Below are 132,847 nucleotides of genomic sequence, written 5' to 3' on the forward strand. Positions count from 1 at the left end.
AAAGAATTATTTGAATTTGAAAATAAATTCAAATTCGAAAATGAATTTGAAATGGAAACATATTGCAATAAATACAGTAAGGTATAAAAGTGAAATAAGATGACTATTCCTACTTGGGCTGCTTTATAGAACATAATATAAAAAAATAGAACAAAACAAAAATAGAAAAAATGGAATAGAATAGAAAAAAATGGAATCGAAAATGAAAAGAATTAAATAGAAAATAAAGTAATAGAATAGAAAGAATATAGCCATCTTCAAAAATTCAAATTTCAAATAATATAAAATAGAATAGAATAAAATAGAATATAACAGTCTTCTGAAATGTGAATTTTGAATAATATAAAATAGAATAGAAAAAAATAGAAAGAATATACGTGTCTTCTGAAATGTGAATTTCAAATAGAATAGAACCAGTTATTCTTCACAGTGACGTTGAATGGATTTAATATTCTCTATTCAAATTCGATTCAAATTTGATCTAAAACAAATAAATGAAACAAAACTAAACAAAATAAATTTTGTTATTAATTCAACAAAAAAAAGGATTAGTAACTTAACAAATGTATACGAAATAAAACTAATATTTTTGTTCTGCACATGTCTACTGTCAAATTAGGACCAGTGGCTGTATCCATTCATTAAATGGGACTGTCTGTGCATCCTGTGCTGATGAAGACAACCTTTCGCATGGGTGTATGGATAGGTGGGCCTAAAGGAATTACGTAGTTAAAGTTTGGGGTTGTCATTGTCATTCTTGTTCCTAAGAATACTAGTTGCTGGCAATTTTTGACTTTGTTACTTTTAGTCACAGGTCTGGAATAAGCATGCATATTTGTTTCAAGTCAGTGACTCAGCAAATGGTGTGGACGTAGCACATGTGATTATTCCAGGAAGGAGATGTAAAATAGAAATGGCAGCAAGGAGCACACAGTCTACCAGTGTTGTACAGCTGTTGTGGATCACTACAAATAAACACTATAAAAACGGCAGTGCACTCTGTAAACCCTCAATCCTGGGACACAAGCTTTGTGCAATTACTGTTTTTTTTTTTTCTTTTTGGCATTTAGGCATGCTGAGGAAGGAGGGGATGCCTAGATGCCAACTTAAAAAGCAGCTTTTGAGCCCTTAACTTCAGATTAGATGGCTCTCAGAGTGCACAGAAACTTCATATATACAGTGCCTTGCGAAAGTATTCGGCCCCCTTGAACTTTGCAAACTTTTGCCACATTTCAGGCTTCAAACATAAAGATATAAAACTGTAATTTTTTGTGAAGAATCAACAACTAATGGGACACAATCATGAAGTGGAACGACATTTATTGGATATTTCAAACTTTGTTAACAAATAAAAAACTGAAAAATTGGGCGTGCAAAATTATTCAGCACCTTTACTTTCAGTGCAGCAAACTCTCTCCGGAATTTCAGTGAGGATCTCTGAATGATCCAATGTTGACCTAAATGACTAATGATGATAAATAGAATCCACCTGTGTGTAATCAAGTCTCTGTATAAATGCACCTGCACTGTGATAGTCTCAGAGGTCCGTTTAAAGCACAGAGAGCATCATGAAGAACAAGGAACACACCAGGCAGGGCCGAGATACTGTTGTGGAGAAGTTTAAAGCTGGATTTGGATACAAAAAGATTTCCCAAGCTTTAAACATCCAAAGGAGCACTGTGCAAGCGATAATATTGAAATGGAAGGAGTATCAGACCACTGCAAATCTACGAAGACCTGGCCGTCCCTCTAAACTTTCAGCTCATACAAGGAAAAGACTGAGATCTACAGCTGAGCTGGGAGACTCTGTCCATAGGACAACAATCAGTCGTATACTGCACAAATCTGGCCTTTATGGAGGTGCTCTGGTCAGATGAAACCAAAATCAAACTTTTTGGCAACAATGAAAAACGTTATTTTTGGCGTAAAAGCAACACAGCTCATCACCCTGAACACACCATCCCCACTGTCAAACATGTTGGTGGCAGCATCATGGTTTGGGCATGCTTTTCTTTAGCAGGGACAGGGAAAATGGTTAAAATTGATGGGAAGATGGATGAAGCCAAATACAGCACCATTCTGGAAGAAAACCTGATGGAGTCTGCAAAAGACCCGAGACTGGAACGGAGATTTGTCTTCCAACAAGACAATGATCCAAAACATAAAGCAAAATCTACAATGGAATGGTTCACAAATAAACATATCCAGGTGTTAGAATGGCCAATGACCTGAATCCAATCGAGAATCTGTGGAAAGAACTGAAAACTGCTGTTCACAAACGCTCTCCATCCAACCTCACTGAGCTCGAGCTGAGGGCAAACATTTCAGTCTCTCGATGTGCAAAACTGTTAGAGACATATCCCAAGCGACTTACAGCTGTAATGGCAGCAAAAGGTGGCGCTACAAAGTATTAACTTAAGGGAGCTGGATAATTTTGCATGCCCAGTTTTTCAGTTTTTTATTTGTTAAAAAAGTTTGAAATATCCAATAAATTTCGTTCCACTTCATGATTGTGTCCCACTTGTTGTTGATTCTTCACAAAAAAATTACAGTTTTATATCTTTATGTTTGAAGCCTGAAATGTGGCAAAAGGTCGAAAAGTTCAAGGGGGCCGAATACTTTCGCAAGGCACTATATATATATATATATATATATATTAAAAAAACAATTTGTATCAGCATATTACTCTTCGTGATAATGTTATTTTAGTAAGAGTTTAGTAGGGAGTGGTTTACTTTACATTAGACCCTGCAGATGTTGAGTAGTACTGTAGTGGAGCCATTTGGTAATTTGGTTTCGCTGTTCTGCACTTCACCTCCAAGAACAGCCTCAGCTGCTCTGACACACCTGGTTGAATGAAGTTACTGCAAGCACAGGAACACAAGTGTACATACCCGTAATTCGGTTGTGAATTATCACCAGGAAATATACACAACTTCCGTTTAGGGGTACATTACCTCAGTTTATTGGTATGGGTTACAATAAATGGTGTTTTGAGCATAACACACAGAAGGTAGGTTCAGATGTAGTCTGCTAGAAAGTATAATCACTAAGCCAAGGTAACTTGGAATAGAGCTCTCTTCTGCTAGACTAGGATTAACTCATAAATCAGTATAGTCAACAGAAACCAGTGCATATAAGCATTAACTGCACTGTGAATAATAATAATACTCGAACCAGTCTAGAGAATTGCTAGGATGTGGTGCAATGTCCCCTGAGAGATATCTCTTAGTATAAGCAATAGGTGAAAGTCTCTGTGTAGCAGCTGTAAAGGAACAGTCTTTAGTCCTAACTCCTCAGCCGGCTAGTGTTGGGATCCAGTTGTACCATTGGTGCACATAAGAATAGCCCCAGTTAAGCCTTCAGGCAGCAATAGGGCTACTAGAGGGTTGTATGGTTAGTTCCTAAAGGGCTTAGCCTCTCTAGTAGCAGATTATAAATGCCCACAGCAGTAGCTTACCAGGCCCAGTGTTATTGCAGTTCACCATCAGGTCACACATACCAATTAGTCCACTCTGCATCTAGAGTCTCAGCACTCCAAATCCTGCTCAGGCCCCCATTGTGCAGGAGTGATGGTGCAAACTGCACATCAATATGCACTCTCAGGGCTCCCCCAAGAGGAAGTTGTGTCTTCTACAGCCTGAGAAAATGCATTTCTTCCCCCTTCTCCTGGCAATCTCTCTCTGGGAAATACAGTTGAAATGTTCTTTATTACGGTAGTCTCTCTTCTCTGAACTACAGTTCCCACAGTGCAATGCTGCCTGACTCAAGTCTATTGAACTCTCTCTGCTCTGCAACTCCCTCCTCTTTCTGATACAGCTGTTAACCAGTTCAGCATGCAGGGCAGCAAAACAGAGAGCAGCTGCAACCAGTGTTTCTCTCACTCTCCATTCTTAGCCAAGCCCCTGGCTACAGTATAAAAAGTCTTAAACTAAATGTATAAGATTAGTGCAATCACATAACTACCTTGTTGCTATTATGTACCTGCTTGGGTCCTGGAGCATTCCTATGTTGCTTCCTGCAGAGAGCACGGAAAGTGCTAACTTCCACATAACCCCATGTTGTGTACAGGTGTATTTTGTAAATCATAGAAAATATAAAAGTGGAAACCCTCTTTTGATAGATGCAAGGTACCATCCCTGGATTGACATTTTTTGTAAAAGAAAAAAAAGTTTCCAATCTATCCATTGGAAGATTGAAAAATGAGGATTTTTTTTATGAGACAACCAAACCAGTATCCATGAAAAACAAAGTACAAATGTTATTTATATATTAAAATGCAACATATGAAACACCATACCTCTGACAAAGGGAACGAGACAGGGCTGCCCCCTCTCCCCCCTCCACTTTAATATAGCGATTGAGCCCCTCTCTAGACTCCTTAACTCCCCCTCTGGTGTGAGTGGCTTTACTATTGGTGACCAATCTCTTCGATCTGCCCTTTTTGCAGAGGATTTCCTCTTATTCTCCACCAACCCCTCTTCAGATGGCAATAGACTTAAAGAACACTTTACCACCTTCCGCCTCAGTTTGGGTTTCAGGATTAACTTTGATAAGAGTGAGGTTCTAGCTCTACATCCACGTCTGTCCACTACATGGCTCTCGCCCTCCCCATTTGCCATAGCTCCGCAACATATCACATAATTAGACATGCGCATAGGGCATGAACCTTCTTCTCTATACAACCTTAATTACCCACCTCTCATATCCAAAATTACTAAGGAGTTGGAAGCCTGGGTTGCCCTCCCGCTCTTTGGGAGATGTCATCTCTTCAGGATGGTGTCCTTTGCACGCCTACTGTACCCATTACAAACACTTCCACTTTTGATGAAACATGCTGATATACAAAAAATCCAGAGAGCGCTTACTACTTTCCTGTGGTCTTCTATAAAGCCATGCATTGCTATCCAAAAACTATGTCTCCCCAAGTTCGAGGGTGGAACAGGCCTTCTCAACATACATTTTTATAATATTGCATGTTTGCTTAGACAGAGCTTAGATTGGATCTCTGGGTCATCGCGCTACTCCAATCTCCTCCTGGAGGGTGCACAGGTTTCTCCGTACTCACTTCAGGCTGTCCTGCACTCTTTATTTAGGGCCCTACCACCCCACCTTAAATCCAACTTTCTGATCAGAGATAAAGTGATAGCCTGGAGGGAGGTGTGGAGATTGCTGGGGCTACCCTCAAATATATAAAACAATTTGTGTTGCGCTAATGTACATGGAAAATGGGTTATAAACCAAAAAATTACTGTAGATAAATGAACACCAAAAATTTGAAAAAACATATAATATCCAGTGACTGTGTGATAAACCTTCAAAACCATATATAAATGTTCATTGTGAATAACAAGGAATAAAGTCCTCTAATGTGAGTGAACAAAAGAAAAAAAAAAGAAAATGTGTTCAAATTAGAAGTGAAAAGAAGCACCACATAATCCCAGTGAGATCCGATGAAAAACGATCCCTGTGTATCACCCGTGGAGAAATGATATATAGAACTGCTTACCAGACCCTTAAGGTCTTCAGGCATATAGGCAACCACAGACAGGTGGATATCACAGGTATGAAGCTCATCAGGAACACACTTCTCCCACAAAGGCACCAGGGTCCAATATTAGGAGGGTGGGGGGTTGCTCATATAGATATAGCTAGATAAAAGAATTGTATCAGCGTGTAACAGCATACATTGTAGCGTGTAACAGCATGCACAGGGCTGCGGCGTCCCGCAGACACAATGAAAGCTCGGACTGAATGTTGGGGGCGTGGCTGCGTCACGTCTGGAAGCACCCGACTAGTTTAGTCATAGGTTGACTTCTTCCGGGGCGTGGCTCCAGACGCGACTATCACGCCCTTAAATCCCCCATAGAGAACAACACAGCTGACACCGGTTTCCCAGCAATCATACTTAAGGGCGGAAGTGCACCGCTGCAAGGTCAGCAAGCTAAGGGCGGACATAATACCATATCGTAGCTTAAAGACGGCATAAATTTAAACGAAAAACACATATTGAGCAAGATAAAAATAATGGCACTCTTAATGGACAAGGTCAATGGATAAATTTATCTCATAATAAACGATCAAGTATTAAACATAGGGTGTCCGACTTCCGGGATGTGAGGAGCGTTTCTAGAGAGCTCCGCTGCCACTGACTAATCCTTTCAGCAATCCTGCTCCATCCGCCGATATACTTACCTAGATCGGCCTCTCTTCTACTCCTGGAACCACCCGGACCTGTGCGGAGATGGTAAAATACGGCAGGGATGTGCCCCCGTCCCCGGCAGGCTGCAGCTCGGACCGTCCGGAGCAGGCCCAAGATGGCGGCCACCCGCGGTCGCCGGGCCTGGAGGCCTCTAATAGCCCACTCCTGCCGTGGTCGGATGAGGGGGGTGATTGGCCGGCACTGCCGCCTTCCCCTGGCCTTCCGGGGGGGGGGGGGCGAGTGGCAAGTCATCTGGACGGTCGGTAGAGCCAACGTTGCGCCAGATCATGGACGCTATTAAGGGGTGCCAGGCCTCCCTGACGTCTCAGATAGACACCCTCCGTGTGGACTTTTCGCTCCTTAAAGAAGACGTGAGTAAAATTAGGCAGAGGGTGACGACCGCGGAGCAGAGGATTAGCGCTGTGGAGGATGATGTCTTCCCCCTCCCCGCTGCCATCCGGGATCTACAGCATGAGCAGAGGGCGCAGGCTGCGAAGCTGGGCGATATGGAGGACCGCCTGCGCCGTAACAACCTCCGCTTTTTGGGATTTCCTGAGGGGGCTGAGGGGGGACAGGCAGTGGATTTCCTGATGGACTGGCTGCGTAGGTCCCTGGGTCCTGACACTTTCTCCCCGCTTTTTGCAATCGAAAGGGCACACCGGGTCCCCTCCAGGGCCCCTGTCCCCGGGGCTAGGCCCAGACCGTTGCTGGCACGTATCCTGCACTTCAGGGATAGAGACGAGGCCCTGCGCAGAGCCAGGGACCTTCCTGATCTGAGATTCAACAACAATATTATAACCATATTCCCTGACTTCTCTGCTTCTACGCAAAAACAACGTGCGGCCTTTATGGGGGTGAAGAAAAGGCTCCGGGACCGTCATCTCCCCTATAGTATGCTTTATCCTGCGAAGCTAAGAGTGGTGCACAGAGGCAAAGTGCATTTTTTCCTGGATCCTGCTGATGCTGACCAATGGTTGGATTCGCTGGGTAGAGCCTAATCCCTTGCTGATTGTCATGCGATACCTACTGTGCTGTGTTTCCTCCCTTGCTGGGAGGCTTTGCTGCTTCAGGAGATTCGTTGCCCAGGTTCCTTTTCCACAGTCTTGTTGTTTTTGGGACATTAATGAGCACTGAATTTTGTATTATTATTCTTTTTCGGCTGCTGGAACCAGTGGACTCCTGTGTTTGAGGCTTCTATACTCCTGCAAGCTGGATGATACATATCCGTGAACTTCACTGTGGCCCCGGAGGTCCACTTGATCTATGAGTATTCGTGTACTTTTCCTACGGTTCTACCTTTGGTTTGGTTTGGGGTGTAGGTTTGTGACAGTTGGGGTCATGAACAGGGTGGGGGGAGGGAGGGGTTTGTTCTTTTTTGGGGACTGTTATCCGACCTATGTACTTTTGTGCTGTACCAGTATGCTTTTTTTTTTTCTTCTCTATCTTGCTGACTTCCCGGAGGCCTTTATGGAGAACTCCTACTATGGTCCCCGTGGGGGTGCTGCCTTCCCTGGCGGGGGTTGTTGTTGTCTCATCTGCTCGGATGGCTGAGGAGACGCTGACACTCCTGTCCTGGAACGTCAGGGGACTGAATGACCGTGTTAAGAGGGCTTTGGTATTTAATTATATTCAGAAATACAAACCGCATATAATTTTTTTGCAAGAGACTCATTTGACTGGCTCCAAGACTATGGCTCTTAAACGGGCCTTTGTGGCGTATACCTTTCATGCCACGTTTTCTACTCATGCTAGGGGAGTGTCTATCTTGGTTGCTCGCTCCTTGGGTTGCTCGGTTAAACATGTGGTCACTGATGTTTATGGTTGATATGTAATTTTGCTGTTACTCATTAATGGGGTGGTGTATACCTTTGTATCTGTCTATGTCCCCCCTCCGTTTACCATGGGTTTCTGGGACGCCTTGATGTCCCAGCTCCTCCAGGTGGCGGAGGGGCCAGTAATAGTGGCTGGGGACCTCAACTCTGTACTGTCTTCTGGGTTAGACAGGTGTCCTGGAGAGGATGGTCCTCCTTCATCGTTAGCAGCTTCTCTAGCCAGGTATAACCTGGTGGACTGCTGGCGTTGGAAGAATCCACTTGGGAAAGAATATTCCTGTTACTCTGCCACCCATAAAACTCTGTCTAGGATTGATATGTGTTTGCTGTCTCCGGATTTGCTCCCCAGACTCGTGGCTGTCTCCTATCTGCCTAGGGCCATTTCGGACCATTCTCCTGTGTTGCTACGATTTGGTCTTTCTGTAACACGTGGCCTCCAAACATGGCGGCTCAGCCCCTTGTGGCTAACGGAGGAGGTCTTTTTTAATGCTACGGCTAAGGAGATTGCCCACTTCTGGCGGGTTAATCCGGAGACGGCTTCTGGGGACATTGTCTGGGATGCCTTCAAGGCTTCTATGAGGGGTACGGTTGCAGGGATTATCCGTCAGTTGAGAGAGGATAGGGCCTGGTGGGTGGAGTCTCTGCAGGAGGAAGTGACGGCTGCGGAACTAGAATATGTTCGGAACCCTTCCTCCTCTAATTACTCCCTCTGGCGAGACAGTGCGAGACAACTAGACCTGGTACTCCTTGAAAAAACTCAGAAAAAACTTCTCTATCAAAAACAACGTGTATTTGAATATGGGGATAAAAATAGTAAAATTCTGGCTTATCTTTCCCGCTCTGAACACCCTGTTACGGCCATATCTGCTGTGTATGATGCGGAGTCTCACTTGTGCACATCTAGGGAGGATATCAAGACGGCTTTTGTGGCCTTCTTCGAGTCCTTGTATACCTCTCAGGTTTCCTATACCACGGCGGAGCTGGACGAATACTTGCTGCAGGTACAACTGCCTGCATTGGAAGCGGAGGACAGGTTGGCACTAGATGCTCCGATTTCTGCTGAAGAAATTGGGGCCGCGGTTGCCTCTTTTGCTGCCAATAAAACTCCGGGCCTTGATGGATTTCCGGTTGAGTGGTACCGCGCTTATTCGGAACTCCTCACTCCGCGTCTGTTGAACATGTATAGGGAGGCTTTCGAGCTGGGTGAGCTCCCTCCCTCTCTCCGGGAGGCCCTTATTGTCTTGATTCCAAAGCCGGGCAAGGATCCCACACACTGTGAGTCATATCGTCCTATTTCCTTGATTAATGTGGATGTTAAAATCCTAGCCAAGGTGCTGTCCCGTAGAGTGAACTCGGTTATTTCTAAACTTATCCACCCGGATCAAACCGGCTTCATTCCCGGGCGCTCTACGGCGATAAATTTGCGCAGACTCTTCACGAATCTCCAGATGCCTTCGGAGGCCGTGGACACTAGGGTGGTGGTGTCCTTGGATACTCATAAGGCGTTTGATTCAGTGGAATGGCCTTACCTGTTTGCGGTCCTTGTTCGGATGGGCTTTGGCCCTACATTTATAGGATGGGTTAAGATATTATATAACTCACCAGTGGCGCGGATTCGGGTTAATAATGTTGTTTCTGACTCGTTTTCCGTGAGCCGTGGCACTAGGCAGGGGTGCCCTTTGTCTCCCCTGCTGTTTGCCATGGCCATTGAACCTTTGGCGGCCCTACTGAGGGGGGATGGGAGGATTAAGGGTTGTAGGATAGGGGATCTGGTTGAAAAAACTTCCCTTTATGCTGATGATATGCTGCTCTATCTGGCAGATTGTAATGATTCACTGACAGCTGCGTTACAGGTGATAAACGATTTTGGCCGATACTCCGGGTTCAGGGTCAACTGGACCAAATCGGTGATTTTTCCATTTGATCCTACCATTGTCCCTACGATCCACACTCCGCATCCGCTTACGGTAGTCTCCTCATTTAAATATCTGGGGGTGACGGTTCAACAGCCGGTCAGCTCCTACGTGGACCATAATATTACTCCGCTGATTCAAAGACTTAAGTTGACGCTGTCCACCTGGACCAAGTTGCCCCTGAATTTGATGGGGAGGGTCAATATTTTTAAAATGGTATACTTACCCCGCTTTCTGTATCTATTTTGGCAGGCTCCGGTGTACCTACCCAAGTCTCTTTTTAGGGTTATAGAGTCTCTATTACTAACGTTTATTTGGGGGGGGAAGCCGGCGAGGATATCACTCCGGACTCTGCAGCTCCCTGCTACTGCTGGTGGGCTGGCGGTCCCTGACCTTCAGGCGTACTATCTGGCGGCCCAATTGACCCATGTGCATGCTTGGTTCTTCCCGGACCTCCCCAATGCTGCGGTTACGACCGCGGCAGCGGTGATGGGTTCCTATGAGGCCCTTCTCAACTCGTTATACCGGAGGGGTCCCTATCCTTCGGGGGGTGCGGAGATTCTGAAGCTTTCATATAAAATCACAATGATCTGCAACAAGCGTATTGGGGGTTTCTCCTTTAATAATTCGCCTAATGCTCCGCTGTGGTATAACCCTGGTCTCCCTGAATTGTACAAGCTATCTGATCCCCGCAGGTGGGCGTCCTTTGATCTGAAGTATGCTCATCAACTGTTCGAAGGCCATGAGTTCAAGTCATTCCCAATCCTGAGGCTGGAGCTGGGGGTTCCCTCTTCTTGCTGGTTCCTGTACCAGCAACTTAGGCATGCAGTGGCGGCACAATTTGGTCTTAGAGGGGTGCACCTGGCCGTGGCCCGCCTGGAGAAGGAGCTCTTGGCTGACGATCACTGTAAGCTTATTTCCAGATATTATGCTCTGATCAGTCTGGATAGAGACGGTAGGATGGCCAAAATTAGGGAAAGGTGGGGCAGGGACCTGCCACAGTTGGAGGTGGAGGCGTGGGATGAACTACTGGAATCCCAGTTTGAAGGGATTATTGCGGCAGGTGATAGGGTGATTCAGCTTAATTATTTGCACAGGATTTATTACACTCCGCATAGACTACACTGTATGGGTAGGCTCCCTTCTGCTGCATGTTCCAGATGTCAGGCCCCTAAGGGGGACTTTTTTCATATGGTGTGGACCTGCCCTATGATTCAGGTCTTTTGGAAAGGGATCTGTTGTCTAATGGAGGAGAAATTGGCTCTTCCGAATATTTGTTCTCCGGATAGGTGCCTCCTGGGCAACTTGTCAGAGGAGAGCCTTGGCCAGTCTCAGAGGGTACTGACTAGAATTTTGTTCTTTTATGCCAAAAAATTGATTGCGCTACGATGGAAGAGTCCTGACCCTCCCTCTGTGGAGGCTTGGGTCTCTATTGTCAATGGCGCTCTACCTCTTTATAAACTTACCTATCTAGCTAGGGGTTGCCCCAAAAAATTTAACAAGCTTTGGTCAGTATGGGTGAACTCGGTCTCAGGCTCCTTGGAGGTGTAGTTGGGCGGTCCGCCATGGTGAGCCTGTGTTACGGGGGTTGGCCAGACATTGGCCTAGTCCTGTGCGATGTGCTATTATGCTGGTACTACTGTTAGATTCTGGTTCCATATGGTCGGATGGTTGGGTAGGGAAGGAGGGGGGGGGGGGCGGGTTTGGGTTGGTTATTTTTCTGTTGATTCCATTCCCTGCTGTTTTATTGTGATGGCTGTTTGGATGGTATGTACTCCTGGTTTTTGTACCTGCTATCGTTTATTATTTGATGTACCTGTTATTCGTTGTCATTGGTTTGGAATTACTGTTTGTGTTTTTTTTTTTTGTTTTTTTTTTGCAAATACCAATAAAATACCTTTAAAAAAAAAAAAGTATTAAACATAGGAATACATATTAGAGATATTCCATCTATTCAAAAACGGAACACTCCATCTAGTGGCCAATAAATATATACAAGGTTTAACAAATGCCCAATATATGTTTATCTACAGGGAAACCTCTCTAATATTAAATGGATGTTGATTATTACATATCCGATATATAGAAAGGATATATGTATATTTATATGCGTACTTGCAGAGGGGCATCTCCAATTACATCACATGTGCTAGTATGCTCCAACAACATATGAATAATGAAAGAAAATTTAAAATACATAAAAACAAAATACCTTAAAAATCATATTAGACCAAAAAAACTAAAAAGGAATGTCAAAAGCAAATTGTGCTTATCATTATCAATTGATTAACAATTATTGATAAAACAATTGATGTCCCACTCCACGTTTAACCCATAGGGAACGACAATACCTCCCCCCTATTGTCGTCATGGACAAGACCGATTATAATCTGGAAATGTGCAATATTTTAGGAGATAGTGACACTTATAAAATTTTAAAGGGCAATCCCACTAACACTTACAAAAAAGAACTCCAATTAATAGTGGAGAAAGCCTCCACGGAGGGGATTTTAAACAAAAAGGAGAAAGCATATCTTATTCCTTTAGCTCCACGTTTACCAATAATATACTTTCTTCCTAAAGTCCACAAAAATCCCATCAAACCTCCAGGACGCCCCCATCATCAGTGGGATATATTCCCTGTGTTCACGCATTGGAAAATATGCTGATGAGTTTTTGCAACCCCTTGTTCTTAAGATGCCATCATATCTTAAGGACACAACTCATGTTTTAAACATCTTACAGGGAATCACTTGGAAAGATGGGTATATTATGGCTACAGCTGACGTCAGGTTGCTGTATACCATCATTTCCCATGAGCAAGGACTGGAAGCAGTCAAGTATTATTTGGACTTAGAGAATTCATTGGAAATGGAACAAAGGTCTTTCATTTTGGATATTTTGAGGTTTGCCATGACACACAATTTTTTCTGGTATAATAACACCTATTACTTACAAAATCGCGGTGTAGCGATGGGAGCAAAATTTGCTCCAAGTCTGGCAAACCTCTTTATGGCCAGGTGGGAGGAGGATGTCGTCTTTAAAGACCGTCTGCCACAGCTCATTCTGTGGCGGAGGTATATAGATGACATCCTCCTCCTATGGGATGGTGATCAGTTTTCCCTCGATTCTTTTATGCAGGATCTTAATATAAATGATAGAGGGATCAAACTGGATTGTTCTAGTAGCACATCTCAGATTACATTTCTAGATTTGAATTTGATGGCATGTGGAGACAAGTTGATAACCACTACACACTTTAAAAAGACCGATCGGAACGGTTTTATCTCTATGGACAGCTGTCATCATGTGTCCTGGCTGAGGGCGGTCCCTAAGGGACAGTTCCTGCGACTACGCCGGATATAATCATGACAGTCTTGACAATGCCATCAAAGAGGTGGCCAATGTAGACAGATCATCTCTGTTGGTACCAAAAATGAGGGGAAACAAAAACCCAGATTCCTTTAAAAATTCATTCATCACCTCTTTCTCGACACAACATTATGCCATAAAGAACATCATTAAAAAGCACTGGCCGGTCGTTAAGAACGACCGTGTATTAGGTCCTGTATTACCAAGCCACCCTAAAGTCATCTTTAGAGGTGCAGCATCCCTCCAACACACAATAGCTAAGAACGTTATTGACAGACCCCCTCAGACCTATTTTCTTCCCTGAATTGAAGGGATTTTTTCCATGCCGCAGATGTAATATCTGTACGCTCAATTCATTCAAGGATAGGAGAAGAGAAAAATTTTGGTCAGAGAAAACGGGGAAGGAGTATACCATCAATTCATTAATTACGTGCTCTTCCAGAAACGTTGTGTATATGCTTCAGTGTAAGTGCGGCAAACAATACGTTGGCCGCACTATGAGGACTATGCAGATACGTTTGGGAGAGCACGTGGGGAACATTAAAAAAGGTTTCCCAGGCCATAGTGTGTCTAAACACTATGACCTGTGTCATCAAAAAAATCCACATGGTACTCTTTTTGTCGCTATTGATAAATTTGTACCCCATTGGAGGGGTTCAAATGCCAGGAGAGAGATCTCTCGTATCGAAACACGGTGGATCTACTTTTTGAAAACATACGTTCCCTATGGGTTAAACGTGGAGTGGGACATCAATTGTTTTATCAATAATTGTTAATCAATTGATAATGATAAGCACAATTTGCTTTTGACATTCCTTTTTATTTTTTTTGGTCTAATATGATTTTTAAGGTATTTTGTTTTTATGTATTTTAAATTTTCTTTCATTATTCATATGTTGTTGGAGCATACTAGCACATGTGATGTAATTGGAGATGCCCCTCTGCAAGTACGCATATAAAATATACATATATCCTTTCTATATATCGGATATGTAATAATCAACATCCATTTAATATAAGAGAGGTTTCCCTGTAGATCAGGGGTGGGGAACCTTTTTTCTGCCAAGGGCCATTTGGGTATTTATAAAATCATTCGGGGGCCGTACAAAATTATCAACTTAAAAATGTGCCTGTTATATTTGGTCAAAAATGTAATTAACTCACCCCTAATGTGATGGCTGCAACTACTTCTCTTTGGTGAGGTGTGTGATGTTAGCTGGTATTGATGATGTTGCTACTCGCAACTGGTTTTCCAGGTTTGCGTCGGTCAGTCTGGAGCGCAGTCGACTTTGTGGTGGTAAGCTTTGAAAAGAACTGCTGGCGGGTAATGCTGGTGGGTATAGCTGGCTGGTACTGCTGTGGGTATTGCTGATTCAGGCTGGTACTGTGCTGTAGGTACTGCCTTGTGTACTGCTGGCTGGTACTGTGCTGTGCGTACTGCTGGCTGGTACTGCTGGCTCAGGCTGGTACTGCTGTGGGTACTGCTGACTCTGGCTGGTACTGCTGTGGGTACTACTGACTCTGGCTGGTACTGCTGGTACTACTGTGGGTACTGCTGGCTCTGGTTTATACTGCTGGCTCTGGCTTATACTGCTGCGAGTACTGCTGGCTCTGGCTGGTACTGCTGTGAGTACTGCTGGCTCTGGCTGGTACTGCTGTGAGTACTGCTGGCTCTGGCTGGTACTGCTGGCTCTGGCTGGTACTGCTGTGTGTGCTGCTGGCGGTAAATTCTGGCTAGCAGCGGCGCCGCACTGGAGGAAGAGGCGATGTTTCCTGTATTGGTCACAGGTGGAGTGCATTTGATATCACTCCGCCTGTGACTCACTCAGACTGTCAGAAGGGAGCCGGAACTATACAGGAAGCATTGGCTCTGTTCTGACAGATCAGCTGATAGACACAGACTCAGCTGCATGGGGGGCCGGACCAAATGACTTTGAGGGCGGCATACGGCCCCCGGGACGTAGGTTCCCCACCCCTGCTGTAGATAAACATATATTGGGCATTTGTTAAACCTTGTATATATTTATTGGCCACTAGATGGAGTGTTCCGTTTTTGAATAGATGGAATATCTCTAATATGTATTCCTATGTTTAATACTTGATCGTTTATTATGAGATAAATTTATCCATTGACCTTGTCCATTAAGAGTGCCATTATGTTTATCTTGCTCAATATGTGTTTTTCGTTTAAATTTATGCCGTCTATAAGCTACGATATGGTATTATGTCCGCTCTTAGCCTGCTGACCTTGCAGCGGTGCACTTCCGCCCTTAAGTATGATTGCTGGGAAACCGATGTCAGCTGTGTTGTTCTCTTATGGGGGATTTAAGGGCGTGATAGTCGCGTCTGGGGCCACACCCCGGAAGAAGTCAACCTATGACGAAACTAGTCGGGTGGTTCCAAACGTGACGCAGCCACGCCCCCAACATTCGGTCCGAGCTTTCATTGTGTCTGCGGGACGCCGCAGCCCTGTGTATACTGTTACATGCTACGATGTATGCTGTTACACACTGATACAATTCTTTTATCTAGCTATATCTATATGAGCAACCCCCCACCCTCCTAATATTGGACCCTGGTGCCTTTGTGGGAGAAGTGTGTTCCTGATGAGCTTCATACATGTGATATCCACCTGTCTGTGGTTGCCTATATGCCTGAAGACCTTAAGGGTCTGGTAAGCAGTTCTATATATAATTTCTCCACGGGTGATACACAAGGATCTTATATGTATGGGTGGTTCCTGCGCTATCTGAGGTAGTATGTGTTTCCCTTCTTGCTGCTGCACCACAATACTGGTACCAGGAACCAGTTAATACAAAGTGTACAATTTGAGTGGGTAGTGCGCTTCAGAAGTGGAACTATAGCTAAAAATGGTGAATATATAAACTGAAGTAATAAAACGTGTTCTTGTGGTAAAAAAGTGTTGTCACTGAATTATAACATGGTGATCAAATTAATTCCATCATATAAATAAATAGCAATATAAATAAGACGTTTCAATGTATCTTCTATACAATAAAAGTGCTGGGTACTTAGATTTCTTAAAGATGTCAATAAATATGCCGTAGACAAAATATAAATATATAAATAAAACTTCAAAAAAGACTAAAAGTGCTATGTGCTTTTTTTCTTCAATCTAAAATAAATAAAGTGCAGTGTTCATAGTGTCCATATATAAAAATCCAGAATCGGGTGTCATTCCCTTCAATTCCGGTATCTTGTTCCAACCTCCGAGTATTTCCTGTCCTGTCCTGCTAGTATTTTGGGGTGTATAAATTTTGTCCCTGAGGAAGTCACGTGATGTGACGTAACGCGTAGGAGGAGCCGCCAAACTACCGGAAGTGACGTTGGAGATCGGAGCGATAACACTCCCCACGCTGCATTGATACTTTATTTGCGAACAAATGATCTACAAATTGTAAGTGCAACCATGTTTTTAATAATAAATCTGATTTGATATACTGCACCATGATTGCCCTCTGTTTTCACTGAGCCCGAGGTTACGTTAAGGAGTTAAGGACGCCACAAAATTTATACACCCCAAAATACTAGCAGGACAGGACAGGAAATACTCGGAGGTTGGAACAAGATACCGGAATAAGAAAAAGCCTACATGGTACCCGGAGGCTAAAGCTTTATATACAGGCGCAATATACACCTTATTGAGGTGAGAATATAGAACACCTAGATGTGACACCTGGTGGAGGCAGCAAGTCACAACACCCTTATTTTGCATGAGAGCACCTTTTTTTCTATTTGATGTTATTGAAGGGAATGACACCCGATTCTGGATTTTTATATATGGACACTATGAACACTGCACTTTATTTATTTTAGATTGAAGAAAAAAAGCACATAGCACTTTTAGTCTTTTTTGAAGTTTTATTTATATATTTATATTTTGTCTACGGCATATTTATTGACATCTTTAAGAAATCTAAGTACCCAGCACTTTTATTGTATAGAACAGTGGTTCTCAAATCCGGTCCTCGGAACCCACTAACAGGCCAGATTTTAAGTATTACCTTGGGGGATGCAGACTAGAATACTGCAATCACTGAGAAGCAAATGAGATCACCTGTGATGTAATTTAGTTATCTTGCAAACCTGGCCTGTTGGTGGGTCCCGAGGACCGGATTTGAGAACCACTGGTATAGAAGATACATTGAAACGTCTTATTTATATTGCTATTTATTTATATGATGGAATTAATTTGATCACCATGTTATAATTCAGTGACAACACTTTTTTACCACAAGAACACGTTTTATTACTTCAGTTTATATATTCACCATTTTTAGCTATAGTTCCACTTCTGAAGCGCACTACCCACTCAAATGATACACAAGGATCGTTTTTCATCGGATCTCACTGGGATTATGTGGTGCTTCTTTTCACTTCTGATTTGAACACATTTTCTTCATTTTTTCTTTTGTTCACTCACATCAGAGGACTTTATTCCTTGTTATTCACAATGAACATTTATATATGGTTTTGAAGGTTTATCACACAGTCACTGGTATATGTTTTTTCAAATTTTTGGTGTTCATTTATCTACAGTAATTTTTTGGTTTATAACCCATTTTCCATGTACATTAGCGCAACACAAATTGTTTTATATATATTGTTTGGACTTTTTTCTATGGGTCTGTGTTAGCTGCTTTTGATTCACTTTCCATTCACAAATTCTTAGTGCAGAAATATTTTTGAATTATACTCTACCCTCAAATATATCATGCCATCTCACTATCCATATAATGTCTTCAATTTTTGGCAAACTCGAGGTCTCACCAAAGTAACCTACTTATACCAAGAAAACTCTACAGCCTTAAAATCTTTCCAGTCCATTGTACGGGAATTTTCCATTCCACCATCACATTTCTTGCACTACCATCAACTTGTCACATACCTCCGAACCTGCTACGGGCCACAAACAGACCCTCTTCAATGATCCTTTATTGATACGGTGCTCCAACACAAAGACTACTCCATCTTTATCTTACACTCTCACTTAATCACACACCAGTCGGACAAATACCGCCTGACCCCAGTTAAACAGTGGCCATTAATCTTCAAGGACATTACTCTTCCTGAGAAAATTCTTAAAAGTTACGGTCATAATCCGGAAACACATTATCTCAGAGACTTGGCGAGAGAGGCAATTCAAAATAATCCATTGGGCCTACCTCCCCTTCCGCAACAATCCGTCGGACCCCTCCCAAGCGCACTGCCCTTGGTGCAAGGTAGCACGTCCAATTCTATTACATCAACTGTGGGAATGTCCGATGATCCTCTCCTACTGGGACACTATTATTGTCTACATATGGGCATTATCTGGAATCCAACTACCTAAGGACCCTTTTCTCTGCCTTTTCGGATGTGAATGTTCAAGCTCCCCATCCACCTCAAAACCAATGCAGTACCCTCCTCAGTGGATACAAATTTGCCTGATGATTGCTCCCAGGGTCATGTTGGCGAACTGGAAAAATCTCACACCCCCTGCCTACAAGCTGTACAGCGTTCACTTACATCCTTATTCCATATGGAAAGACTAGATACTATCTTGCTAAATTTCCAACCCACTCAATGTTTCTTCTCCAGGTGGCGAAAGTTCATGGAATATTCCTTATCTAAAGACGACATGGCCTCTGCAATCCATCCTTTCAGATTCAATGATTGGTACCTAAAGCGTGAACTTACTAACTCTCTTGGCAAACTCAAATCACATCACTTTGACGAACCAGGTTAACGCCTCTGTTCCTGACTTTCTACCCTAACCAACCACTCGCTACTATTTTCACCATTGACAGGTTCTGCTGTTATTTTCTTTCAGCATATGTTCCTTTCTCCATTGTTATCACCAGGTATATTGGTATTAATATTCGGCTTCCACTCCAACTGAGTATATGATTCTCTTATTCCATCTAGGTTATCCCATAAGCTACACACAGGTAAACCTCTCTTTCCCTTTCCCTCCTTTAATGTGGATACATATCCATTTTGCAATACTGTGATCAATAAATTAATTTAAATAAATAAATGGTGAATTCTAGGATAATATAACAGGCATATAGCCTCACTGTGTAAATATCCATATAACGCGATGCTGTGATCAATTGAAAAATATGAAATTAAAAAATAGTGATGTACCATGCATTAAGCCTCTCTGTGTAAAAATCTGTGTGTCGTGCTGATATCTCCAGTACAACTTAAAATGGAACACAAATAAAGTGAAACTAGTGGAATTAGGAATAAAACTGCATTACAACATCCCTATGTTAACTTCCATATACAATGATGTTGTGATACATTAGTAACAATAAATAACAAAGTTTCAAGTGTGTATCAGGAGTCCTTGATGTTGATTAATTCCAATCACCAGAGTTCTATTAACACTTTACTAGATGTTCCGCTGCTGCAATCCTGTGAAATGGTTTTACGTGGCATTCTACCTTTCTTCCTGAATGGGTGTAATCTCTTGGATTAAATCGCTTCCATGCCTGATTTCCACTGAGAAACACTGGATCGTTTCCTCCGAAGTGTAGGCTCCCAATCTATAGGTGACCCTCTCAGCCATCCACTGGGGTGTGATATCACGTTGGAGGTATGGTCAATGCCAGCCTGGATTCCCACCGTAACACTCTGGATGATTTCTTCCAAAGTGACAGCTCCCAATCACCAAGTGTCACACTCAGCCATCAACATGTGGGAAAAAGATGCAAGAATCCATGGTGCAAGTACTATTGATGTAAAGGATATTTGTTAAAATAAATTAAAATCACTCACATGGTTCTGGTGCGACAGTGCACCAGTCTATACAAACAGGTAAGAAGATCCGTGAACGAATATGCCTCTGCTATCACATTTATCAAGTTCCTCACTGTTTGATACAGAGTTCACTGACAGTAGCCTGGCCCCTCCCCTACGCGTGACAGCACCGGGACTGCGTGCCTACCTCAGGGGGATCAGAAGTATAATGTACAAAAATATTGTGTGCGAGGAAAGAGGACTTTCTTGGTACTCCCAAAAAAACTTTTTAAACACGATGTTAAAAAATATTACAAAGGAAAGAAAAATTATTACTAGATAATATAGTAAAAACATCAAAATTATGCAAGGGTCATGCCTACAAAAAACTCCAACATTTGCACGATGCTTGCTGCATTTAATTTCTGAACTTTTAGAAGCCTGCTCTGGTTCCGGCCACAAAGCTGGACTATCTGAGCTCGACTCTGGACTCGGCCTTAGCCAGAGTGCTCCTTCCTCTGGGCAAACTCCAAAAAATGCAGGCTGCAATTCGCCTCCTGCTGTCCAACAGATTGTCGTCCCTCTGGACTTGCATGCGGGTGCTGGGCCTGATGGTGTCTACCTTTGAGGCGGATCCGTTTGCACAGTTCCATACGAGGTCCCTGCAAAGGGAGATTCTGACCAAATGGGATAAGACACTCCAGTCACTGGAAAATCAGATCCGGTTTATTCGGGCTATGAGAGATTCCTTGATATTGTGGCTTTATTCTCCGGCGCTTCGGCTGCGAAAATCCTTCATCCCCTTGTATTTGACAGTGGTCACCACGGATGCCAGCCTGGCCGGATGGGGAGGAGTCCTCAGCAAGCATTCTGCTCAGTGGATCTGGACACTGGAAGAGTCCAGACTACCGATCAATGTCTTGGAACTCCGAGCAATCAGACTGTGTCTGGATCATTGGACGGATCCTCTTCAGGGTTGTCCCGAGCGCATTCAATCGAGCAATGCCATGGCGGTGGCTTATATCAATCATCAAGGGGGCACAAGAAGTTTCCTTGCAGCTCTGGAGGTAGCCGGCATTCTAAGGTTGGCAGAACTGTTCGTTCCAGCCCTCTCCGCCCTACACATTCCCAGGGTAGAAAATTGGCAGGCGGATTATCTCAGTCGGCAGGCGTTGGACCAAGGGGAGTGGTCTCTTCATCCGGTGGTGTTCATCATCTGGGTCTCTGGTGGGGCACCCCCGAGGTGTCTCGGCTCACCAGAAAAGTGCAGGAGGTTTGTAGCTAAGTCATGGGATGCTCTGGCGGATGCCACAGAGGCACTTGGTGTCCCCGTGGGGTCAGTATCGGCTGATTTAGGTCTTCCCTCCTCTCAAGCTTCTGCCCAGACTTCTACGCAGGATTGAGGCAGAAGGGATTCTGGGCATCTTAGTGGCTCCAGACTGGCCTCGCTGGGCTTGGTATGCCGATCTGGTGCGGCTGGTTGCCGACGTTCCTTGGAAGCTTCCTCTCAGGGAGGATCTTCTGTCCCAAGGGCCGATCTTCCATCCTGCTTTACAGTCCCTGGCTTTGATGGATTGGCTGTTGAAAGCCAGGTGCAAAAATATAGGGGTTTATTTGAGTCTGTGATTCCTACAATGTGGAAAGCTAGGAAATATACTTCTAGTAAGATCTACCATCATACATGGAAGACATGCATTGCGTGGTGTGAGTCTCTTGTGGTTCCTCCTCACTCCTTCTCGATGGCTCGGATCTTAACCTTCCTTCAATGGGGGGGGGGTTGAACAGAAATTTGCCTTGAGTACCATCAAGGGCCAGGTGTTGGCCTTGGCAGTCTTCTTCCAACGACCTTTGGCCACACACTCCCTGGTGCGTACCTTTATTCAGGGTGTCCGACATTTGGTACCTCGTTGCCGCCTTGGGATCTTAATTTGGTGCTTTTAGCTTTGCAGATGCCTCCTTTTAAAAATATTCGGGAGATTCCCCTGCTTACGTTGTCCCAGAAGGTGGCCTTTTTAGTGGCCATCACTTCCGTGCGCAGGGTGTCGGAACTGGCGGCTTTATCCTGTCATTCACCTTACTTGGTGATTCCCGGGGATGAGGTGGTTCTTTGCCCCTGTCCGTCGTTCCTTCCTATGGTTGTCTCTGATTTTCATTTGAATTAAGACATTGCGTTGCCTTTCCTGTGTCCAAGGCCTAAACATCCGAAGGAAATTGCCTTGCATTCCTTGGATGCCTGTGGATACTTAGTGCCTCGTGAGCTTCATCAGGCATCAGTGATGCAGTTTGAAGGCAGCCACCTGGTCGTCAGTGCACACTTTTACAAAGTTTTATAAAGTGGATGTGTTGGCATCTGCGGATGCTTCTTTTGGCCGCAAGTTTTTTCAGGCTGCTGTTTAAGAGGACCTGATCCTCTTTGAGGGTGTTTTGTTTTTTTCAGGTGGGCTCCGGTTGTTTGGTTGAGCCGCTGTTGCCTGGTTAGCTATTGTTTAGCCTTGATTATTTGTTGGTTGTTCCTACCCCTCATGTTTAAACACTGCTTTGGGACGTCCCAATGGTTACGAATACCAGGAGCTGTGTCCGTCAATGAACAAAAGAGAAAATGGGATTTTTAAATAAACTGTAAAATCCATTTCACTGATGTTCATTGACGGACACAGCCCCCACCCCTCTGTGAAGTTATTATTCTCCTGACACTGCTTGTTACAAAACGGAGTGGTTATAGCAGAGAGAGGGAGTACACCCCCTGGGACTGCGCATGGGTGTAGCCCAAAAATTTTTTCCGCCTAGTGTCTTACTCCTGTAGGGGCAGTATAACCCAATGGTTATGAATACCATGAGCTGTGTCCGTCAATGAACATCAGAGAAATGGATTTTATGGTAAGTCAAAAATCCAATTTCTGTGTGGCCACCATTATTTTCCAGCACTGCCTTAACTCTCTTGGGCATGAAGTTCACCAGAGCTTCACAGGTTGCCACTGGAATCCTCTTCCACTCCTCCATTACGACATCATGGAGCTGGTGGAAGTTAGAGACCTTGCGCTCCTCCACCTTCACTTTGAGGATGCCCCACAGATGCTCAATAGGGTTTAGGTCTGGAGAAATGCTTGTCCAGTCCATCACCTTTAGCTTCAGCTTCTTTAGTAAGCAGTGGTCATCTTGGAGGTGTGTTTGGGGTCGTTATGTTGGAATACTGCCTTGCAGCCTAGTCTCGAAAGGAGGATCATGCTCTGCTACAGATGGTCACAGTACATGTTGGCATTCATGGTTCCCTCAATGAACTGTAGCTCCCCAGTGTCGGCAGCACTCATGCAGCCCCAGACCATGACACTCCCACTACCATGCTTGACTATAGGCAAGACACACTTGTCTTTGTACTCCTCACCTGGTTGCCCCCCACACACGCTTGGCACCATCTGAACCAAATAAGTTTATATTGGTCTCATCACACCACAGGACATGGTTCCAGTAATCCATGTCCTTAGTCTGATTGTCTTCAGCAAACTACGGTCTTTCTTATGCATCATCCTTAGAAGAGGCTTCCTTCTGGGACAACAGCCATGCAGACCAATTTGATGCAGTGTGCGGCATATGGTCTGAGCACTGACAGGCTGACTCCCCATCCCTTCAACCTCTGCAGCAATCCTGGCAGCACTAATACCAATGAGTCAGCTCCAATGCTGATTCTGAAGGTTCAGGCTCCAATATAACCCACTTAGGAACTATCTGTATCACATTACCAGTCAATACTTGTGCTGACTGATTCCTCAACAGGAAATTGTCCAGACATGTCATAATGGAGATGCCCTGGCAATGTAATATGGCAAGCACTGGTACAAAAACCTTGGCGAGCACATCAGGTGCAGGAGAGAGGCTAAATGGGGCCAAAGTGTTGGGGTACCACAGCAAAGCCAAGGAATCAATGATATGCTGAAGTATGTTTCCTTAATGTTTATGGAGGTCAGAAAGTATTCCTAATGGAGGGAGAGTATGAAAGACCTGGCTGAACCCAAGCAGAATTCTGGGACTGAATGAATTCTGATCTCAAGGCTCTCTTAGAGCCTTGAGATCTAAGATGGGACGAATGCCCCCTTTTTGGTTTGGAAACTGTAACAAAGGGTTACATTTCCAGTTACATTTATTGACAGGTTCATATGTTTACCCTTCCAGATTTGTGGATGTAGTGCAATAATTAACACAAACACACAAGTAGCATAGTAATAAAAAAAATTGTACTTGGCTTTGGTTAAAGATGGAATACAGATGATAATCAAGATAAATACAGCCTAAATTCAGTCCAGGGAACTTTTCTATTTCTGCAAACATTCAAAATTCCTGTAGACGACAATCTTACAAGTTGTAGGAAAATTCACCAGTCTGTCCTAGACAAAGCTCTGAGGGTCTTCTTTGTTTTCTGGTGTATACATTAAAGGGGGATCCAACTAGTTTTAACCAGTTCTAATAAATGACTGGTTTTAACCAGTCTGGTCATAATGGTTTTGAGGTAACGAATGTGACCATATGTGGTAAGGTCAGAAAGATCACAGTATTCAGGGAATGACATAGTAACCACTATATAGATATTTATATACACAGAAGTGATTAACTTTATTCTACCATAAATAAAGCAGAGCTCCATCCAAAAGGGGAAACTCCCCTTGTTTGCTTCCTTCCCCCCTCCGCTGCCATATTTGGCACCTTTCGGGGGGGAGCGGGTTGCCATGTTTTTATTGAACACACCATGTAAACATTCACAGTGCAGGTGGAAAAAGTATGTGAACCCCTAGACTAATGACATCTTCAAGAGCTAATTAGAGTGAGATGTCAGCCAACTGGAGTCCAATCAATGAGATGAGATTGGAGGTGTTGGTTACAGCCCTGCCCTATAAAAAACACACACCAGTTCTGGGTTTGCTTTTCACAAGAAGCATTGCCTGATGCGAATGATGCCTCAAACAAAAGAGCTCTCAGAAGACTTATGATTAAGAATTGTTGACTTGCATAAAGCTGGAAAGGGTTATAAAAGTATCTCCAAAAGCCTTGCTGTTCATCAGTCAACGGTAAGACAAATGGTCTATAAATGGAGAAAGTTCAGCACTGCTGCTACTCTCCCTAGGAGTGGCCGTCCTGTAAAGATGACTGCAAGAGCACAGCGCAGACTGCTCAATGAGGTAAAGAAGAATCCTAGAGTGTCAACTAAAGACTTACAAAAGTCACTGGCAAGTGCCAACATACCCTGTTAGCGAATCTACAATACGTAAAACACTAAACAAGAATGGATTTCATGGGAGGATACCATAGAGGAAGCCACTGCTGTCCAAACAAAACTTTTCTGCACTAGATTGCAATATTAAAACAGCGCTACCAGGTAGATGAGAATAAATAAATATAAATATAAAGTGCACTAAAGTAGTCTAAAATGTTAATATAAAAGGTGCATCAGTGCTGAAAAAAATTATATGCTCATAAACTCACAAAGATATGTGCTAATAATGTGCAACATACATGGTTAAACGTCCAGATAAATATGCAATAAATATAAAGTGCCAAGATGTGCAAAAACATTTTTTTTTTAATATAAAATAAATAAGGTGCAGTCCAAAAAAAGGTGAATAGTCCACTTATAAATGAAGTGCTGAATATCGTGCTCCACACAAAAAAAGTGCCCAGTGCTTCCAACAAGCCCTCTTGGGGATCCACTCACCAGACTTAGGAGAGTCAAGAGCATTATGTATGACAAGCAAACACCTCCAGATCAGTCTCCAGCCTCAGAAATATGATGCTATAAAGCCTTGGTGTCCCCCAGGATAACAATGGGAATAAGCCTCCAAGGAACCTTCAAATGCCTCCAAGATACCTTTGCACACAGGGTCTCAGACAAAAGAAGGAGAAGGAGCCAAAAATAGTGAAGCCCATAGGGTAATTTTATTATAAAAAGGTATAAAATTTTACTCACAAACATACGAATTTTCTGAGCATTGTAATAATCGGTAGTCACAATCAGCCGATACACTTCCGGGTACGCTGTCGGCGTGCATGCCACGGTGGTTTGCGGAAGTGACGTGGTGTGACGAGTAGCTAACAGGAAATTACAACAACGCGTTTTGCCTGCCTATCATGGGCGTCATCAAGGATTTACACATATGTATTCAGCGCAGGTATTTTAATATTTTTTCACAAAACTTTTCTGCACATTTACAGTTTGCACAAGAGCACCTGGATGTTCAACAGCAGTACTGGCAAAATATTCTGTGGACAGATGAAACCAAAGTTAAGTTGTTTGGAAGAAACACACAACACTATGTGTGGCGAAAAAGAGGCACAGCACACCAGCATCGAAACCTCATCCCAACTGTGAAGTATGGTGGTGGGGGCATCATACTTTGGGGCTGCTTTGCTGCGTCGGGACCTGGACGGATTGCTATCATTGAAGGAAAAATGAATTCCCAAGTTTATCAAGACATTTTGCAGGAGAACATAAGGCCATCTGTCTACCAGCTGAAGTTCAAGAGAAGATGGGTGTTGCAACAAGACAATGACCCAAAGCATAGAAGTAAATCAACAACAGAATGGCTTAAACAGAAGAAAATATGCCTTCTGAAGTGGCCCAGTCAGAGTCCTGACCTCCACCCAATTAAGATGCTGTAACATGACCTCAAGAAAGCGATTCACACCAGACATCCCAAGAATATTGCTGAACTGAAACAGTTCTGTAAAGAGGAATGGTCAAGAATTACTCCTGACCGCTGTGCACGTCTGATCTGCAACTACAGGAAACGTTTGGTTGAAGTTATTGCTGCCAAAGGAGGTTCAACCAGTTATTAAATCCAAGGGTTCACATACTTTTTCCACCTGCACTGTGAATGTTTACATGGTGTGTTCAATAAAAACATGGCAACATTTCATTCTTTGTGTTTTATTAGTTTGAGCAAACTGATTGACTATTGTTGTGACTTAGATGATCAGATCACATTTTATGACCAATTTGTGCAGAAATCTATATCATTCCAAAGGGTTCACATACTTTTTCTTGCAGCTGTATAGTAGATTACCTTATTTCATTATTTTTACATATTCTTATATACGCATCCGTTCCAAAAAATGGACATGTAGGGAAGCGGATGAAAACAGATGGTAACCACTTGCCGACTGCCGCAAGTACATATACTGCGGCGGTCAGCCCCGTGCAGGCAAAGTGACGTATCCCTGCGTCACTAGCTCCCGCCGCTCTGGGGCACGCTCCCGCCGCCGAAGATGACCTGAGACCTGATTGGGTTCAGGACCGATCAGTGATCAGGTTCAGACCAATGATTTTTGGCCTGGACTTGTTGATCGATCCTGCCCAATCAGATTCTATTCTGAGCGTGTGTAATGTTAACACAGGCTCAGAAAAGACCCGCTCTCCCCTCCCATAATCCTTTTGGATTAATCGAGAGGAGAGAGCACATCTAACTGCAAGTACTGCACCAAGCGCACATACACACACTTAGATAGGCACACTTAATCCCCGATGGTCCCCCCAGTTAACCCCTACACCCCCTGTCACAACACACACTGTATACAGTATATAGCATTTTCCTATATACCCGTATAAGTGTGATTTGTGACCAGGTTTAGCTTTTGCGGCCCTTCCATTTACACTTATCTCAGTATTTGCGGATGATACTAAACTAAGCATGCCAATATCTTCTATGCAGGATGTGGAAACCTTACAAGCGGACCTGAACAAAATAATGGGGTGGGCAACTACATGGCAGATGAGGCCTAATGTTGAAAAATGTAAAGTAATGCACTTGGGTGCCAGAAACCAGAAAGCATGCTACTCACTGGGGAAGGGGGGGGGGAACCTCTGGGTGAGTCTAGGATGGAAAAGGACCTGGGGGTACTGGTAGACAACAGGCTTGGCAGTGGCATGCAATGCCAAGCCGCTGCAAGCAAAGCCAACAGAATACTGGGATGCATAAAAAAGGGGATTCACTCCAGAAATAGAGATTATTCTCCCACTCTACAAGACTCTGGTCCGGCCACATCTGGAGTATGCTGTCCAGTTGTGGGCACCGGTCCTCAGGAAGGATGTGCTGGAACTGGAGAGAGTCCAGAGAAGGGCAACAAAAATAATTAGGGGAATGGAGGACATCAGCTATGAGGAAAGACTACAAGCATTGAACTTATTCTCTCTTGAGAAGAGACGATTGAGGGGGGATATGATATCAATGTACAAATACTGTACTGGCGACCCTAGCAAAAGGAACAAACTATTCAGAGAAAGGGAATACAATAAGACACGTGGCCACTCACTAAAACTAGAGGAAAGGCGGTTTAACCTTAAAATACGTAGGGGGTTTTTCACTGTAAGAGCAGTAAGGATGTGGAATTCTCTTCCACAAGCAGTCGTATCAGCAGGGAGCATCGATAGTTTCATAAAACTATTAGATGGGCACCTTAAAGATCACAACATAGAGGGGTATACAATGTACGGTTAACAGAAAACACACACACACATCATAGGTTGAACTGGATGGACGGATGTCTTTTTTCAACCTCACTTTGTAACTTAAAATACCCGCCAACCCCCCCCCCCAATAAAGATTTAACCCCTTGATCCCCCCGATCACCCCCAGTTAACCCCTGTCACATTGCACACTAATACACACGTAATATAGTGTCTTACTGTATTTTGTATTAGTGCGATTGTGACTTGAGTTAGCGCTAGCGAGTTAGTTTCTGTCCCAAGGAGGTTTAGGGTCCCCGCGAGCCCCCCAATAAAGATTATATCCTATATACTCGTATAAGTGTGACTTGTGACCAGGTTTAGCGCTTGCGGTCGTTCCTTTTATCCTTAGGATACCCGCCACCCCCCCATAAAGATTTAACCCCCTGATCCCTCCTGATCCCCCCCGATTACCCCTTCCCCCCTATCACATTGCACACTAATAAACAAGTAATATAGTGTTTTACTGTATTTTCTATTAGTTTGATTGTGACTTAAGTTAGCGCTAGTTAGTTTCCCAAGGAGGTTTAGGGTCCCCGCCACCCCCCCAATAAAGATTTAACCCCCTGATCACCCCTACACCCTCTGTCACAACACACACTGTATACAGTATATAGCATTTTCTATATACCCGTTTAAGTGTGACTTGTGACCAGGTTTAGCATTTACGCCCTTCCTATTACACTTAGGATACCCGCCACCCCCTAATAAAGATTTAACCCCCTGATCCCCCCCTGATCACATCCAGTTAACCCCTTCCCCCCCTGTCACATTGCACACTAATACACACGTAATATAGTGTTTTACTGTATTTTGTATTAGTGTGATTGTGACTTGAGTTAGCGCTAGCAAATTCGTTTCTGTCCCAAGGAGGTTTAGGGTCCCCGCCACCCCCCCATAAAGATTTAACCTCCCGATCACCCCAATTAACCCCTTCATTGCCCTTTCACATTGTCACTTTTATAGTGTACAGTTTTTTTTCTGATCACTATTATTAGTGACACAGGTGACATTAGCTAGTGATAGCGTCAGTCTAAAATAGCGCAGATCACCGGCGCATAGTTAGAAATAATCCCTTGATTACCACACACACACACACACACACACACACACACACACACACACACACACACACTTCCATTACTAGTATAATGTTTGAACAGATCAATATCTGATCTGATCAGAACTATACTAGCGTCCCCATAGTTTAGGGTTCCCAAAACATGGTGTTTGCACGATCAGCACTGATTCCTGCCAGCACCTGCGTTTAACCCCTCCGCCCAGCCCACCCCACCCCACCCAGGCAAGTTTAGTAATCAATAGATTACTGTCACTTCCAAAAAAACACAACACACAAATCCGCTGTGTTAGCAGAGTCAGGCCTGATCCCTGATAGCATTAGCAGTTTTTTTTGGTAGCAGTTGAAATAGTCCTTGACAACCAGGTGCTTTTATTACCTGTGAGTCACACTACTGTAATGGTAAATTTAGATAACTAAAATGACCAAACGTTGGTACAGTAGTGCAGAGGCTTACAGTATACTGACCATGTCAGATGAGAGCGATGGGGAAGCCTCACTGGCAGAATCAGGGTCAGTATATGAACCTGATGACAGCAGCGGCTCCATGACAGATAGCTCAGACGACAGAAGGGTCCCCGTTAGACCCAGGTGTACCCGACCCCATTCTGGAGTTGTTGAGATGCAGGAATCGCAGGGTGCTCGTATGGAGCAGAGTGTCGGTACTAGTGCCACTCATCCTTCTGGTGGCCTGGCAAGTGCCAGCGGCCTAGTACACCCTGGACCTAGTACAACCAGCACTGCAGTAACACTTGGTGATGTGGCGAGTCCCATAAGTGCAGTTGAAGCTGGTGCGGTGGCTAGCACGAGTAGTGGCCCGCAGCCACCGCGTATTCGAAAACAGGCCCGTAGAGCCCATAGTGCCCTCCCTGATGTGCTGGCATATCCCAATTGGCAACCCACTGATACTTCAGCGCCAGTACTTCCCCCATTCACTGCCCAACCTGGAATCCACGTGGAGACAGCTGGTTTTACACCCCTGAATTTTTTTGAGCTGTTCTTCACGGAAGATCTTTTCGGATCTATTGTGGATCAATCAAATTTATATGCACAACAATTCATCGCCGCCAACCTGAATTCACCCCTTGCCAGACAATTTGGCTGGAAACCTATAACGGTTCCCGATTTTAAAATCTTTCTGGGCCTTTCCCTCAACATGGGCATAACCAAAAAGAGTGAATTGCGGCTATATTGGTCCACTAGCCCACTTCACCATATGAGTGTGTACTCTGCCTCCATGTCCAGGGCGAGATAGGAGCAAATTCTGCGATTTATGCATTTCAACAATGAAATCTGTCGCCCTCGGGAAGACCCTGAATATGATTGGCTCCACAAAATTTGGCCCTTCGTAGATCACTTCAATCAGCGGTTTGCAGCCTTGTTTACCCCCGAACAAGTTGTCTGCGTTGACGAGTCCCTGATTAAATTTACTGGCCGCCTTGCTATGAAACAGTACCTCCCCAGCAAGCGCGCCAGATGCGGGGTCAAACTGTTCAAGCTCTGTGACAGGGCCACAGGCTATACAGTTAGCTTCCGGGTCTATGAGGGAAAAGATAGCACTGTGGAGCCCCCCAACTGCCCAGACTACATAGGGAGCAGCGGCAAGATAGTTTGGGACTTGGTGTCACTCTTATCCAGAAAGGGGTACCATTTGTACGTGGACAACTTTTACACAAGCGTGCCACTATTAAGTCACCTTCTTGAATTACAAATTGGCGCATGTGGCACTGTGCGACCTAATCGCCGGGGGTTCCCCAATGGCTTGTAAATTCCCGTCTTATTCGGGGGGGAGAGAGCCTGCTTCAAAACGGACAAATTGCTTGCAGTGAAGTGGAGGGATACACGGGATGTTTTCGTTCTGTCCTCCCTTCACGCAGCCACGATGATCCAAATTTCTACGGCAACTGGCGTTATGGAGAAACCCCTCTCTGTCCACGAATACTACCTTAATATGGGAGGAATAAAAAGACACACACTGACCTAGGTCAGTGAATCAGCGCTCACTGGACCATTTTGGAGAGGACCACATGACCAGTGGTACCACAGATGAATCACCAATATAAATTAAAAAAAAAAAAAAAAAAAAAAAACCAAAAAAAAAAAAAATACACAAAAAAACATAATTTAAAAATATAAATGGATAAATAATTAAATTAAATTGGGTAACAATGAAAATATTGAGAATATTGCAGGGCAAACAAGATACAAGAACCTCAAGTGTGTAGAAGTCCTAATCAATCATGCGATGATCCCGGATGGATCCTTGCTGATGAAAGAGTACAAAAAGTCCAAATCAGGGTACTAGGGTGAAGATTGGACAGGCAGCTCCTCAAGAGGTAGGGATACCCTCCAAACATGTAACAGAGAAAAGAAACAAGGGCGCCAAGTCATAAAGGTAGATGAACAGCTGTGTAATTTAATGTAGTAACTTACATGTTAAAAACAGGTATTCCAATGAAACAGCATGCATGGTGTAAAAAGACAGTCCCCCTTCATTTGCATCTTCCATCGGATCTACTGTGGGGACTGTCTTTTTACACCATGCATGCGGTTTCATTGGAATACCTGTTTTTAACATGTAAGTTACTACATTAAATTACACAGCTGTTCATCTACCTTTATGACTTGGCGCCCTTGTTTCTTTTCTCTGTTATTATGGGAGGGGTGGACCTTAACGACCAGCTTTTGGTGCCGTATTTAGTTGCCTGCAAAGCCAGACGCTGGTACAAAAAAGTGTCTGTTTATTTATTCCAATTGGCTATGCTGAACGCCTTTGTCCTATACAGGGCGTCAGGACAAACCGGATCCTTCCGAAAATTCCAGGAAGAGATTATCAACGTCTACCTGTACCCAGGAGTTGTTCCTGTCCAACTTCCCCTTCCAGATGCAGTGAGCCGGCTGCATGAGAGACATTTTCCACATGTCCTCCCGAGTACCCCTACCCAAAGACGCCCCCAAAGAAGATGTTGTGTCTGTAGCATGCGCGGATTTAGGCGTGACAACCGCTATTATTGTCCCAGATGTCCTGACCAACCTGGTCTCTGTATCGGGGAATGTTTCGAGCGCTACCATACACTAGTAGAGTATTAGTGTAGGGTACAGCACGACATAGTGTAGGGCACACAAACACAGGGTCTCGAAAGATGTTCAATGGCTATCGACATTTTGAGAGACCCAAGCTGGAAAAACGCAGTTCAGAGAAAAAAAAAAATACAAAAGTACAAAAACAGTTGCCGTGTCAGTCATTTTTATGTTCTTCTACTCTTCCTACTGTACTTTGTTTGTTTTTCATTCTTTTGTTAACTTGTTTCTCTTGCAGGTACCCGTCGGTTGCCACACTGATTTTATATATTCTGACACAAACAGCGTTTGCGCTCAGCATATATGGATACCTCTGATGGCAGCAGCTGTGGTAGGCTGATTTCCCCACTGCAGTAAAAATACCTTTAGGTATACGTGGAATGTTTATCAGTGGGTTTGGTTGTTGGGCGGTTAATGGTGTGTAATACTACACAATATTCCTGTGGTGATTTCTGTTAGGTTCTCTTTTTTAGTTCAGCCCACAGGCTGCATGAAAAAAAAAAAAAACCCTACACTATATGCCAAACAAGGACCAGCAATTAACTGGTACGTTGCTCGACTTTGAGTGGTTATACCAGGATGATGCCTGCAGATTTAGGCATCACCTTGGTATCGTTTTTTACAGCCAGTGGTCGGCTTTCATGTAAAAGCAATCCTAGCGGATAATTGGCCGCTAGACTGCTTTTACATGCAGTGGGAGGGGACTCCCCTCCCCCCCCTCCCGCCGCCTTCCGTGGTTTTTCTCGGGCTCTCCTGTCCCACCAGTTAACCCGAGAGTGCAGCCGGTGGTTCAATTATCTAACCATAGAGCTGATTGGAGATGAGAATGGCTCAAATCATCTCTATGGCCTAAGATACTGGAAGCTAAGAGCATTTCATGACTTCTGTTTCACCAGAAATAAACAGCGCCATTGGGAAATTGGGAAAGCATCTTATCACACCAATTTTATATATTTTTTCATGTAAACAAAAAGTCACAGAAAAGGCTTGGTTTTCAAGTGGTTCAAGTGGGTGATGTGTGGCTAAGATTCAGCATAAAATGCGGGGACAGTTCAAACACCCCCCAAATGACCCCTTTTTGAAAAATAGACACCCAAAGCTATTTGCTTAGAGGCATATTGAGTCCATGGAGTATTTTATATTTTGCCCTAAGTTTCGGGAAGGTGACAATTTGTTGTTTTTTTTTTTTTTTTTTTTACAGAAAGTTGTCACTAAATGATATATTGCTCACGGGTATATGTGGAACGACACCCCAACATACATTCTGCTGCTTCTCCTGAGTACAGGGATACCCCATGTGTGAGACTTTTTGGCAGTCTAGCCGCGTACAGGACCCCGAAAACCAATCCCCACCTTCAGGCTTTCTAAGGGCGTAAATTGTTGATTTCACTCCTTACTACCTATCACACTTTTGAAGGCCATGAAATGCCAAGATGGCACAACCCCCCCCCCCCCAAATTACCCCATTTTGCAAAGTAGACACTCCAAGCTATTTGAGTATGAGTATTTTGCAGCTCTCATTTTTTTGGGAAAATGAAGAAAAAACAGGAAAATGCATTTTTTTTCCTCTTTTTTCAATTTCCAAAACTTTGTGACAAAAAGTGAGACCTGCAAAACACTCAACATGCCTCCCTGCAAATAGCTTAGGGTGTCTACTTTCCGAAAAGGTGTCATTTGGGGGGGGGGGTTGTGCTGTCTTGGCATTTCATGGCCTCCGAAACTGTGATAGGTAGTCAGGAGTAAAATCAACAATTTACGCCATTGGAAAGCCTGAAAGTGGTGATTGATTTTAAGGGTCCTGTACTCGGCTAGACTGCAAAAAAGTCTCACACATGTGGTATCCCTGTACTCAGGAGAAGCAGCAGCATTTATTTTGGGGTGTCATTTCACATACTGTATACCCATGGCATTTGTGAGCAATATATCATTTAGTGACAACTTTGTGTAAAAAAACAAAAAAATAAATAACAGAATTTTTTGTAAAATCTTACCGTAAAATTCCTTTCTCTGAGTCCTCCGACAGTCGCCGCCCACTCATACAGTCTTCACCAATGGGTATTGACTTCCTCTACGCAGGAGTAGCTAGGCATAAGACTTGTTAAAAACAAAAGCATTTAACATAGACACACCCATGGGGGCTGTCCCACTGGTCAATACCCCCCTGCAGTAGCCATCCCAACTCAGTTTGGTAGCATAGCAGTAAGTGTACAAGAAAACCCCAAAAGAGGGGCGGGGGCGGCGACTGTCGGAGGACTCAGAGAAAGGAATTTTACGGTAAGATTTTACAAAAATTACGTTTTCTCTTACGTCCTCCGACAGTCGCCGCCCACTCATACAGTCTTCACCAATGGGATGTCCCAAAGCAGTGTAGACATGAGGGGTGGGAGACACAACCGTATAAAAGGCAACGCAGTACCCACATCAGAGAAAGGAACCTTACACGCACAGTAAGAGAACCTTCTGGGCAACAGAAAAAGCTCAACAGGAGCAACAGCCCAGGAAAGCAAATAACCCTGGAGATAAACAACCCCAACAACCAAGGACCCACAAAAAAACAAGGGTCCCCTATGGCACTGCCGCACAGAGACCTTTGCGGCCAAAGGAGGCATCAGCTGATGCCAGAACATCAACCTTATAGAATTTGGAAAAGGTGTGCACCAACGACCAAGTCGCAGCCTTGCACACCTGGGCCACCGAAGCCTGATGCCGGTAGGCCCAGGACGTACTCATCGATCTGGTAGAGTGCGCCTTAACAGGGAAGGGTGGAACCCGTTCCTTCAAAGCATAGGCCTGGACAATCGTCTGTCTGATCCATTTGGCAATGGTCGCCGCAGACGCAGCTATGCCCTTCCGAGGTCCCTCAGGAAGGACAAAGAGGGAATCCGATTTCCGAAAGGATTCAGTGGACGACAGGTAAACCCTGATCGCCCTGACAACATCCAAGGAATGCAACGCAACCTCCTTGGGATGTTTAGGCTTCGCACAGAGCGAAGGCAACACAATGTCCTCATTTAGGTGAAAATCAGACACCACTTTTGGGAGAAAGGATGGGTTAGGTCGCAAGACCACCTTAACCTTATGAACCACGAGGTAAGGGGAGCGGCAAGACAACGCCACCAACTCCGACACCCTGCGAGCCGAGGTGATCGCCACTAGAAAGACTACCTTCTTAGACAGCAGAGGCAACGATATCTCCCGGATGTTTTCAAAGGGAGAACGCTGTAACACGGACAGAACCAAGTTCAAGTCCCATGGAGGTAAAGGCGCCCTCTGGGGAGGGGCCAAATGTCGCACACCTTGAATGAAGGTGTGAATTAAGGAATGAGATGCCACAAGGCGTTGAAAAAGAACAGCCAGGGCAGATACCTGCCCTTTATCGTGGCCAGCGCTAGGCGCTGGTCCACACCAGACTGGAGGAAAGCCAACACTCTCGTCACTGAGTATGAGCGAGGAGAAAACCCCCTGGACTCACACCAGGCAAAATAAGCTTTCCAGGTATGGTAATAAATTTTACCAGACGAGGCTTTTCTAACTTTCAACAGCCAGGCCGTTAAAGCCAGCGACTGTAAAGCAGGATCAGTCCCTGAGACAGTAGATCTTCTAGCATTGGCAGCCTCCAAGGAGGTGCGACTGCCAGGTGAGCGATGTCCGCGTACCAGGACCGGCGTGGCCAGTTCGGTGCCACCAGAATCACCAAGTTCGGTTCCGAGGCCAACCTGCGAAGGAACTTGGATAACAACTGAATAGGAGGAAAGGCATACATCAGACGATACTGATGCCAAGGGACCACCAGCGCATCCGAGGCGTCCGCCAGAGGATCGCGCGTTCTTGCCACGAACCTTTCCACCTTGTGGTTTAGCCGAGACGCGAACAGATCCACGTCTAGGGATCCCCACTTCGCACACAGCATTTGGAAGACCTCAGGGCGTAGGGACCATTCCCCCTGATCCAGGGTCTGGCGGCTCAGATAATCTGCCTGCCAATTCTTGACACCCGGATTTTGAACTGCCGAAATCGCGGGGACATGAGTCTCGTCCCAAGACAGAATGTCGGATACCTCCCGGGCCGCTCGAGCACTCCTGGTGCCCCCTTGGTGGTTGATGTAAGCCACCGCGGTAGCATTGTCCGTCTGTACCCGTACAGGACGGCCCCGAAGTCGACCCGACCACTGGAAGAGACACAGTTTGATCGCTATCAATTCCAAGATGTTGATTGGAAGGGAGGATTCCTCCTCCGACCAAGTGCCCTGGGCAGACAGGTTGCCCAGGACTCCACCCCCAGCCCGACAGGCTGGCATCCGTGGGAATCACTGTCCACAGTAAAGGACGGAAGGATTTTCCTTCCGACACAGCCGGGGACTGAAGCCACCACAGAAGATCCATTCTGGTCTGGCGACTCAACGAGACACTCAGATCCAAGGACTGAGGTAGCCTGTCCCACCTGGCCAGTATCTCCGCTTAGAGAGACCGCGTGTGAAACTGAGCAAATGGTATCGCCTCGAAGGCTGATACCATCAACCCCAGGCTCGCATATAGGTCCTGAGTGACGAGGATTCGTTGTCCCTGAGAGACCTGATCTCGTTCTGAAGGGTCCGGAGCTTTTCCTCCGGCAGAAATACCTGTGCATGAGCAGAGTCCAGAACCATTCCCAAATAGGGAAGACGAACCGAAGGAGACAAAGTCGACTTCTGAACGTTGATGGTCCAACCGAACTCCTTGAGCGTCTGTACCGTAGTCGACAGATCGCGCAACAGGCTCTGACTGGCACGCGATCTTAACAGGAGATCGTCCAGATATCCCAAGACCGCAATGCCCTGTGCCCTCAACAGGCCCAAAACAGGCGCCAGCACTTTGGTAAAGACCCTTGGAGCCGAAGCGAGACTGAAAGGCAACGCTACGAACTGATAGTGGTCCTCCGATATGGCGAACCGGAGGTACCGCTGATGACCCTCGAAAATTGGGATGTTCAGGTACGCATCCTTTAGGTCGATAGAGGCCAGGAATTCCCCTGGACTCAGGGAGGCCTGATACCAAGCGGAGGGATTCCATACTGAACTTTCAAACCCGCACAAAGCGGTTCAGAGCTTTCAAGTCCAGGGTCGGACGTACCTTGCCCTCCTTCCTGGGCACAGTGAACAGATTTGAGTAAAACCCCCGAAACCTGTCCCCATGACGCATTGGGACAATCACCCCCTGGGCAAGGAGATCCAGCAGCGCTCGATGCAGGTCCTGTAACCGCCCTGGGGTCAAATGAAGATTTGAGGGAAAGAATCTGTCCGCCGGCTGCGAAAGGAATTTGATCTTGTATCCTGATCGAATGATTTCCTGAACCCACCTGTCCGGAATTCGGAGCAGCCAAGGTTGGAGGAAACCGCGCAAACGTTCCCCCACCCCTGAAATGGATGAGGGCGTCCCTTTAGGCAGAGGCGGATTGAGCCGCCGCACCGGCGTGGCCGGTCTTTTGCTTGCCCGCCCAGGGCTTTTTCTGGCCACCTTGGCCCTTGAAGGATTTGCCCTTGTTTTGTGTCTTGAAGGCATGAAAGGACTCCTGATTGGGTCTAAAGGCGGGACCCCGCTTACCGCGAAAAGGCTTGTTCTTCGGATTCTGAGGCAGCAGAGTGCTTTTGCCCCCAGTGACTCCTTTCACCAAAGTATCTAAGACCTCGCCAAAAAGGCGAGACCCTGCATAAGGAAAATAAGCCACCGTTTTCCGTGACATCTGGTCAGCCGACCAGCTCTTCAACCAGATCAGTCGACGGTTAAGCACCGCGACACTAGACAGGCACGCAGCCAAAGGGGCCTCATTCAAGGCCGCATCACACAAATACATGACCCCTTGATGAATTTGGTCCACCATGTCCAGCGTGGCAGGTGGGGCAGAATAAGACGCGAGAGTGCGTCTAAGCACCTTAGTCCAATCCGCCACCGCCTGAGCCACCATTACAGAAGCGAAAATAGGTTTGAGCATGGAACCCGTCACCATGTAGGCATGGCGGGCCAGACTCCCCAACCTCCTGTCCATAGGATCCCGGAACACCGGGGTATCCTCAGTGGGAACCAAAGTAGCCTTATTTAGTACGGCCACAGTGTGATCCACCTGGGGAGCAACACACCAGCGCGAATCCGTAGAAGGCGCAAAGGGGTAGAGCAGTTGAAACCGTTTAGGCACCGTGAAGGGGGGTTTCAAACTGCGCCATTGTTCATTCACTGTGTGATGAAACTCAGCAGGGCAGGGAAACACCTGCGCCAACTTGCGGGATCTATGCGTACCAAAGGAGGACACAATGCCCAAAGGATTGGGCTCATCCTCCAAATGTAGTGTTTCTTTAACAGAAGAAATCAACGCATCCATAGCTGCGCGTTCTTCAGGCGACCCCGGGGGAGAATCATCTACCCCCTCCACCTCCGCCTCAGACCCCAGCGGGTCCTGAGAAGAGTGAGACCCTGAAAAGGGCACGCCACCCACAGCAGCCATATCCCCATCTGAATCAGAAGAGAAAGATATCCTAAGCCTTTTTCTAGCAGCTCGTTCAGCCATCAGCAACTCCATTTTGGACACTAAAGTCGCCACCACAGCGGCCAAATTAGGTAGAATGGGGGGTTCAGCAGATCTGGGTTCCCCTACCAAGGCTGGGGGGAATTTGCTGTCCTGAGATTCCATTACAGAAAACACAATGTAAAAGGTACCGGCCCTTTAAGAGCGCTGCGGACCCCGCAGCCCACCGCTATATATACTGTGTACACAGACCCCCTACAGGGACAAAACTGAGCCAGAAAGGATAAAACAGAGTAAATATGGAAAGGACAGTCTGCAGAGCCCCACAGAGTGTTACCACACCGATCGCTGCTCCAGAGGAAAAGGAAGTGAGGTCGCCAGGGGCTGAACTAAATGCTGCAGGCTAAGGGAAAATGGCTGCCCATAGGAAGTAATAGGAGGCTTCGGTAAGATGGCCGCCGACATGTGCTCGGAACAATCGTTCTGCCACACACAAGATGGCGCCGGATGGCGCCAAAACCACTACATAGCAAGCTGTTGCAAAAGCCCACAGTGAAGCCAGACATGCTGCCCACACCTAAAATGGCGGACCGCGCGGTTTTTACCCTCAGCGGCCGCCGCACACATAGTCTGCACCTCCAAACACCGAAGTGACACAGGAGAGGGGCCCCCAAACCCACACAGCACCAGCAGTGCAATAAAAAGGCCCCCGCAGGGATCGCATCAGGGAGCCCCACAAACGCACAGACATGAGGGGACACACTGCACACAGGACTGCCACCCCAGACAGAGGCCCCACACAGAAAGTACTTACCTGTACCGGATGGTGTGGGGTGCCTCTATTAACGGAATGCCTCTGTCCTCAGATGACAGGGAATGCCATCGGCCAAAGCGCAGGACACTGCAGCACTGAACCGCAGATGTGTCCAGTGAGGTAGCCACCTCACAGGCTGCATCCCTGCTGCGAACAGGGATGGGTCGTTCTCAGTGCCAGGGCAAACCATAGCTGAACACTCGATGGCGGGCTGGGGATCCATCTGACCTGGAGAGCCAGGGCGGCCAGTCCGATTCCCAGCTCCGCAAAATCCATCTTCGTCCGAAGATCCGACTAAACTAAAGCTGACAAAAGAAACAGCTAGTAAAGCAAAGAAAAAATGACATTCTTGCAAATAAAAATCATAAGAAAAGATTAGAAGGCTGAGACTGTAGCCCCAGCACAGGGAAGCCTATCTACTCCTAACGCTAGGCAGAAGACAAACTGAGTTGGGATGGCTACTGCAGGGGGGTATTGACCAGTGGGACAGCCCCCATGGGTGTGTCTATGTTAAATGCTTTTGTTTTTAACAAGTCTTATGCCTAGCTACTCCTGCGGAGAGGAAGTCAATACCCATTGGTGAAGACTGTATGAGTGTGTGGCGACTGTCAGAGGACGTAAGAGAAAATACATTTCCCGGAACTTGTGGCAAAATATAAAATATTCCATGGACTCGCCATGCCTCTCAACAAATAGCTTTGGGTGTCTACTTTCCAAAATGGGGTCATTTGGGGGGGGGGGTGTTTCTGCTATCTTGAAATTTTAGGGCCTCCGAAACTGTGACAGGTAGGGCGGAGGTGAAATGCACAATTTACGCCATTAGAAAACCTGAAAGTGGTGATTGCTTTTCAGGGTCCTGTACACAGCTAGGCTCTCAAAAAGTCTAACACATGTGGTATCCCTGTACTCAGGAGAAGCAGCAGAATGTATTTTGGGGTGTCATTCCACATATACCCATGGCATGTGTGAGCAATTTATCTTTTAGTGACAACTTTGTGTTAAAAAAAAAATAAATAAAAAAAAAAAAATGTAATTTTCCCGAAACTTGTGGCAAATTATAAAATATTCCATGGACTCACCATGCCTCTCAGCAAATAGCTTGGGGTGTCTACTTTCCAAAATGGGGTAATTTGGGGGGTTTTGTGCTATCTTGAAATTTCAGGACCTCCGAAACTGTGATGGGTAGTGAGGAGTAAAATCAAACATTCACGCCATTAGAAAACCTGAAGATGGTGATTAATTTTCGGGGTCCCGTACACAGCTAGGCTCCCAAAAAGTCTCACACATGTGGTATCCCCATACTCGGGAGAAGCAGCAGAATGTATTTTGGGGTGTCCTTCCACATATACCCCTGTCATGTGTGAGAAATGTATCTTTTAGTGACATTTTTGTGTTAAAAAAAAAAATATCTTCCCAAAACTTGTGGCAACATATGAAATATATATTATGGGGGGGCACTTTATATACTATTCACAATACCCCTGAAGCGCATCAGCCCCCCCCCCCCCCCCATAATTTATGTATCTGTGACTGTTTTATAGTATCAGTTTATGTGACGCAGCATTAGGGTGGTTGGTAGAGAATCCAGGATAGCACAGGAACCACACTCCCATAAAATATAAAATATTCCATGGGCTCACCATGCCTCTCAGCAAACAACTTGGGGTGACTACTTTCCAAAATGGGATCATTTGGGGGGGGGGGGGTTTGTGGTATCTTGACATTTCAGGGTCTTCTAAACCGTTATAGGTAGTGAGAAAATGCAATGAAAAATGTACGCCCTTTGAAATTCTGATGGTGGGGATTGGTTTTCGGATCCTGTCAGTGGCGGCCGGTGCATTGGGGCGCAGGGGCCGCCCCCCCTATCGATGCGTCCGGCCCCCTAATCTGCATGCGGGGCGCTGGATGCATGGAGTTCAAAGAGGCTTTTTTTTTTTTAGTCACCCGATTAGAGCCAGAGGCTCTAATAGGCTTCAGCAAAGGGTGGACCCGGGGCGCCGAGCAGTGCGCCCCGAGCCCACCCATTGTGTGACAATAGCGAATGAAAATTCGCTATTGTCACACGGATCCTCCTCCTGGCCAATCAGGAAGCGGGTCCGCTACACGCTTCCTGATTGGCCGAAAGGCAAACCCCATGCCATTGGCCGAGGAGGAGGCGGGAGGACTGAGGACTCGAGGAGATGCCGGGGGACTGAAGAGAAGCCGCGCGCGACAGGTAAGTGCACTGGTCTTGGGGGTAGCTTGGCCCGCTGTTCACTCTGCATTGAAAGGGGGCACGCTGGCATCTCTGCATTGAAAGGGGGCACGCTGGCATCTCTGCATTGAAAGGGGGCACGCTGGCCTCTGTGCATTGAAAGGGGGCACGCTGGCCTCTGTGCATTGAAAGGGGGCACGCTGGCCTCTGTGCATTGAAAGGGGGCACGCTGGCCTCTGTGCATTGAAAGGGGGCACGCTGGCCTCTGTGCATTGAAAGGGGGCACGCTGGCCTCTGTGCATTGAAAGGGGGCACGCTGGCCTCTGTGCATTGAAAGGGGGCACGCTGGCCTCTGTGCATTGAAAGGGGGCACGCTGGCCTCTGTGCATTGAAAGGGGGCACGCTGGCCTCTGTGCATTGAAAGGGGGCACGCTGGCCTCTGTGCATTGAAAGGGGGCACGCTGGCCTCTGTGCATTGAAAGGGGGCACGCTGGCCTCTGTGCATTGAAAGGGGGCACGCTGGCCTCTGTGCATTGAAAGGGGGCACGCTGGCCTCTGTGCATTGAAAGGGGGCACGCTGGTCTCTGTGCATTGAAAGGGGGCACGCTGGTCTCTGTGCATTGAAAGGGGGCACGCTGGTCTCTGTGCATTGAAAGGGGGCACGCTGGTCTCTGTGCATTGAAAGGGGGCACGTTGGTCTCTGTGCATTGAAAGGGGGCACGCTGGCATCTCTGCATTGAAAGGGGGCACGGTGATCTCTGTGCATTGAAAGGGGGCATAGTGATCTCTGTGCATTGAAAGGGGGCACAGTGATCTCTGTGCATTGAAAGGGGGCACAGTGATCTCTGTGCATTGAAAGGGGGCACGGTGATCTCTGTGCATTGAAAGGGGGCACGGTGATCTCTGTGCATTGAAAGGGGGCACGGTGATCTCTGTGCATTGAAAGGGGGCACGGTGATCTCTGTGCATTGAAAGGGGGCACGGTGATCTCTGTGCATTGAAAGGGGGCACGGTGATCTCTGTGCATTGAAAGGGGGCACGGTGATCTCTGTGCATTGAAAGGGGGCACGGTGATCTCTGTGCATTGAAAGGGGGCACGGTGATCTCTGTGCATTGAAAGGGGGCACGCTATGCCTTAATTACTGAAGGCCCCTTTCACACTTTTGTGACCTCAAAGTCACGCAATTTTTTACAGCGTTTTTTGCCGCAAAGCAATGCCTATTACGTTTTTCTGTTTGTGCCCCCCCCCCCCCCAAAAAAAAATTTTGAGCACCAGTCGCCACTGGGTCCAATACACAGCTAGGCTCCCAAAAAGTCTCACATATGTGGTATCCCTGTACTCAGAAGCAGCAGAATATATTTTGGGGTGTATTTACACATATACCCATGGTATGTGTGAGCAATATATCATTTCAATGACAACTTTGAGTAAAAAAAAAAAAAAAAAAATTTCTTTTTTTTAGTCATTTTTCAAACACCTGTGACAAAAATAAAATGAAATATTCAATGAGCTCAACATGCCTCTCAGAACATTCCTTAGGATGTCTACTTTCCAAAAAGTGGTAGTTTGGGGGGGGGGGGGGGGTTTGTACTGCCCTGCCATTTTAGCACTTCATGAAATGAGATAGGCAGTCAGAAATTAAAGCTGCGTAAATTCCAGTATTTACACCATAGTTTGTAGACGCTATAACTTTTGCGCAAACCAATAAATATACGCTCATTGAGATTTTTTTTGTCAAAGACATGTAGCTAAATACATTTTGGCCAAAATATATGACATAAATTGAGTATATTGGATATTTTTTAAAAGACAAAAGTTGAAAATGTCATTTTTTCCTCAAAATTTTCGCTTTTTTAATTAATATCGCAAAAAATAAAAAGCGCAGAGATGATCAAATACCACCAAAAGAAAGCTCTGTTTGTGGGGGAAAAAAGGACGTAAATTTAGTTTGGGTATAGCATTGCATGACCGTGCAATTGTCAAAGCCACGCAGTGCCAAGTTGAAAAAAGGGGTCTGGTCTTTGAGCAGCCAAATTCTCCGGGGCTTAAGTGGTTAATGGATGATCATCCGTTTTTACATAGAGATGCATTAATGTCCATTTTTCATTCGTCAACGGATGGATGAAACACGAACAAACGGACCGTATGTGTGAAAGGGGCCTAACTGGGGGACTTCACTGCTGTCAGAAGCTGCAAATCAAAAGGTTTTTTTTTGTTTTTGTTTTTAACATTTCCATTCCCTAGAAGTTGATCTAACGATTTAATTTCTGTCAAACAGGGTCGGCCACACATGGATCAAATTTGGGCTGGTCCCTGCTTTCAGAATTTTTTTTTTTTGTATTGTTCCCTAGAAACTAGACCTAAACGAGCAATTAACCTTTGCAGTGCAGGTGCAGCCCTACCACAAGAGATATTTTTTTTATTTTTTTAGTTGCCTGCAGTGCTGTATCTTGGCCTAGGCCAACAAGGCCCAGGCCTAGGGCAGCACTTTGCTGGGGGGCAGCAAAAAAGCTGACGGAGCTGCACTGATATGCTGTCCTGATGGGCACTAATGAGGCAGGACTGATAAGCTGCACTGATAGGGCTGCACTGATAAGGCAGCTCTGATGGGCACTGATATGATGCACTGGTGGCCACTGATGGGGCTGTACCGATGGCCACTGATGAGACTGCACTGATGGGTAGTAATGTGGCTGCATTGATGGGCACTGATGTAGCTGAACTTATGGGAACTGATGTGGCTTCACTGATGGGCACTGATAGACTGTGGTTGTGGTCTGTGGTTTACAGATGACAGGGCGGGTCATAAACAGGAAAGAGTGTGGCCTTTCCAGGATGGGGTGGGTCATATTTAAATTAGGGGTGCCCAAGTTTAGTCAGGCCTAGGGCAGCACAAAACCTAAATACTCCACTGGTTGCCTGGGTTGGATTTACACTGAACATGGCTTTGAAATCATGCAACTTCATCTGAAATCACACAATTTCAAAGACATCTGTGCGGCCTAATGTACAGATGTCTATTGAAGTCACACCCGAAAAAAGCAAAAGTAGTGCAGGAACTACTTTTGCAAATTGGTGCGGCATTGCAGCAATTGTAACGGTGCCATTGCCAGCAATAGGCTGCGACTAGTTATACAATTTGACCTGTCAAATCACTTCAGTGTAAACGAGGGCTAGGACGGGATTGTAACTTACAGCTGTAAATTATTGATCGTATCTTTATTTCCATCAAGACCTCTCGTAATCTGTATTCATGAACAAAGTAGCTCAGTGCTACTGATCAATGCAAAATAATTGATCATATTCCACCTTGACCGAGTCAGTATATATCTGACCAAAATGGAGTCTATATCGATGGAAAGGGAAACTTTGGCTATTAGATCATTTCAAAACAAGAAACACATTAAGTGGATTTAAAAAAAAAAAAATCCACCACACACAACCTATGTGGTTACGCCCCGTACACACGTGCAGATTATCTGAAGACTTTTGTCTTCAGATTTACCTTTTCTATGTAGTGCAAGGGCCTGCCGGATTGCATACAAATTGAAAGTGTTTAGGTTTGACCTCATATTATATGGTTTTGGTAAGTCTACAGACAAAAGTCTTCAGATAATCTGCACTACATAGTGAGGTTGAAAAAAGACGCCAGTCCATCCAGTTCAACCTATGATGTGTGTGTGTTTGCTGTTAACCGTACATTGTATACCCCTCTATGTTGTGGTCTTTAAGGTGCCCATCCAATAGTTTTTTGAAACTATCGGTGCTCCCTGCTGAAACCACTGCTTGTGGAAGAGAATTCCACATCCTTACTGCTCTGACAGTGAAGAACCCCTTACGCACTTTAAGGTTAAACCGCCTTTCCTCTAGTTTTAGTGAGTGGCCACGTGTCTTATTGTATCTCCTTTCTCTGAAAAGTTTGTTACTTATGCTAGGGTCGGCAGTACAGTATTTGTACATTGATATCATATCCCCCATCAATCGTCTCTTCTCCAGAGAGAATAAGTTCATTGCTTGTAGTCTTTCCTCATAGCTGATGTCCTTCATTCCCCTAATTATTTTTGTTGCCCTTCTCTGGACTTTCTCCAGTTCCAGCACATCCTTCCTGAGGACCGGTGCCCAGAACTGGACAGCATACTCCAGATGTGGCCGGACCAGAGTCTTGTAGAGTGGCAGAATAATCTCTTTATTTCTGGAGTGAATCCCCTTTTTTATACAACCCAGTATTCTGTTGGCTTTGCTTGCAGCGGCTTGGCATTGCATGCCACTGCCCAGGGCCAGATTAACATAGGGGCTATTGGAGCTGCAGCTCCAGGCCCCTACCTTAATATAGGCCCCGGGTTGGCCATATTCACTGTTACCGCTCTTCTGTCACTTGTAAACACAGAAGTCTGGCTTCTATGCTCGCTTCCCCAGGCAGCTCCCTCAGAACCTCCCCACACAGCACGAAGGCCGGACAAGGAGGGACAGTTGCCGATGCATGGATGTGTTTATGGGCTTCAGAGACAGCATCCCATGTTGAATTAGGCATGCATGGCTGCACCCTTCCTCCTCTGGGTGCATGCCAAGGCACGGCCCTTCAAAATCCTCAGCACCAAGCCCATGATGATCTTAATCCGGCCCTGCCACTGCCAAGCCTGTTGTCTACCAGTACCCCCAGGTCCTTTTCCATCCTAGACTCACCCAGAGGTTCCCCCCCTAGGGAGTAGCTTGCTTTCTGGTACCCAAGTGCATTACATTACATTTTTCAACATTAAACCTCATCTGCCATGTAGTTGTCCACCCCGTTATTTTGTTCAGGTCTGCTTGCAAGGTTTCCACATCCTGCATAGAAGATATTGGCATGCTTAGTTTAGTATCATCTGCAAATACTGAGATTGTACTAGATATCCCCTCCTCTAGATCATTTATGAATAAATTAAACAGGATTGGTCCCAGGCAGGGGCGTAACTACAGGGGTTGCGATTGCAACCGGGCCCAATGCTCCAGGGGGCCCAGAATTGGATAGGAGGGGAGTTGCGGGGGCAGCATGTAGAGTAATCACGGTCCTACTTTTTCCTCCTGTAGCTGCAGAAAGAAAATGGAGGAGATTGGATCCTCTGTGTGCTACCCCCGCCACTCCTCCTATCCAGTTCACTTGTGTTCTGCTGTCTCTGGGCCCCTGTGTGCTCCCCTGGTCCCCCCCCCCCCCCCCACTGTGATCCCTCTCCCCTTTCCTGCCGGCTGCTGCAGGGGATGTGTAACAATAGAGAACCAGGATGGGGTCGGTAAATATGTAATTTACCAGCTCCTTGCTTCTCTAAATGGGCAGAATCATAGTCAGTGACATTGTAAAAAAATAAAATGATAAAAAATAATACAATTAAAATACCAAAAAATAAAAACTACTGACACCAGTGGGTGAACTTTCAGGATCGCAAAGGTCACACTTGCAACCGGGCCCTGGCATTCCACCACCGTGGGGAGGCCCCAAGATGGCAGGAAGGGGGCCCACTGTAAAACTTGTGAAAGGGACCCGCTGTGGGACCGCAATAAAGGGCCCCGCAAGCAGAGTAAAGGGCCCCAGGATCAGTGGGAAGAGCCCGGGGCTTGAAGGGATGGGCCCCGGCCAGGGTTCCTGGGGGCCCTTCATGGTTTCTTGCACCGGGGCCCTGAAGGTTCTAGTTACGCCTCTGGTCCCAGGACAGAACCCTGGGGGACCCCACTTTCCACACTTATTTTATTTTGGTCCTATTAGGACTGGTACACACTTGTGTATTTTAGGAGTAGCACATAAATAACTCGTGCTTGCTGCAGCTTTGGTGTTATAGAGAATTGGATGGTCACACACCGCACTAATGTGAATTTTCTTCCTCTGTGAACTCTGTACGATCCCTCAGCAGCAATAACAAAGTCAGAAGACACGTGGCCCTGGGATGATACGCATGCTATGGAGTTGCAGAGAAGGCGGACTGAACCCATCCCACGTCTATACGTACACTGTGACTGGGCACTCCAGGCCCCGCCCCCTCCTCGCAACTTTCCATCCGTGTATGAGTGAGCCATCATGAAATAAATCGGTTGGCCGGTTATATTCGGGACCCGTACCGACACCTCCCCGCCTCACTAAACCGTACGGCTGCCCTCTTGTTTCACCGCCACTTCTGTCCTGACGTCACAATGCAGAACGAAGTCGAGCCCTTTTAACACGGCGACCAATCAGAGGCGAATACCGCGGCCGAGCCCCCGTGCCCGCCACCAATCGGCGTGCGGGTCTGGTGATCGAGCCTCCCCCAGTCATGTGAGTGCTGAATGCCAGCATGGTAGACATGAGCTGCGGCAGCGCCATGCGGGCCCGGGGGTAGCACGGGGGACGGCGCTGTCCGACAGGTGAGAACCCGGCTGTGGGGAGAGTTTGGTGTGACAACGTTCTGGGCTCGGCCTGGAACTCCGTACTTTTTGGGGGAGAAGGAAGTTGACGTGTTGACATTTTACACAGCGCGTGCTAGTATGTGGCCACACCCACTCGTCAGTCCGTGCATGTGTACGTACCGTACCGTACCGTGTATGTGCTGATATCAGTGTGACCTGAAGGTGACATCTGCTCATGGGACACTCATAAGTGGACTCGGTAGGCCGTAGGAATGTGACTGGGTTCACTTCACATCAGTCTGGAGTCTTCTCCTTCCCTGTCTCCGGGGGAACTCAGGTGGGCGTGCCCTCACAGCTGCTCTTACCACTAAAGAGGAACTCCAGCCAAAACCTTGAAACACTGCGGGCTTGATTTACTCAAACTGGAGAGTGGAAGCCAATCAGCATCTAACTTTAGCTTGTTAGATAAGAGCAGCCTTTTTTTTACCAGGATGCCCTGGCAAAATGCCTAAAAATTGATCAACAATTGTATACAAGTCATTGAAAACCACAGGTCTTCATTATGTACCATTATGGCTTTCTAGACACTGGCGTTCGTTATGGGCTTGGACAAGTTCCGATCTTGCCCGCCAGGAAGCTATCACTGCTCTCCACCAATCATAGGCAGTGACGCATTTCCCGGCTGGGAGCTGCATATTAGGGATCGACCGATTATCGGAGGGCCGATATTGACTTTTGCCAATATAGCTGTATCGCCCCCAGAACTGACCGATATTCCAAATATTGCTCATGTAAGGGTAAAATGTCACATAGCATAATTCCGTTTACAAATGTTATTAAATATGCCACTCACATATGTATAAAAGATATAAGTAATTCCACATTCGCAGATCTGCTGGCAGATCAGTATCTCTCACCCGCTTGCTGTAAGTGATACCCGGGTGATACCATTCCGTACGGCATCCACTCAATACGGCTCCATCTCCCACCCACCCGATACCGCTCAGTCTCTCACCCACTTGCTGTAAGTGATACCCAGGTGATACCATTCCGTACAGCATCCACTCAACCGATACTGCTCAGTCTCTCACCCACTTGCTGTGAGTGACATCCGGGTGATACTGCTCCATCTGGCATAGATCTCTGAGGTCACGGTGACCACGTGACCTCCGAGTTCGTGTGCCGGACGGAACGGTATCACCCAGGTGTCACTTACGGCAAGTGGGTGAGAGATGGAGCGGTGAGAGATGGAGCGGTATCGGGTGGGTGGGACACGGAGCAGGTGAGAGACGGAGCGGTATCACCTTGGTATCGCATACGGCAAGTGGGTGAGAGATATCAATCTGCCAGCAGATCTGCTAATGTGGAATTGCTTATATCTTTTGTACATATGGGAGTGGCATACTCAAAAACATTTGTAAATGGAATTATGTTATGTGATCTCATTTTACCCTTAAGCCTCGTACACACGCACCGATTGTTGGCCGTGAATTTTCGACCGCCGCCCGATCGGCCGATTGTCGGCTTGTTAGTATGATGCTTCCGACGACCGACTGCGACTTTTCGGCCAAACAAAATCTGGTAGTGCATGCTATAAAATTTTTGTTGGCCGTCAACAGAACGGCCGATTGTTCGTCAGTCAGTACAGATTTCGGCAGACAAAAATCAGATGAGCAAGACTGGGCATGCTCAGAGAAGAAAAAACACACGGAAAGTAAACCAGAACATGACATCACTTCTGCAGTTGGTTGTTGTTGGCCGACAAAATTCGTGTGCAGTGTAGAGCACATTTCAACCAACACAACAACACTGGACAAAAGACGGCCGATCGGTCGGCCAACAATCGGTGCGTGTGTACAAGGCTTTACATGAGTATCACGACCTAATGGTTGGAGGAGGAGAAGACTAGTATCGGACCCTGACATAGGATGTACAAAAAAAAAACATACTTTTTTAAGCTTTGACAAAAAAAAAAAACCTGGCAGCTGATTGGTTTCTATGCATGCAGTGCTGCACTAGATCTTGCCCTTCCCAGTTTTAGTAAATCAACCCCTGTGTGCAGTTGCATTCAGGCATCATTTACAGTTTCCGATTTGGGATTGCAGGCAGAATCACGGCAATCGCTGCACAAAGGCTTTCCAAATGAGTTGCGACTCTATCAAAATCACATGTTGTTTTCTCCCAAAAAGGAGCAGGAGCTTCTTTTCAAGTGACAAAACACACGTAGGGCAGCCAGTTTAGGTGAATGGACTGGCCCTATGTGACACGCGGAATCGTGTGAGAATCGCAATATGTAAACAGAGCTTTAGGGAGGAGTAAGGTGAAAGCTTTTTTTGGCCATACTTCTCATGTGGATCACAGGAGTGCACTTAGTTCTGCTCTCCTGTGACCCAGATTCAGCTGAAGTTCCATGTGGTCTGGTCCAGGCTCTGGAAGCATCCCAATCATATTGTCAGGATCCACCCTGATGCCTGATCAGTACCTGGCTCAGCCTTTCAGTGTGGTGCTGAGACCCTGAGCCAGCTGCTTCTGCCCCTGCCCCTGCAGAGCCCAGCAGTCCACTGAGCACTGGAGGGGCAGTAAAGACTGAGAACTGAGTTGTCGGCGATCATTCAGTTCTTAGTCTTTGAGACAGCTGCAGCATCGTATGATTGTTTTTAAAAATTCCCTAGCTTCTCTTTTCAGCATATGTACACAGCTAAATGCAGCGTGGTAGGCAGCAGTGGGGCCCTAAGCACAGCTGTGTCTGTAAATGAAAATTAGCAGTGTATTTAAGAGCATACACAAAAAAGGTAGTACACAGCTACGTTCAGGGGCCACACACCTCTGCAGATTTTACGCATGTATGTGTGTAAAGTCATTGGAAGAACTGTATACATCAAAGCATTAGCACTGTAGGCAAGTGTTTTATGCAGGATCTTCTGCTTGCTCTGCCTGCAAGAACCTGTGCAGAAAATACACCTGTAACCAGGTGAATGAGCCTTTGGTACTCATTTACACAGGCAGAAAAAACAGTTTAAATGTCCACAGCATATAGTTTTGTGCACATCTAACCACGGCGCTATAGTAATTAATGAGTCTGTACACAACGCTGCATTTACATGTATAAAATTTATACATGTCTAGTCATTCATTGGAATGAAAGCAGAATTGTACGTTTCTAAATGTGAATATCTTAGGCCCATATTTTGTTTGCAGGATCTTCTGCTAGTTCCGTAATCAAGAACTTTTATGTGCAGAAAATATGCATATGTCCGAGTGAAAAGTCCAGGAGCATTCTTGTACTGTAAAACCTTGGATTGCGAGCTTAATTCGTCCCGGAAACATGCTTGTAAACCAAAGCACTCGTATATCAAAGCAAATTTCCCCATAAGAAATAATGGAAACTCCAGATGATTTGTTCCACAACCATTTTGTCATAAGTACTTCAGTTTAAAGTCCATATAAAAAGATTATAGTAGTGTGACCATGAAATTTTTATCCACAAATGGCAACCTCCACAAGGGGATTAGAAGCAAAATCCAGCAGGAGCTACAGAGTATAAAAGAGAAGGGAGGCACCTCTGAGTGTAGCAATATGGTTACATTTAATGAAGGTTCAACATTTTAGCAAATCACATGGTTGATGATTTAAAAGGGGCACATCTAAGGCTGGCCATACACGATATAATTTTGTTACAAATTTCTGATCAATTTTCTAGAAATGTACCTTCAAATATGTAGTACAAAGGCCTGCCTAATTAGATACAAGTGTAAGTGTTGTTTAGCTTTGACCTCATATTATGTGGTTTGTGGTAAATCTTACAGAAAGTGTACAACAAAAGTTGAACATGTATGGCCAGCCTAAAGCCTCGTACACACGCAACGAATTTCTGCCGACCGGTCGTTCTTCTTTTGTCCAGAGTGGTGTCCGTTGGTTGGAATGTGCTCTAGACTGCACACGAATTTTCCTGCATGACAGAATTCTACTTCAGAAGTGATGTCCTGTGTTGGATTGCTTTCTATGTGTTCTTTCATCTCTGAGCATGCCCAGTCTTGCTCATAAGATTTTTCCCCATCGAAATCTGTACTGACTGCACGAAACTCGGACGTGTTTTGACGGAGGACAAAAATTTTATAGCCTGCACACCAGGATTTTTTCGGCCGAAAAGTCGGAGTTGGTTGTCGAGAGCACCATACTAACAAGCCGAAAATCGGCAGATCGGTCGTCGGACGAAAATTCCCGGCCGAATTTCAACTCGTGTGTACGGGCCTTAAGAATGCAGGCAGCCGGGGTAAAGCTGTCCACAACATAGACCATCTTCCGCACCGCTGGCTTTCACCGCTGTCAGTCTGCAGTCGTGACCAGGAAACCAGGAAGACTACCCTGCAGTAGAGGGGTCTGAAAGCGAGGCTTGAATCGTTCATGGAGCGCAGTGTGGAAGGGATGACGTTGATGGCGGTGCGGAGGGTGGTCTATGTGGACAGCTTTACCTGGGATGCCTGCATACTTAGATGTGCCTCTTTTAATCAACCATGTAAGTTGCTAAATGTTGAACCTTCATTAAATATAACCATATTGCTACACTTTGAGGCGCCTCTCTTTTCTTTTATACTCAATCGTGACCTGACGCTACTTGTATATTAAGACTTCGCTTGTTTATTAAGTCAAAATTTATTAAAACAATTTGCCTGTCTTGCAAAATGCTCTCAAACCAAGTTACTTTCAATCCAAAGTTTTACTGTACTTTTTTTGGGCGACAAGCATCCCGCAATTTTGTTTGCGTGATTTTACTGCGATTCGTCGGGCAACAATCGTGGCAAAATTGCACTGCGTTTGGGGTGCCATTGGAAGTGACCAGAACTGTGTCCCGCAATTTGCAATGATTCGGTATTGTGGGCAGAATCACAGCGATTCTGCTTGTGATCTGGGACATCATTATGTGAATGGAGCCTTACTGTCAAACCATGAAATGGCTAGTGTCCTCGCTGATCACATGTGGAGCACCATGGCAACTTCAGATCAAACAAAATGCTAAGGTGGCAGCTTCCTTGGCTGTAAAGGATAAGAGGGCTTCGTTCCACTTTAAGCATTAGGTATGATCTTTATTGCATAGTCACATTGGTTCAACTTGGCATAATGTAGGTATGCATATCTTATACCTGAGGAACTTGTACAGCACAGCGTCATAGACTTCTGTAGGGCTTGTTGATCTTAAGGCCCGTACACACGATAAGAAAATCTGTAGGGAAAATTTGTCTGACGACCGATCTGCCGATTTTCGGATTGTTAGTATGGTGCTTTCGACAGCCAACTCCGACTTTTCGGCTGACAAATCCTGATGTGCAGGCTATAAAATTGTTGTCGTCTATAATGCAACGTCTGATTTTCGTCTCATTAGTACAGATTTCGACGGAAAAAAATCTTAAGAGCAAGACTAGGCATGCTCAGAGACAAAAGAACACATACAAAGCAATCCAGCACATGACATCACTTCTGAAGTAGAATTCTGTCGTACGGGAAAATTTGTATGAAAATAACCTCTTCACTTTCCACATGAGACTAGTATGCCACAAAAAACGGACAACAGATCGTTCGATAATCTGATCGTGTGTACGGGGCTTTAGTCTCTTAACTGGGAGGTGACCTCCAGCTGTCTTCGGAGTTGTGGTGTGCGTAGGCACGGCCAGGGGAGGGAGGATTTATTGAAAGGATGTAAGCAAACGTCGAAGGCCACAACTCTCAAATCTTAGTAAAAATGCATCTGGGTGGAGGTGGATGGAATCAGTTAGGTCTGAAAGTGCATTTATTCTTTAGGCCCTGTTCAGACAGTGTGGTGAATGGCGTAATTTAATTTTTCTATAGTGGTACATCAGTATGAACGCATACATCAGTATGGCAGCATACTGTATTCTAATCTTGCTATACATGCGTTTTTAGTTAGTGTTTGTCTTGTGACCCATTTACACTTTGCTGCAATGCATCAGCGATTCTGCCCGCGATCCGGGATGACAGTATGTGAACGGAGCCTTATTCAGCATTCACACCATAATAACTGAAACGCATTTCGGAGCCCTGCAGGACCCCTTCATCTGGCATGTGAACACAAAGTATATACCAGGCATCACTAAATGGCGGCCCGCGGGCCAAGTCCGGACCCAATCAATGTTCCGTCCGGCCCCGCAGCGGTCGCGCCATTTAGGATCTGTTTTTCCCTCTGCCGCCGCTGCTGCAGCTGCAGCTCTGTCTTTACAGAGCTGACATCGGAGGAGCAGCGCAGTGATTCACGGAGGACGGGGGCTGGTACAGTTAACTGATTGGTTGCTAGAACTGCCCTGTATTCTAGCAACCAATCAGTTACCTGGGGCAGGTCCCGCCCTCTGTGCATCCCTTTGAGCACTTCCGATGTCAGCTGCTGTGCCTCCGATGTCAGCCACGCTGCCCTGTTTAAGGTAGGACAGGGAAGAGGCACTGCTAATGTAAAGGGGGAAAGAGGGGGGAAATCAAAGAGGCAGAAAAGTAAAGGAGTGATACGGTATGAAGGGGGGTGGGGTTCTACAAAGGGGGTGAGGATTAGAATGTGAAGGGGGGCTGGAGACTGCAGTGTGAAGGGGGGTTTGAAAAAAAAGGAGATGAGCACAGGAACGTCTGAGGGTGCTATAAAGGGGGTGAGGACAAGAATGTTAATGGGGGGCTGGGGACTGCAGTGTGAAGGAGGGGCACAATAAAATGGGAGTGAACAGTTATATGAAGGGGTGCTATTAAGGGGATGAGGACAGTTATATGAAGGGGGGTGCTATGAAGGGGGGAGGACAGTTATGTGAAGGGGGGTGCTATAAAGAGTATGAGGACAGGAATGTGAAGGGGGGGCTGGGGACTGCAATGTGAAGGAGGGGTACTATAAAGGGGGCGAGAACAGGAATGTGAAGGATGGATGATATGAAAGGGGCTTGGAATTGCAATTTAAAGTAGGGGGTGATATAAAGGGGGGCCGCTGACAAAAATGTTATGGGCTGAAGACTGTAATGTGAAGGGGGATGATGTACAGGGGGACTGAGAACACTGATGTAATAAAGAGGATTGTGATGTGAAGGATTGTAGACTAGGTTCACATTTTTGCGTAACGCGTGTAGGCGGCAGATTTATTTCAGTGGGCTGCCTTGTAAGCAGAAACGCAGAAAAATAAGTACCTGACCTTTTTTTTTTTTTCTTTTTAATTGCAGCATACCAAGCTGCATGGTACTGCGGCACCATGTGATGTGGCACTCGTAAAGACGCGCCATGTTTGCGCATTGTGCAGAGGACGGTGCCATTGAGAGCCAAACATATGATTCGGACCTCGGTTTGAAGAAAATTTTACCTACTGGACCTTCATGAATTTTAATTCATTACCCCTGGTATATACTGTATAAGTTTGTATGTGTACATACTTGGAGGCAGCCCTATTTGTTTATACAGAACCTGTGTCCTGTATAAACAAATACATGCCTGATGAAGGGGTCCTGAGAGGCTCGGAAACATTGCTTCAGTTATTATGGTGTGAAAGCTGAATAAATCTTTGGACCCATTCTGGATATTAGTGGTGTACTGTTGACATACTTTTGCTAGTAACCAGTAGGATATATTTATACACAGCATGACCATTACATGTGTACAGACAAGTTGTTACATTGGATCTTACTGCCAGCAAGATCCTATGTAAAATCATATGTCCACTTATTCAATGCAATGCTTTGTACTGCAAGTCCAAAGCTTAAAACAAAACTGCTAGGCCAAGCCACTGACTAAACTTATGTCAGTTCCTTACTACCAAGTGGTCCCTAATGGGTTTCTCAAAACAGACAGCACATGTACCTTAATAGTGTTCTGTTAGCCCTCAGCCTTTTCACCTAGCAGCAGGCTTTCACAGCAGAGAGAATAAGACAAGGCCTCAGTCAGCTCACATAAAAAAGGCCAGTGCACAGCTGAGAATAATTGAGGCCATGCTACCAGATAAGATGAGGACCTAGTAAAAAAAAAAAAAAGGCTTTATCCCTTCAAAAGCTGTACAAAATCTTAGGACCCAGACCAGAACAAATCCTGGAGCCACTCACCATTTGTAGGTGACACATTTACACTGCCCACAATCCTGCCAGCCAGTTCCTTACAATGTTTTTTACTGTGTATGTGTGCATACATGGAGGCAGTCTAATTTGTTTATACAGAACCTGTGTCATGATTTTTGCCTTGCTGATCCTTATATCAAGCTGCTAGACAGGGTTTCTGTTGAAAAAAATCATTCTTTCCTGGTTGGCGTAAATGAAACCAGGTTGATGCAGTGGTGTATTTAGGTTTTGTGCTGCCCTAGGCCTGACTAAACTTGTGCACCCCCTAATTTAAATATGACCCACCCCTTCCTGTAAAGGCCATAACCCCTTCCTGTTTATGACCCGCCCTGTCATCTGTAAACCACAGACCACAACCACAGACTATCCGTGCCCATCAGTGCAGCCTCATCACTTCCCATAAGTTCAGCCTCATCAGTGCCCATCAGTGCAGCCTTGTCAGTGCCCATCAGTGCAACCTCATTACTGCCTATCAGTGCAGCCTCATCAGTGCAGCATATCAGTGCGGCCTCATCAGTGGCTATCAGTTCAACCCCATCAGTGGCCACCAGTGTAGCCTATCAGTGCCCAATAGTGCAGCCTATCAGTGCATCATATCAGTGCCCATCAGTGCAGCTAATCAATTCCACCTCATCAGTGGCCATCAGTGCAGCCTATTAGTGCCCATCAGTGCAACATATCAGTGCTGCCTTATAAGTACAGCCCCATCAGTACAGCTTATTAGTGCCACCTCCTCAGTGGCCATCAGTGCAGCCTTACCAGTGGCCATTAGTACAGCCTTATGCCACTGGATTAGTAAGATAACTCCTTTCTTTTAAGATATTTGGACTTGTGTTTGCTGCCACTGATTGTAATTTTAGGATTATGTCACCAATTTGTATGACTAGGAAGTTCATAGTCATTATACAAATAAGTGAAATAATCAGTGGCAGCAAACAGTCAAAATATCTTATAAGATTGGAGTAATCTTACTAATCCAGTGACATATTGCGATAGCACATATGAGGTGAGCAGGTCCAAAATATTATTGCCATCATATACAATTAAAAGTCTTAATTGTATATGATGCAATTCAATATGCTCACTCAAGGACAAGGATGTTTAATGAAATTATATTATTGACATGATGCCTGCCATACCTGGGGGTGGAGGAGGGTAGGCGAAGCATAAGGCTGCAGTGCTACATTTATTAGCATTTGCGCCCATCGGGCCAGTTGTATTAAGTGTGGTCGGCAGCCTGCTTTCTGTCTGAATGTCCTCACCGGTCAGTATTATCATACCCACAGGTAGCAGTGTAACCGCTTTATGGGGCTGCCAGACTGATTTGCCTCCTGGACCCTGCCCTCCAGTCCAATTCGCACCATAAGACTGGCACTATACTAAAAGTGTAGCGCAAGCAGGTGGGGACCCTTTTAGTGCAGGAGTCGGGAGAATGCTTTTTTTTTTTCTTGCGGGGGTACAGCTTTTTTGCTGCCCCCCTGCAAAGTGCTGCCCTAGGCCTGGGCCTTGTTGGCCTAGGCCACGATACAGCACTGGGTTGATGCCTTCCTATTCATATGTCAGCAACCCATGTGTCCTACCTCCTTGAGGCCCCATTCACACTTTGTGCAGCTGGAAATCATGTTCCTGCTGACGTCTTTGTGTGGGTGATTTTCATGCAATTCCAAGTGACATGCATAGGGCAGCCTATTCACTTCAATGGGCTGCCCTATGCGCAAATGTTGCCCAAAAGAAGCTCCTCCCCATTTTTGGGTCGATTAAGCTTTATGCGATTTATAAAGGCGCATTTTGCCACGATTACGGTACAGTTCTGTTGCTTGACAATTCTGGCAAAATTGCACTGTGTTTGGGTATGCGATTTATAATGAATGGCACCCAAATGCACGGTACATGTTTTGCGGCGATTGCCACGTAATTTGGAATCCTGGGCAGAATCATGGTAATTCTGCCCGCATTGCCAAATCCCCAAGTGTGATTGGGGCCTTAATTTCAAAACTGTAGCCTCTACCAGTCTCTTCAGCATTCAACACTTCCAAGAATGCAGAATTCTCCTATCCTTAAGTCACCCTTAGCCAGAGTCCTGTGCTAATGTAGGGGTCAATAGGAAGGAACCACAGTGTGCTGCAGGGGACGTAGGTATCCAAAAATGGTCTTTGGAAGGGAGGGAAAGTAGGGCAATCTTTTCTACAGATTAAATATAATAATGGAGCACTACATAGCGTAATTTCATTTTAAAAGCTTGGAATCCCTCACCAGCTGCACTCTGGTCCCATTTATTCTTCCTTGGGAAGAGGAGATATGATTAACATGTATAGATACATAAGGGGTCCATATAGTCAACTTGGTGTTAAATTATTCACTTAAAGGTCACCACAGAGGACAAGGGGGCACTCTTTACGTCTAGAGGAAAAGAGATTTTGTCTCCAAATACGGAAAGGTTTCTTCACCGTAAGAGCTGTGAAAATGTGGAATCCCTTCAGCCAGCTCAGTAGATTGCTTTAAAAAGGCCTGGATTCTTTCCTGGGTGTACATAATATAAATGGGTACTAATATTTATAGGTAAAGTTGATCCAGGGAATATTCGATTGCCTCTCGCTGGATCGGGAAGGAATTTTTTCCCTGCTGAAGCAAATTGGTTCATGCTTTGCTGGGATTTTTCATCTTCCTCTGGATCAACTGCGGGTATAGGATTGTGTATATGGGATTGTATGGTTGGGTTTTCTTTTTTGTTTCTTATTGGTTGAGCTAGATGGACTTGAGTCTTTTTTCAACTTGACTGTGTAAAGACGACTGCGCTATGTAATCCTCCCACTGTTCGCACACCACTAACTCCACACTATCCCGCATGTTTCCACGGGGTGACGACTTCTTCCGAGGGTGAAGCAGGCTACCTGTCTGTTGCTATTTGTATGTTTGTATGGTATTTGTATGTGCCCATACAAAGACCGTTGCCTTAAAGAAAAACTACTCCTATCGCCTTAGTCCTTAATACATCTAGATGACAATTAATTCTTAAATAAATCTCTTCTACACAGTCTAAATAAAACACTGGGCATAAAAAAATTATGAAATGAAAAAAATTCAGGGATTACCCCCATATGACAGAAAGCAGACCTTGTTTGATTAGGCAGTAATGAACACTAAAGTGATATGTTACAGTAAATACTAGTCATTGAATTTACCGCCTAAATAAATCAAATGATCAATGGTGACATCAAATATAAAGTGTTAGCGAAACCCACTGATTAATATTAAACAATGAACACATATATATTCAGTATAAAAATTAATTAATCTATACCCCAAAAATTATATATACTAGACCAGGGATTCCCAAACTACGGCCCTGCAGCTGTTGCAGAACTACACATCCCATGAGGCATTGTAAAACTCTGACATTCACATACATGACTAAGCATGATGAGAATTGTAGTTCCTGAACAACTGGAGGGCCATAGTTTGTGAATCCCTGTACTAGACCACTAACCTCTAATGTATAAATAGTAGCCACTTCCATAAATATTACGCTAAGGGAAAACTTAGTGAGTGCAGTGCAGTGAGTCACAACTTAAAGGAGCTGCAGCTCATTCATATGCAAATCTTAAAGCTTATTCCTGGGACACAGTTGTGGTGGGACAACTTAACAAAATGTTGGACTCTCCCAGCAAATCCGGGACAGTTGGTAAGTATACATTGTATATCTACTGTATGCCATCTCCATATTGTTTTAGATTAACCTAAAGGATCATACCAATGGTGTGTGTTGGATACAGTAAGAATCAGCCATTATTTTCTACAGTATTTTATTCTGTTAATGTTTCTTGGGCAGCCAAGTTTATATTTAAATGTAACTAGGTGAAATGTTATGCTTGTTCCTTAGAGAATATAAACAGCACATAGTGACAGTCAACAATGGTGAAGTAAACATTTAGAGCTGGTTCACACTGGGGTGACTTCAAAGCCGCCCGACTGAAGCCGCTCCCTGCAGCGCAACTTCAGCATAGCTTGCAAAAGACTTCTTTAAGTCTAAATAGTGCAGGAACCTTTTTCTAAGTCGGAGCGACTTGAGACGCTCTGATTAGAACGGTTCCATTGCACTGAATGGAGCGCGACTGTCGCCTGACAAGTCGCAGTGTGAACCGGCTCTAAAGGGAGTAATGACATTTTGTTCATCCATGTATCTTCCCTATAAATGCTGCTTGAAATGTTTGACATAGTAAATTCATATTTGTATTTTGGGTGGGGTGACTGTTAGATGTTCAGCAATATCTTTTCCATCAAAGCAACAAGGGCTGTATAAATAACTCCACAAGGCTATTATTTGTAAGGAGATTAACAAGGCTGACCAGCACTTTCATTAAAGAGCACTAATGTCAATCAACATAAATGGTGTTATTTCCATAGGTGCCATTAGAATTGCAGAGAAATGAGGTAGAAGCTGTAAACAAAGTAGGTTGAAGTAAGTGAGGAGGTTATAATATACTGTAAATGATATTAATGCAATTTTAATAAAAGTACTTGTCCTTCACAACTCAAAGATCACACTATTGAGAACGCAATTGGGTGAATATGTTGATGACAAAGGGTAGGTGTTGTTAGAAAATTGTTTTTCTCTTACGTCCTCCGACAGTCACCGCCTCTTCATATTCGTCACATATGGGGTATTAGACTTTGCTCCGAAGGAGTAGCTAGGCAACAGAATATGTTAACAATAAAGCTTTTAACATATCCCACCCTCAAGGGGTGGTCCCCTCAGTCAATACCCTCCTACTTCCTGCAACCATATCTCAGTTTTAATGTCTAGCTTGTCAGGAGTGGCTGGCTCTCTCTGTGCTGGGACTTTCTGTCCCAGACTCTTTCTTCTTTTTACAATTTTGTTTGAGTTTTTCTCTCTACCTTTACTTAGCTGTTATTTTGTCAGCGTTAGTTAGTTCTTCGGATGAAGAGGATCATGCGGACTGGGTCTCGGGCTGATCCCCCTGGTCGCAGGTCGTGGGTCAGTGGCTTCCCAGTCTGCCATCGAGCGTTCAGCCAGGTAACGCTCCTGGCACAGTGAACGACCCATCCCTGTTCGGTGCAGGGATGATTGGTGAGGTGGCTACCTCACTGGACGCTGTGCGGTTTCTTAACCCCCATTGTGTGCGTCTTGAATGCGACTCTCCCTGCCTCATGTGCAGCGGCTTGTTCGCCTGTGCGGGTCCCCCACGCCATGTGAGGTAAGTGTATTTATGTGGGGACCTGTCTGTCTGGGGGGGTGTCAGTCTGGGACTGTGTAACCTGCCTCTATTCACACTGCTTGTCTCCCTATCTCTCGGCTGCATGCTGTGGGCTGCAAGGGGGGGGGGGAGCTGTATGACACTGTGTGTGTCAGACTGGTCAGTGTGAGAAGCTGTGTGCTGTGGGGCATGTTTTTTTGGCATGTTTGGGCATATACAGCGATCGCTGCGGCGATCTGACATGTATTCTGATTTTGGAATGTAATGTGTGTTTTAATGCACTGTGGAGCGGCGGTTTCGGCGCCAAACGACGCCATTTTGCCTACACTCGCTCCGGCCGCATGTTTTACATGCATGGCGGCCATTTTCTTGTAGCCTCCATAGGCTTACATAGAGCGCCCTGGCAGCATCACTTCCTCTCTCCAGGAACACCGATCGAGGCAGCAGCAGCGGCGAGGGTCTCCTCAGGTTTTATCCTTCTGTTCTTGCTATCCATTGCCTGTGTTCAGTTTGCATATTCCCTGTGGGGGTCTTATTGTGCTTGAGTGTGGTGCGGTGGGCTGCGCTTGCCGCGCTTGCTTAAGAGGGGCAGTTAACCCTTTGTTGTCTGGCATTACAGGGGCAATGGATTCTCAGGAGGGCAAATTTCCTACAGCATTGGTGGAAAGCCAGGGGACCGCTGTTTCCCCCCCAGGGGGGGATTTAGCCACTATTGTGGCTGGCCTTGCTGCTCAGGTGCAGATGCTGGTGGCTGCTCAATCTACTAAAAGGCCCAGAGTTACTCTTTCCTCTGATTCTGAGGGTGAAGGTGATGGGGCTGTTATGGCGGGGGCCTCCTTATCGGGGTCCCGCTCCTCTCTTGATCTAGTGGGGTCTGAGGTGGAGGCTGAAGTTGAGGGGGTTGATAATTCTCCCCCTGGCTCGCCTGAAGAGCTTGCAATCATGGATGAGTTGATTGCTTCCATTAAGCAAACGCTGCGTTTGCAGGACGAAGTGTGTCCCCCCGCTGCCTTGGCGGCTTATGGGACGCAGAGAAAACGCAGGACGCCGCAGGTTTTTCCCTGCAATGATGATTTTCAGCGCGCTGTTAAGGATCAATGGCGCAATCTGCGCAAACCTTTTGCGGTACCAAGTAGATTCAAGCTGCGTTATCCTTTTTCGCCTTCCACTGATGAAAGGTGGTGTGCGCCTCCCCCAGTGGATCACGCAATTGCGGTTTTGAACAAAGCCACTGCGATTCCTGCAGAGGATTCCCCTGTGTTCCGTGATGCCACGGATAGGAGACTGGAGTCTCTTGCCCGTCATACCTATTCTGTTACGGGTTCTATGCTTAAGGCTCTGTTTGCTTCTCTCATGGCGGCCCAGGCGATCGCAAGTTGGACGCAGATGCTTAGGCGCGTCCTAGTGGCCGACTCGGCCTCGCCGGCGACCCTGGATATGGTGGATCAAATCCACCAGGGTGTCATGTATCTGTGTGATGCGGACCTGGACCTGGTTCCGTTGGCTGCACGTGTGCACAGCGTGGCGGTGTTGTCTCGCCGCCTGGTTTGGTTAAAATGTTGGTCGGTGGACCAATCTTCACGTAATGCCTTAGCCAATCTACCTTATGATGGGTCTCGCCTTTTTGGGGAGTCCCTGGATGTGTTGATTAAGGGGATCACCGGGGGTAAGAGCACTCTCTTGCCCCATTTCCCCAAGGCTAAGGGGGCTTCTGGGAAGAAGCATGCTAATTTTCGGCCCCCTCAGGGGTCCTTTCGTGCCTTTCGGCCGCACTACAAGGGCAAACCGTTCAAAGGTCAAGGCTCTCAGAAGAAGCCCTGGTCTGGTAAACAGAAGTCCGGCCAATCCGGATCTACAGCCCATAACAGTTCGGCCTGAAGGGGCGCCCTCACCCGGTTTTGGGGTGGGGGGACGCTTGCTCGGTTTTCTTCAGCCCTGGTTGGCCCGTGTGCGGGACAGATGGGTTCAGGAAATCGTTCGATCTGATTACAAGATCGAGTTTCTCTCTCGGCCGGAGAGCAGATTTTTTCCCTCAAATCTTCAACTGTCTCCAGAGCGCTTGCGGGACCTGCACCTGGCGGTGCGGGACCTGAGGGCTCAGGGAGTGGTGGTTCCGGTGCCTCATCGGGACAGGTTTCGGGGGTTTTATTCCAATCTGTTCACCGTGCCCAGAAAGGAGGGCAAGGTTCGCCCAATTCTGGACTTGAAGGCTCTGAACCGCTCTGTGCGGGTTCGCAAGTTCCGCATGGAATCCCTGCGGTCGGTGGTGGCTGCCCTGGTTCCGGGGGAATTCATGGCCTCCATCGATTTGAAGGATGCGTATCTTCACATCCCCATTTTCGAGGGTCACCAGAGATACCTTCGATTTGCCATTGCGGAGGATCACTACCAGTTCGTGGCGTTGCCCTTTGGTCTCGCCTCGGCTCCGCGGGTCTTCACCAAGGTGCTTGCACCCGTTCTGGCATTATTGAGGGCCCAGGGCGTTTCTGTCCTGGGGTATCTGGACGACATTCTGGTTCGGTCTGCGACCAGCCAGGGTCTGGAGGAGGACCTGTCTGTCACGATGCAAACTCTGCAGGAGTTTGGTTGGACGACTGTGTCCGTCGGTTCGTCTTCCCTATCTGGGAATGATTCTGGACTCAGTGCAGGCGAAGGTCTTCCTGCCGGAAGACAAACTCGGGACTCTCCAGGAGGAAGTCAGGTCCCTCAGGGACGTTCCGCACTCGTCTCTGCGGACGTGTATGAGATGTCTGGGATTGATGGTCTCGGCCTTCGAGGCGATTCCATTCGCCCAGTTTCACACGCGGGGTCTCCAAGCAGAGATCCTGTCCAGGTGGGACGGGCGACCTCAATCTCTGGATCTTCAAATCTCGTTGAGTCATCGCACCAGAGGAAACCTTCTGTGGTGGCTCCAGTCCCCGTTGGTGTCCGGGGGCAAGTCGTTTCGTCCGATCTCGTGGACGGTAATCACCACGGATGCCAGCCTGTCGGGCTGGGTGGAGTTCTGGGCGTTCTGTCCGCCCAGGGGACTTGGTCGGAGGGGGAGTCTTCCCTTCCGATCAACATTCTGGAATTGCGTGCGATAAGTCTCTGTCTTCATCGCTGGACGGACCGGCTGCATGGCTGCCCGGTTCGGGTGCAGACGGACAATGCCACGGCGGTGGCCTACATCAACCACCAAGGGGGCACCAGGAGTGCCCGAGCGGCTCGAGAAGTGGCCGACATTCTGTCTTGGGCCGAGACTCATGTCCCAGTGATAACGGCGGTTCACATTCCGGGGGTGGAGAACTGTCAGGCGGACTATCTGAGTCGCCAGACCCTGGATCAGGGGGAATGGTCTCTCCACCCGGCTGTCTTCCAGATGTTGTGCGCGAAGTGGGGTCTTCCAGATGTGGACCTGTTCGCGTCTCGTCTCAACAACAAGGTGAAGAGGTTCGTGGCAAGGACGCGCGACCCTCGGGCAGACGCGTCGGACGCGTTAGTGGCCCCGTGGCATCAGTACAGGCTGATGTACGCGTTTCCACCGATTCAGTTGCTGTCCAGGTTCCTTCGCAGGTTACACTCGGAACGCAGCACGGTGATTCTTGTGGCACCGGACTGGCCTCGCCGGTCCTGGTACGCAGACCTCGTGAATCTGGCGGTCGACGCCCCGTGGCGTCTGCCTCTTCGAGACGATCTACTGTCTCAAGGACCGATATACCATCCTGCTTTACAGTCGCTGGCTTTGACGGCCTGGCTGTTGAGACCGAGGTCCTGAAGGAGAGGGGTCTCTCTCCAGAGGTCGTTCATACTTTAATCAACGCGAGGAAGTCTTCCTCAGGGAAGGTTTATTACCGTACTTGGAAGGCCTATTTTGCCTGGTGTGAGTCCAGGGGGTTTTCACCCCGCACGTACTCGGTTTCCCGTGTGCTGTCTTTCCTTCAAACGGGTGTTGATCAGCGTTTGGCGCTGGCTACGATAAAGGGTCAGGTGTCTGCACTGGCCGTTCTGTTTCAACGTCCCGTGGCTTCCAACTCCTTGGTTGGCACCTTTGTTCAGGGTGTGCGGCATCTGGTTCCCCCTAGGCGGGATCCTCTGCCCCCTTGGGACTTGAATCTCGTTCTATCTGTGTTACAACGTGCTCCTTTTGAACAGATCAGGGAGATCTCGTTGTCTATGTTGTCCAAAAAGGTCGCCTTTTTGGTGGCGATCACTTCGGCTCGCAGAGTGTCGGAGCTGGCGGCTTTGTCCTCCAAGTCTCCGTACCTGGTTATTCATTTGGATAAGGTGGTCTTGCGACCTAATCCTTCGTTTCTTCCGAAACGAGTTTCGGAATTCCATCTTAATGAGGATATTGTCTTGCCTTCGTTGTGCGCGAAGCCTAAACATCCAAAGGAGGTGAGATTGCATTCTCTGGATGTTGTTCGGGCGATAAGGGTTTACCTTAAATCGACTGAGTCTTTTCGAAAGACGGACTCCTTGTTTGTTCTTCCGGAGGGTCCTCGGAAGGGCATGGCGGCTTCGGCCTCTACCATCGCCAAATGGATCAGGCAGACCATTGAACAGGCCTATGCTTTGCAGGGGAAGGTTCCCCCTGTGCCTGTGAAGGCGCACTCTACTAGATCTCTGAGTACGTCTTGGGCCTGTCGTCATGGGGCTTCTGTAGCCCAGGTGTGTAAGGCGGCGACTTGGTCGACCGTGCACACTTTCACAAAATTCTACAAAGTAGATGTTCAGGCATCGGCGGATGCTTCCTTTGGCCGCAAGGTTCTTAGTGCGGCTGTTCCCTAGGGTCCCTTGTTGGGGACTCCTGGCTGTTGGGATAAGTTTTGTATCCCCTGGTTTTTTGTCTTTTCCTGGGTTATTGCTCCTGTTGAGCACTGGTTTTTGCTGTTGCCCAGCTGGTTTCCTTCCTTTGGTAAGGTTCCTTTCTTTGATGCGGAGACTGCGTTGCCTTTCGGCGCGGATGCGTTTCCCACCCCTCATGTTTGCACTGCTTTGGGACGTCCCCATATGTGACGAATATGAAGAGGCGGCGACTGTCGGAGGACGTAAGAGAAAACGGAATTTTTGTAAAATCTTACCTGTAAAATTCCTTTCTCTGAGTCCTCCGACAGTCGCCGCCCCCGCCCCTCTTTTGGGGTTTGGTTGTATACTCTACTGCTATTCCACTAAAACTGAGATATGGTTGCAGGAAGTAGGAGGGTATTGACTGAGGGGACCACCCCTTGAGGGTGGGATATGTTAAAAGCTTTATTGTTAACATATTCTGTTGCCTAGCTACTCCTTCGGAGCAAAGTCTAATACCCCATATGTGACGAATATGAAGAGGCGGCGACTGTCGGAGGACTCAGAGAAAGGAATTTTACAGGTAAGATTTTACAAAAATTCCGTTTTTTTTTTTTTTTTTTTTTTTTTATTTTGTTCTTTTTTGAGAGGGGAGGTAAGTTGATAGTTTTCATTATAATGGCAATTGGTGAAATAAACTTTTTAAAGCATTAGACAGGCTAATGATCCAGAGTTTACCACAAACTCCTCTATATTTAATGAGTTTATATTTCCTAATTTCTAAGCATCCCCCCCCCCCCCCAAAGGAGGTTTTTTGGTGACTTGTTGGCAAATGGGAAAATAAAAGTCTTAGCATAGAAGTATTACATTACTATTGCATGAGTATTACAGACTAGACCGATGTGTCTTTTTGTAGTTCAGATGATATAGTGTGCAATACAAGCATGAAGCAAGGCACATGCATGGGTTTATGCCATTTATTGTAACACTTGTTCCACATATGCCTGACAAAGGGCACACTTCCAAAGTAATGGCAATTAACAAAGCTTCAGTCAAAATTAATGAAGTAACTTTTTTCATCCCAGTTCAACACTCAGAACTAGATTTATACAGTAGTTTCTCAAATTTGAGGATAAACATTTCAAAGTCTGAAGTAATGAGCATAGCCATTGCAAATAGTTTACAGGAACAGCTTAGAGGAAATGTCTCTTTTAACCGAACTAACATCCCCACAAACCTTTGATGTGTTTTGTAACTCAGTTTTTGTCCTCTAGCTAGAACCATCAAAGTGGACCTTAAGCCCTGGGTCAAAGAAGCGTTTAGTTGGTTGGGCTGTAACATAATGATAAAAATGAATGTTTTTCTGCAATTATATCTCCTTCAAATTCTCCCAATAAAACTCCCCGGGGCACTTCAAAAAGACTTGTGTACCCACTTCCTAAAACATACGAGGGTTGTTCAAAAAGTTTCTGCACTTTTTCAAGTGCAGAAACTTTTTGAAGACCCCTCGACTATGGGCAGGAAAAAAAAACAGGCTTATAAAATCTGTCTTAACACTTCCAAAATCTATCAGCTGAATTGGATTGCCTGATCCTGTAAAAAACTTTGTCTGGTGTACTCAAAAAGATAAAAAGCTCTGAATGGACTGGAAAAATATTTCCTCCCTAGACCAGCATTGAGAGTTTGAATTTTGGCCGATGCAGCGGGAACCGACCAAGATTCAAAACATGTATGGGCAAGCAGGCAGGCTAAATGTATCAAGTTGATCGATTTATCAACTTTGGTACAAGCAGCCTGTTTGATTTACACGCGATTACCAGCCATCAGCATTCACTGTCTTCTCCCAGTGGGGGCAGCTTCACCCGCCAGGAGAATATAATGGCTCGGCAGGAAGAATTCCCCTGTAAACACTGCGTTGATGGGGGAATCTTTCCTACAACCCGTGGTAAGCGCTCCATGTATGGCCGACATTACCCCTGTGTCATGAATAGCATCACGTTTATGTCTGCTTACACTACCGACCTGGATTTCTTGAGACGTTTCCAACTTTACTCATCTCTTTACCAGATGCTATAAAAGTGTTCTGCACTAAAACCCCATTTTAAACTCTTTGCGTTGATAAAACCCCTGTCCATCATTCTCTGTCCTTACGTTACTCACGTTTAACCAATGAGAGGCCTCAACCTGACTCTGCCTTTTCTACACAAATGGGAGGAAAATGGACCTGAAAACTAAATACAGTCCCAAAAGTATTAAATTCTGCTCTTTGCACACAGTTTCCCTGGCCAACAAATACTAAGAAAGTGGGTAAAAGTGGGCCCACAGTAAATACGTCTATAGACATACACAGTGCTGGCAAGACCCACCCTAACTCCCTCCTCAAAGGAGTTTAACTGGCGTCAGCAAGAGCCTATGTGTCTCTTTTGAGGCCAAGAAAGATAGTGCTAGAGAGTGGTGACAGGAGCCAGGTAAGTGTTTAGGGATAGGGTGGGCTAGGAAAGATAGTTGGATGTTTTATTACCTAAAAGCAGAGAATGCATTAAGATACAAAAACAGTTACACTTTAGAACCACTTTAACAGCTGGAATCAGCCATATGTTTTATTTAATGTTCACGAGTATAATTTTCTTTTTCTTCAAACCTGATAGTAGATCTAAATCTATATTGGACTAATAGACTTCCATTATCGACATGGTTTTTATAGTTTTAGTCCCTCCCCAAAAGAAGTACACAGAAGATCAGAATTCCTGATCTGCTTGCTTACTCTGGTGTCAGTGACTCTTAAAGCCGGAGGGTTAGCATGACTGCCAATCAACAAGCATTTTAAGCAAGGTTAGTCCATTGATAGGTTTTTTTTTTTTTTTTTTTTTTGCCTCCTTTCTTTTTATTTTTGTAAATTTGTTAAGTTATGTTTTCCCTACGAGTCCTTCTTACTTTCCTAGCTGTCCCAATAATAGAACAGAATTGTATCATGCAGTATATCCAATACTGTAAGGAGAGAGCTATGTATGATAAACAGCTGTGCTGCTGACATGAATGGGTTTAAATCTGTGAGACAGGAAAACAACCTGTGCCAAAATTAGTAACTTGTAGAATGCATCCACCCTAATTTTCAGAGCCTACAGCATTTAATAACTAGAAACACGAGGCACAGAGATATTGCTACGCTTCCCATTGCCATTAAAGTAACATTGAACTGAGGACACAATGTCTTCATAGGATTGGCAAATGCACTCGTTGAATCGTTGGCGTTAAAACTTCTGCAATAATTTTACAATGATGGCTCATAAAGCCCAAATAAAAATGTTAATTCCACTAGTTGTCAGTCAGTTTTCATGACTGTCTATATTTATGTGACCAAAAAAGTGAATGGTGATTGATTGTGTTCAACTCAGGCATGTATTTAATGATTGAAATCAGAACAACCTTATATCTAGACCCCAATAGATTAGGGGGCACTTTTTGCATCCTGAGGAAAAGGGATTTAAATGTCACATGCAGAAAGGCTTCTATACAGTAAGGCCAGCCAAAGATGGAGTGATTTTCTTTACCTGTAGTTGCAGGAAAGAAAATCACTTAAATCCCCCGTCTTGTCCGTGTTGACGGGGGAATCCCTCCTGTGGAGCCATCGTGTTCCCCCAGTGCTAGCAATAATCACATGTAAAATCCGATTGGCTGGTTGCAACCAAGTTGATCGATCGATCAATCAACTTGGGTACATTCAGCCTAGCCATAAATGGTTTAAATCTCGTTCCTGCTGAACCAGCCAAGATTCAAACCCTCTTTTGCCAGCTTAAGATCTGTGAAAATATGGAATAGACTTTATCAAGAAAGAGTTCTGGCCAGCACAGAGGATTATATAAAAACAAAGCGCTGTATTCATTCCTAAATGCAAAAAATGTAACTGGATATTAACATTCATATGTAACAACACCAGAGATTGTTGATTAAGGGGATCAGGAATTTTTCGTTTACTGCTGAAGAAAATTTTACAAGTATGGGTTTAGGGTCTTGTATACACTGCTCAAAAAAATTAAACACTTTTTAGAGTATAGCATCAAGTCAATGAAACTCCTGGGATATTGATCTGGTCAGTTAACCCCTTCCCATCCGCGCTACAGCCTATATACGGCTGCAGCGCGGACTCGAATTTTCGGGAGGCCGTTTTTAAACGGCCTCCAGTGACACGCCCCCCCGCGCGCTCCTGCGAGCGCGCATCGGGGGGAATCTGTGTCGGCCGTGTCCCTTGGACACGGCCGATCACAGATCGTGGTGAATGGCCAATCACAGCGGCCATTCACCACGTGATCAAGCCGTCCAATGAGAGATGATCTCATATGTAAACATATGAGATCATCTCTCATCGCCGGCGCTCCTTCCTCACACAGACACTGCAGTGTGAGGAAGGAGGGGGAGCCGACAGCCGCTGGGGACACAGACAAATGTAATCAGGGCACTGATCACCAGTGCCCTGATTACTGAAGGTAAAAAAACACACACACTGCCCCCACCATCAGTGCCCACAGTGCCCGCCATCAGTGCCCCCATCAATGCCCACAATCAGTGCCCATAGTGCTGCCAGTCAGTGCCCATCAGTGCCTGCTCATCTAGGCACTGATGAGCACTGACTGGCAGCACTATGGGCACTGAGTGTGGGCACTGATGGTGCTGCCCATCAGTGCTCATCAGTGCCGCCCGTCAGTGCTCATCACTGTCACCCGTCAGTGTCCATCAGTGCCATCCGCCAGTGCCCATCAGTGCCGCCCGTCAGTGCCGCCTCTCAGTGCCCAGCAGTGCCACCTCTCAGTGCCCAGCAGTGCCACCTCTCAGTGCCCAGCAGTGCCATCTCTCAGTGCCCAGCAGTGCCACCTCTCAGTGCCCAGCAGTGCCACCTCTCAGTGCCCAGCAGTGCCGCCTATCAGTGCCGCCTATCAGTGCCGCCTATCAGTGCTCATCAGTGCGGCATATTAGTACCTCCTCATCAGTGCCCATAAGTACCACCTCATCAGTGCCCATAAGTGCCACCTCATCAGTGCCCATCAGTGCAGCCTATCAGTGCCCATCAGTGCCGCCTCATCAGCGCACATCAGTGAGGGAGAAAAATTTATTTTCAAAATTTACTCGCAGAAAATAAGAAAAACTTTTTTTTTTTTTTTCAAAATTTTCTGTCTTTTTTCTTTTTTTTTGTAAAAAATAAAAAACCCAGAGATGATTAAATACCACCAAAAGAAAGCTCTGTTTGTGTGAAAAAAATGATAAAAATTTCATATGGGTACAGTGTAGCATGACCGCGCAATTGTCATTCAAAGTGTGAGAGCGCTGAAAGCTGAAAATTGGCCTGGATGGGAAGGGTGTTTAAGTGCACAGTAGGCAAGTGGTTAAGTAGCAGAGGGTTTTTTTAATCAGTTTCAGCTGCTTTGGTGGTAATGAAATTGACAAGAGGGGCATTAGATGGGCAACAACGAGAAGGCCTCCAAAACAGAATGGTTTTACAGGTGGAGGCCACTGACATTTTTTCCCCTACCCCACTTCTGAATCACTAGTTTTGCATTTGGCTAGGGTCAGTGTCACTACTGGTAGCATGAGGCGATACCTGGACCCTATAGAGGTTGCACAGGCAGTCCCAACTCCTCCAGGATGGCACATCAATATATGCCATTGCCAGAAGGTTTTCTGTGTCTCCCACCACAGTTTCAAGAGCATGGAGGAGACAGACAGTTAGTCTAGGAGAGCTTTAAAGGGCTGTAGAAGGTCTTCAACAGATCAGCAGGACCGGTATCTGCTCCTTTGTGCAAGGAGGAACAGGATGAGCACTGCCAGAGCCCTACATAATGACCTCCAGCAGGCCACAGGTGTGAATGTCTGACCAAACAATCAGACACCGACTTCATGAGGGTGGCCTGAGGGCCCAGCGTCCTCCAGTGGGCCCTGTGCTCACTGTGGAGCTCAATTTGCATTTGCCATTAAACACCAGAATTGGCAGGTCTGCCACTGTGCTTTTCACAGATGAGAGCAGGTTCACCCTGAGCACATGTGACAGAAGTGAAAGGGTCTGGAGAAGCCGTGGAGAATGTTATGCTGCCTGTAACATTGTTCATCAGGAGTCAATGATGGTCTGGGGAGGCATATCCATGGAGGGACGTACAGACCTCTACAGGCTAGACAATGGCACCCTGACTGCCATTAAGTATTGGGATAAAAATCTTTGGACCCATTGTCAGACCCTACGCTGGTGCAGTCCAGTGGGTCCTGGGTTCCTCCTGGTGCATGACTGCCCAGCCTAATGTGGCAAGAGTATGCAGCCAGTTTCTGGAGGATGAGAGAATTGATACCATTGAATGGCCCCCGCACTCGCCTAAACTTAATCCAATAGAACACCTCTGGGACATTATGTTTTAATCCATCCGATGCCACTAGGTTGCACCTCAGTCTGTTCAGGAGTTCAGAGATTGCCCTGGTCCAGATCTGGGAGGAAATACCGCAGGACACCATCTTTCGTCTCAATAGGAGCATGCCCCGATGTTTTCAGGCATGCATACAAGCATGTGGGGGGCCATACAAACTACTGAGTACCATTTTGAGTTGCTGCAATGAAATTTCAGCAAAATGGACTAGCTTGCTGCATAATTTTTTCACTTTGATTTTCGCAGTGTCTTTGAATTCAGCCCTCTGTAGATTGATAATTTTAATTTCCATTTAATGATGTGACATCCTTTCATTCCTAACACAGTACCTAATCCATATCAGTATAGATATCCAGCATGAGATTTTTCCCCATTCAGTGATGTGTTTTCAAAGTGTTCCTTTAACTTTTAAGCAGTGTATGTAGTTTTTTTTTTTCTATTTAGGAACCACATAAACATTGGGTAAACAGCAGATAAATCACATGTACAATACTCCCAGGACATTTTCTTATTTATTTGGTATTGAAACTTAGCCAATTTTTATTTTACAGTGCAATAAGCATACAAATGGTAACAGCACAAAAAATCAAGCAAATGTAAATCCTTAAAATGACGTGCTTATGTAAGTGACCGTGTCTACTAGGCTTAAAAAAGAACTTAAGGTACATTTTTTAATTTTTTTTTTATTTTGGATGGAGCAATTGAGAGTTATGACCCCTGTCAGATTTGTTTTCACTGTGTGTCCCAACAGGAAGTGAGAGGAAATCCCTGCAAATTAAATTAATTCCTTTGGGACCCTCAGATCATCAAAACTATTGTCCCTATTGGAAGATTTCCTCTCTATTACTTTTCTGGGGACAACCCAAAATTTGGGATTTTCTTTTAAAGTGGAGTTCCACCCATTTTCGGAACTTTAGATCTATGTAATCCCCTTTAAAATGGCTTTTACCAATGGAAACTTTTTTTTTTTTTTTTTGCTAGTAAATACCTTAATTTCGGCTTTATTCCTCCTCTCCTCACTTCCTGGTGCGATCGGCGATGACGTCATTCGGCGATCCGCAGTGTCTGCTGGGATGTATTCTATTCCAGAAATCTCGCAGTAGCTGTATCTGTACTGAGCCGTGCCTTCCCCGCCTCCGCCCCGCCTCCTCTAATTGAGTTTCATTGTATGAATGTATTAAGGCTGTTCTCTGCCCCGCCTCCGCCCCGCCTCCTCTCATTGAATTGCATTGTATGAATGTATTAAGGCTGTTCTCTGCCCCGCCTCCTCTCATTGATTTGTAAGAGGAGGCGGGGCGGAGGCGGGGCAGAGAACGGCCTTAATACATTCATACAATGCAACTCAATGAGAGGAGGCGGGGCGGAGGCGGGGCGAAGGCGGGGAAGGCACGGCTCAGTACAGATACAGCTACTCCGAGATTTCTGGAATTGAATACATCCCAGCAGACACTGCGGATCGCCGAATGACGTCATCGCCGATCGGACCAGGAAGTGAGGAGAGGAGCAATAATGCCGAAATTAAGGTACTTACTAGCAAAAAAAAAAAAAAAAAGTTTCCATTGGTAAAAGCCGTTTTAAAGGGGATTACATACAGCTATGTATTCCAACCTATTTAAAATGGGTGGAACTCCGCTTTAATTTCACTTTCAGTGATAATGGTAAATAGGCCAAACCGAGAGGGTGAATCTCCTTAACAGCAGCACAGACGGCAATAAAAATTTACAGGTGTTCTAGTCCCTCTTCTCTCTCCAAAACTACAAAAAAAGTTTTTCCTTTAGTTATACAATTCAAAAAAGAGGGTAGAAGAAACTGGATTATTGCGGTGCAAAGGAATCCACAGCAAGATTTTCTTTAGTTAAAAATACAAAACATTTTATTAGTATCTGATTAAAATATATCCTATAAAAAGGCAACGGCACAAGGCAACAGTCGCCATGACAATTTATCAGCAAAAAATAGAAAATTTGTATTTTTTTGCTAATAAATTGTCATGGCGACTGTTGCCTTGTGCCGTTGCCTTTTTTATGATATATTTTAATCAGATACTAATAAAATGTTTTGTATTTTTAACTAAAGAAAATCTTGCTGTGGATTCCTTTGCACCGCAATAATCCCGTTTCTTCACCCCCCTTTTTTTAATTCTATTATTCAGGGATGAGCTGCATATTCTAATAAAGCTACTATCTGCCCGCATAACATCTTTTTGCTAAATATACTTTAATTCAATTGAACCATGACTTGCCCAGCTTGCGATTTTGAACAAAAGGAGCAGCACACTGATGAATCATTGCTAGAGATCGGAAGGCCTGGAAAAAAAATTAATTTTTTTTTTCCAAAGCCATTTTTTTGCTTATTTCTGGAAAAACTGGGAAAAAAAAAGAAGTGTGGAATATGTTCTTTTATGTGGATAGGTAATATACCTATGACATTCCATTCAAAATCTATAACACGAAGACCTTAATGAAAAATTTCCAAAACTAAGGGGTTGATTTACTAAAACTAGAAACCAATCAGCTTCCAGGTTTATAGTCAAAGTTTATTTTAACAAGCTGAAGTTAGAAGCTGATTGGCCACAATGCACAGCTGCACTAGATTTTGCACAGTTTAAGAAAATCAACCCCTTTATGTGAAGTATTATAAGTTATCTTAGCTAAGCGCAATTCAAGCAACACTGTACTTCTCAATGCAGTTTTCAAACTAGAGAAATATGCATTTCTGCAACTAAGCAGCATGGCAGGGGAAGAGCTCCAGTTTAGTTTGCTTGTGGGCTCCATGTTGTACCTCCTACAGTTGGGTGATTGTTGGGATACAGTATATGATAGTTTCTGTCCTCTCAGGCTTTAATTGACAGGAAAGAGGGTACATTTGTCTGAAAAATTAGTGTATCTTTTTAAACCTTTAAATGATTCCTATTAATTTTCTCCACCATCACAGCATAGTGTTTACCTATGATCAGTAAATTCTGTATTTTCTGGCGTATAAGACTACTTTTGAACCTCAAAAAAATCCCCCAAAAATGGGGGGTCGTCTTATACGCAGAGTATATCTCCAAGGTAACCTAAGTATAAGTATTACCAGTAGATGTAATCTCTCAAGACGCTGGCTGTGTGGGAATCTTGTACCGGTATACCATATGTACCGTAACTTCGGCTACATACAGTGTACCGCGCTGAGCCAATCAGGGAGAGCGATGTATTCTATTATTGAATGCAAAGCCTGCTCGGATTGGCGGAGTAACATCAGCCCGCCTCTCTAACTCTGCCAATCCGAGCAGGCTTTGCATTCAATATTAGAATACATCGCTCACTGTGATTGGCTCAGCGCGGTATACTGTATGTAGCTGAAGCTACTGTACATACGGTATACCAGTACAGGATTCCCGCACAGCCAGCGTCTTGAGATTACATCTACTGGTAATACTTAGGGTACCTTGGAGATATTATGAGAGATTACATGTATTACAGTACTAGCCTACTAGGGTACCTTGGAGATCTATGAGAAATCTGATGTTTTTCAATGGTGTTGTCTTGCTTCGGAAGGGGGTAGTCTTATACGGCGAGTATAGCCCAAAACCTATGTTTTAACTTGAAAATTAGGGGGGTCGTCTTATATGCCGGAAAATACTGTAGTTTTTTCCTTCCATTTGCTCATTAAAATGGTGACCAACATCTAAAGTTTGGAAACCTTTTCATAGTGCAATGTTTCGCTGAGAGCAAAGCTTCAATTTGCAAATATTGTGAGAAGAAATATTATTTTCTAAGTGCTACAAGGATGACAAAATGCATCCTTGCATGTCAGAGGTGCCCTAAAGACATTAAAAAAGACTTTATGGAATAAAATGATGAGGACTATAATGAAAGTGCAGAAGTTCTCATTCCAGAAATACTCTTTCTGCTGCTTCTGGATCATCACGAAGAAATTGATTTACTAAAGGCAGATATTCTGTGCACTTTAAATGCATTTGCTCTAGATCTGAGGGGAAGCTCTGCCGGTTTCTATCATCCAATCCTGTACAAACAAAAATACTGTTTTTTATTTGCCTTGCATGTGATTGGGTATTCTTTGCAAGTCAAGTTTTACATCATTTACTAAGCTCTGGAGCAGTGCACATTATATTTACCTTTAGTAAATCAACCCCACATTGTTCTAGCCCAGAATTATCTTCAAGTAAGGAAATTCACTGCCTCACAAAAATATAGAGTACCTTCATTTATAGAAAAAATTAAACCTGAAAGTCAAAATCAAGCTCTTGAAAGAGCAATATATGCTTCTGGATCAGCATTGTCAATACCTGGAAATGCATATTGGCAGGATGCGTTTAAATTATGAGAGAAAGGGGGGGGGGCGGTTACCTGTTCTCACATATAGTTGGAATGTTCTTAACGTATACAGTCCTTGTTCTTTTACTTGTAATAAAAATAACATTTTAAAAAGCAAGCTTAGTTTATTTACTGAATAAGCCCAAATTTTATTTCAAACATAATACTTTTATATACAGGGCCAGATTAACGTAGGGGCTATTGGAGCTGCAGCTCCAGGCCCCTACCTTTTATATAGGCCCCGGGTTGGCCATATTCACTGTTACCGCTCTTCTGTCACTTGTAAACACAGAAGTCTGGCTTCTATGCTCGCTTCCCCAGGCAGCTCCCTCAGAACCTCCCCACACAGCATGAAGGCCGGACAAGGAGGGACAGTTGCCGATGCATGGATGTGTTTATGGGCTTCAGAGACAGCATCCCATGTTGAATTAGGCATGCATGGCTGCACCCTTCCTCCTCTGGGTGCATGCCAAGGCACGGCCCTTAAGGCCCTTCAAAATCCTCAGCACCAAGCCCATGATGCTCTTAATCCGGCCCTGTTTATATACACTGCATTTCACATTCCCAGTGTAACAAAACTACTGTCAATTTATAGAACTATTCCACACTGATTTTTTTTAAATTTTTTTTTATGTTTTTAAACATTTGCATATTTTCCAGGAAGAAACAGCGAAAAAAGTTTTCCAGAAATTTTACATCTCTAGACTCATTCTTCCTATAAAGCACGTGCTTAGTACTTTAAAAAAAAAAAAAATAGCCCACTGATTGGTATAGAGTGCATGTCTCTATGGCTGGCCATTTTAATAGATGGATTAAAATTCATCTGGCTCAGCAAGGAGCAGCAGAATTTCGATCCATATATGGCTGTTCTCTTTTGTCAGTAGGTGATCATTCGATTGACTTCTGTCGAGCAAGAATGTTGGAAAACTTTTGTTCCTTTATCAACCTCACATGTATTGATGGATGAATCTATTTACATTTTTTTGGACCAGCCCACTGGCTGATCGAAAAAACAAGTCATCTATGGCCACCTTAACAGTAGTCTGAGTCCTACTGTACACATCACTGCTGGTGAGTTATATCAAGAAAATTGATGGTATTATCTATATTATAGAATTTGTTTTCAGATGGGATGATAAAGTATAAAAAAAAAAAAAAGGGAAGGTCCCCAACAAATTTTGAAATATATAACTTCCTTCAGTGCACACAAACTCAATATGATTTCCAAATGTAGCATTAAATAAAAGCCTTAAATATCTAGACTCAAAATCAAGCGCAACAGCAAAAAAACTTTGATACGCAGAATGATAAGTAACGCCTTCCTGCTGAATGTAAACATATATGCAGCCTCACAGAAGTGGGTCTTCATCTGTGGGACCACATAAATGCGCATTTCCTTTTGTGACGGGAGCACGCTGCATGCTGGGAGCACTCTCAACTCAGACTGGGCTCTCACCAAGAGCCCCAGGTCTCGTACTAATGATCAGATTGTGGATCAGTCACTGGGAGTCCGCTCTTGTGTTTACTTCCTCTTGTGAATAAAGAGAAAGATAGATAAATTGCAGTCTATTTGCTAAAACTTAAGTGTATTTATCTTTATGTGACATGCATGGAGATACCCAAATGTTTTGAAGAAGGTATTTATGCAAGTATGCATGTGTTTCCTAAATGTGTTTGCAGAAAAAATGTGTTAGACTTAGGTTAGCCATAAAGGGGTAGCTTTTTTTTAATCGTTCAGCCAGCGGACTGAATGAAAAAAAAAAAGAACCTGACCGATTCCTCCATCCACACATGCAAGAAACATTGTATTATACCAGTGGGACTGGCCGCTGTCCGAACACACTAATCAGCAGCTCCAGCCAATTGTTTGAATCCACTGATTGACAAAAGTTTTTCAGCATGTCTCTTTTGCAGAAGTCGATCAAATGATTTATTACTGTTGACAGGGACAGCCACACACTGATCCAAACTCAGCCGGTCCTGTCTGAATTGGCCAGGAGAACAGAAGAGGGACCAGAGAAGAGGAGGATTTGGGCTGCTCTGTGCAAATCCACTACAACAGAGCAGGTAAGTATAACATGTTTGTTATTTTTACAGGAAAAAAAAACGAGACTTTACAATCCCTCCCACTGTATTATTGTATTCTGGCAGCAGGGAGACTTACTGGTCATCAGAATACACTGATCAGTTCCACCCCCTAGTGGTGCTGGTTGGGGGAAATTTTTTTCAACAGGCTGGTTGTACACAACTTGATTGATAGATTAACTTGTGTACAACCAGCCTGCCCATGCACGTATTGAAATTCAGCTGTTCCCTGCTAAGCTGACCGAGTTTCGACCCATGTATGGCTGGCTTTGGATTTTGGAAAGAGGTTGTGTGGTGCTGAGGAGGTTGCACAGCCATAATCCTGATGGATCAGTACAGGTGAGTATAAGGCTTGGCCATACATGGATCTCTTTTTTTTTTTTTTTTTTTTTTCCTCTCAACCTGCTGGGTGAACGAGTACACTGATCTGTGCTGATTGAATAAATTTTTTTTTCAAAAAGCAAGTCCAAGAGAAGACGTTTTATTATATTGACTTCACTGGAATGGGAATGGCCATAGATGATTCAAAATTTGACTGGTCCCCGCTGAACTGGCTGAATTTTTATCCATCGGTGGCCAGTTTAGGACTTGGAGAGGGAAGGGGGCACGAACACCTAAGTGTAGCTTAACTAAATTATTCTTGAAGACAATAAGAAAAAAAATGTATGTGTATATATACAGTGGGGATTGAAAGTTTGGGCACCCCGGGTAAAAATTTGTATTAATGTGCATAAAGAAGCCAAGGAAAGATGGAAAAATCTCCAAAAGGCATCAATTACAGATTAGACATTCTTATAATATGTCAACAAAAGTTATATTTTATTTGCATCATTGACACTTTCAAAATTACAGAAAACAAAAAAATGGTGTCTGCAAAAGTTTGGGCAGTTTGGGCACCCTGCAGAATTTATAGCATGCACTGCTCCCTTTGCAAGGCTGAGACCTGCCAGTGTCATGGATTGTTCTTAATCATCGTCTGGGAAGACCAGGTGATGTCAATCTCAAAGGTTTTAAATGCCCAGACTCATCTGACCTTGCCCCAACAATCAGCACCATGGGATCTTCTAAGCAGTTGTCTAGAAAACTGAAAATAGTTGACGCTCACAAAGCTAGAGAAGGCTATGGCTATAAAAAGATAGCAAAGCGTTTTCAGATGTCAATATCCTCTGTTCAGAATGTAATTAAGAAATGGCAGTCATCAGGAATAGTGGAAGTTAGAGCAAGATCTGGAAGACCAAGAAAAATATCATACAGAACAGCTCGCAGGATTGTGAGGAAAAACAATTCAAAACCCACGTTTGACTGCACGATCCCTCCAGAAAAATCTGGCAGACACTGGAGTTGTGGTACACTATTCCACTATAAAGAGATACTTGTACAAAAATGGTTTACTTGTACAAAAATGGTTTTCATGAAAGAGTCATCAGAAGAAAACCTCTTCTACGTCCTCACCACAAAAATCAGCGTTTGAACTTTGCAAATTAACATATAGACAAGCCTGATGCATTTTGGAAACAAGTTCTGTGGACCGATGAGGTTAAAATTGAACTTTTTGGCCGGAATGAGCAAAGGTACGTTTGGAGAAGAAGGGGCACATAATTTAATGAAAAGAACCTCTGTCCAACTGTTAATGGGGGTGGATCAATCATGCTTTGGGGTTGTATTGCAGCTAGTGGCACAGGGAACATCTCACGAGTAGAAGGAAAAATGGATTCAATAAAATTTCAGCAAATTTTGGATGGTAACTTGATGCCATCTGTGAAAAAGCTGAAGTTAAAGAGAGGATGGCTTTTACAAATGGATAATGATCCTAAACACACCTCAAAATCCACGGGGGATTACATCAAGAGGCGAAAACTGAAGGTTTTGCCATGGCCTTCACAATCTCCTGACCTCAACATAATTGAAAATCTATGGATAGACCTTAAAAAAGCAGTGCGTGACAGACAGCCCAGAAATCTCAAAGAACTGGAAGACTTTTGTAAGGAAGAATGGGCAAAGATAACCTCAAACAAGAATTGAAAGACTCTTGGCTGGCTACAAAAAGCGTTTACAAGCTGTGATGCTTGGCAAAGGGGGCAGTACAAGATATTAACTCTTCAGGGTGCCCAAACTTTTGCAGACACCATTTTTTTTTTTTTCTGTTATTTTGAAAGTGTAAATGATGGAAATAAAATCTAACTTTTCTTGACATATTATAAGAATGTCTAATCTGTAATTTGATGCCTTTTGGAGATTTTTCCATCTTTCCTCAGCTTCATCACTAATCTGGTGAATGTTAGAGACTTGCACTCCTCCACCTTCCATTTGAGAATGCCCCACAGATGCTCAATAGGGTTTAGGTCTGGAGGCATGCTTGGCCAGTCCATTACCTTTACCCTCAGCTTCTTTAGCAAGGCAGTGGTCATCTTGGAGGTGTGTTTGGGGTCATTATCATATGGGAATACTACCCTGCGGCCCAGTCTTCGAAAGGAGGGGAATTATCCTCTGTTTCAGTATGTCATAGTACGTGTTGGCATTTATGTTTCCCTCAATGAACTGTAGCTCCCCAGTGACAGCAGCACTCATGCAGACCATGACACTCCCACCACCATTCTTGACTGTAGGCAAGACACACTTGTCTTTGTACTCCTCACCTGGTTGCCGCCACACACGCTTGACCCCATCTGAATCAAATAACTTTATCTTGGTCTCATCAGACCACAGGACATGGTTCCAGTAATCCATGTCCTTAGTCTTGTCTTCAGCAAACTGTTTGCAAGCTTTCTTGTGCATCATCTTTGAGAAGTGGAGTGAAACCTGTCCTGGTAAATCGCTGTATGATCTTGGCCACCGTGCTGCAGCTCAGTTTCAGGGTCTTTGCAATCTTCTTATAGCCTAGGCCATCTTTATGTAGAGCAACAATTTTTGTTTCAGATCCCCAGAGAGTTCTTTGCTATGAGTTGCCATGTTGAACTTCCAGTGACCAGTATGAGAGAGTGAGAGCGATAACACCAAATTTAACACACCTGCTGCCCATTCACCACTGAGACCTTGTAACGCTAATGAGTCACATGACACCGGGGAGGAAAAATGGCAAATTGGGCCCAATTTGGACATTTTCACTTAGGGGTGTACTCACTTTTTTTTCCAGTGGTTTAGACATTAACCACATCCCGCCTGCCCTATAGCAAATTGACGGCGGGATTGTGGTTGTATTTTCCTGACTGGACGTCATATGACGGCGGCAGGATAATACAGCTCTGCGCGCCCCCCGGTGGCACGCAGAGCGGCGATCGGTGATGCGAGGAGTCGGTCTGACTCCCTGCATCTCTGATCTCGGTAAAGAGTCTACTGATGTAGGCTCTTTACCATGTGACCAGCCGTGTCCAATCACGGCTGGTCACATAGTAAACAGGAAGAGCCGTTGATCGGCTTTCCTTGGTTCGTGCCTGACAGGCACGAGTAAAGGAGCGCCGATCGGCGGCTCCCCTGACAGGGGGGGGGGGGGTCGGCACTGGTAATCAGATCATTGATTACCAGTGCAGACCCACGGGGGGGGGGGGGGGGGGTGCCACTAGAACCACCAGGGATGGCCACCCATGACCCCAGGGATGCCCACCTATGACTCCAGGGATGCCCACTATGGCCACCAGGGATAGCAATCAGGGCTCAGGGAGCCCCCCATTGCCCTCTCTATCAGTGCTGCCCACCAGTGCCCATCATTGCCATCTATCAGTGTCGCCCACCAGTGCCCATTATTGCCCACCAGTGCCACCTATTAGTGCCCATCAGTGCCGCCTATCAGTGCCCACCAATGCCCATCAGTGCCACCTATTAGTGCCCATCAGTGCCGCCTATCAGTGCCCACCAATGCCCATCAGTGCCACCTTTCAGTGCCCATCAATGCCGCCTATCTGTGCCCAGCAGTGCCCCCTATCAGTGCCCACCAATGCTGCATATCAGTGCTACTTATCAGTGCCGCCTATCAGTGCCACCCCATCAGTGACTCCTCATCAGTGCCTGTCAGTGCAGTCTCATCAGTGCAGGAAAAAAACTTATTTATTTGCAAAATTGTATAACATAAACAAAAAAAACTTTTTTTCTTTTTTTCAAGCTTTTCGGTCTTTATTTGTTTAGCAAAAAGGAAAAAACCCAGAGGTGATCAAATACCACCAAAAGAAAGCTCTATTTGTGGGGGGAAAATGACATAAATTTGGTGTAGGTACAGTGTTGCATGACCGCGCAATTGTCATTCAAAATGCAACAGCGCTAAAAGGGGAAAATTGGCCTGGGCAGGAAGGGGGTGAAAGTGCCCGGTATTGAAGTGGTTAAACTGATTATCTCCTCTTTGAATGGGATTACATGGGCAATTAAACAACAGTGTGCATTAAAAAGAGAGTATTATTTATTTTTGCATTTAAAAGAATAAAGCTGTAGAGCTATAAATCGTTTCATGAAATTCATTGTGCATAGAGAGACCAATGACAGCATAACATTGAGCTCATAAATTATTGGAATTGTACAGATGGTGGTATTTCCCAGCTACTTGTAAATAGGTTCCATCATGGTTGGATAGCAAACAGAGATGGTTCCCAGTAGATGGGAAGTATCCAATGCGTTTCAAATAATAACAAATAACATCTTCTTCAGGGATTTCATAACCACTCTCTGCAACCTAGAGTAAACTAACTTTAGAAACGAAACAGATAAAAGATTTACATTCACTTAAAGTTGCTTTAACAATGTATGCTGACTTTAGTTATAGTGCTTCCAAGGCCTCAAAAAATTTCCAGGTTCTCATTGCATAATCATATTTACGCCATATAGGACGGCTGGATACTAGTCCAAAAAAGTGTTGACACCTCAACTGAAAAAAAAGGAAAATTGCCTACTTTTAGTTGAAAGTAGATTTTCTAATCAACCCTTACAAAAAGGTATCTCAAAAAAATGGAAGATAATAAACTTACGAGGTGCCTGTGCACCAGCCTATTTGTGAAGAGAAAAGAAATCCATTCTTCCATGTAATTCCCCACCATAGTGGTAAAAGGACTCTCAAAGAGCTATATCTGTCTTCTCCCAACCACAAGTGAAGAAAATGGTGTCAAGTGCTGTCCTCGGCTTACCACACCTGTAGCGCATGCGCGTCGTAACGGTGGTCTCTCTATACACAATAACTTTCATGAAATAATTTATAGCTGCTCTACAGCTTTATTCTTTTAAATGAAAAAAGAAATGATATTCTCTTTTTAATACACACTGTTGTTTAATTGCCCATAAAATCCCATTCAAAGAGGAGATAATCTGTCAAATATCAATTCGGGATGATGACAATTACACTTTTGAGGTTTCTTGAATTTTTGCGGTTTAGACATTAATGGCTGTGTGTTGAGTTATTTTGAGGGGACAGCAAATTTACACTGTTATACAAGCTGTACACTCACTACTTTACATTGTGGCAGTGTCATTTCTTCAGTGTTGTCACATGAAAAGATATAATAAAATATTTACAAAGATATGAGGGGTGTACTCACTTTTGTGAGATACTGTATATCATGTTGATATTATACGTAATGGCAAAGATATTACTGAAGTGATAGGGCCACAGCTGAAATGTAATTTACTATAAGAGCAGAAGTGGTTAGGCAAATATGTGTACAAGACAGACAGGTACCCTTTTAATGAAATCAGTGTTCTGTCCCATGAGTTAATAGTGTTTATTTAGTATTCAGTCACAGAGTCCACTCCTGAGGTTCCAGGATGTCTGGCAAGTAACTTGTCAAACAATACACTCAGGTTCACTGCAAACAAGTCAGCTGAATTTAGATATTAACATTGCACTTAAAGTTTTTATTTTGTATCTATGCCTAAAGCTAAAGACATATAAAATAAAGGATTAATATATACACACTGCTCAAAAAAATAAAGGAACACTTTTCAATCAGCGTATAGCATCAAGTCAAGTAAACTCCTGGGATGTTGATCTGGCCAGTTAAGTAGCAGAGGGGATTGTTAATCAGTTTAAGCTGCTTTGGTGTCAATAAAATTAAGAACAGGTGCCCCAGATGGACAACAATGAGACAAACTCCAAAACAGTGGAGTGGTTTTACAGGTGGAGGCAACTGACATTCTTTTCCCTACTCCTCATTTCTGACTGTTTTACACTAGTTTTGCATTTGGCTAGGGTCAGTGTCCCTACTGGTAGCATGAGGCAATACCTGGACCCTATAGAGCAGCCGTCACTAAATGGCGGCCCGCGGTCCAGGAGCGGCCCGCACGAGGCTTCCGCCCGGACCCGTCAGGCCGCCACCGTAAGTAATCATTGGTTTGCTGGGACCGCGGGTGTCCCAGCAACCAGTGACATTCAGTGTGTGCGCCCCGCCCCCTGCTTCTTTCTTCGGCTCCCTCCCAGCCAGCCGCGAGTTGGGGCGTGACGTCACGTGCGTGCCCCGCCCCCCTGCTCCTATCTGCGGCTCCTGACTCTCACACTCAGCCTAGCCGCGGGACATCACATGCACGCCCTGCCCCCCTGATGTTCGCTGCTCCTGGCTCCCACATTTTTCGCTCCCAAAGGTATGTGGGGCACAGTTTTATAAAATGCAGACTGATGGGCATATTTTGTTAAGGGGCACACATTTGTGTCCATTAGAGTGCCCCATAAAATAAAATATGCCTATTAGAGTGCCCCCTAAGATAAAATGTACCCATCAGCTTGCGCCTTATTTTATGTTAAGGGTCACGCTGATGGGCACATTTTATGTTAAGGGGCACTCTAATGGGCATATTTTATGTTAAAGGGCACTCTAATGGGCATATTTTATGTTAAGGGACACTCTAATGGGCATATTTAATGTTAAGAGCAACACTGATAGACACGTTTTGTTTTGCCCATCAGCGTGCCCCTTAACATAAAATGGTCCCATTAGAATGCCCCCTAACATAAAATGTGCCCATCAAAGTGCCCCCTAACATAAAATGTGCCCATCAAAGTGCCCCCTAACATAAAATGTGCCCATCAGAATGCCCCCTAACATAAAATGTGCCCATCAAAGTGCCCCTAACATAAAATGTGGCCATCAGAGTGCCCCCTAACATAAAATGTGACAATCAGCGTTCCCCTTATTTTATGTTAAGGGTCACGCTGATGGGCATATTTTATGTTAAGGGGCACGCTGATGGGCAAATTTTATGCTAAGGGTCACGCCGATGGGCACATTTTATGCTGGGGGCATGCTGATGGGCAAATTTTATGCTAAGGGTCACGCCGATGGGCACATTTTATGCTAGGGGGCACGCTGATGGGCAAATTTTATGCTAAGGGTCACGCCGATGGGCAAATTTTATGCTAGGGGGCACTCTGATGGGCACATTTTATGTTAAGGGCACTCTAATGGGCATATTTTATGTTAAGAGCAACACTAATGGACACGTTTTGTTTTGCCCATCAGTGTGCCCCCTTACAAAATGTGCCCATCAGCGTGCACCCTAACATAAAATGTGCCCATCAGCGTGCCCCCTAACATAAAATGTGCCCATCAGAGTGCCCCCTAACATAAAATGTGCCCATCAGCGTGCCCCTTATTTTATGTTAAGGGTCACGCTGATGGGCAAATTTTATGCTAAGGGTCACGCTGATGGACACATTTTATGTTAAGGGGCACTCAAATGGGCATATTTTATGTTAAGAGCAACGCTGATGGACACGTTTTGTTTTGCCCATCTTTCTGAGTCATAGCACAGACTTCAGATTCGGACCTCGGCCCAAAGAAAATTTTAGCGACCGGACCTCCTTGAATTCTAATTAATTACCCCTGCTATAGAGGTTGCACAGGCAGTCCAACTCCTCCAGGATGGCACATCAATGCGTCCTTGCCAGAAGGTTTGCTGTGTCTCCCAGTACAGTCTCAAGAGCATGGGGGAAATTCCTGGAGACAGGCTGTTAATTTAGGAGAGCTGGACAGGGCCATAGAAGGTCCTTAACCGTTCAGCAGGACCCGTATCTGCTCCTTTTTGCAAGAAGGAACAGGATGGGCACTGCCAGAGCCCTACAAAATTACCTCTAGCAGGCCACTGGTGTGCATGTCTCTGACCAAACATATAGAAACTGATTTCATGTGGGAGGTCTGAGGGCCTAACGTCCTCTAGTGGGCCCTTTGCTCACTGCCCAGCACTGTGGAGCTTGATTGACTTTTGCCATTGAACACCAGAATTGGCAGGTGCTGTGCTTTTAACAGATGAAAGCAGGTTTACCCTGAGCATATGTTACAGACGTGAACTGGTCTGGAGAAGCAGTGGAGAATGTTATGCTGCCTGTAACATCGTTCAGCATGACCGGTTTGGTGGTGTCAGTGATGATCTGGGGAGGCATATGCATGGAGGGGCGCACAGACCTCTACAGGCTGGACAATGGCACCCTGACTGCCATTAGGTATCAGGATGAAATCCTTGGACCCATTGTCAGACCCTACACTGGTGCAGTGGGTCCTGGGTTCCTCCTGGTGCATGACAATGCCCAGCCTCATGTGGTGAGAGTATGCAGCCAGTTTCTGGAGGATGAAGGAATTGTTACCATTGAATGGCCCCCACACTCGCCTGACCAACATCCAATAGAACACCTCTGAGGCATTATGTTTCAGTCCATCCTATGCTGCCTGGTTTCACTGCCTATTAGGAGCTCAGTGATGCCCTGGTCCAGTTCTGGGAAGAAATATCCCAGGACACCCTCCGTCGTCCATAGTACCATTTTGAGTACTATGAGTACAATTGGACTAACCGGCTTCATAATTTTTTCACTTTAATTTTAGGGGTGTCTTTGAATTCCATCCTTTTGTAGGTTTATAATTTTCATTTCCATCAAACAATGTGGCATCCTTTCGTTCCTAACACATTACCCAGTCCATATCAGTATGGATATCCAGTATTCTGTTTCCCCATTGATATCTGATGTGTTTTTAAAGTGTTCCTTTAATTTTTTTTGAGCAGTGTATACTAAGGCAAACAAATATGCATGTAAACATAAGGAAGAAGATAAAAAGTGTGAAGAGAATTTTTTAGTTAATACAAATTTGTTAAATGCGAGCAACGACTACACAAAAAGTAGAGAAAATATTTTCAAATTGCAGCAATGACCAGAATAGTAATAATATGAATAGCAGCAATAATTCAGGTTGATGCAGACTTTCACAGCATCAGGTTAAAAAGCTGTTCCTCGGCCTGATGATCCTAGCCTTAATATTGTGTAACCTCTGACATGAAAGGTGGGGGACAAATAGCCCACAATGGAAGAATTTAGTAATTGAGATAAAAACAGAACATCGGGATCTCACTGGCAGGGTTAACACTATATCAAGTGGTAAGGTGTACCGACCCACCTGGAATGAGAGGTGAGGCACCTCCCTGTTTCACATGAACATATCAATATAGTAATAAAATAGGAAGGACCTGTAAGTAGTTTAAAAATGGTGAAGAGGGAATAGGGCAGCCAGCGGTTTCTCCTTGAAAAATCAAATAATCAGCATATAGAAAAAGTGGGAAAATTATAATCACAGTTGATAGGCAATAGACAATATTTAAAAGTTGACAATGTTGTCATGCATAAAAACATGCCTGGGTTTACAACCGCATCCAAAACCAAGCACACTATAATAGCACATAAATCCAGGGTTCCAACAATGCCAGCTCAAGAGTGGGGGACAGAGTGTGTGGGGTTTGAAGTCCCAGGTAACCGCCGTCATGTCAGCCCTTAGACGGCCGTACAACTCACACAATGGAAGAATCCCTTATGCTGGCCATGATTGAAAATTGGCCGGTTCAGCAAGAACAGATTAATTTCAATCCATCAATTGCCATTCCTGCTCAAGAGTAATTGATCTAATCATCAGCTTCTCTCGAACTGGAATGTTGGAAAATTCTCATTTGATCGGTATATAATGACAGCAGAGGAGTCCCAACTCTCAGAATACAATAGTATCACGCTTGTGTGGATGGGGGAATCCATCTACTGGCTGATCAAAAATAAATGCCTTATAATATTGAGGGCCATCTTCCTACATCTGCTGTTGTAAGTATTATTGAGGATGGGCAGATTGCTGCCGATAATTTATCTGCTGTAGTGCGGCAGCGGAATGATTATAATGCACAGAGTAAAGCCCCATACACACAGGCCAAATGTCGGGCAACAAATTCAAGGTTCAACATCCTGATTTACAGTCCTACACAGACTGAGATTTACTGTTCTTCTCCAAATGCAAGTCTATAGGGTTAATTTACTAAAGGAAAACCGGCAAAGTTTTCACTTTGCATGGAATTTTCCATTAGCTGAATGAGGTGAAGCTCTGCTAAGTTCCATCATCCAATTATATGCAAGCAAAAATACATTAAGTTTCCTCCTACGTGATTGGGTATTCTTTGCCTTTAGATTTACCAAAGTACCAAGATAGTCAGGGTAATCTAAACGAGCACCCTCTTATAGCTAATCAACAAGTCAATATTTGTAACAGAATAACATGCCTTTATCATTTACAAGCCTGTAAAATGATAAAGGCATATAAAACCTAACTTTACACTTAAAGTAAACGTTCATCTTGTAAAACAACCCATTCATATAAAAATACATTATAAATACCTTTTTTATAATTGATCACATACCCTCTGTTCTCAGCTGCATAAGAGCTGGGGGGAGGTGAAGCAGCAGCAGCACACAGAGCATCCCAGCAAATGGCTGTGCAGCGGGGGAGTGTCAGGACAAGTCTGATCATTGGAAGAGAGCAGGCTGAGTTCCCAGCACAGCTAGAAAACTGACCATGGTGTGTTCTCCTGCTTATTGTGGTCAGTTTCTATTAGGAAACCAGAGAGACTGGTAGGAGCACCAGCGATTTCACATAAAGGAAGCAATACAAAGCGAACAGGAGACTTTCTCATACATGTACATGGTAGAGCAGGTGCATATAAGGATTTTTAAGTTTTGGAGTAACAAACGCTTTAAAACTGCATTACTGTATTCTTAAAATATGCTCACTGAAAATATAGTATACTTTTCCACTGCTGTACCCTTTGACTATCAATGCCATCACCAAGTGGTCTTGTATTTTAATTGTGCTTCTGTGTTATCACTTTGTCAGAGGGGTTCAGATGGAGCCTACAAGTAGCCATTTCAAAAGAACTTCTCTTATTTGTTTAGCTTTGATCTGTTAAAGCGATGGTAAACTCCGCATTTTGATTTTTGCCTACAGGCAATATAATAAAGCATACCTGTAGGTGAAATTAATATCTCCTGCACCGTTTAGGAGATATTCTAGTGAGGAGCAGCCGGCGATGTCCCTGCCACTTGCGCGCTGAAGGAATGGCATACCTGTGCTATTCCTTCAGAGCTGTGTGCTGTGGCCTAGACTCCCGCACGCATTGGGCGGGAGTGAAGTCATCACGACTCGGCCATTCAAGCAGCCACGGGCCATAAATTCAGAACACCAGGTTAAGATGGAAGCCTCTGCCGCGGTGACAGCACACCGCTGAAGGGATTTGTTTCAAAATAAGACTTTTTCATAATGAGCTAGTACATTATGATATTGGCTTGCAGGAAGAAACATTTTTTTTTTTTTTTGGAGTTTACTACTGCTTTAAATCTACCAATGAAGGCATTTTGTTTTCTCTGTACAAAAAAGCGCAAATAAAAACCTATTGAATAAGTCAGAAATTCAGAGCTGTCCTTTGCAAACTGTGTTCTCTCAGGAGCCCTCCCAATTCTTATCTTGCATTACAGAACAATTATTCCTTGTGGAAAATATGAGAATGGTGAGATTTAGTAGTTTAACAACAGATAACTAGGCAGGGCCGACAACAAATCTTGCCGTTTTGTCATCAAAAGGCATGTGGTGTAACAACTCCACAAGTGGAAGTTAGGAGCTGAATGTATTTCTGTCAGTTTTTTGTACTTGCAAGGTTTTGATAGGATTAAAATATGGGGAAACTTGCATCTATTGCAGAGATGTGTTTTTTTAATTGCCCAGTTATACACTTTAACGCTACAAATAAATTGCTTTTCTCTTACGTCCTCCGACAGTCGCCGCCTCTTCATATTCGTCACATATGGGGTATTAGACTTTGCTCCGAAGGAGTAGCTAGGCAACAGAATATGTTAACAATAAAGCTTTTAACATATCCCACCCTCAAGGGGTGGTCCCCTCAGTCAATACCCTCCTACTTCCTGCAACCATATCTCAGTTTTAATGTCTAGCTTGTCAGGAGTGGCTGGCTCTCTCTGTGCTGGGACTTTCTGTCCCAGACTCTTTCTTCTTTTTAAAATTTTGTTTGAGTTTTTCTCTCTACCTTTACTTAGCTGTTATTTTGTCAGCGTTAGTTAGTTCTTCGGATGAAGAGGATCATGCGGACTGGGTCTCGGGCTGATCCCCCTGGTCGCAGGTCGTGGGTCAGTGGCTTCCCAGTCTGCCATCGAGCGTTCAGCCAGGTAACGCTCCTGGCACAGTGAACGACCCATCCCTGTTCGGTGCAGGGATGATTGGTGAGGTGGCTACCTCACTGGACGCTGTGCGGTTTCTTAACCCCCCTTGTGTGCGTCTTGAATGCGACTCTCCCTGCCTCATGTGCAGCGGCTTGTTCGCCTGTGCGGGTCCCCCACGCCATGTGAGGTAAGTGTATCTATGTGGGGACCTGTCTGTCTGGGGGGGTGTCAGTCTGGGACTGTGTAACCTGCCTCTATTCACACTGCTTGTCTCCCTATCTCTCGGCTGCATGCTGTGGGCTGCAAGGGGGGGGGGGGAGCTGTATGACACTGTGTGTGTCAGTCTGGTCAGTGTGAGAAGCTGTGTGCTGTGGGGCATGTTTTTTTGGCATGTTTGGGCATATACAGCGATCGCTGCGGCGATCTGACATGTATTCTGACATTGGAATGTAATGTGTGTTTTAATGCACTGTGGAGCGGCGATTTCGGCGCCAAACGACGCCATTTTGCCTACACTCGCTCCGGCCGCATGGTTTACATGCATGGCGGCCATTTTCTTGTAGCCTCCATAGGCTTACATAGAGCGCCCTGGCAGCATCACTTCCTCTTTCCAGGAACACCGATCGAGGCAGCAGCAGTGGCGAGGGTCTCCTCAGGTTTTATCCTTCTGTTCTTGCTATCCATTGCCTGTGTTCAGTTTGCATATTCCCTGTGGGGGTCTCATTGTGCTTGAGTGTGGTGCGGTGGGCTGCGCTTGCCGCGCTTGCTTAAAAGGGGCAGTTAACCCTTGGTTGTCTGGCATTACAGGGGCAATGGATTCTCAGGAGGGCAAATTTCCTACAGTATTGGTGGAAAGCCAGGGGACCGCTGTTTCCCCCCCAGGGGGGGATTTAGCCACTATTGTGGCTGGCCTTGCTGCTCAGGTGCAAATGCTGGTGGCTGCTCAATCTACTAAAAGGCCCAGAGTTGCTCTTTCCTCTGATTCTGAGGGTGAAGGTGATGGGGCTGTTATGGCGGGGGCCTCCTTATCGGGGTCCCGCTCCTCTCTTGATCTAGTGGGGTCTGAGGTGGAGGCTGAAGTTGAGGGGGTTGATAATTCTCCCCCTGGCTCGCCTGAAGAGCTTGCAATCATGGATGAGTTGATTGCTTCCATTAAGCAAACGCTGCGTTTGCAGGACGAAGTGTGTCCCCCCGCTGCCTTGGCGGCTTATGGGACGCAGAGGAAACGCAGGACGCCGCAGGTTTTTCCCTGCAATGCTGATTTTCAGCGCGCTGTTAAGGATCAATGGCGCGATCTGCGCAAACCTTTTGCGGTACCAAGAAAATTCAAGCTGCGTTATCCTTTTTCGCCTGCCACTGATGAAAGGTGGTGTGTGCCTCCACCAGTGGATCATGCAATTGCGGTTTTGAACAAAGCCACTGCGATTCCTGCAGAGGGTTCCCCTGTTTTCCGTGATGCCACGGATAGGAGACTGGAGTCTCTTGCCCGTCATACTTATTCTGTTACGGGTTCTATGCTTAAGGCTCTGTTTGCTTCTCTCATGGCGGCCCAGGCGATTGCAAGTTGGACGCAGATGCTTAGGCGCGTCCTAGTGGCCGATTCGGCCTCGCCGGCGACCCTGGATATGGTGGATCAGATCCACCAGGGTGTCATGTATCTGTGTGATGCGGACCTGGACCTGATTCCGTTGGCTGCACGTGTGCACAGCGTGGCGGTGTTGTCTCGTCGCCTGGTTTGGTTAAAATGTTGGTCGGTGGACCAATCTTCACGTAAGACCTTAGCCAATCTGCCTTATGATGGGTCTCGCCTTTTTGGGGAGTCCCTAGATGTGTTGATTAAGGGGATCACCGGGGGTAAGAGCACTCTCTTGCCCCATTTCCCCAAGGCTAAGGGGGCTTCTGGGAAGAAGCATGCTAATTTTCGGCCCCCTCAGGGGTCCTTTCGTGCCTTTCGGCCGCACTACAAGGGCAAACCGTTCAAAGGTCAAGGCTCTCAGAAGAAGCCCTGGTCTGGTAAACAGAAGTCCGGCCAATCCGGACCTGCAGCCCATAACAGTTCGGCCTGAAGGGGCGCCCTCACCCAGTTTTGGGGTGGGGGGACGCTTGCTCGGTTTTCTTCAGCCCTGGTTGGCCCGTGTGCGGGACAGATGGGTTCTGGAAATCGTTCGATCTGGTTACAAGATCGAGTTTCTCTCTCGGCCGGAGAGCAGATTTTTTTCCCTCAAATCTTCAGCTGTCTCCAGAGCGCTTGCGGGACCTGCACCTGGCGGTGCGGGACCTGAGGGCTCAGGGAGTGGTGGTTCCGGTGCCCAGTCTGTTCACCGTGCCCAGAAAGGAGGGCAAGGTTCGCCCGATTCTGGACTTGAAGGCTCTGAACCGCTCTGTGCGGGTTCGCAAGTTCCGCATGGAATCCCTGCGGTCGGTGGTGGCTGCCCTGGTTCCGGGGGAATTCATGGCCTCCATCGATTTGAAGGATGCGTACCTTCACATCCCCATATTCGAGGGTCATCAGAGGTACCTTCGATTTGCCATTGCGGGGGATCACTACCAGTTCGTGGCGTTGCCTTTTGGTCTCGCCTCGGCTCCGCGGGTCTTCACCAAGGTGCTTGCACCGGTTCTGGCATTATTGAGGGCCCAGGGCGTTTCTGTCCTGGGGTATCTGGACGACATTCTGGTTCGGTCTGCGACCAGCCAGGGTCTGGAGGAGGACCTGTCTGTCACGATGCAAACTCTGCAGGAGTTTGGTTGGACGATAAATTTTCCAAAGTCGACACTGAGTCCGTCGGTTCGTCTCCCCTATCTGGGAATGATACTGGACTCGGTGCAGGCGAAGGTCTTCCTGCCGGAAGACAAACTCAGGACTCTCCGGGAGGAAGTCAGGTCCCTCAGGGACGTTCCGAACTCGTCTCTGCGGACGTGTATGAGATGTCTGGGATTGATGGTCTCGGCCTTCGAGGCGATTCCTTTCGCCCAGTTTCACACGCGGGGTCTCCAAGCGGAGATCCTGTCCAGGTGGGACGGGCGACCTCAATCTCTGGATCTTCAAATCTCGTTGAGTCTTCGCACCAGGGAAAACCTTCTGTGGTGGCTCCAGTCCCCGTTGGTGTCCGGGGGCAAGTCGTTTCGTCCGATCTCGTGGACGGTGATCACCACGGATGCCAGCCTGTCGGGCTGGGGTGGTGTTCTGGGCGTTCTGTCCGCTCAGGGGACTTGGTCGGAGGGGGAGTCTTCCCTTCCGATCAACATTCTGGAATTGCGTGCGATAAGTCTCTGTCTTCATCGCTGGACGGACCGGCTGCAGGGTTGCCCGGTTCGGGTGCAGACGGACAATGCCACGGCGGTGGCCTACATCAACCACCAAGGGGGCACCAGGAGTGCCCGAGCGGCTCGAGAAGTGGCCGACATTCTGTCTTGGGCCGAGACTCATGTCCCGGCGATAACGGCGGTTCACATTCCGGGTGTGGAGAACTGGCAGGCGGACTATCTGAGTCGCCAGACCCTGGATCAGGGGGAATGGTCTCTCCATCCGGCTGTCTTCCAGATGTTGTGCGCGAAGTGGGGTCTTCCAGATGTGGACCTGTTCGCGTCTCGTCTCAACAACAAGGTGATGAGGTTCGTGGCAAGGACGCGCGACCCTCGGGCAGACGCGTCGGACGCGTTAGTGGCCCCGTGGCATCAGTACAGGCTGATGTACGCGTTTCCACCGATTCAGTTGCTGTCCAGGTTCCTTCGCAGGTTACATTCGGAACGCAACACGGTGATTCTTGTGGCACCGGACTGGCCTCGCCGGTCCTGGTACGCAGACCTCGTGAATCTGGCGGTCCGTGGCGTCTGCCTCTTCGAGACGATCTACTGTCTCAAGGACCGATATACCATCCTGCTTTACAGTCGCTGGCTTTGACGGCCTGGCTGTTGAGACCGAGGTCCTGAAGGAGAGGGGTCTCTCTCCGGAGGTCGTTCATACTTTAATCAACGCGAGGAAGTCTTCCTCGGGGAAGGTTTATTACCGTACTTGGAAGGCCTATTTTGCCTGGTGTGAGTCCAGGGGGTTTTCACCCCGCACGTACTCGGTGTCCCGTGTGCTGTCTTTCCTTCAAACGGGTGTTGATCAGCGTTTGGCGCTGGCTACGATAAAGGGTCAGGTGTCTGCTCTGGCCGTTCTGTTTCAACGTCCCGTGGCTTCCAACCCATTGGTTGGCACCTTTGTTCAGGGTGTGCGGCATCTGGTTCCCCCGAGGCGGGATCCTCTGCCCCCTTGGGACTTGAATCTCGTTCTATCTGTGTTACAACGTGCTCCTTTTGAACAGATCAGGGAGATCTCGTTGTCTATGTTGTCCAAAAAGGTCGCCTTTTTGGTGGCGATCACTTCGGCTCGCAGAGTGTCGGAGCTGGCGGCTTTGTCCTGCAAGTCTCCGTACCTGGTTATTCATTTGGATAAGGTGGTCTTGCGACCTAATCCTTCTTTTCTTCCGAAACGAGTTTCGGAATTCCATCTTAATGAGGATATTGTCTTGCCTTCGTTGTGCACGAAGCCTAAACATCCAAAGGAGGTGAGATTGCACTCTCTGGATGTTGTTCGGGCGATTAGGGTTTACCTTAAATCGACTGAGTCTTTTCGAAAGACGGACTCCTTGTTTGTTCTTCCAGAGGGTCCTCGGAAGGGCATGGCGGCTTCGGCCTCTACCATCGCCAAATGGATCAGGCAGACCATTGAACAGGCCTATGCTTTGCAGGGGAAGGTTCCCCCTGTGCCTGTGAAGGCGCACTCTACTAGATCTCTGAGTACGTCTTGGGCCTGTCGTCATGGGGCTTCTGTAGCCCAGGTGTGTAAGGCGGCGACTTGGTCGACCGTGCACACTTTCACAAAATTCTACAAAGTAGATGTTCAGGCATCGGCGGATGCTTCCTTTGGCCGCAAGGTTCTTAGTGCGGCTGTTCCCTAGGGTCCCTTGTTGGGGACTCCTGGCTGTTGGGATAAGTTTTGTATCCCCTGGTTTTTTGTCTTTTCCTGGGTTGTTGCTCCTGTTGAGCACTTGTTTTTTGCTGTTGCCCAGCTGGTTTCCTACCTTTGGTAAGGTTCCTTCTTTGATGCGGAGACTGCGTTGCCTTTCGGCGCGGATGCGTTTCCCACCCCTCATGTTTGCACTGCTTTGGGACGTCCCCATATGTGACGAATATGAAGAGGCGGCGACTGTCGGAGGACGTAAGAGAAAACGGAATTTTTGTAAAATCTTACCTGTAAAATTCCTTTCTCTGAGTCCTCCGACAGTCGCCGCCCCCGCCCCTCTTTTGGGGTTTGGTTGTATACTCTACTACTATTCCACTAAAACTGAGATATGGTTGCAGGAAGTAGGAGGGTATTGACTGAGGGGACCACCCCTTGAGGGTGGGATATGTTAAAAGCTTTATTGTTAACATATTCTGTTGCCTAGCTACTCCTTCGGAGCAAAGTCTAATACCCCATATGTGACGAATATGAAGAGGCGGCGACTGTCGGAGGACTCAGAGAAAGGAATTTTACAGGTAAGATTTTACAAAAATTCCGTTATTTTTGCAGGCATATTTGGTTACAACTTTGTAATGACCTTGCCTTCTCCAATCCAGTGAGGGATTATTTGTGAAGTTTTATCTTTAGTAATTGTTTGATGTTTTCTTTATTGCTACTTTTTAGGTATTCTAAATAGTTCTTGTTTTTTTTTACAGATCATTGAAGTGATATTTGAGGCTAAATTCATTTTAATTTAACAGCGCCTCTATCTGATCATATCTAAGGGTACAGAGATCCTCGAAAGGAAAAAAAATGGTTTCCTTAAATTGCAGTGAAACTCTTTCTGCCTCTGATCTTCTTTCAAGTTCTGCTTCCCCTAGTGAACACAACATGGCAGTACCTCATTCTGGAGAGGTATCGTTGCTCACCCATCTTGAAAACCAAGCCAGCCCCTCTCCATCCTTGGGAGAACAGTTTAATAATACAGCTGTTTCCATAGAAGAGAATGGTGAAGATAGAGGTGGCCTTAAGGAAGTTGAAGAAATTCTTTTGTCCCAGTTGGTGAAAGCGGTAGAGGATTCGAAGGAAACCACTTCACTGGCACAATTAAAACTCCCAGACTTTTGTGCTCAGATTTCTGGGGACTTCTCTCCTACACTTGAGGAAATTGAAGAGTTTTTAAAAGAAAACATGGGTCTAATTAGAGAAGAACTGGCTGAGAAGCAGCCCATTCCTGGCACGTGGCTGCAGAGCTGCATGACAAATGAGCATGTGACTCAAACTACTGGCCCAGCTCAGCCAACTGAGGATGTTCCAACCCCAGAGATACCAGATACTTCAGCCAGTTCACCACCTGCAGCAGGCAGTATTCCTGTTATACTTCAGATCCAGCCTATGTCCATGCCTGGTGCTACTTCGTTGACACAGAGCCCTACAGGTGATGTACACCTTACACAGCTTGTAATTAGCGTACAAGGCCAAAGCCTCTCATTGGCCCAGATCCCAGGGCCTACTTCACCTGGGGACCAAAAGTATGTTAGAATTGCCCCCTTGCCAGTGGCAGTCCGACCCTTGACTATAGGAGGAGTATTTTTGAGTGAAGGACAGCAGAAGATACAAAAGGGAACACCAGCTGTGATCAGAGTTCATAAATGTAGTCACCCTGGCTGTAACAAAATGTACACCAAAAGTTCACACCTTAAGGCACACTTTCGGCGGCACACAGGAGAGAAGCCTTATGTCTGCACCTGGCCTGAGTGTGGTTGGAGGTAAGGGTGTCATTCTTGCTTATTTTAGACTTTGGTATAAAATTGTATATGCTTTTTTTTTATGCAAAACCAATGATATTCACTGCAATGCCATATATGCATTGCTGTTAAGTGATAACGATTATATACTGGAAGTCTGGCTTAATAAAAGTCATGTTGAAGCCCGGCAAAGCACCTTGTCCCCATTGAGATGAGGACATGAGCCTCTTTTTCACATCCCCGTCCAGTGGTTGTGGGGGTGTGGGAGATGACTTATCGGGATTTGGAATCCCCTTTAACAAGGTGACCCCCAGATCCTGGCCCTTCCATGTGAATTCACTAAAAAAAAAAAAAAAACTAATGTTAATAAAAGCAGCACACCATTTTTGACAGGTCCTTTATTAAGAAAACATTTGTAAAAATGTCTCCAAATCAGTGTATAATATTTAGTCTGTGTGAAAGTTATAGAGCCTACAAACTATGGTATATAAATTTGAAAATCTCATTTCTTAAGGCCCTAAAATGCTAGGATAGTACAAATACTCCCCAAATCACCCTTTTTTGAAAAGTAGACAGTCCAAGATATTTAGTACAAGGCATAGTGAAGTTGTAATTTTTGTCACAATCTTTTGTGAAAATTAAGAAATGAAATAATTTTGTAAGGTTGAACTGGATGGACTATTGTCTTTATTCAACCTCACCTACTATGTAACTATGTAATTTTAATGACTTATTTCTCACACACAGCATAGGCATACTTATAATTACCCCAAAAAACACTTTCTGTTATGCCTCCAGAGTATGAGGATGCTAGACATGTGAGACTTTTTCACACCAGGACAGTTTAAACACCCTCAAAATTAACACGTTTTGGAAAGCAAACACCCCAATGTATTTTCTAAGATGTATGGTGTGTCTTTTGAAAACTTCATTTATTTTGCCAAACATTTTTAGAAAATACAGACTGAAAATTAATTTCTCTTACATCCTCTGACAGTCGCCGCCCACTAATTCAGTCTTCACCAATGGGTATTGACCTCTTATCCATAGGAGCAAGCTAGGCATAAGACTTGTTAAAAAACAAAGTGATTTACATAGACACACCTATGGGGGCTGTCCCACTGGTCCAATACCCCCCTGCTATCCGCCATCCCAACTCAGTTTGTCTTCTGCCTAGTTAGGAGTGAGATAGGCTCTCCCTGTGCTGGGGTTACGGTCTCAGCCTTCTTCTATTGTGTATAATTTTATTTCTGCAAATGTGTTTTTTTCTTTGCATTACTAGCTGTTTATTTATCAGCCTTTAGTTAGTCACTTCTTCAAGATGATGACGGTGCCGCGGAGCTGGGAGTCGCACTGGTCGTCCTGGTATCCCAGGACAGAGGGCCTTATGGAATCCCAGCCCGCCATTGAGCGTTTAGCAGGCTATGAGTACGCCCTGACCTCACAAACGACCCATCTCTGTCCTCAGGGATGAAAGCCCGCGAGGTGGCCATCTCGCCTGGACGTCTCTCCCACGGTTCCCGTGCGTTGCTATCGTCCTGCGTTTCTGGCTGACGGCACCCCCGCCATCTGGGGTGGGAGGTTTTCCGTCAATGTGAGGCACCCACCCCACGCCATCGGGTACGGTGAGTACATTCTGTGTGGGGCCTCTGTCTGGGGCTGGCAGTCCTGTGTGTCTGTGGTATCCCCTAATGTCTGTGCGTTTTTGGGGCTCCCTTTCTCCCGGTCCCTGCGGGGACTTTCAGTCAGCTAGTTCGCTATGTGGGTTGTGGGGGTCCCTCTCCTATGTGACACTTATGGTGTGTGTGGAGGTGCAGACACGTGCGGCGACCGCTGCGGGGTTAAAGACCACCGGTCCGCCATTTTAGGTGTGGGCAGCATGTCTGGCTTCACTGTGGGCGCTTCTGCAGCGATGTATGTAGTGTATTTTGGCGCCTTATGGCGCCATCTTGTGTGTGGCAATGTGTTCTCCTGAACACATGTCGGCGGCCATGTTCCCGGAGCCTCCCCTTACTTTCTATGGGCAACCATGTTTCCTTAGTCTGAAGTCCTAGTTCAACCTCCTGCGGTGACATCACTTCCTCTTTCTGTACAGAGGAGATCGGCAGGCGTGTGGTAATACTTGTGGGGTCTGTCTTTGCTGTTTTTTTGTGGGAATACCTCTGGTTATCAGCTTATTCCTGTTTGGGGGTCTGCTTGCAGAATCCTTCATAGCGGTGTACTGCGGAGGATCGTGGTGCGCTTAAAGGGCCAGGACCTTGGATAAAAAAAAAAAAGAAAGTTTTTTATTATGGAGTACCAGGACAGCAAATTTCCCCCAGCTTTGGTGGAGGATTCAGGTTCCTCTGAATCTTCTGCTTTGACTGCCGCACTTGCAAATTTAGCGTCCAAGGTGGATCTTTTGATGACAGAACGGGATGCTAGAAAAAGGCCTAGGCTCTTTCTTTCTTCTGATTCTGAATCTCACATGGTTGCCGTAGATAGCGTGCCCCTTGAAGGGTCTCGCTCTTCTCAGACTGAGGCGGGAGGATACCGGGGTGGATGATTCCCCCCCTGGGACAGGCGAGGACTGCGCAGCTATGGATGCGCTGATCATTGCCGTTAAGGAAACACTACATTTAGAGGATGAACCCAGTCCTCCGGGAAAACGGTCCTCTTTTGGTACCCACAGATCCCGTAAGGTGGCGCAGGTATTTTCTTGCCCCGCTGAGTTCCATGAAACTGAATGAACAATGGCGCAACTTGAAGCGCACTTTTGTGGTGCCTAAGAAGTTTCAACTCCTCTACCCCTTTGCGTCTCCTACGGATTTGCGCTGGTCTATGGCTCCCAAAGTGGATCACACTGTGGCCCGATTGAACAGGGCCACTCTGGTACCCACAGAGGATTCTCCGGTGTTTAAAGATCCTACGGATAGGAGGCTGGAATCTCTTGCCCGACATTCCTACATGGTAGCGGGTTCCATGCTGAAACCTATTTTCGCCTCTGTCATGGTGGCTCAAGCCGTGGCGGATTGGACCAAGGTGCTCAGACGCACCCTCGTGGCTGATTCTGTCCCCCCCTACTAGCTTGGGGATGGTGGACCAGATTTATCAAGGGGTCATGTATATGTGCGATGCGGCCTTAAATGAGGCTCCACTAGCTGCGCGCTTATCCAGTGTCGCAGTACTTAATCGCCGCTTGATATGGTTAAAAAGCTGGTCGGCTGACCAGACATCCAGGCAGACGGTGTCTGACATCCCTTATGCTGGGTCTCGTCTTTTTGGAGAATCCCTGGATGAATTGGTTAAAGGTGTCACTGGGGGCAAGAGCACTCTGTTGCCCCAGAATCCTAGGGGTAAGTCTTTCCGCGGTAAGCGGGGCCCCTCCTTTAAACCAAATCAGGGGTCCTTTTGTGCCTTCAAGGCGCAGGACAAGGGGAAACCTTTCAAGGGCCAGGGTGGCCAGAGGAAGTCCTGGGCGGGCAAGCCAAAAGCCGCCCAGGCTGGTGCGGCGGCACAGTCCACCACTGCCTGAAGGGGGCGCCCTACCCCGTTTCAGGGGTGGGGGGACGTCTGCGCGGTTTCCTCCAACCTTGGTTGCTCCGGATTCCGGACAAGTGGGTTCAGGAAATCATTTGATCAGGTTACAAGATCGAATTCCTTTCGCGACCCCAGATCGGCCGCAAGACCTTCATCGGGCGGTTCAGGATCTACTCGCCCAGGGGGTAATCATCCCGGTGCCACATCGGGACAAATTTCGGGGGTTTTATTCGAATCTGTTCACTGTGCCCAAAAAGGAGGGCAAGGTGCGTCAAATTCTGGACTTAAAAGCTCTCAACCGCTTTGTGCGCGTTCAAAAATTCTGCATGGAATCGCTCCGCTCGGTGGTGGCTTCCCTGAGTCCGGGAGATTTCCTGGCTTCTATCGACCTAAAGGATGCGTATTTACACATCCCCATATTCGAGGGTCATCAGAGGTACCTCCGATTCGCTATCGCGGAGGAACACTATCAGTTTGTGGCGTTACCTTTCGGTCTCGGTTCGGCTCCACGGGTGTTTACCAAAGTGCTGGCTCCTGTTCTGGGCCTATTACGGGCACAGGGCATTGCGGTCTTGGGTTATCTGGACGATCTCCTGTTAAGATCGAGTGCCAGTCAGAGCCTGCTTAGCGATCTGTCCATTACGGTTCAGACGCTCCAGGAGTTCGGATGGACCATCAACGTTCAGAAGTCGACTTTGTCTCCTTCGGTTCGTCTCCCATATTTGGGAATGGTCTTGGACTCCGCCCAAGCGAAGGTGTTTCTGCCGGAGGACAAGCTCCTTCGAGGCGATACCGTTTGCACAGTTTCACACGCGGTCTCTCCAAGCTGAGATACTGGCCAGGTGGGACAGGCTCCCTCAGTCCTTGGACCTGAGGGTGTCTCTGAGTCACCAAACCAGAGTGGATCTTCTGTGGTGGCTTCGGTCCTTCCGGCCGTTGCTGTGGACGGTGATTACCATGGATGCCAGCCTGTCGGGCTGGGGTGGCGTCCTGGGCAACCTGTCTGCCCAGGGTACTTGGTCGGTGGAGGAATCATCCCTACCGATAAACATCTTGGAATTGAGAGCGATCAGGCTGTGCCTGCTCCATTGGTCGGATCGTCTTCAGGGCCGCCCTGTACTGGTGCAGACGGACAATGCCACTACGGTGGCTTACATCAATCACCAAGGGGGCACCAGGAGTGCCCGGGCGGCTCAGGAAGGGACCAGCATTCTGTCTTGGGCCAAGACTCACGTCCCAGAGATTTCGGCAGTTCACATTCCGGGTGTGGAGAACTGGCAGGCCGATTATCTGAGCCGCCAGACCCTGGACCAGGGGGAATGGTCCCTGCACCCGGAGGTTTTTCAGATGCTGTGTGCGAAATGGGGATCCCCGGATGTGGATCTGTTCGCGTCCCGGCTAAACAACAAGGTGGGAAGGTTCGTGGCAAGAACGCGTGATCCTCTGGCAGACGCCTCGGATGCGCTGGTGGTGCCTTGGCACCGGTATCGTCTGATATATGCCTTTCCTCCAGTTCAGTTGTTGTCCAGGTTCCTGCGCAGGTTGGTCTCGGAACCGAAGTTGGTAATTCTGGTGGCCCCGGACTGGCGGACATCATTCAACTGGCCGTCGAGCCTCCGTGGCGGCTACCGTTACGAGACGATCTACTGTCTCAGGGACCGATCTTCCATCCTGCTTTACAGTCGCTGGCTTTAACGGCATGGCTGTTGAAAGCCAGGTCCTGAGAGACAGGGGTCTCTCTTCTGAGGTCATTCCTACCTTGCTCAAGGCTAGGAAAGCCTTGTCCGGTAAGATCTATTACCGTACCTGGAAGGCTTATTTTGCCTGGTGTGAGTCCAGAGGCTTCCCTCCTCGTTCCTACTCGGTGGCGAGGGTGTTAGCCTTCCTACAAACTGGTGTGGGACAAGCGCCTGGCGTTGTCCACGATTAAGGGCCAGTTGTCAGCACTGGCCGTCCTTTTCCAGCGCCCATTGGCGTCCAAATCTTTGATTCGCACCTTTATTCAAGCTGTGCGTCACTTGGCCCCTCCTCGGAGGGTGCCCCTACCTCCTTGGGACTTGAACTTGGTTCTGTCCGTCTTGCAACGTTCTCCCTTTGAAAACATCCGGGATTACTCTTAGCCTCTGCTGTTGGTTGCTTTTCTGGACGCAGAGTGTCGGAGTTGGCGGGCCTTGTCTTGCCGCTCCCCTTACCTGGTGGTTCATAGGGATAAGGTGGTCTTGCGACCCAACCAGTCCTTCCTTCCAAAGGTGGTTTCTGATTTTCACCTTAATGAGGACATTGTTTTGCCTTCGCTTTGTGCGAATCCTAAACATCCTAAGGAGTTTGCCTTACATTCCTTGGATGTTGTCCGGGCGATCAGGGTTTACCTGTCGTCCACTGAATCCTTTCGCAAGTCGGATTCTTTTTGTCCTTCCTGAGGGACCTCGGAAGGGTATGGCTGCGTCTGCAGCGACCATTTCAAAATGTATCAGACAGACGATTGTGCAGGCCTATTCGATTAAGGAACGGGTACCGCCCTTCCCTGTCAAGGCGCACTCTTCCAGAGCGGTGAGTGAATCATGGGCCTTCCGACATCAGGCTTCGGTGGTCCAGGTGTGCAAGGCTGCTACTTGGTCGCCTGTGCACACCTTTTCAAAGTTCTACAAACTTGATGTTCTGGCATCGGCAGACGCCTCCTTTGGCCGCAAAGTTCTGTGTGCGGCAGTGCCTTAAGGGGACCCTAGTTTTGCAGGGCCCTGGCTGTTGGGGTTGTTTTCCCCCTTGTTTATTTGCTTTCCTGGGTTGTTGCTCCAGTTGAGCTTTTCTGTTGCCCAGAGGATACCTTTCTGCTTGCGTAAGGTTCCTTTCTCTGCGGTGGGTGCTGCGTTGCCTTTCTGACGGTTGCGTTTCCCACCCCTCATGTCTACACTGCTTTGGGACATCCCATTGGTGAAGACTGAATGAGTGGGCGGCGACTGTCAGAGGACGTAAGAGAAAACTGAATTTTTGTAAAATCCTACCGTAAAATTCCTGTCTGAGTCCTCTGACAGTCGCCGCCCCTGCCCCTCTATTTGGGGTTCTTTGGACTTTAACTGCTTGCTACCAAACTGAGTTGGGATGGCTGATAGCAGGGGGGTATTGGACCAGTGGGACAGCCCCCATTGGTGTGTCTATGTAAATCACTTTGTTTTTTAACAAGTCTTATGCCTAGCTTGCTCCTATGGATAAGAGGTCAATACCCATTGGTGAAGACTGAATGAGTGGGCGGCGACTGTCAGAGGACTCAGAGAAAGGAATTTCACGGTAAGATTTTACAAAAATTGTTTTTTTTTTACACAAAGTTATCGATTTTTAACAAGGTTTTTCGCACACACGGGATGGAAATACTTAGAATTACAAGTTATTATACATTCTGCTACTCCTGAGTATGGTGATAGCACTTTTTGGAGTGACTTGTGTCATCTTGTGTATCGCACAAATCAACCAACTGTTTTGAAAAAGTCTACTATTATGGTGACCTTTTTACAAGTGGTCAGGGAATATAGCTTGGTGTAGCATTACCTATAGCTGTGCCAGTTCCTATATGCCAAGCAAGCCTAGCCTACTGCTATGTGGCTACCCCCATGAATGCCATGTTCACTAGCCAGGAAGTACAATAGGCTAAAAAAAAGAGAGAACAAAATAGTTCCAGTAGTGCAATTGTCCACAGGGGATGGCTGGGACTGTCTCATAGGAACGTAGTCAGTCGGGACATGCAGACAGGTCAGTTCAGGTGCAGGCAGAGAATTGGTCAGACAACAGACAAAGGGTTAGTCCAGGCAGCAGGCAGAAACATGGTCAATAAACAGGCCAGGATTAGTACAGGCAGCAGACAGAGGCAACACTGCACTGGTGATCCTGAACACTGTTACTGTCTGCGGTTACTGTTACTGGTCTGTTGACAGTGGGACTTGTGTAATGGAGATTAGGAACACTGTCAAATTTTTTTTTTGTCATCTGTGTCCCATTACGGAGATTTCCCTTAACTTCGTGTCCCATAGCCAGTTAGGAAGTGAGAGGAAATTCCTACTAATTGGAATTCCTTTGGGACCCCCAGGTCACCATAACTAGTGTCTCCATCTGAAGATTTTCCCTCTATTACTTTTCTGGGGACAATCCAGAATTTGGGATTTCCTTTTACTTTCTCTTTCAATGATAATAGTAAACGGGACGAATAGAGAGGGTGAATCGCCTTACCAGGGGCACAGACAGAAATAAAATAGAAAAGCATTATAATTCCTGTTCACTCTTTCCAAAACTAAAAAAAGTTTTGCCTTTTAGTTATACTTACATTTTTTTCGTCATTTTTTTTACATAGTCTCACCAGAGTAGTGCAGTTTCACCATAGTGACACTGTAGTGCTCTGGGGGATTTTTTACACTATGATTTCCTATTAGTGATGATCACTGTATAAGCAATCATTTATACTGTGTATTCCATTCATGATGCTATTGTCACTATTGTGATTGCTGGGATTAGCCACAACTATCACATGGTACAGGGCCTCTGTGATTGGCCCTGTACCATGTAAACACTGTGGCTAATCAGAGATCACAGTAGTAAATAATGGCATCCTGAATTAAAGCCATTGTTTACTACTAGACAAGTATTCGCTGTCATTGGTCACATCGATCACATGGTACCAGGGCAAATCACAGTGGCCCAGTACCCTGACCTATGATCCGCTGAGTCCGATGAACACAGTGTTCTAGGAGGACGTAGGGGTTCAAATTTCTTTCCTCCAACCAAATTCGCACAATTTATGGCCTGCTTTAGATATGGATCAGATCACATTTTTTTTAGCAAATTACTGTAAAAAAAAAACAGTTAACTCACAGGTGTTAAAACTATTTTTCTTGCCATTGTATGCAGCTTCAAAGGAGTGTAATCATTTATCTGAGGAAACATTCTGAGCTACATCACCTGATCTAGTACTGATAACATGCATATATTGTTGAATTAGAGGTAGTTTGCAAATTCCAGCTAGGATCTTGCTTAATAATTTTTTTCCTGAGATTTTGAGTATGTTAAATGTTTTCCAGTAAATAAAGCCAAGTGCCCGAATATTAACCAGCATTTCTCTCTATTCTGTTTTTTGTTTTTCCCATTTGATAAAAATAAAATTGACATTTATTAGGCTTACACTGGAATGCAGTGTGGGAAAGGTGCGTTCTGTGTTAATGGGACCCCAAACGCATCGTTCACTCCAAACGATGTGCATTCTTTGGTAATGGAACCCCAAACACTGTGTTTCTGGCCACCAAACAGCATGGTACCCCATTACAATGCGATTAGGTGTAGCATGATTTGAAAAAGGAATGCTTGCACTACTTTTTGCCATGCGTTTCGCAATTTAACTGAATTGCTGCCAAATCAGAATGCACAGGAATGCCCGCTTTCCTTTGTGAACTGGTCTTCAAAGTGTATGTCTAACCAAAACTTTTTTCTAACTCTGGGTAGAGTGGCGAAGGGTTAGAACCTGTTATGTCTGTACTGCTGTTCAGGGCTTGGTTTATGTTTAGGGCAAACAAGTAGGCAAAGAGCATCCCTACCTCATCCCTCTATGAGTTTGAAGATAGAATTATTAACCCAGAGACGTTTTACTGTTTTTGTGTTCAAGACCATCTACTGTATTAGAGCGAGATGAAGAGATGAAGTCATTCAGCATTATCAAAATACCCATTTGTATTAAGGGACTCACTTTACATTTGGTAAAAGGTCATCTTTTAACACCTGCAGCTTTCCAGTATTGGCTGTAACAGTGCTTCTCTAAGTGGAAGACATTTTGAATAAATGAAACGGTAGCATTGTTAAACGATGTTTGACAGTAAAATGTAAGAACCAGAAAGGCATACAGGTGCATTAATTGGAACAACAATGCTGGAGATGGTATTCGTGAATGTTAATGGCCATACTGCAGATGCGCTGTGTCAAATAATTCAGATACTGTTTCAGGCAAGATCAGGCACCACACTTCACAATCACTTCTTTGGTGCTTGCTCCGCCAATCTCTCGGCAGCCAAGTGTTCTAATGCCCAATGAAGAAAAGTGTTCCCTTTTACCAGTGTCTTACATATAGCTAGTGGACCTTACTCCAATTGGCGTGTGCCAAATAGGTCTAAGTTGATGAACATGCAGGATGTGTCTCAAATTATTTGGACAACTGGAAGCACACCTAATATGCTTAAAAGAGGAGTGTTGTAAAGTGTCCACCATTGAGACAATTATTTCTTTTGGAGGATGTTGGTTTTCCATTTGATCACTCCTGTTGCACTTTCCACAGGTTCTCTCGCTCTGATGAACTTTCAAGACACAAGAGGTCCCACTCTGGTGTAAAGCCATATCAATGTACAGTGTGTGAGAAGAAGTTTGCCCGAAGTGACCATCTATCTAAACACATGAAGATACACCGCGGCCAGCGAGTTGGTGGTTGCCGGACACCACGAACCAGCACTTAATATAGTTTTATTCTTTAGTATTCTTCCACTAACTGGCCAGCCCAAAATACTTGGTGCTTCATCTATAACATACCCTCAGTCCTTGGATATAACCTGCAAAACACTTACTGTATATAGCCTCTATAATCAAATCAAGACTACTTGGGCCTGCGTAATGTTATAGAACACTGTATTACAGGCTTTGCTGACAATAATCATACAAGCCAGGATACTGTATTTCAACTTGGTTACATTTTTAAGTACCAAGTCTCTGGTCTATCTGTGTGGAGCAGAATCCCTGTGAATGTTGCCCTACCTCTGGTTTATGGACAGTTTCTAATCCTGTGGGCTATGATTTGGTCATCTCTTTGGCGTATCATACTATGTACTTCTGTTTATTTGTAAATGTGTGTAAAGCCTTGTTTTAGTTATGTTTTAATGAGTTAATATACATGTGTACCCCCCTCTCTACTGTTTTCATTTTAATATGTCCACATTTTTGTGGGTATTGTTACAGACCCTGTAAAGTCTCTAAAGAAATAAAAACAGCAGCTTTTTGTAAGAGATGAGTTTGTATATTCTACTACTTCTCTAGTATCTTGTGTATCACACCTCTCCTCCAAAGCTTCTGCCACCATCAGTGTTTGTTGGCATTTGATACTTCTGCAAGTGCGCCATGGTTCTTCCTTTGGCATCTACGCACCTACAGTGATGCTGAGGTCAGTGGACACAGGCCTCCAATACTCCTTGAAATGTCTATTGCTGAAGACACTGATTGAGGTTGCAGCGTGCGAATGGAGGGAGGAATACCTGGCCTACTGGAGAGGTGAGTATAGTACCTCTTATTTCTTACAGGGAGCTGCTGATTTTGTCTTGTCAGGATCTCTTTAAATGCATATGAAATAGAGAAAAATGTATATACATAGGCAGGTGTACTTAGGCAAATTCGCATGAAGACCATGAACGCTTACTTTCCCTGTTTGCAAGTGTGTGTGTTTATATATAAAATAATATACCTTATCAAACTATTTCCTGAAAGGGAAGCTGCCTTTGCAGGAGGAATGTAGAAGCCATGGCGTAGTCCATGATGGCAAAGTGCCATTCCACATTACAAAAATGAATTCACAGTATAATTGTGGGATGCAACAACCAACCTATAACACTGTTCATGTTGACAGGTGTTTTAGTCCTCATTCTATTTGAACGAGGAGCATATGCAGCTGCATGAAAGGAAAACGCAAGGTTTGACAAGAAAGGGCTACATTTGATCTGCTTTGCCTGCAGTTAAAATTACCTTAATTTAACATTTTGCATTCAAGAAACACCAGCAGTACAAAGCAGGTCAAATACAGCCCCTGAACTGTAATTTGCGCTAAGGAATATCAGCATTGAACAGTTAATGACGTAGTCTGGTCTGATGTGCCACTACGGTGGTAGACTCAGGGTAGACATCTACTAGTCAACCTTTTGGCTGTGTAGTTCTGAGAGCTTTGGAACCCATTTGGACTCAACTGGCCAGCTGTTGTAAGAGCCAAAGGAGGTGAACATGAATGTGTATACTTCTGGCTGTTAAGTGCATCTTTATGTATAACTCACACACACTGATACACTGGCTGCTGCGTGCATATTTTATGTAGAATACACTTACACACATACATATATGTAAATATTTCTGTAAAACAATTACTGAAAGCTGTTACAGTTAAAATATTTCTAAGCTGTGATGAGGAAGCACTTAAAGAATGCAAAATGTGTTAATCAAAAGCAACAAATCCATTTAAATTTTTTTTTATCCTGTTGCCAATTTCTTTGGAACTATAATTACTGACAAGCGTGGGGAGGGGTGGGGGGCAAGGCCATTTATTCAATTTCCAGCAGCCATCACCTCATTTGGAGAATGCCATACCACTTAGCACAGCTGCAGTATAACACTAGCAGCTTGCTGTTCGATTTTGCTTATTGTCTGCAGTATATGCATAGGACCTTTTTAACAGAACGGTGGCTCGTTCTCCACTACCAACTATTCAGCAATGTTATGTTTGGCAGTAAACTAAAGGTTAATGTAGTTTTCACAAGAACAATAAAAAGACTGGCAGATCAGTACAGAGATGTACTTTTGGGATACTTATGAAAAAACAATATTGTATGTACTGTATTCCATGTTTTTTTGTAACTTTTTTGTTCTGTTCCATTAGGTGTCCATAAAAAACTGTTTTTATAGCAGTGCAATTAACTTTAGACATTTGGCCTAAAAGTATAGCATGTACAATTATGATGCATTTTACATTTTGCTGGTAGTGATCAATTTTGTGACCTTTCAGACTGGACAAGTTGCTGAGAATTTAAATTTAGACCGATCCCATTGTCTTGTGCATGTATGTTCCAATGTGACACATCTGAATGCTCAGTTTAAGTTTTAATGGTTAGATCAACTGTCTTTTAATTGGAGTTTAACAAAAACAGATATGATGGCAATTTAAAGGGCATGGATGTAGAAAGATATGCAGTATCACAAAGTTGTTACCTGTTTGGGTCATAGCACTTACCTAGTATACTTGGGTTGGGGTGGAGTTCTGTTACATAGCCCAAAAAGTATTTTCATAACGTTCGGCTTTTACTTTTCCCAAGCTTAGTCAGGGGTTAACATTCTGGTATGTAAGAATTAAACATTATCCTACTTTTTTTGGGGGGTGTTAAAGTAAATTTGGTTATTTTGAGTTTATGATACAAATCTATTACTGTCTTCCTTCTGAACTGATTTACAGATAACTTTCATAAATCAGAAGTGACCAATTTGCTGAGTCTGCTTAATTGTGATAAATATAGACCAGCTAATGTCACTGGGAATTCGCCATTCTACAGCCTATATGTTTACTGCTAAAAAGGGATAATGTATGGACAGATTGTGTGGCACTTAGGTCATATTGAATATTAATCATATTTATTGTTCATAGGGATAATATTTGATCTTTAAAGGGAATTTGTTTGATAATAACCTATAATCCTATTGTAGAATTAAATCGACTCAATTTACCCCTTGTAATTGCTTTGTTTTTGACAGCTTTGACTATGTCAAATGTGACTCTTTTTTTAAACCATTGTGATCACAATGCAATGATAGTTTGTATGCATTTTTGCAGTTAGTGTGCACTCATAAATCCCTTTGAAAGGTTATTTACAATAGTGACACACAAGATTTTTTTAAAAATGAAAATAATAAATTTTCCCTAAATATCTCTAAATTATCCCTATTAAGAATGCCCCAAATATATTTTTGATGCTGTGCTTAGATTTTTACATTAACGTTTATTTTGAATAGAAATGTGTTTCAATGTTGGGTTTGTGTTTTTTTTTCTATAGAAGTTTTACATACTTTTTTTTTTTTTTTTTCTTTATTGGTGTTGCTTAAAATCAAAGAAAACAGTGCTGTGTGACATACAGAAAATACATTTATTTAATAAGACAGCAAGCAACACTTTCCCTGGGCAAAGCTTCTGAAAAAGTGTTATTTTCTACTTTGGGTAATCACATATAAAAAATCTTTATGCAATGTTGTTACATAAAGGCTTGTGGTTAACCACTGAAGTTAGAAATATGGAAGCTGCTATTGCTGATTAATATCCGATGAACAGGTCAGATCCGCTCAACCCAATCCTGTCTCTACTATCCTCTGAGACAATGATTTGGAACAAGCATGCTAAAAGTGTGTCCTTCCAATTTACCTGTTTGTACTGGGTTAGAGATTCCCTAGGTCAGTATTTCTCAATCGGGGTTCCGCAAGAAGTCCCCAGGGGTTCAGCTGCAATTCAACATTGTTTCCAGTGTTCCCAATGTGCGCTGGCAGTCAGTACTGTCAGCGCCATTGATACCCGATGCCCTCTCTGTAATTCTTACTCAGAGAGTGGAGTCGGGAGGAATGCATAGAGCGGCAGTTCTGAATTCGGAGCATGGAGGCGGGAAGACAAGGGAGTCCAGAATGGGGACCGTGAAGGCAGGGAGCTGTGGGAGCGGAGGAAGCCAAGAATAGAGGCATGGAGCTGAGGTAGCCCAGAATGGAGACCATGGAGGCAGGGACCTGAGAATGAAAACTGGAGGTGGGAAGCACCAGATCAGAAGATGAGATCCTGTCTGAATGTTATCAGTTAACACTGAGGAGGGGGGCAGAGAAAAGGAATACATGGCTGGATTGAAAGGAGAGTTCCTGTGTGCAGAAGGGGTGAATACAGACGGGGGGGGGAGGGGGGGGCAAAGAACAGGAGGTGACATCCTGTGTTTAACAGCACTGAATGCAGACTGCAGAGGGGGAGCAGAGAGTGGGGGCAAACAGCTGGATCAGGCTGAATGTAGCAGGAGGTGAGATTATAATAGCTTTATGTTATGCCATAGTTGTACATAATGCTATTATTATCTCACTTCCAGCCACAGGCCTCTGCACTTTTCTCCTCCCCTATGCAGTCTTCCTTTAATTGCATACACAGGATCTCGCCCCTTACAGCATTCAGCCATGTGCTCCCACTGTCAGCACTCCTGGCACCACCCTCACAGGTTCAGAGGAGCTGAAACTATAGAGGAGGCACCTAGGAACAATGCACATTGACAATATTAGCTGTTAGTGCACATTGAAAACAACATTGGTATCATGTGCGTATTTCTTCTGCACAGAAATAGGTATGCATTTTTCTGCAGAGAAAAATCCTCAAATTACACCAACATTGTGGTGTGAACAGGACCCATAGAAATCAGTTATTTTCTTTATGTCCTTTCAGAGATCTATGTTAGGAAAATGCAGGTCAAATCTGCACCATTTTCCATCAATTCGTATGCATGTATGTAGTGATCAAGGCCCAACTATTCCCATAGTCTGCTGTCCTATTTATGAATCACAATATTTGGGAGTTTTGTTCAAGTTCAGTAAGGCCTCATTCGCAGCATATGTGCAATACAACTAATGGAAAATATGTGCAAATTTGACTTGCTTTGAATATTTTGGGCTTGTTCTAATGTAGGTCTCTGCAAGGACATAAAGAAAACTGTTGATTTCTATGTGCCCTGCTCACACTATAATGTTGGTGTCAGGTGAGTTGTAATATTTATTCTATTATTTAAAGCTATTTCTACAATATTTGTGGATACATCTACAGCTTGTTGATCAGATCCAATGTTTCCTGAGCTGTAGATCTGAAATTTTTTTTTAGGGGTTCCCCGAGATCTCAGACTTTTTGCCAAGGGTTCCTCCATGGTAAAAAGGTTGAGAAACACTGCCCTAGGTAGTAAAGCCAGGATCAGTATACTAGCCCAGATTTATATTTTTACAAGTTTCTTTTAAAGAACTCCTCTAATCATAATCTACACCTAAACTGCTAACAAATCTTAACAAATGTAATTTTAAACGAATAACTTTTTGTAGAAAAAAAACACACAGTAGTCCACATGTGTATATTTGTAGCTATGGAAAATTGCAAAAAAAAAAAAAAAAAAGCGCACTATGATCATTTCTGCTTATCATAGTATAGCGGTCATTATTACAAAGGGTAATGATGATAGGCACAAAATAATTCTGGGACTGTGGTTTAGGATTTCAAGTAATTTGCATAGCTCTACTAGTTTCAGAAATGGCAATAACATTTTTAAACAAGATATAACTGGCTCCGCCCTTAGAAATCATAGAACATATTCCTTTCTCACCTGTTGAGGGACACAAGAATCATATCTTGCCAGGTTACGCTGCTGCTTACAGGAATATTGGACAGTGGCAAACAGAAGATCTGTAGGCCAGCCCAGGATAATGCCACCATTACTCAGCATGCCCTTTTTGCTAGTGTCCTAGGAGGAGGAACAGCTTTTATTTAGTTTTACTGAGAAAACTCTAGACTTTTTTCTTTGCTATTTTTTTTTTTTCTTTTATCAAACGATAGGAGCAGCTTTTCCCCAGCCTAGCCTTGGAGTTCTGTACCTGGACCATGCTGGACTGGACATTGCAGGACTAGCCAGGAAGTGACCTTTTCAGTACTGGGCTCCGATTGTGGTACATTCCAGACTCGGTGCTGGTAAAAGTCAGCCATTGAGTGCTTGAAACTCCCACTACCTACTGGTTTCACATGGAGTGCTGATGTCATATGCTTGGTGAAGTGTTAAACACGCTTTATTTTCCACCATTCGTGTAGAAGACGCATTGTCTCACTGCTGTTCCTGTTTGCAAAAGCACCATGAGGAACTCCAATTTAGGGACGTCTCCTAGCTTGTAGGTCAGGGATAGGCAGGATTTTTTTTTCAAGATTACCTCTTAGGGCTCACCTCAGTGGCAGCTCTTACGCGCCAGTGAGGGGTGTCTATCTTCATCCTCCAATTTATCTGGGTTGGTCAAACTTTTGGGGTGTTTGCCATGCTCTCCTACCTCTCCAGTCATGCTTATGTCAGAATTCAAGCCTTGTTTATTGAGGTCCTTGTCTAGTTCAGCATTCTCTCTAAACAGAGAGTTCTTGTTCCTTGATATTTATGGGGTCAGACATGTAGAGGCTTAGAGCCTTCCTAATAGATTGACTGGTCTTCTTATTTTTTATTTTTTTTTACCAGGACCTGTTGTTTTTCCAAGGTTTCTTCTGTTTAGCTGTTCCCTCTTGGTGCCTGACCCAATATCTAGTTGAACATGTCAGGTTGTAGTTTTTTTTCTTGCCCACTTTTTTAGTAGGTTCCGATTGATCAAGGTTTCGGCACTTCCTCCTGTGCAGAGTAAGACCTTATGACTGGTGGTCAGGCGTGCCGTGGTCATGAGCATCAGGTTTTTTCTCCATATCCTCCCTCTGGCCACGTTTCCCATGAGGCAGGAGGTTTTGCTTCATCTGGTGTCAGTTTGGGTTTTTGTCTTTTAGGGGCTCTTAAACAGCAGACCGTCCCCTCTTACATTTTCATGGAAAATGTTAATGCTCTTTCATACTCCTTAAACAATTTTTTGTTTGCCAGTGTCTGTTCTTCCTGTAGGCGGCAGTATAACACAACAGAATATCATTCCTCCTTTACTCTTTCCAACAAAAGGTTTTATGGTGAGTACAAAAATTAAATTTTAGTTCAGACTGAAATTTCACACTTAATATGTGTATTATTAAGCCTGAGATAATGTACATTAAATGGTTATCTATATCTTTAGACTTGAAGAGTGACCACTGCATTTGGCAATCCTCAGAACACATACTGTATGTATTTGGTTTCAAAGTGCTTATTAAGGGCTCTGCAAGAATGTTTTGCTAGTTGGCTGAAATGGTGATCCAGACTGAGGCCTTTTATAAAAAAATAAAGTACCAATGTTTTATTGTCTTTGTTGTATTCCTTATACTGAACAAAATCTGACTGCTTTACAATTATAGCTTGATCTAAATTCATACTGGTCACTGTAGCTTCTGGCAGCAAAATTTGTTTCTAAATCATTTAAAGGATTTCCGGTTATGTTTACATTATAAATATTGTATAGTTATTTTTATATTTCTTATCTTTTAAAGACAGTCTGTTTTAGCGGTTAATAAACACCACATTTTTCAGGTGCATTTATTTGGCATAATAAATGACTGTATCTTGTTAACTTGAAATTGTTGTCAGTGTATTTGTTTTTTAGATAATTAAAGCGGTAGAAAACTCCTTTTTTTTAAACTTGTACCTATAAAAAGGTGTTTAGGAGTTTGTGAAGTTTAGGAGATATTCACACTGGATGCAGCCAGTGACGTCACCGGCGCATGTGCTATGAAGGGACGGCATACCGTGCCGGGCCTGCAGAGCTCAATGTCGTAGGTGAGGGCTCCAGCACGCATGCGCGGGAGTGATGTCATCGCGGTCCTAGGCGCTCATACAGCTGGAGCCCATGACACAGGAAGACAGATGAAAATGCTGTCAGAGGTGACAGCGCACCGCTGGAGAGCTTCGTTCTAAGGTAAGTATTTCATAATTATGCCATTGCCTTGCAGGGTATTTTTTTTTTTTTGTTAACATGCCACGCTTTACGGGCAGCCATTATGGATTGCATGCATCCTCTTTGGATCTTTTAGTCACACATGGTACAGTATCTATTGTATACTGGGTGCCCTCCCTCAGCTTCCTATTGACAGTGGACTGTCAACATACAGATATTTAGATATTTATCCTGGTTTTCAGAGGAAAAAAACATTTAATTTGATTGCCACACCCTTCTAGAAAGGCATCTATGTAAAAGGGGAGATTGTGCTTTACCTAGTGTGAAAAATAAATCTTATTTGCTGTACAAAAAGGCAGTAAGTGTGGCCCAGACATGAGTACAAATTTTTACAGTACTTTGTGTTGTTGAAGGGCATGGGGGCTTTTTTTAGCTGGTGGGTGGAAAAACTTTTTTTTTCTCTCCTCACCTTCCAGGACGGCCCAACAGTGAGAGATGATAGGCTGCTCCCTACCCGAAACACAATCAATTACAATTAGTTAAAAGGCCCCACCCTTCCCTCTGCCCCTCAGTTTAGATTGTGTTTCTTCCTACAGCGGAACGTTTGTTATGATCACTGACCTGCAGACTCTGAGAGTCGAACGGTACCCCTGTGAGCCAGGTTCAGCAAAGGGCCACTGCGAGCTGAGCTCTACCTGCTGCCTCTCCAGGCTTCTCACAGGACGCCCCCAGGTACACAGGCCGTCGGTCACCTGCGGTGTCCCTCTAGGTCCTGTTTTCCGGCGCCAGCAGCTCTCCTCCACAGAAGGATTTTGAATTTTCCGCCAGACGGGCGGTTCAAGCCTCGTCTTCAGACCGGAACTTTCGGCGCAACGTCAGGACGCGCGCAACATGAAGGCCGGAACAAGAACGTGGCCGGAGCCGCTGCTTAGCGGCAAAGCAGATTCCAAGGCTATCGCAGCTCAGACAACTGCTGGGGAAATGAAGCCCTCCACGACTCATCCTCCGGGGAAGGAGGAGGAGAGGCCGGTCCAGGTGTCGGTAGCAAAACCCAGGTCGGAACCGGGTAAGTGCTGAGAACTTATCCTGTTTGGGGGTATTCCTCTTAAAGTCTACTGGTTATCAACTTAAAAATGCCTGGAAATTATCCCATTTTCCCTGACCTTAGTCGGACTCATCAATGTCCTTTCTTTGGTCCTCATGTTAACATTTTTAGGAGGAGTGATACTTATACCGCTTTGTATCCTGTCTTCCAGAGTCCCTGAGCGGTTCACAAGAAACCTCTACTACTACCCCAGCATTATCACGCCCTGTGGCTTCTAGGAAGTGTGGTAATTGCGGGGATAGGCTATCCAGTTCCCACACTAAGCCATTCTGCTATAAATGTATTTACAAGTTAGCAGGAAAAGAAGCTTCAGGGTTAATGAAAGACTTCATTAAAACAGTACAGGATGAAATGTTAACCACTATTAAGTCAGTACGATCTTCTATAGGAACCCCAAATATTGTAGAACCCAGAGATCTTTCTTCAATGGAAGGTACCTCTTCACAAGAAAGTTCCTTACCTAGAGCAGGACCTTCAAGTCTTATACCATCTTCCCAAAATCTCCCTTCAGCACAGATTAGGGAAGAAAGTAGGTTATCACCAGAGGAGAGCCGCTCAGATTCCCAAACCTGCTCAGAAGGTGAAGGGGACAGGGACTCAGATGCTCCTGATGGGGTAGAATCATCTAAAACCCTATTTGGTTTGGAGAACATGCAGGGACTCCTTCAGGCCATTTATCTCAGAGGAGATACCTGATTTGCCTAAAGAAACCACGGCACAAGATAAGCTCTATAAAGGACTAGGGAAGAGCCCTTCTAGAGTTTTACCTATCCACCATTCCCTGAAGAGTTTAATTCTTCAACAATGGCAACTACCTGAAAACAGGTTAAATAAAGGGAGTTCTTGGAAAAGGAGGTTTCCCTTTAAGGAAGATGACATAGGGAAGTTCCTTAAAAAAACAAAACTAGATGCCCCCTTGGCACAAGTAACAAAAAGGTCAGACCTATCCTTTTGTGGATGCGGGTAACATGAACCGTAAAGCAGAGGCTTTACTGAGAAAAGCCTGGGAACCCAATGCGGCTACTATGGCTCCTGCTTTGGCTGCTTCTTGTGTGGCAAGAAATGCTTTTTTCTGGGTCTATAGACTGAGTAAAAATTTTTCTCAGACCAAAACTCAAGACATCCAAGATTCCTTTTCAGTGATAGGTAAGGCTGTGGCCTATCTAGCAGATGCTGTGGTGGAGTCAGTCGTAGCCTCTGCAAAAAGGGGCTCTCCTAAATTCTGCTAGGAGAGCCATCTGGCTAAAAGGATGGGAAGGTGATGTCACCTCTAAATCTAAGCTCTGTGGTCTTCCCTTTTGAAGGGTCTCTTCTGTTTGGCTCTGGTTTGGATGAGGTCCTTACCAGATCCTCAGAAAAAGGAAAGAAATTCCCTGCAAAACCCAAAAAAGAGGCTAGCAGAATTTTTTTTCGTGGCCCCAGGGACCATAGACAGCAAAGGAACAAAAGGGAACCTGTAAAGAATTGGAAGTTTTGGAAGGGAAGGCAAACAAATAGCTTACTTTTCCCTTCCGCCTGTAACGTTCATGCGTTTTTGTTAGTGGATGGATTTACAGCTGCAGAATTATTACACTCAGTAGCCTTGTAGAGATTCTGTTGAACAAACATATCCAACTCTCAGGACTTCATCACAGTGCACAGCCTGTTATGCAATATACATATACTCAATCAGATGTTTAATGGAGGGATAGAATATATGAGAATGTATAGATGAGAGACAGGCTATTGTATGGTGAGCACTAAGAGTAGTATTAGGAGAGTTGCAGGTGATGGTAAAGCAGATAGGTTCTGATGTCAAGTATAGTGCAGATGGTAAGAGGACACAGATGGAGTATACTTAGACAGAGTAACCTAGTGCAAGGATAGTTGAAGGTAGTCCCAAGAGCTAACTGTCTATGCAGATGATAGGGAATAGATAGATACAGATAGTCCTGGTAATTGCAGTAGGAGATTGGTTAGTAAGGAATCCCCTGTGGGGTACTTATCACTTAGATAGGTTAGTAGTAACAGTGTCCTTTCGAGAGAGGTGATCCCGTAGCGAGATACGGATCAGCAGCGAGGTTCCGGCTTCAGTTCAGCAAAGGGAAATGTCAGCAGCTCCGACTTCACAGGAGAAGGTGCGGTGAACATGTGGTTTGAACGAGCAATGAGTGAGAGAAAGCCGGCGATTGAAATAGCCGCTCATAGCGGCGCTCAGTAATGATGTCATCCGGTCTTAAAGGTGTATGCGTCTCTTGGATAACAAGATGGGACGCAATTTAGTAAGAGAGAAATATGGAACAAGGGTACCAGAGGTACCAGAACATTACACCGCCTCTGCTACAAGAGACAACAAATGACTCAAATGTCAGAGTAGGGGGCAGACTGAGCCAATTTCTATCCAGCACGGAAGAAATAGCAGTCTCCCCATATATTCTTACCATCATAAGAGAAGGCTACAATTTGCATCGATACCACCTCCAACAGTAACCCTTACTCAGATTCGCAAGGAAATTCAGAAAAAGGAAGTCCGGCTACTAGGGATTCAGGAACTGGCAGAACAGCTGGTAATTATTCCAGTCCCAGAAGATCAAATCTTCCAGGGGTTCTACTCCCATGTGTTTGTAGTTCCAAAACCCTCTGGAAAACATCGCCTGATAATAAACTTGAAAAACCTCAACAAGTTTCTACTTTACAAAAAGTTTGCAATGGAAACTATCTATTCAGTGAGAAAAAATTTACTGAAAGATGTTTTCATGACAACGTTAGACCATTCACAAGGAACATCAGCCCTTCATAAGGTTTGCCATAGTAACAAAAGAAGAAATAACTCACTGGCAGTTCAGAGCTCTACCCTTTGGACTATCAGCCAGTCCAAGAATCTTTACCAAGAAACTAGCGGAGGCAGTAGCTCAGCTACACATTCAGGGGATAGCCTTGATCCCTTATTTAGACCTACTGATATTTGGCAAATCAGAAGCCCAAGTGAAAGTGGACACCCAGCAGGTGATAAGCTTCCTACAGAAGTTAGGGTGGCTTATAAACCCGAAAAAAATCATCCCTGGTACCGACAGATACAGTCCTTCCTGGGGTTCCAGGTGGACTCTGTGTCACAGAAACTCTTTCTTCCCACGGAAAAGAGGGAAAAAATTGTTTCTGCAGTCCTAGCCCTAAAAAATGCTCAATCCTGTTCCAGGAGAGAAGTTTTAAAGGTTCTAGGTCTTATGTCAGCCAGCATCCCAGCAGTCGTGTCGGCACAGCTTTACGCCAGAGATCTGCTCTTCTTGCATTTATCCTCTTGGGACAGAAAAACAGAATCTCTAGACGAATTGATCAGTCTCACCCCAGAGGTACAAACATCTTTGGAGTGGTGGACCAATCCAAACAATCTGGGGGAAGGCAGACCTTGGGGTCAATGGAATCCCATAAGAATTACCACAGATGCCAGCACCCAGGGCTGGGGAGTTCACCTGGAAGGGGCTCAAGCTCAGGGAATTTGGAGCAAGAGAACAGCTCAGGCCTCTTCCATCTTCAGAGAATTGAAGGCAGTAGGGTGTGGCAAATACAGCCACTGTATATTGTCCTTCGTGTAGGCATTATGTTTATTGCATGTGTATACCTTTAAGATCCAAGTGTTTGTAATGTAATGCTACAGCCCTTCTTCCCCCATCCCCCCCCTCCTGTTTCTGTGTTTAATTGTGTGGATTCATGACACATAGACAATGGTCTGGACTGGAGACATCTCTCTGCAGGGGGTGTGTATTGAGAGACTGCCTGTTTCAAGGTACAAATATTCAGTCCCCCATGTGGTCCGCTGCTGTACAGCCCCTGGGGAAGCCCCTTGTATGGGGAATCCCATAAATACTGAAAGCCTGTGAATAAAAGTGTTGTTGACTCCCAGCCTATGTGTCGTCTAGTCCTTGGGATGGAAGGATGGTATAACGCTACCTGGATTGTTGCATGCTGTACCTGCCTATTTGGAATATTACCTGTTTTCCTGTCTACCAGCGGAGACCCTGTAGATTGAACTACCCCTCCGCTACAACTGGTGGCAAGCGACGGGATTGCAAACCGCACAGCAGATCCACGATCGGCAGTAACTACCAAACAAAGAGGAGAGACAGCAGCACAACGGAACGATCCATTCGGATAAAACCAGCATTCGGGAAATATGTCAAAGTATACGAACGCTTGGTGAATGGAGGGGAACTATGCAGCATTGAAAAGAACTACATTGAAGGAATTATTGCGAGCTAGAGGGGGTGTTCCGTGAGAATTACCTACCCGTGAGAAAAACCTACCCCTCGTCACTTCCGGTTCACGGCACTGTATGGAATGCAGCGGTTACATTAAAACAGCGGGGCTGCAATACGACTCATCTCTGCTCCTGTGCCTGTCACTTCCCTGCTCTTGGCAAGTAAATATAAAACCGGCGGCGGGTGTATGTAAACATAAATCACAGAGACGCCAGCCGCTTTTATATTTACTTGCCGTGAGCAGGGAAGTGACAGGCACAGGAGCGGAGATGATTCGTATTGCAGCCCCGCTGTTTTATTTAACCGGCGCGTGGGTAGGTTTTTTCCACGGTACAACGTGCTATTTCCATACTAGTACGCATGCGCACTACTCTGCTCCTCTGTTGTCCCCTTAGGTATCCGGCCCTGTGAGCATGCGCACTGCTGCGCTGCTCAGCTGTTCCTGGCCGGAAGTGACGAGGGGTAGGTAATTCTCACGGGGTAGGTAATTCTCACGGAACAGGGGAAATGCCAGCCGCAAAACAAAAGCGACCCTTGTAGCAGAGCTCATGGAGGGAGACAGAGCAACCCCTGCAGCGGGCCCACAGGAGGCAGAACGCAGCGAATTTGACAAGGAGCTACAGAGCAGACTGGCCTACTACCCAGAGCCCCACTCAAGAGAAATACTGGACCGGCTGATGGCGGACGTACAAGAATACCTGGTGGCCAAACACCAAGCAAGTCAGCGAGCCGGGGAGAGAGCTCCAACACCTGTCCACACTACCCAGGGGAAGCCCAAGATCCCGTACCAGGCGTTTAAAAGCTATACCGAAACCGACGGCGAGATAGATCATTACCTACAAGATTTCGAAAGGTTATGCCACCTGCACAATATCAGGGCGGAGGATCGAGTACCCCTACTGGCAGGGAGACTATCTGGTTGCGCAGTAGAGGCATACCGTGCCGTACCCGACGATGACAGTACAGACTATGCCAAGGTGAAGCAGGCCATTCTAGCTAGGTATGCGATTACCTCAGAGGCCTACCGCCTAAAGTTCTAAGATATTGAAAAGCTCACCAGAGACACTCACACAGAATGGGCACACTGTCTACAATGAGCGGCAAAAGGATGGTTGGAAGCCACCCAAGTCAACACCCTAGAAGACCTGTTCCAGCTAATGGTAATGGAGCAGTTCTTTAACGGGATACCCGCTCATCTGCAGAATTGGGTGCGAGATCGGAAACCACACACTCTACAAGACGCAGCCAAGTTAGCGGATGAGTTCCAAGATACCAGGAGGGAACAGCACACTCAACCAAGAGCAGCCTATGGACCTACAGCACCAGTACCAGCCGTAACCGCAGCCGTCCCAGCACGCCCGGGGGTAAGCAATAACACCTACGCCCCCCGGTATCAGGTTCACCCCCCGATACGATGCCACACCTGCAACCAGCAGGGACATATGCAGCGGGACTGCCCCCGCAACCGACCGCGGCCCAGCTGGAATACCCCGACACCCAGCAACTGGGCAGCGGTTCATTGTGCCCAAGCGGAAACCCTACAGAGTACCCGAGGTCCCAGCTTCCACCGAGGAGTCTCTGGGTACGCTACATGAAGTCAACCCTATCCAAGCAGCTTCTGACAACCGCCAAGGGCACCGACAAGAGGTACAGATGGAGGGGAAAAAGGTACAGGGGTTGCGAGACTCTGGAGCTACTATAACGCTGGTCCGCACCCACCTAGTACCCAAGGGCAACCTCACAGGGGAGTGTGTGGCAGTACGTGTAGCCGGGGGAGCGATCTACTAGATCCCCACTGCCAAGGTACACCTGAATTGGGGAGCGGGGAATGGGAATGTGGAGGTGGGCATGATGCAGGATTTACCCGCAGACGTTATTTTGGGCAACGACCTGGGGGAGCTGACTTCAGCTTTTGTTCCCCAATCTACCATCCACGAAGCTTGACCCGACAGCAGGCTCGCAACACAGCACCACCTAACCACTCTGAGGCTCAGGTAAGCAATGTGCCCCCCATGCCTAATGTCACTCCCTGGGCGTCCCCCCTAGAAATTGGGTCGAAGGTGGCCCTAGACCCTTCCTTACAGCTGTATAAAGACCGTGTAGATAAAAATCTGCCAGGGTTAGAAGGGGAAAGATACACCTGGGAAAAGGGACTCCTGTACCGCCAAGCCGAGAAGGTAATAGCCGGATTGATCCCCATACTAATTAAGCAATTAATTGTTCCCCGGAAATATAGATTGGAACTGCTGCGCATAGCGCACGACATACCCCTGTCCGGACACTTAGGGGTCGTACTAAACACAGGTTAACCCAGAATTTCTTTTGGCCAGGTATCTCACAGGATGTACAGCGATATTGCCAGACCTGTGATACCTGCCAAAGGGTAGGGAAGAGGGGTGACCGATACAAGGCCCGGCTACGATCTCTTCCCATAATTGAGGAACCCTTTAGCCGGGTCGCAGTAGATATAAGAGGCCCCTTAACTAAACCTAGTCCATCCGGCAAGAAATACGTCCTAACCGTGGTAGACTACGCCACCAGATACCCTAAGGCAGTGGCCATGACCAATGTGCACACAGAAACAGTAGCAGATGCCCTGATGCGAATATTCTCCCGCGTGGGATTTCCCCGGGAGATTATTTCGGATAGGGGAACTCAGTTCACCGCCGAAGTAACGCACCAGCTCTGGAAGATATGTGGGGTACAACAGATCTTGAACTCCGCATATCACCCCCAGTCCAATAGGCTCTGTGAACGTTTTAACTGCACCCTCAAAACAGATGATCCGTACGTTCATGGATACCCAGAAAGACTGGGAAAGGTTCCTCCCCCACTTACTGTTTGCTTCCCGGGAGATACCCCAACAATCCACCGGATTCTCCCCTTTCGAACTTCTGTTCGGAAGGAGAGTGAGGGGCCCCCTAGATTTAATCCGGGAACATTGGGAAGGAGAAGGGACCATTAATGGTACACCTATCGTACCATATGTGCTGGAGTTTAGGGAACGCCTGGAGGCCCTGACTCAGACTGTACACGACAACCTCCAGGCGGCCCAACAACGACCGATGGTACGATAGGGGAGCCAGGGACCGCAGCTTTCAAGTCGGGCAAAAAGTATTAATTTTACGACCGGTCCACAAAGACAAGCTGCGGGCCTCCTGGCAGGGCCCATACAAGGTGGTAGAACAAATATGTGATACCACCTATGTGATCGGTCCAGTCGCAGGCATAGGAGCCAAACGCATGCTCCACGTAAACATGCTCAAACCCTACCAGGAACATACCGAAGAGGTAACGGCAATTTGCGCATCCGCAGCCGAGGATTTTGATAATCTACCTCTCCCCGACCTCCTAGATCAGGAGGGCCGGAGCGAAGATCTGGGAGAAGGGGCCACCTTCTCGAACTTACCCGGGTACACCCCGTTGACCACACACAAGGTCGAAACCTTAGAACAGACACCCCTTCGCCAAACCCTCTACCGCATCCCAGAATCAGTAAAAGAGGGTATGCGTAAGGAGATTGCGGAGATGCTACAACTAGGAGTGATAGAGCCCTCTGAAAGCCCTTGGGCCTCCCCAGTAGTGCTAGTGCCGAAACAGGACAGAACGACCCGTTTCTGCGTAGACTACCGGAGGCTCAACGACAAAACCACCTCCGATGCTTACCCTATGCCCCGGATAGACAAGCTCCTAGATAAAATGGCAAGGGGCCATTACCTCACCACAATAGATCTGTGCAAAGGGTACTGGCAAATTCCACTAGCCGAGGATGCCATTCCTAAGTCAGCGTTTGTCACCCGGTTTGGTTTGTACCAATTCAAAGTCATGCCATTCGGGATGAAGAACGCCCCAGCTACCTTTCAGAGGATGGTGGATCAGCTACTGGATGGGTGTCAGGAGTACGCTTGCGCTTACTTAGACTATTTCGCCATTTTTAGCTGCTCCTGGCCGGAACATCTGACCCACATAGGAGCCGTACTAGACCGAATTAGGGAAGCAGGATTGACCCTCAAACCCAGCAAATGCCACATAGGGATGGCCAAGGTTCAGTACTTAGGGCACCGGGTAGGAAGCGGTCAACAGAAGCCAGAGCCTGCTAAGATAGAGGATGTCGCCAAGTGGCCAACCCCCCACACCAAGACACAAGTTTTAGCATTCCTAGGTACTGCAGGGTATTATCGTAAATTCGTACCAAACTACAGCACCCTGGCCAAACCCCTCACTGATTTAACTCACAAGAATCTTCCCAAGATAGTAGCCTGGGCCCCAGAGTGTGAACAGGCATTCCAACAGCTCAAAACGGCACTTGTTTACTCTCCTGTAGTTTCTGCTCCTGACCCAACTAAACGATTTCTCTTTCATACAGACACTTCTAGGTTTGGATTGGGAGCAGTACTGAGCCAAGTCGGAGCGGATGGCGGCGAGCACCCAGTGGCTTATCTAAGCAGTAAACTTTTACCCCGGGAAGTGGGCTACGCCGCCATTGAAAAGGAGTGCCTGGCTGTGGTGTGGGCCCTCAAGAAGCTACAACCCTATATATCATTGTGGCAAATACAGCCACTGTATATTTTCCTTCATGTAGGCATTATGTTTATTGCATGTATACCTTTAAGAACCAAGTGTTTGTAATGCTACAGCCCTTCTTCCTCCATCCCCCCCTCCTGTTTCTGTGTCTAATTGTGTGGATTCATGACATAGACAATGGTCTGGACTGGAGACATCTCTCCGCAGGGGGTGTGTATTGAGAGACTGCATGTTTCAAGGTACAATTATTCAGTCCCCCATGTGGTCCGCTGCTGTACAGCCCCTGGAATGTCTGTGGGGAAGCCCCTTGCATGGGGAATCCCATAAATACTGAAAGCCTGTGAATAAAAGTTTTGTTGACTACCAGCCTATGTGTCGTCTAGTCCTTGGGAGGGAAGGATGGTATAACGCTACCTGGATTGTTGCATGCTGTACCTGCCTATTTGGAATATTACCTGTTTTCCTGTCTACCAGTGGAGACCCTGTAGATTGAACTACCCCTCCGCTACATAGGGAAAGCCCTAAAAAACTTTCAAAAGTTCATCCTGAACAGGGAGATTCTGATCTTATCAGACAACACCACAACTGTGGCCTATCTGAATCGACAAGGGGGGACCAGGTCAAACCCCCTCCTTACCTTGACCCAACACATCTTGGGTTGGGTCGAAGGGAGGATAATTTCCCTGGTAGCCATGCACATCAAGTGAAAGAACAACTTGCAGGCAGACTTCCTCAGCCGCTACCACATAAAAGAGGGAGAATGGGAGCAAAGTCCCAAAATCTTCCTGTCATTGGTAGAAAGGTTCGGACAACCGGAGATAGACCTATTTGCCTCAGCTCGGAGCAAAAGGGTGAAAAGATTCTTCTCCCTCACCCAGTCCAAAGGGATGGCTGGTCTGGATGCTCTAGCTCAACCGTGGCAGTTCGATCTAGCCTATGCTTTCCCTCCTCTGATGCTAATTCCCAGAGTCCTACAGAAACTGAGCAGGTCCCGGAACCTGAAATTGATTCTAATTGCCCCTTGGTGGTCCAAAAGGCTGTGGTTTGCCATTCTGAAAGTCATGTCAATAGCTTGCCCTTGGCAACTCCCAGTTTCCCCAAACCTTCTGTCTCAGGTACCAGTACTGTGTCAGGATCCAGGTTTTTTTTCAGTTGACAGCTTGGTTACTGAGCGCCAACTGCTTAGGGCAAAGGGTTGCTCAGAAAGAGTGGTAGATACTCTCTTACCAAGCAGAAAACCAGTCACTAGAAAAATTTATCTGAAAGTTTGGAAAAAATGTTGTGCCTGGCAGGGGAAAAAGGAATTTGCCTCTATCTCTATTCCGACGATCCTAGAATTTTTACAAGACGGATAAGGGTATGGCGATTAACACACTTAAGGTACAACTAGCGGCTCTTTCGGTATTTTTGGATACTGGTCTGGCCGTTGATCAAAAGATTTTTGTTAGCTAGACATAGGGTTACCCCTATTATCAAGGACAGGTTCCCCCCTTGGGACCTGAATAGGGTCCTAGAGGCTTTATCTAAGGACCCTTTTGAACCTTTAAAGGAAATCTCCTTTAAATTTTTGTCTTTAAAAGTAGCCTCCCTGTTAGCCATTACTACAGCAAGAAGAGTATGTGATCTACAAGCTCTTTCCATAAAAGAACCTTTTTTAGTGGTTTTCCCAGATAGGATTGTCCTAAAGCCAGATCCTCTATATTTACCTAAGGTAGCATCCTCTTTCCATAGGACACAGGAGATAAATCTACCTTCCTTTTGTGACAAGCCAAAAAATAAGAAGGAATGGGAATTCCACTGTATTGATGTGAGAAGAGCCCTTTTCACCTACTTAGAAAGAACCAAAACCTTCAGATCAAATCACCTTTTAGTCCTTCATTCTGGGCCCAGAAAGGGGTTGCAGGCTTCTAAGCCTTCAATAGCTAAGTGGATTAGACAAGCAATTACCACCTCTTATGAGTCATCAGGTGTTCCTGCTCCAACTAAAGTTAAGGCGCACTCAATAAGAGCCATTGCTACATCCTGGGCAGAGAAGGCCGGAGCATCATGGGAACAGATCCGCAGTGCAGCCACCTGGTCCAGTCATGACACCTTCCTGAAGCATTATTGTGTTGAAATACTGTCCCAACAAGACCTAGCATTTGGCCGAAAGGTCTTACAGGCAGTATTTCCCACCCTAAGGTAGGCCTAAAGGTAATCTATTATCCTCTCACTGTTGGGCCGTCCTGGAAGGCGAGGAGAGAAAACCTACCATTAGTTTACAGGTAACGGTCTTTCTTACGAGCCTTCCAGGACGGCCGGCCTACCCGCCCTGTTAAAAGGGTGTTTGGTAATATGAATAAACTTAGGTGGTAAGTACCTATAGAATTATGAAGAACACTTCCCTCGGAGATGGTTGTGGAAGATACTTTTTTACAACTGAGGGGCAGAGGGAAGGATGGGGCCTTTTAACTAATTGTAATTGATTGTGTTTCCGGTAATTGATTGTGTTTTCCAAAACCATATAATATGAGGTTAAACCTAAGCCCTTTCAAATTGTATGCAATCAAGCAGGCCCTTGCATAGTTAAATGTAAATCTAAAGGAAACTGAATAAAAAAATTGTATAGTGTATAAAGCACTGCGCAAACTGTTGGCGCTATATAAATCCTGTAAATTAATAATAGTGTATGGCCAGTTTAAGTTTTTAGATCAGTGTCTGTGGAGCACCCTGAACCCAAGCTGTACAAAAGGCTTCAACCTTTGTCCAAATCTATATATATATATATATATATATATATATATATATATACAGTGCCTTGCGAAGTATTCGGCCCCCTTGAACTTTTCTACCTTTTGCCACATTTCAGGCTTCAAACATAAAGATATAAAACTGTAATTTTTTGTGAAGAATCAACAACAAGTGGGACACAATCATGAAGTGGAACGAAATTTATTGGATATTTCATACTTTGTTAACAAATAAAAAACTGAAAAATTGGGCATGCAAAATTATTCAGCCCCTTTACTTTCAGTGCAGCAAACTCTCTCCAGAAGTTCAGTGAGGATCTCTGAATGATCCAATGTTGACCTAAATGACTAATGATGATAAATAGAATCCACCTGTGTGTAATCAAGTCTCCGTATAAATGCACCTGCATTGTGATAGTCTCAGAGGTCCGTTTAAAGCGCAGAGAGCATCATGAAGAACAAGGAACACACCAGGCAGGTCCGAGATACTGTTGTGGAGAAGTTTAAAGCCGGATTTGGATACAAAAAGATTTCCAAAGCTTTAAACATCCCAAGGAGCACTGTGCAAGCGATAATATTGAAAGGGAAGGAGTATCAGACCACTGCAAATCTACGAAGACCTGGCCGTCCATCTAAACGTTCAGCTCATACAAGGAGAAGACTGATCAGAGATGCAGCCAAGAGGCGCATGATCACTCTGGATGAACTGCAGGAGATCTACAGCTGAGGTGGGAGACTCTGTCCATAGGACAACAATCAGTCGTATACTGCACAAATCTGGCCTTTATGGAAGAGTGGCAAGAAGAAAGCCATTTCTTAAAGATATCCATGGGGGGCGGAGCCAGCGGCCGGCATGTGAGGACGTTCTGAGTGAGGGCTCCGCTGACTGCCTGTGATCCTGTACTCATCCTGCCCGCAAACTCCGTTTTTTTCTTCTGTTGCCTGATCGGGGGAACCCCTGGACCTGGAAGGACAGTGTTGGAGATGGTCAAATACGGTAAAGCGGCTCCGGTGCCGCCCGGGGACAGACTGGCGCGCTTTGCCTGGGGATCCCAAGATGGCGCCGGTCGCCTGGCGGAGGAGGTGCCGAGGGAGCGGGCTGGTGCGGACGTTGTGGGGGATATCTGGGATGATCCTGAGGCGCCTGAGCCCGCTCCTAGGCCTCCTAGGAAGGGGCACAGACAGAGGGGGAGATCGTTGGATCGGCTGGTGAAGCCGGTCTGTTCTGACAGCTCTGGCTCTCATCCCTCAGCCTCTGGGGAACCGTCCCTGTCCCAAATTATGGAGGCCATACAATTCTGTCGCTCTTCATTGACTGAACAAATTGATGGGCTTAAGATTGAGTTCTCTTTTTTGAAGCAAGATCTGGCCAAAGTGAAGGACAGGACGCGTGCAGCAGAGAGAAGGATTCAGGATGTGGAGGCTGTGGTCCGCCCTATGGAGACAACGGTGCAGGTGTCTAAGCAGATAGTGGCTGAACATACGCTGAAGTTGGCTGATATGGAGGATCGCATGCGCCGCAATAACCTCAGGTTTGTGGGGTTTCCTGAGGGTTCGGAGGCCAGGCACCCGGAGGACTTTCTGGAGGGTTGGCTGAAAGCCAATATGGATGCTGCCACCTTCACTAGGCTGTTTGCTATTGAGCGGGCCCATAGGATTCCCTCCAAGGCACCGCCAAGGGGGGCCATCCCTCGCCCTATGATCGCAAAGTTGGTGCATTTCAGGGACAGGGAGAACATTCTACGGGTGGCCCGTACAGGCCCTGCATTGGAGTTTAATGGATATCGTGTTTCAATTTATCCTGACTTTTCGGCAACAACGCAGAAGCAGAGAGCCAGCTATCAACCTGTGAAACGGCGTCTCCGAGAACTTAATTTGGGGTACAGTATGCTGTACCCGGCCAAGCTGCGGGTGGTGGATGGGGGCAAGGCCCACTTCTTCAATAATCCGACGGAGGCGTCTGCGTGGCTTGATGCGAGGGGCCCTGGTGCCCGGCGCGGGTCCCCTGGGAGATCCTGAGTGTGGCTTGACCTGCCTAATGCTGTACCATGATTCTGCTCGGCTGGAGTTTGTGTGACTGTGAATGGAGTTTTTTTTACAGGTGGTTGGAGGGACTCTTTTTTTCTCCTGTTTTTTTTTCCTTCTTTTCCTTCTGTTTTTTCTGCTCCCATTTTTATCTGGCCTCAAGGACCTTTTTTTTTTTTTTTTTTTTTGAACACTTGGCTCGCTGCTGAACTGTGTGTGGGGGGGGGGGTTTGGTTTTTTCTTTGGTGGACCTGATGTTGTGGGGGGGCTTGTCCGAGTGATCTTGGGGAGGGGGGAGGGGTGGTATTGCACTTCTGAGGTAGAGACTCTGGTGTTTTTTCTAGTTTTGTGTTTTGGGAATGAAGCACTTGGCGGGTTTGGGGCTGGGTGCAGGGAGGGGGGTGGGGAGGGAGTGGGATGGGGCTCTTGTTTTTTCCATTTCAGGTGACTGGGGGAACTCGGATGGGACTCTGCCATGTGGGGGGACCTGTATTTGCTGTGATCTGGTGGTATGGGAATGTCTGCTGCTTGATGGAGGAGAGGATCCTGGAGTTGGGGCTGAGTGGGAGGGCCCTGGAGGATGTGGTGGGAGGAGTTTTCTGCTGTCTGGAAATGCACGTGATGGCTGAGCGTCTGAAAGTGGTGTCCTGGAATGTCCGGGGCTTGAACTCGAAATTTAAACGTTCATTGATTTTTGATTATCTTAAGGCGCATAAGCCGCATCTGATTCTGTTGCAGGAGACTCATCTACAGGGCTCCAGGATCCTCTCCTTGAAGAGGGCACATATTGCTAGTATGTATCATTCAACGTACTCCTCTTATGCGAGAGGGGTCTCTATTTTGGTAACGAAAGCAATGCCTATCACGATACAAATGGTTAAAACTGATGTGTTTGGGAGGTATGTGATCCTGGTCATTAAGGTGTGCCTACGAATACTGACAGTTGTAAATGTTTATGTTCCTCCTCCATTCTCCTTGGCCCTGCTGGATGTGATTTTCAAGGCAACCATGGAGGTGGCGGAGGGACAAGTGTACATTATGGGGGATTTTAACGCTGTCTCTGACCCGGAGCTTGACAGGCTGAGGGGTAAGGCCGGTTCTCCGGCTCCTTTGGCGAGGTGGTTGGCCTCTTCTGGCTTTCGGGATGTTTGGAGACACACTCACCCGTTGGCCCGGGAGTTTTCATGCTACTCGGAGACATATAAGTCACTGTCTCGGGTGGACACTGTCCTCGCCGAGGAGGCGGGATTGGGTCTGGTGGACTCGGTGGAATATTTGCCGAGAGTCCACTCGGATCACTCTCCCCTGGCTCTCACTCTTCGGGTGGGGTTTAGGGAGGGGGTACGTCAGTGGAGGATGGAGGCCAGTTGGTTACAGGAGGAATATATTAAGATTGCTTGTTCACGGGCCATAGCCAATTACTGGGTGGAGAATGGGGAGTATGGGGAACCTCAGCTTCAATGGGAGGCCTTTAAGGCTACCTTGAGGGGGTTTTCATGACCGAATTGAAAGGCTTTAGGAGACAACTGGCCTCTACTAGGGCGGAAAAGGAGCTGGTGGTTTCCAGGACTGAGATGGACTATGTGGGTGCTCCGGACCCGGAGGGGTTGCTTAGTTGGAGACAGGCGACCAGAGACCTACAGATGTTCCTGACTGACCAGACGACCAAAACTATGTTGGCCCAGCGGCGGAGGGTGTTTGAGTTTGGGGACAAGAATGGGCGGATGTTGGCCTTTCTGGC

General features: G+C 45.7%; 1 protein-coding gene and 1 pseudogene across 2 annotated transcripts; both read left to right on the forward strand.

Moving 5' to 3' along the window:
* Window positions 1-48,497: 48,497 nt before the first annotated feature.
* On the forward strand, window positions 48,498-109,035 carry LOC309545377 (Krueppel-like factor 15). The gene is made up of 3 exons (XM_082244550.1): window positions 48,498-48,586; window positions 97,583-98,635; window positions 108,438-109,035. The coding sequence occupies exons 2-3, from the start codon at window positions 97,680-97,682 to the stop codon at window positions 108,610-108,612; spliced, it is 1,131 nt and encodes a 376-aa protein (XP_082100676.1). The 5' UTR covers window positions 48,498-48,586; window positions 97,583-97,679; the 3' UTR covers window positions 108,613-109,035.
* A 12,735-nt stretch (window positions 109,036-121,770) lies between these two features.
* Window positions 121,771-126,227, forward strand: LOC309547317 (annotated as a pseudogene). The gene is made up of 3 exons: window positions 121,771-121,841; window positions 122,331-123,822; window positions 126,195-126,227. The product of its transcript is annotated as an uncharacterized misc_RNA (transcript).
* The last annotated feature ends 6,620 nt before the right edge of the window (window positions 126,228-132,847 follow it).

Source organism: Pelophylax lessonae (genome assembly GCF_965119305.1).
Source record: "Pelophylax lessonae genome assembly, chromosome: 2".
Taxonomy (NCBI): Eukaryota; Metazoa; Chordata; class Amphibia; order Anura; family Ranidae; genus Pelophylax; species Pelophylax lessonae.

Bases quoted from the DNA above. Each gene is read 5' to 3' on its own strand.
- LOC309545377 (XM_082244550.1), top strand. From the start codon at position 97,680: ATGGTTTCCTTAAATTGCAGTGAAACTCTTTCTGCCTCTGATCTTCTT. The intron at 98,636-108,437 runs GTAAGGGTGTCA...CACTTTCCACAG, and splicing joins TGGCCTGAGTGTGGTTGGAG to GTTCTCTCGCTCTGATGAAC.